The 101,640-nt window shown below is 43.8% G+C and overlaps 1 protein-coding gene and 1 non-coding gene across 2 annotated transcripts; both read left to right on the plus strand.

Moving 5' to 3' along the window:
* The first annotated feature begins 6,169 nt into the window (after positions 1-6,169).
* Positions 6,170-6,276, plus strand: LOC112437394 (U6 spliceosomal RNA). The gene has a single exon (XR_003026013.1). It is a non-coding gene; the product is annotated as a U6 spliceosomal RNA (small nuclear RNA).
* A 33,960-nt stretch (positions 6,277-40,236) lies between these two features.
* ABHD17C (abhydrolase domain containing 17C, depalmitoylase) lies at positions 40,237-100,865 on the plus strand. Its single transcript, XM_003810731.5, has 3 exons — positions 40,237-41,097; positions 94,753-94,932; positions 99,395-100,865. The coding sequence occupies exons 1-3, from the start codon at positions 40,502-40,504 to the stop codon at positions 99,612-99,614; spliced, it is 996 nt and encodes a 331-aa protein (XP_003810779.3). The 5' UTR covers positions 40,237-40,501; the 3' UTR covers positions 99,615-100,865.
* The last annotated feature ends 775 nt before the right edge of the window (positions 100,866-101,640 follow it).

Raw genomic sequence — 101,640 nt, forward strand, 5'->3', positions numbered from 1 at the left:
AGTGAGCCAATATCACACCACTGCACTCCAGCCTGGGTGACAGAGCAAGGCCTTGTCTCTTAAACAAATAAACAAACAAAAACTTACAGAAGGAGCAGGATTGAAAAAAACTAAGTAAATAAATAGGGAGAGGGAGAGAGGTAAAGTCAATTTTAATTTTTTTTTTTGGGGGGGGGGGGAAGGAGTCTCACTCTCACCCAGGCTGGAGTGCAGTGGTGCAATCTTGGCTCACTGCAATCTCCACCTCCCAAGTTCAAGTGATTCCCCAGCCTCAGCCTCCCTTGTAGCTGGGACTATAGGTGCGCGCCACCGTGTCCTACTAATTTTGGTATTTTTAGTAAAGATGGGGCTTTACCATGTTGGCCAGGCTGGTCTCAAACTCCTGACCTCAGGTGATCTACCCGCCTTGGCCTCCCAAAGTGCTGGGATTACTGGTGTGAGCCACCGTGCCTGGCTAATTTTAATATATTTAATCCAAGATATCTAAAATGTTTTCTTTTTTCCCCTTTATTTTTAAATTTTTTTAGAGACAGGAGTCTTGCTCTGCCTCCCAGGCTGGCGTGCTGTGGGGCAGTCATTGCTCACTGTAGCCTTGAATTCCTGGACTCAAGAGAACCTCCCATCTTAGCCTCCTGAGTAGCTGGGACTACAGACATGAGCCACCACGCCTGGCTTAAATATTTTCCACATTTAATCCTAGCCACCTTTCAAGAGCTTAATAGTTGAATGTGGCTAGCGGCTATCATATTGGAGAGTTCTGATCCAGACTCATTCCCAGTAATTCTTCATATCCATGCAGAACTTTAGAGGCTACAAAAATCTCCCTACACCTTCTCTAGTTTGTTTCTTGAAAATGTGATCAATGGATTTATGACCTCCCTGTTGGAGATCAGAAACTGAAGATCAGAGATATGAACTGATTTTCCCAAGATAACCCAGCCAGTCTGAAAGTAGCAGAGGTGGAGCCCAGATCTGGCCATTCGGAGTCTAATTCTGTAATAAACAGAGCAGTAATTCCCAAACTTGTCTGTATATTCAAATCACTTGGAGATCTTTAAAAATTTCCAAAGTCTAGCCACACCCTAGATGAATTAAATCACAAGATCTGGGGTGGGACACAGGCATCATTAGTTTCTGAAGCTCCGTGATGGCTTCACTGGGCAGCCACTTTTGGGAATCACTGGTATACATTCTTGTTCCTCAAAGTGTGGCCCATGGACTCATAGCATCAGCGTCACTGGGGAGCTCGCCTTGTCAGAAAGCCATCTTCTCAAACCCACCCCAGACCTACTGAATCAGAACCTACCTTTTAACAGGATCTTCCAGATGATTCCAGTGCATGATAAAGCTTGAGAACTCTAAAGCATAGCATACTCCTTTTAGATGAAATAAAATATAGTCCAGTACATTTTCATTATGGAGTTTATTGAAAAAGGCAGTAACCATGGTTTCATATTGGTAGCCATTATGTTTTCATTAAATTAATATTATGTAATTAGGGTGCTGCTTTCTTGGTTTTATTATGACTGTATTTCTGAATGATTATTATACACTCCCTTTCTATTGCACAGAATTGATGTAAGAAGACTAGAGAAATTGCCCTGAATCTCCTTCCATGCATTTCTCTCAACCTTTAAATGCACCTTTATTTAACAACAAAAGTTCAACTTTTTCCCCCTCATTCAATCAGCAGACTTTTACCAAGAACTTATACTGTATATGATGTTGAGAGGTGAGATGAGAAATTAAAAAAAAAAAAACCGCTTCAAGTCTTTTTGTATGTTTTCAAGAGGCTTACAGTTTGTAGCAAAAAGCTAGCACATGCACCCAAATGGCTGTAAAATAAGAGAACACGGGGCACACCATGAGGGTGTGTAGATAAGGTGCCCTGTGATTCAGGAATAGGAGAGGCCACTTCCTGCTACTAGGATTAGGGAAATTGCCATGAAGGAGGTGACCTTTGTGTTAAAGGATTTGGACATTCAGTGGGGAGGGAAGCTGTTTTTACAAGAGAGAACAACCTCCCAGGATGGCTTCAATCATTAGGTGAATACTGATATGTATTAGTCAGAATGCCTGGTAGTAAGGGACTGATATCCTACTCCACCTACTTAAAGCTGGAAGGAAGATTTTGGGCTCAGAGAATCTACAGATGTGAACAATCAAACTGTGGAGAGGACTCTGGAACACTGGGAACCACAGACTCAAAAGCTTCCAGAACTCTTTCTTCCTATTTTTTTCTTTATGTCAGTTTCATCTTTTCTTCCTTTAGACTGGCTTTTTCAACATGAGAGAAGCATGGCTGCAAACCACTCCTGTCTATTTACATCCTACACCTTCCAATACCAGAGAGTGAAATCCCAGATTTTTGGTAACTGCTTCAAAATAATATGACGACGGAGGAAAAAGATGGATGTATGGCTGAACCAAGATAGGCCAATGAATCATCGTTGAAGCTGGGTATTACACAGCTGGGAGTCTGTTACGCTATTCTGTTTGTTTGTTTGTTTAAGACCCAGGACAACACACTGAACATTATGCTATTCTGTAGACCTTTGTACATGCTGGATGTTTAAATTTTAAAAACATCCCCATGAAGCAATCATACTTAGCTTCTCTTGAGTCAGACACCTGCCTCTGGATCAGGCAACAGTGGCCAGGGAATGTGGTGATGGAGGAACTTGGCAGCTCCAAAGAGAGCCTCATGGTGGGGACCGTGAGGTAGGATAGAGGAGATGTTCCTGGAATAAAGGAGGCTCTGTTTCCAGAGGAAAGGAGGGGAGGCATCCAGGGCAGAGATGATTGATTTACGGTGACTCCACCTTGTTATTATCAGCCTCCATTTCTCTCTCCTGGGCTCTAGGCCCATATTTCTGAGAATCATCAGATTGTCCCAACTGGATGTCCCTGGGCACCTCTAAATTGACACATTTAAAATCAGACTCTTCATCATCTCGTGTTCCTGCAATGTTTTCATCTTCCACTCAGTACTCTAACCAGAAATTTCTGAGTCATGTTCAACTGATCCTGCTTCCTCACCATTCCCATATTTCAGTTTTGTCATATCTACTTCTGAAATAATTATTGACTCCATCCCTTCCTCCCTATTTCCAGCTTCGCTACACCAGGTCAGAAGTCTCCTAACCTCAAGGGCTCTGAAGTCCACACCACCTCATACAAGACATCACAACCTTCTACAACACCTATTTAATCTTTTCATGCCTGGGCTTCAAGTCTTCAAGAATTTCTTGTGGTCTCATAACAAACATAAGGCATCATGACCTTAAGCTCTTATAAGGTTGTTAAAAATCGGGTCTTAGATTACTTTTAAAGCTTTAAAGCTTCTCACCTCCCAATATCGTATACAGTATAAGTGCTCAGTAAAAGTCTGCTGATTGAATCAGGGGAAATGAAAGTTTAACTTTTGTTGGAAAGCAAAGGTGCAGTGTCATTTAAAGCCATTTGTATTCATTAGGCTACACACAACATGCACATCTAATTCTCCTGTACTTTTGCTTATGGCTCTTCCTTCTATTAATTTATTAGTTATAATTAACAAGTAATTGTGTATTTTTGTGGAGTACAATGTAATGCTTTGATCTCCAATGTATGCATTGTAGAGATTAATCTAGCTCATTAACATATCGATCACTTTACCAACTTATCGCTTTTTTGTGGTGAGAATATTAAAATCTATACTTTTAGCAGTTTTGAAATATACATTATTATTTCTTTTTTAATAATTTTTTTATTTTATTTGACTTTTTTTTCTTTTCTGACATGAGGTCTCACTCTGAGACCCAGACTGGAGTGCAGTGGTACGATCTCAGCTCACTGCAGCCTTGGTCTCCCAGGCTCAAGTGATCCTCTCACCTCAGCCTCCCAAGTAGCTGGGACCAAAGTCATGTGCCACCATGCCTGGCTAATTTGTAGTATATTTGGCAGAGGTGGAGTTTCACCATGTTGTCCAGGCCGGTCTTGAACTCCTGAGCTCAAGCAATCCACCCACATTGGCCTCTCAAAGTGCTGGGATTACAGGTATGAGCTACCGTGCCTGGTCCTGAAATATATGTTGTTATTAACTGTAGTCACCGTGCAATTCAGTAGATCACTATGTTATTTCTTATCTGTAGTCTAAATGAAAGTTTGTACCCTTTGACTAACAACTCCCCTTTCTCTATCCCTCCTTCTCTGTGAAGCCTCTGGTACCCACCCTTCTTTCTACTCTCCATTTGCATGTGATTGAACTTTTTTAGATTCCACATATAAGTGAGATGATACACTATTTGTTTTTCTGTGCCAGGCTCATTTCACTTAACATGATGCCCTCTGATTCCATTTGTGTTGTCTCAAATGACAGACATTCCTTGTTTTTTAAAGGTTGTATATAGTATTCCATTGCGTGTGTATATACCACATTTTCTTTATTCATTCATCCACTGCTAAACAGTTAGGTTGCTTCCTATCTTGGCTGTTGTGAATAATGCTGAAATAAACACAGGTGTGCAGATCTCTTAGATGTTCCAATTCCTTTGGATATATACCCAGAAACAGAGTTGCTGAGTCATATGGTAATTCTATTTTTGGTTTTTTGAGGAACCTCCACATTATTTTCCAAAATGACTGTACTTGCTCCTTCTTGATTATGAACACATTGGCTCAATTCTACAAGATTGGGCTTAAAACTCACCTCCTTCATGAAAAGCCTCTGACTTCTTCAGTAGTCACTTCCTCTTTTGTGCTCTTAGACGACCTTTTAGTATGGCACTTCTAATGCCATGCAGTAATTATCCTTTTTTTTTTTTTTTTTTTTGCCTTCTTATCCTCCTCCCTGGCAAAAGCCCAATTTTAATCATCATGATGTATCTCTTGTATATAATGCAACGAAAAAACATTTAAAAAATAAATTTGAAAGCTACAACACAGAATAATGGGCCCTCTTGGTTACAAGGGATCCCAGCATTCTAGTTCAGCCACCTGTGACAGATTAGACTTTGACATAATCAGCTCCAGTGAAGGGAACTCTCTCCTGAGGGAGCCCATTCTATTTTTGGAGAACTCTTATAAGGTTCCTCCTTGTACTGACCCTTGAATCCTTCTCTCTGCAATTCTTGCCAATTAGTCCAAGTTCTAGTTCTTGGAACCTCCTGAATGACTATTGGACTTCAGAAATCAGCTCTCCTGTTCTTCAAACTAAACATCGAACATTCTTTCAAGAACTGCTCACAAGGCACAGGTTGAATTTCTAAGCTTCTGCACATGCTTCAGCTTGTCTCAATCTCTCTGTATATGTGGCTCCAGAATTGTGTATGATACCAGGTGTGGTTTGATTGGGAACAGGACATCAACAAGGAAGACTCATGAGTAAGAAGACTCGTGAACAATATTGAAGGCACGGCTGATGTTGTGCAATGAGATACCAATTTCCATAGCCAAGCACAGCAGCCCATGATGAAGAACAAAGGAGACAGGTGTTTGTATTTTTATTTATTTTGAGACAGGGTGTTGCTCTGTCACCCAGGCTGAAGTGCAGTGGTATAATCATGGCTCACTTCAGCGTCAACCTCCTAGGCTCAGGTGATCCTCCTCCCATCTCAGCCTTCCAAGTAGCTGGGACCACAGGTGTACACCACCATGGCCAGCTAATTTTTTTCATTAATATGTTTTGTAGAGACATGGGTTTTACATGTTGTTCACACTGGTCTCGAACTCCTGGGCTCAAGCGATCCTCCCACTTCCTCATTCCTAAGTGCTGGGAGGGATTACGGTAGTGAGCCACTGCACCTGGCCTGCTTGTGTTTATTCAGGGCTACAGATTGGCAAGGTAAGAATAGTGAAGGATCACAGAAAAGGAACCTCTCTGGAATTCCATTTCATCCATTTATATCATCTTCTTCACACTGTCATCTTGAGAGCAGTCCCCTCGTTCTTCAAATATTTTGTCATCTAAAGTGAATTTGTTCAGACTTTCCTCTGTAAGTTTTCAGAAGTTATTGATTTTTTTAAAATCTATCCCTTCTTCTTATTTGATGTGGCAAAGAGAAAGACACTTTTCACATTATTTTCCTAATAATATGTTGCTTAAAATTTGATAAACTAGTAACTCTTTTGAAATTACACGAGGAAACAAAATAAACCTTATCTCATTAGATTTAAAAAGAATAAAATAGTGCTCGCTTCAGCAGCACATATACAAAAATTGGAATGATACAGAGAAGATTAGCATGGACCCTGCATGAGTATGATACACAAATTTGTGAAAAATAAAAATAAAAACATAAAATGGAGTGTCCAAGTCACCCATGATTGGTGTTGTTCTGTAAACATGGGAGAATCAGACTTCAGGGCCGGGTGCCATGAAAGAAGGAATGGGCTTCATGGATCTCTATTCTTCGCTGTAAGATTACGGGGGGTGGGAGGTGGGGATCAGGGAGATGTGTGGAACTCTCCCTTCCTAGAGTGCCCATTTCAAAGTTAAAGCAGGATCAATTTGTTAGACATAAAGAAGAAATTTCTGACTATCGGGGTCTCCAAATATTGCAACACTTCAACAACACGAAACATCAACATTCTGTGAAACAGCAAACTGACACATGACTAGGGAAGGAATGTCCCTCAAGAGGGTCAAGATTAATATTTGCGTCCTGGAGATAGGGCGTCCAGATCAGAAGGGCTTTAGATTGAAATTAGAGGAGGAGACAAACACCTAGATAGACTTGTGAAACCAGTTGCTATGGAAGACAGGTGTGACTTCTACAGGAAGAGCCTTATTTTGTAAATGATATGTGCAACCTCCACTGCCTACATAATAACGTGTATTTCACTGGTAATAATGTGGACGTGAGATATAATATAGTATAGTACAAACAGTCTTAGGAGGATAAGGTTACTTCATCTGATAGGAATTCAAGAGAGGAATATGGGAATTAAAATACATCTATAAGTCAGGCAAGGTGGCTCATGCCTGTAATCCCAGCACTTTGGGAGGCTGAGGCAGGCATGGTGGTGGGCACCTGTAGCCCCACCTACTCAGGGGGCTGAGATGGGAGTATCACTTGAGCCTGGGAAGTTGAGGCTGCAGTGAACCAAGATTGCACCACTGTACTCCAGTCTGGGTGACAGAGTGAGACCCTGTGGCAAAAACAAAAACAAAACAAAACCTTACAAATACATCTTTAAGCCAGGAGAGGTGGCTCATGCCTGTAATCCCAGTGCTTTGGGAGGCCATGGTGGGAGGATATCATGAAGAGGCCAGGAGTTCAAGACTAGCCTGGGCAACATAACAAGACCCCATCACACACACACACACACACACACACACACACACACACACACACACACACACACACACACACAGCAGGGCATAGTGACGAGCTCCTGTAGTCGCAGCTACTTGAGAGGCTGAGGAGGAGGATCGCTTGAGCCCAGAAGTCTGAGGCTGCAGTGAGCTACGATCACGCCACTGCACTTTAGCCTGGGCAACAAAGCAAGATGCTGTTTTATTTTATTTTATTTTTACAAAATAAAAGTACATTTTTTATAATGACCAGTTAGAAGGGAAACTGCAATGCACCAAAGACTCACAGACCATGGCCATATGTCAAGGGCCAGATGCTGCATTGGGCCCTAGGAATGTGATGATAATCAAGGCAACTATCCTTCCTGTCCTTGTGGAGTCTAATGGGGGGTAAGGGAAGAGAGTATGGCCTGTTTAAGGGATTGAGAGAAGGTTCTGATGAGGTGGGAAATGGCTAGAGATAAAGTTAGAGAGACAAGAAAGGACGCAGGGGCCACATAATGGAATTTAGACCTTATCTTAATGTCAAGGGCATGTCATTAAAGGATCTGAAGCAGGAACGGGACATGAACACATTTTATGGGGAACAAGAATTGAGGCAGAGCCTAGAAGCTAAGACAGCAATCTATGCACGAAAGAATTGTGGCTTGAGGCTGGGCAGGCGGCTCTCGCCTGTAATCCCAGCACTCTGGGAGGGTGAGGCAGGCAGATTGCTTGAGTCCAGGAGTTCAAGACCAGCCTGGACAACATGAAAACCCCATCTCTACTAAAAATACAAAAAATTAGCCAGCCGTGGTGGTGCTTCCTTGTAGTCCCAGCTACTCAGGAGGCTGGGGTGGGAGTATCACCTGAGCCCAGGATGTTCAAGCTTCAGTGAGCCACGATCACACCACTGCTCTCCAGCCTGGGCAACAGAGTGAAACCCTATCTCAAAAATATAAATAAATAAATAAAAATAAAAAAGAATTGTAGCTTGGATTAAGGTAGGGATGGATTCAATTATAGTCAGGATTAAAATTAGCAAGACCCAGACCAACTGGAAATAGAGGGTGAAAAAAAAGAAGGAATCAAAGATAACACCAACATATCTAGCTCTGGCTTTCTGGGGAGTGCCATTCGCTGAGCTGGGAGCATGGGAGGAGGGCTCCGGTAGATGAGGTGGGGGTTTGAGCTGAGCTCCATTTCAGCCATAATAAGTAGAAGGGGCCTGCAGCTCATTGGAGTGGAGATGCCTAGGAGGCAGGTGGAATTGCAGACTGAAGACGTGGGAAAAGAGGTGGGTAGGTATTCAAGATTTAGAAGTTGAGATTATCCAGGGAGAGGCCCAAGAATGAAATCATTCATCTAGACATAAATCTGTGAAAGGTCGGGTGTGGTGGCTCACACTCGTAATCCCAGCACTTTGAGAGGGTGAGGCAAGCCGATTGCTTGAGCCCAAGAGTTTGAGACCAGCCTGGGCAACATAGCGAGGCCCTGTCTCTACAAAAATACAAAAAATTAGCTGGGTGTGGTGTGCGTGCCTGTAGTCTCAGCTACTCAGGAGGCTGAGGTGGGGGGATCACTTGTGTCCGAGAGGTTGAGACTGCAGTGAGCCAAGATTGCACCACTATGCTCCAGCCTCGATGATGGAGTGAGACCCTGTCTCAAAAAGCAAACAAAACAAAACAAACAAATAAAAAACCACACCAAATCTGTGAAAAGGTACAGAAGGAAACTGCAGAGTACACACATATTTTTACATCAATCCCTTCTGTACTCATTCCACAGCAACATTTTAAAAATAAATTTGTAATCTGGAAGTTTTAAATAAATAAATCTGTAATCGCTGGGCGCGGTGGCTCAAGCCTGTAATCCTAGCACTTTGGAAGGCTGAGGCGGGCGGATCACAAGGTCAGGAGATCGAGATCATCCTGGCTAACACTTAAAAATACAAAAAAATTAGTCGAGCATGGTGGCCTGCGCCTGTAGTCCCAGCTGCTGGGGAGGCTGAGGCAGGAGAATGGCGTGAACCCGGGAGGCGGAGCTTGCAGTGAGCCAAGATCGTGCCACTGCACTCCAGCCTGGGCGACAGATGGAGACTCTGTCTCAAAAAAAAATAATAATAAAATAATAAATCTGTGATCTGGAGGTTTAATCTGTCAAATTAAAAACATAATAGTCTTATTATGGGGGATTATTTAGGAATGTGGCTAACATCAAGATATGAAAGAAGAATGGAGACATCTACTTTTTTTTATTTTAATTATTTTTTTAAAGGCAGGACACCACTATGTCACCCAGGCTGGTCCCAAACTCCTGGGCTCAAGCAATCCTCTCGCCTCTGCCTTACAAAGTGCTGAGATTACAGACATGAGCCACCATCTCTGGCCTCTGTTAACATTTCAAGAAAAGGTAATGTCCCTGTAATCCCAGCAATTTCGGAGTCTGAGGCAGGTGGATCACCTGAGGTCAGGAGTTCAAGAGCAGCCTGACCAACTGGTGAAACCCCATCTCTGCTAAAAATACACACAAAAAAATTAGGTGTGGTGGCAGGTGCCTATAATCCCAGCTATGTGGGAGGCTGAGGATTCCCAGAGGAGAATCGCTTGAACCTGGGAGGCAGAGGTTGCAGTGAATGGAGATCACGCCATTGCACTCCAGTCTGGGCAACAAGAGACAAACTCCGTCTTGAAAAAAAAAAGAAAAGAAAAGAAAAGAAAAAGAAAAAAGAAAAGGTAATGTCAGTATTGTAAACACTGGAGTCCTGGTTATTGACTTAGGAATTGTTGACCTTGAGAGTGTAATCCTCATCCCTGATTTTTCATATTTTTTTCTCATCTATTCAGGTCAGAGAAAAACTTTTCTAGTTATTTCACATTCAGATGGATTTGCCAAGAGCCTGAGGTACAATGGAGGACCCATTCTCTTTTAGAACTGCCAGCTGGTGACTGGGGTCACATGCCATAAAGACAAACAGCTGGTGCCTAAGTCAAGACATTCTCTTTACTTATCAAACTCTTAAGAATGCTTAGCATTATTTCCTAGGTTAAAGTTGTATCTTAGACATTAATGGGATGCAAAATTATTTGACTTGTCTCTTTGCATAAAAGATCTTTGCCATGCTTCAGGGTATACCAGACACAATCACCCCATAATTATGGGATAGCTCTTGGGACTGGCTTCAATTAACCAAGCTGCTTCTCAGTTACTACTATATTATCCATATTTATAGCATTTGACATTTTCACAGTGCTCTTTAATCAGATTGTATGTAGGCTGACTTAATCTAAATCTCTCACATACTTGGGATACCAGATGTTCCTGTTTTCTGGACCTTCGAGATGGAGAAACAAGGCATGAATCAGTTGTCCGATGATGGCACCTGGGAGTTACAGTCCCAAGTTACTTGGGCAGGTCAGGGGTGGTTGAGCATTCATACTAAAGAAAAGACCTTTTTGGTAAGGTTGGTTAGGTCAATGGGACACCAAGAAACTGTGCTAAAGGTAAAAAGACATTGTCTTGAGTTCAAAGGTCCAAGGACTGGACTAGCCCAGCTAGTTCAATGGAACCTCAGGAGCCTAAAGTCCTTGCAACCACCAGGCTAACAAGGCAATGAGACGGAGCAAGGATGCCTCTTAGGGGCCTGCCAGACAGCCTCTCACAAGCATGGAAGTCAAGGAAAATCTTGAGTTCTTTCTAGAGAAATTCCAGGCATCTAGCTCACCCTGAGAAGTAAGTGAGCAACTTGATAAGCAAGAAAGTAATAGTAGCTTAAAACTATAACCAAGGAAATTAGAATCACGAGATGTTTGGTTCCACAGAGAAACTAAAGATAACATCTTACCGTATCTCTCTGAGTTGTTTCAGAAACTTAAACCCCCAACAAATGGAACTGCTGGCACATACACCTCAGATAAAGGGGAACTGAGGAATGAATTCTGACAAGAGTTCTTTGTTCTAAATGTCTTCATGAAGGGCCTGGAGGAGGTCATCTCCACAAGCCAGAATTTACATTCTTTTCTGCGGCTCCCAAATTTTTAGATAAAGCTCTGCCTCCTGAACCAACTACAAATCAGAAAATCTTTGAATCCACCTATGACCCGTGCCCTCCCTGACCCAGACATCCTGCCTTTCTAGGTCAAACAAATATATAGTTGCCCTGTATTGATTTATGACTTTGCCTGTAACCTCTGCCTCCCTACCTTTACAAACTCTTACCTGTAATCCATCAGGGACTTCAGGTCTTAAGCATGAACTGCCTGATTCTCCTTGCTGGGTGCCCTGCAATAAATGCCCCATTTTCTCTGGCTGCAATCCCAATGCCAGTGTTTGGTTTTGCTGCACCAGGTGAGCAGACCCCGGTTTGGTTCGGTAACAGCAAGGGCTGTGAGTGGACTTCTGCTATTACCTTTTAAAGTGAGCTAACTTTGGCTTCCCTGTTCCTTATCCCCTGGGTCTAACAGTTTTCTGGGCTCTGCTGGAAGTTCTATCTCTTGTGACTGGACAGTGGTGATCAGGACCCAGAATGGAAAGTTGTCTGAATCTGAAATAGTGAATATGGGATGCCATCACCTTATTCCTGCTCATCACCCATAAGGATTGGGCATGGACCCTGATCACAAAGATTCTGACAAAGCTTTATATCTATTTATGAGTGGTTAATTTTACCATTCTGATTGATAGCAGCCCCAAAGAAATACTAATGCAAATCACAATAGCCAGCACTTTCAATTACATCCCATGTGATTGAAAAGATAGCGATGCATATATGCTATCCCGTAGGTGCATAGCTATATATGTAGATACATGACTTTTGTTGTCTTGCTATCCTGGAAATCTATAGCAGAATCCATACGGAAATGATAACCCTCTGTCATTCTTTATCTGATTCACTGAGAACACATCTGCCCCTCCTAGCCCTCCAAGATTTTTTTCTTTCATTATAAACCATAAATCCTGTCCCCAAGTTTGTAGAGCTGGAAATCATTTGAATTTGCGGGCTGGATTTGTTAGAAATGTTTTTTGCAGTAAATGTGAAATGAGATGAATGTTAAATTGTGCAGTGTTTTTTTCTTCTTCTGATTTAATGGTGACTATTATGCTTAGGTTTTGCTTTCTTTCATTAGATGAGTCATTTTAAAGAAGAATGACCTGTCCTGAGATTCTCTTCTAAAGTTCTGTATTTGACCAAGCACAGCTGGCTGGTTTTGTAAATGTCATTACTAAGCAAAGTTCTTTTTCAATGAGTGGCTTTCTGGTAACTCAGCTGGGTCCTCGGTGCTGCTCCACACATGGTCACGCATTGTCACATACTCCAAGGCAATCCTTCAAACCTCAGTGTTCCTTGTTAACCCATCCAATCTTTTCTATATTCACTTATTCTCAGTAAATAACTGCCCACACAGTTCAGTGACCAGGTGAAAACTTCTTCAACTTCCCTACTTACAGCCTCATACTCTTTATTTCTTCATAACTGACCTTACAGGTGAAACGTTGTCTTTGGTCAAGCCTGGTCCTCTATTTGTACTTTAGTTTCTCTACTGCCCTCCTTCTCTTCTGGGTACATCAGGCATTCCCTCCTGAATTTTCCATTTCTTCTCATTGTCTCCTTCTCCCTGCCTGCAAAACCACAAAGTCTCTTCTATCTTTTCAAAGAAATACCCTTCCCTAAAAACAAAATAGAGTCATGTTTCTCTTCCACCCTTTGCCACCAAGCTCCTCTAAAACATTCTACACCCATGTAGTGGGTCGAATAGTGTCCCAGCAAAATTCATGTCCACCCAGCGATGCAGAAGGAGACAGGGAAATACTGGGTAGAAGAGGGCGGTTCCCCGGCAAAGGCCCCACCCTCAAGCCTGAAGACTCGTGGCTCTACATGAGGACAGGCGTTTCTGTTTTCACGCCCAAAAAGTTGCCTTTTGGCTCACCATGCTCCCTATCCTGCCCCCATATAAACCCCGAATCCCAAACTCTAGATGAGACCCACAAGTGAGGAGACAAGGAGGCAAGTAGACCAGCAGACCAGCGATAGCAGAATGACATGGCAGAGAAAGAGAGAAGAGGAGGGATGTCTGGACACCGAGGGGAGTTTGGCCGGGGGTGGTCGGAGAAGAGTCCGGCCACTGGGTTGACTGACTCCCGAGGAAGATCACCTTCCTGCTCCATCCCCATTCTGGCTCCCCACCCATCTCTCTGAGAGCCATCTTCACCACTCAAGAAAACCTTGCACTCATCCTTCGAGCCTGTGTGTGATCTGATTCTTTCAGGATACTGGGTAAGAGCTTGGGATACAGAAGGCTGTCACATTGGCCCCCTCCCTGCCCTTGTGATAAGGCAGAGAGTCCATTGAGCTGATTAACACACAAGCCATCTGCAGATGGCAAAGCTAAAGGAGCACACTGTAACACATGCCCACTTGGACTTTGGGAGTCACAGACACCCACCCCTAGATGCAACTACGGGCCGAGAGCCCAAAGCACTCTCCCCAGCCTCTCTGTACCTACCTGTCTGCATGCTCCACCTAGGGATTTGAGGTCAGGGTGACCAAACAGGCAAGCCACACCCCTGTTTGGTCCCCACACCCAAGTCAGGGAACTCTCTCATTTCACTAGAGCCTCAGAATGTGAGCTTATTTGGAAATAGTCTTTGCAGAATTAATTACTTAAGAATCATTAGATTTAAATAATCACAGATCTATGGTGGGCTCTAAATCCAATGACTGGTGTCTTTATAAAGAAAGGAGAGAGATATTTTGATACACTGAGAGACACAGAGAAGGCCATGTGAAGACAGAGGCAGAGATTAGAGCAATGCAGCCACAAGCCAAGGAATGTCTAGAGCTCCCAGAAGCTGGAACAATCAAGGAAAGAGCCTTCCTTGAGAAAGTATGGCCTGATACTGTTATTTCAGGCTGCCAGCAGTACAAGAGAATGAATCTCCGATGCTTTAAGCCACCCAGGTTCTGGCAATTTGTTATGGCAGCCCTAGGAAATTAATAAAATCCTCCTTCCTCCTGCTTACCAGATGTTTGAGCAAGAATCATAACTGAAATTTTATTGAGCACCTAATATATTCCTATTTCCAAGTTTATTTTCTGTTTTCTTTTTTTTCTATTATTTTATTTTAAATAGAGACAGAGTCTTACTCTGTTACCCAGGCTGGAGTACAATGGTGCAATGAGAGCTCACTGTAATCTCAAATTTCTGTACTCAAGTGATCTTCCCACCTCAGCCTCTCCAGTAGCTGGGACTGCAGGCACACATCACCATGCTCAGCTAACTTTTTAAATTTCTGTAGTGACATGATCTCACTTTGTTGCCCAGGCTGGTCTTGAATTCCTGAGCTCAAGCGATCCTCCTGCCTCAGCCTCCCAAAGTCCTGGGACTGCAGGCATGAGCCATCATGCCCAGCCTATTCCAACTTCTTTATACATATATTTCATTTGATCTTTAGTCTCTTAGAGGTAGGGGCCATTATTATTCAAATTTATATAGATGAAGTAACTGAAGCTTAGAGTGCTTACAAGATCACACAGCTAAAGGGGAGAGTTAGGGTTCAGGCCCAAGTCTAGCAGATTCCATAGTCCAAACTGTCAATCATAATCACAAATGGCCACTACATGATCCTCAATTTCTTGCAATTTAGGTTCCATTCAAAATATGACAATGTTTCCTTAATACCTAACGGTAGTGTTTTTCTGGTCCACTGTATAACATTTCATATTTAGCCCTGTTGATCTAAAAAGAAGAGACTGAGGCACAAAATATAATTTATTTATTTACACTTATAGACAAGGTCTTGCTCTGTTACCCAGGCTGGAGTGCAGTGGTGCGATAATGGCTCACTGCAACTTTGAACCCCTGGGCTCAAGGGATCCTTCCACCTCAGCCTCCCGAGTAGTTGAGACAAGTATGGGCCAGTGCTTCCAGCACAAAATATAATTTAAAGAATGTACTTGCGCCAAAGTGAGGACAGCTTCCAGGAAGACTCAGACTCAGTTAACCTTGGACGTGAGCTCTGTTTGGCCTTTGTTACAAGCAGGTTTTGTTTTTGTTTTGTTTTTGGATGGGGTCTCACACTGTTGCCCAGGGTGGAGTACAGTGGCACAATCATGGCTCACTTCAGCCTCAAACTCCTTGGCTCAAGTGACCCTCCCACCTCAGCCTTGTAAGTAGCTGGGACTACAGGTGTGCATCACCATGCCTGGTTAATTTTTTAATATTTTGTAGAGATGGGAATCTTGCTATGTTTCCCACGCTGGTCTCGAACTCCTGGCCTCAAGGGATCCTCTTGCCTCTGCCTCCCAAAGCACTGGGATCACAAGCATGGCGTGAGTCACTGCACTGGGCCACAAGCACATTTATTTATTTATTTATTTATTTATTTTTGAGATGGAGTCTCGCTCTGTTACCCAGGCTGGAGTCCAGTGGCGTGATCTCGGCTTGCTGCAACTTCTGCCTCCCAGGTTCAAGCAATCCTCTGCCTCAGCCTCCCAAGTAGCTGGGACTACATGTGTGCACCATCATGCCCAACTAATTTTTGTATTTTCAGTAGAGACGGAGTTTCGTCATGTTGGCCAGGCTAGTCTCAAACTCCTGGCCTCAAGCGAATGGCCCACCTTGGCCTCCCAAACACAAGCAGACTTTTAAAGACAAAAATGAGGTACAGTGACTACAGAGTGTGGGCTACAGTGTCCAGTGAGGTATTGTTACATTAATTCACAGCTATCTGTGGCAATGGCAAGCAGTTTTAAGAGACGAATACATAGCTCAAGAGGGTACAGTTGCTGTCTCATGCTAATGCCTCTCTGGGCCTGATGATTTAAAAGGACTCACATTCCTCAGATAAAAATTATTTTTCCCTTAATCCCTTCTTGTAACTCCTCCATCCACATGGAAAAGTACTCATTTTCTTACCCTGATTCTTCACAGATGTCTTTTCCACAGTGGCATCTGCTTAACTTTCTTCTACCTCTGCACTCTCTTCCCCAGAGACGTGGTCTACCTCCACAGCTTCAATCATCACTTCTACCTCAAAAATGCTGCCCTCCTCTGGGGAACCAGCTTCAAACTAGCATTGCTGTCTTCTTCCTCCAGTCCTCCTCTCAGAGGTCCTGCAGCAACCTTACTCATGTGATCACCCTTGCAAAGGTGCCTCTCACTCTAGATTACCTCTGATTATAGAACCATCTCTGCCCTGTAAGACTCATGGCCATATGTGATACCCACCCCCTATCTGTGCTATTATGACAGATATATATTTGGTTTTTATCAAGGATTCTCAGCTCTCAGCCCCAGTAGCCCTTGTTATTTCCTAAGTGACTAGTACAGTAAGAATATTTTTTGCTAAAGTATTTGGATTTTTGGTTTTGGTTCCTAAAGTAGCTCCTGAAGGATAAAGGTGAAAGACAATCTTCTACTATTTGCAAGTCCTTTCAAATACATCTGAGCTTATGTGAATGAGGCAATGTTTGGAAAGTCCCTGAAACCACTGGATGGGGGTTGGTTGCCAGAGGAAGCAGCTTTGTGCTTAAAGGGTTGGAACTTTCAGCCTCACCCACCAACCTCCAGGGAAGGGACAGGGCCAGTGGCTTCCTCAATCATGCCTACAAAATGAAACCTCCAGAAAAACCCAAAAGGACAGGGTTTGGAGAATTTCCAGATGGTTGAACATGTGGAGGTTCCTGGAGGGTGGTGCTCCAGGGAAGACCTAGAAACTCTGTTCCCTTCCACACACCTGACCCTATATGTCACTTCATCCACATTCTTTGTAATATCCTTTAAAATGTGAAAGGAAAATAAATCTTGAAACCCAAAAATCACTAAGCTAAAAGGGAAAGTCGAGCTCGGAATGGCTTAGGGTAAACCTGCCTCCCGTTCTATTCCAAAAAAAAGATAGCTACTAATGTCAGAGGCGTGTGAACCAGAGCAACTCCGTCTTAAATAGGAACTAGGTAAAATGAGGCTGAGACCTACTGGGTTGCATTCCCAGATGGTTAAGGCATTCTAAAGTCACAGGATGAGATAGGAGCTCAGCACAAGATACAGGTCATAAAGACCTTGCTGATAAAACAGTTTGCAGTAAAAAGCCAGCCAAAACCCACCAAAACCAAGATGGCCACAAGAGTGACCTTTGGCTGTCCTCACTGCTACATTCCCACTGGTGCCATGACAGTTTCCAAATGCCATGGCAACGTCAGGAAGTTACCCTATATGGTCTAAAAAGGGGAGGCATGAATAATCCACCCCTTGTTTAGCATAGCATCAAGAAATGCCCATAAAAATGGGCAACCAGCAACCCTCAGAGTTGCTCTGCCTATGGAGTAGCCATTCTTTCATTCCTTTACTTTCTTAACAAACTTGATTTCACTTTACTGTACGGACTTACCCTGAATTCTTTCTTAGGCAAGATCCAAGAACTCTGTCTTGGGGTCTGGATCCGGATCCCTTTCCTGTAACACTAAGATTAAAAAAAAAAGTTACATACCTCTGTCACAATTTGTGGGCAAAGGACAGACAGAGCTCAAAGTCACCCCTCTGCTCACTGAGATAAATGCATCTCGGATTGCTTCCTTTGGAGAGGCTAATCAGAAACTCAAAAGAATACAACCATTTGTCTCTTATCTACCTATAACCTGGAAGCCCCCACCCCGCTTCAGTGGTCCTGCCTTTCTGGATTGAACCAATGTACATCTTGCATATATTGATTGATATCTCATGTCTCCCTAAAATGTATAAAACCAAGCTCGCCCCAACCAAGCTTGGGCACATGTCATCAGGACCTCCTGAGGCTGTGTCGTGGGTGTGTTCTTAACCTTGGCAAAATAAAGTACTTCCTAAACTGATTGAGACATGTCTCAGATACTTTTTGGTTTACAATAATAAACTGGTTATAGAATTCATAAGCCACTCTAGCAAATTATTCAAAACCAAGGAGGAGGTCATGGGAATCCCAATTTATAGCCAGTCAGTTAGAAGCGCAGGTAAAATAATCTGGGGCTTGCAACTGGCATTTGATATGGGGCCAGTCTTGTGGGACTGAGCCCTCACCCTGTGGGATCTGATGCTGTCTCCAGGTAGACCATGTCAGAATTGAAGTAGAGAACACGCAGGTGGTATCTGCCACAGCACTGCTTGCTTGCTTGGTGTGGGCGGGAAATGCGCTGCAGCATTTGTGAGCCCCCCTCCCTGGTCCCCTGCTCTTGACATTTGGTCACAGAAGTCTTCTGTATGGATTGTCGTGGGATGAGAAAATAGAAAAAACACATTGGGTTTGTTATTTCCACACTCCACCCCCATGGAGTTAGTGTATGAATCTTATTGTTGATTCTTCTTTCTTAATCTCTTGCAAAACTCTCCTCTTCTCTCCATCCTTTTGTCAATGTTTGAGTCAGGCTCTATCTCTCATTTGGTTTGTTGCAATGGCCTCCTATCTTCATTGTCCCCATCTCTAATCCATGCTTCACACTACTGCTCCTGCCATATATTCAAAACACATGCTATTTCCTTGTTGAAAATCCCAGATAGGTTCTCATTGTCTAGAGAGCAGGTCCAGGCACTGCCCCTGCATTTTCTTACCCCTCCATAATTTTGTCTCAATGTGGAATACCTATGTAAACCAAAAATAAAAATCTAACCCCCCCGAACATGTGAATGGACCCCTGCTCTTGGCAAGGGCATTTCAAAGCTAACTTGAAAAACTAGCTCAGGTAATGATGGGCAGGGGCCGTCTGACATGCCTCATTATACCCTCCTGCCTTTTGGAATTACTGATAAAACAGACTCTTTACATCTGACAGGTAACATTTACAATGTATTCTCTCTGAAGCCTGCTACCCCGAGGCTTTACCTGCATGATAAAACTGTGGATTCCACACCCCCAATCTTGACCCAGACAAAACAACTATTTCAACCAATTGCCAATCAGAAAAATTTTTAATCTGCCCTTAACCTGGTAGTCCCTCCCTCATCCCAATGCCCCATTTTGAGTTGTCCCACCTTTCTGGACTGAACCAATGTACATCTCACATGTATTTGATTGATGTCCTATGTCTCCCTAAAATGTAAATGAAACTAAGTTGTACCCCAACCACCTTGGGCACATGTTCTCAGGATCTCCTGAGGGCTGTGTCATGGTTCATTGGGCACTCATATTTGGCTAGAATAAATCTCTTCAAATATTTTAGAGTTTGACTCTTTTCATAGACACCTAGTTTTACCTTACACCTCTTAGCCCCACCTTCAATACTTCCTAGAGCAATTTGTCAATCTATTTGTCATTATTGACTTTCTACCACATCCACCTCCTGTTAAGCCAAGTTTAGCCTAAAGTTGTCTCCTTACATACATATTTTAAGTTTGGCCCAAAGGTTTTTCTGTACATTGTGAACTATAACAAGTGGAGGTGTAAACAGACCACAGCCTACACTTGCGCCAGTCACCTGGTTTTGGCCAATCAAATGTAGCCAACTGTTCGAACTGTGTTCAAATAAGGCAATGCCACCATGTAACCAACCCAGCTGTTTCTGTACCTCACTTTCTTTTTCTGCACATCACTTCCTTTTTCTATCCATAAATCTTCCACCATGTGGCTGCACGGGAGTCTCAGAGTCTACTCTGGCTTGGGAGGCTGCCTGTGAATCGTTCATTGCTCAATTAAACTCCTTTAAATTTAATTAGGCTGAAGTTTTTCTTTTATCACTTCTTTTTTTTTTTTTGGAGACAGAAGTTTGCTCTTGTTGCTCAAGCTGGAGTGCAATGGCGTGATCTCGGCTCACTGCAACCTCCGCTTCCTGGGTTCAGTGATTCTCCTGCCTCAGCCTCCCGAGTAGCTGGGATTACAGGCATGTGCCATCACACCTGGCTAACTTTGTATTTTTAGTAGAGATGGGGGTTTCTCCATGTTGGTGAGGCTGGTCTCGAACTCCCGACCTCAGGTGATCCGCCCGCCTCGGCCTCCCAAAGTGCTGGGATTACAGGCGTGAGCCACTGTGCCCGGCTTTTTATCACTTCTTTGATATTGTTTCCCTAATTGTTCCTCCTCATGAAACTGTAATGTAACAGCACAGATATACTCTCTATGTGTTTATGTTCTGTGACTCTTTGAAGGTCGCAAACCCTGTAATATCTAAGATCATTTTGTCCCCGCCAAAAAACAGTTTTCTGCCAGGCGTGGCGGCTCATGCCTGTAATCTCAACATTTTGGGAGGCCAAGGCGAGAGGATCGCTTGAGGCCAGGAGTTCCAGATCAGCCCAAGCAACATAGCGAGACCTCCATCTCTATAAGAAATGTTTTAAAACTTAGTGGGGTGTGGTGGCACATGCCCATAGTCCCAGCTACTTGGGAGGCTGAGGTGGGAGGATTGCCTGAATGCAGAAAAGTCGAGGCTGCAGTGAGCTGAGGTAGCACCACTGCACTCCAGCCTGGGTGACAAAGTGAGATCCTGTCTCAAAGAAAAAGAAGAACCAGTTTTATACCCTTGAAGACAATATTACTCCCTGCCCCCATATCTGCCACTGGGAATGCACATCCTAGAGAGAATACGAACTTTGGAATCAGAACCAGACTCAAATTTCTGCTCTGAGATGTGTAAGCTGTGTGATATGTGATATGAAAAAGTTGTTCAGTGTTCTCTCTGATCTTCAATGTTCCCTGTGCTGGCAGCTAAGATATTCAGTGAGACCGCATTACAGCCCAACTTTCCTTCTGCCCAATCCTGCTTTCCTTTTTTCCCTTTCCCATCAACAGATGTTGATGCCAAGGTCACTCCCTGATAAACTTCCTGCATGTTGATCTCTAGCTCAGAGAGTCTGCTTTCTGGGGCACAGCCTTTCACAGTGCCCTGTTTGTCACAGGGCGAACCCCAAAACTGCGGTTCAGCCTGGGAGCCCATGTGGGTTCTTGGTTTTGTGTAGGAAAGAATTCAAGAGTGAGCTGACAGAGTAAAGTGAAAACAAGTTTATTAAGAAAGCAAAGGAGACCAGGCACGGTGGCTCACGCCTGTAATCCCAGCACTTTGGGAGGCCAAGGCGGGCGGATCGCCTGAGGTCGGGAGTTCAAGACCAGCCTGACCAACATGGAGAAACCTCGTCTCTGCTAAAAAAAAAAAAAAAAAATTAGCCGGTCATGGTGGTGCATGCCTGTAATCTCAGCTACTTGGAAGGCTGAGGCAGGACGATCACTTGAACCCAGGAGGCGGAGGTCACAGGTGAGCCAGATTGCGCCATTGCACTCCAGCCTGGGCAACAAGAGCGAAACTCCGTCTCAAAAAAAAAAAAAAGAAAGAAAGCAAAGGAATAAAAGAGTGGCTATCACATAGGCAGAATGGCAGCATGGGCTGCTTGATGGAGCATACTTATGGTTTTTTATTGATTATATGCTGTGTGAGGGGTGGATTATTCATTCCGGAAAGAGGTGGGGAGTTCCCGGAACTGAGGGTTTCTCCCCCTTTTAGACTCTATAGGGTAACTTCCAGACATTGCCATGGCATTTGTAAACTGTCATGAGCTGGTGGGAGTGTCTTTTGGCATGCTAATGCGTTATAATTAGCATTTAATGAGCAGTGAGGACGATCAAAGTCACTTTCACTGCCATCTTGGTTTTGGAGGGTGTTGGCTTGCTTCTTCACCACATCCTGTTTTATCAGCCAGGTCTTTGTGACCTGAAGCTTGTGATACCGGTCCTGCCGAACTCCTATCCCATCCTGTGACAAAGGATGCTTAACCTCCTGGGAATGCAGCCCAGCAAGTTTCAGCCTCATTTTACTCAGTCCCTGTTCAAGATGGAGCTGCTCCCATTCAAACACTTCTGACATGTTTACTACTGCCTGGCACAGAGGTAGGGCTCCATACATGTGAATTATCTCCTTCCTGATTCTGACCAAGATTCCTGGGTTGCCACTTACACTGCTTGTTGGTACACATTCTGGACACTTTCCTCTGCTCAAAAGTCACCTTCTTGAAGCCTTTTCTGACTGACTACTTTCCCAGGGGTGGAGAGTAACTACTTCCTTGATGCCCCATAGCATTTCCTATTTGCCTCAGTTAACATGTCACTGTACTGGCTCAGCACAGACATGGATTGCTGAGTGAACAGGAAGTTCTGCCTGTCTAGCAGGATAATTTTCTGTTGTCAGAAGCTGGGTCCACCACCTGCCTGGTGCCTATCCCAGGGCAAAGAATACGTATCATTTCTGGATTCCTGGCCCTGCCCCATTTTGTTTATAATGTCCCAAAACACCTACTTATGTAAACAGTGCAAGGTTCCAATTTTATTAGAAGCAATTCCACGGAAGGCTTTGAATGCTAAGAGTATATACCTAGTTGGTGGCCAACTATCTCCAATGCTTTGGGAAAATGGAGCATGACAAAAAAAATAAGAACATAACGGGGTGCAGTGGCTCATGCCTATAATCCCCAAATTTTGAGAGGCCAAGGCAGAAGGATCTATTGAGCCCAGGAGTTTGAGACCAGCCTGGGCAACATGGTGAGACCTCCATCTCTACAAAACAATTTTTAAAAATTAGCCATGTTTAGTGGTGCATACCCGTAGTTCCAGCTAGTGGGGAGGCTGAGATGGGAGGATGATTTGCACCCAGGAGAGGTTGAGGCTGCATTGAGCTATGATTGTGCCACTGTACTGCAGCCTGGGCAACAGAGCAAGACCTTGTGTCAACAAATAATAATAATAATAATAACATTAAACTTTGCTTTTAGTGATCTTCAAGGGAGCAACCTGTAAGGGTTATGGCAGTCCTTTTCAAACTGGTCCACACAATGGAATTACTTAGTCCCTCCATCAGAGACTGGGATTTCTGATCTAGAGTATGACCAAGTGTATTAGTCTGCTCTCACACTGCTATAAAGAACTACTGGAGACTTGGAAATTTATAAAGAAAAGAGGCTTAATTGACTCACAGTTCTGCAGGCTGTATAGAAGTCATGGCTGGGATGGCCTCAGGAAACTTACAATCATGGCAGAAGGGCAAAGGGGAAGCAAGTACATCTTCACATGGTGGTAGGAGAGAGAGAAGTGGGAAGTGCTACACTGTTTTAAACAACTAGATCTTGTGAAAATTCACTAGAAATATCACAAGAACACTAAGGGGGAAATCGCCCTCATGATCCAATCACCTCCCACCAGGTCCCTCCCCCAACACTGGGAATTATTGTACAATTTGACATGAGATTTGGGTGGAGACACAGAGCCAAACCACATCACCAGGGTTTTGGAAGTTTTAAAAATACTCAGATAGTTTTGATTTGCAGACAAGCTTGGGAACCACTGGGTTGTGGGATTGCTGGATATTGACAAAATGGAGATAGTGAGTATAGACCACCCTTCTCAAAAGAGCTTGGCAGTGAAGAGATAAAAGTGCACAGAAGGTAGGAGATAAGAGGATACCAGGAAGGTGAGGGTTTATTTGTTTACAATATGGATAACTTGAGAATCCTTATCAGCTGAAGGGAAAAATCCAGAAAGCAGTGGAGACTGAAGCTTCTAGAATAATCCCTAGAGGTGATGGGTCTGTGGCACTAATGAAGAGATTTATTTTATTTTTTATTTTTGAGTCAGGGTCTCTCTGTGTCACCCAGGCTAGAGTTCAGTGGCACGCTCATGGCTCAGTGCAGCCTTGGATTCCTGGGCTCAAGCAATCCTCCCACTTCCGCTTCCCAAAGTTCTGGGATTACGGGTGGGAGCCACCACCCCCAGCAACAAGCAGATGCCTTAAAAAGACACCTCTCCAAGGCACTGGGGGCATCCTTCCCAAACCAGATAGGATTATTACCTTCCTAAATACCCCAATGTCTGTTGCCTACAAAATGAAATAAAAACTCTTTAGTGTAGCATAGAAGGCATTAACAAATAAAATGCATTTTTATTCTCCAACATGCCAAATGTAATTATGTTCATCATAGAAAAACTAGAAACCACAAGGGAATAAAAATAAGTAGATAGACATTACCCACAGTCTTACAGCTAACGACAACTGCTCCCAATATTTGGGGATACTTCCAATATTTCTTCCCACTGAACATCTTTTGTTGGTTGTAGGACATAGCTGGGATCACACTATAAGCATATCCAAGAAACCAGTGCAATTTCTGGCAGCATTAATAGAAACCATGTGGAATAAAGAACAGAATGGTACCCCTTTGCTCTGCTCTTGTCAGTGTGGACACTGACTTTGTGCTGCTCTGTGGAGTGTGAAGTTTGAGTCTGAGTACCCTTTTAAGAGGAGGACCAATGAAGTGGATCACATGGAGGAAGGGAACAAGCAATATGAGGCCTCTGTTAATTTAGTTTCAACTTCGGATTTTCTTTTCATCTCCTGCCATCCTGCCATATCTGGCTCTAAACCCATGCAAGCCATATCACCTGTTGGTTTCCCAGGCATCCAAACATTTACACTCATCTGTGTCCTCTGCACACTTCCCTTTGCTTTGAATTGCCCCTTCTTCCTCCAAAGTCCAGCTCTGAGAAGGCATCTACCAGAGGCCCCACAATGGAATAAATCATTCTGTGTTCTCAGAGCACTTTCAGTATTTCTTATATTACTGCTACCATACAAGTTACAGAATAAGCATGAGAGTTATTTTCGTATGGGTGTCTCTCCCTGAGAACAACACCGTGGCTGATTCAACTTTATGACTCTTTCATAAACCCTGCACAGTTCCTGGAAAATAGTCTATTTATTTATATTTATTACATTCTACCTGGTTATAGGAATAAGTTAAGAAAGCTTACAAGGATACTTGAAATGTAAGCTCACATAAATTATATGTCGGGTTTTTTTAAGGTAAAAAACAGAAAGACAACAAAGTAAAATTTTTTTAAAAAAGCTATGATTGCAGATGATTACAATCACACCAGTCTCAAGAGGGGCAGCACTTGGCTCTGGGCTTTCTTTTTCTTTTTTTTTTTTTTTTCATTTTCTTTATTTTATTTTATTTTATTTTATTTTTTATTGATCATTCTTGGGTGTTTCTCGCCGAGGGGGATTTGGCAGGGTCACAGGACAATAGTGGAGGGAAGGTCAGCAGATAAACAAGTGAACAAAGTTCTCTGGTTTTCCGAGGCAGAGGACCCTGCGGCCTTCCGCAGTGTTTGTGTCCCTGGGTACTTGAGATTAGGGAGTGGTGATGACTCTTAACGAACATGCTGCCTTCAAGCATCTGTTTAACAAAGCACATCTTGCACCGCCCTTAATCCATTCAACCCTGAGTGGATACAGCACATGTTTCAGAGAGCACAGGGTTGGGGGTAAGGTCACAGATCAACAGGATCCCAAGGCAGAAGAATTTTTCTTAGTACGGAACAAAATGAAAAGTCTCCCATGTCTACCTCTTTCTACACAGACACGGCAACCATCCGATTTCTCAATCTTTTCCCCACCTTTCCCCCCTTTCTATTCCCCAAAACCGCCACTGTCTTCATGGCCCGTTCTCAATGAGCTGTTGGGCACACCTCCCAGATGGGGCGGCGGCCGGGCAGAGGAGCTCCTCACTTCCCAGTAGGGGCGGCCGGGCAGAAGCGTCCCTCACCTCCCCGACGGGGCGGCTGGCCCGGCGGGGGGCTGACCCCCCCACCTCCCTCCCGGACAGGGCGGCTGGCCGGGCAGAGGGGCTCCTCACTTCCCGGTAGGGGCGGCCGGGCAGAGGCGCCCCTCACCTCCCGGACAGGGCGGCTGGCCGGGCGGGGGGCTGATACCCCCACCTCCCTCCCGGATGGGGCGGCTGGCCAGGCGGGGGGCTGACCCCCCCACCTCCCTCCCGGACGGGGCGGCTGGCCGGGCGGGGGGCTGACCCCCCCACCTCCCTCCTGGATGGGGCGGCTGGCCGGGCGGGGGGCTGACCCCCTCACCTCCCTCCCGGACGGGGCGGCTGGCCGGGCGGGGGGCTGACCCCCTCACCTCCCTCCCGGACGGGGCAGCTGGCCGGGCGGGGGGCTGACCCCCAAACCTCCCTCCCCGACGGGGCGGCTGGCCGGGCAGAGGGGCTCCTCACTTCCCAGTAGGGGCGGCCGGGCAGAGGCGCCCCTCACCTCCCGGACGGGGCGGCTGGCCAGGCGGGGGGCTAACCCCCCCACCTCCCTCCCGGACGGGGCGGCTGGCCGGGCGGGGGGCTGACTCCCCCACCTCCCTCCCAGACAGAGCGGCTGGCCGGGCAGAGGGGCTCCTCACTTCCCAGTAGGGGCGGCTGGGCAGAGGCGCCCCCCACCTCCCGGACAGGGCGGCTGGCCGGGTGGGGGGCTGATCCCCCCACCTCCCTCCCGGACGGGGCGGCTGGCCAGGCGGGGGGCTGATCCCCCCACCTCCCTCCCGGACGGGGCGGCTGGCCGGGCGGGGGGCTGACCCTCCCACCTCCCTCCCGGATGGGGCGGCTGGCCGGGCGGGGGGGCTGACCCCCCCACCTCCCTCCCGGACGGGGCGGCTGGCCGGGCAGAGGGGCTCCTCACTTCCCAGTAGGGGCGGCCGGGCAGAGGCACCCCTCACCTCCCGGACGGGGCGGCTGGCCAGGCGGGGGGCCGACCCCCCCACCTCCCTCCCGGACGGGGCGGCCGGCCGGGCAGAGGGGCTCCTCACTTCCCGGTAGGGGTGGCCGGGCAGAGGCGCCCCTCACCTCCCGGACGGGGCGGCTGGCCGGGCGGGGGGCCGACCCCCCCACCTCCCTCCCGGACGAGGCGGCCGGCCGGGCAGAGGGGCTCCTCACTTCCCGGCAGGGGCGGCCGGGCAGAGGCGCCCCTCACCTCCCGGACGGGGCGGCTGGCCGGGCGGGGGGCTGACCCCCCCACCTCCCTCCCGGACGAGGGGGGAGGACGCTCCTCACTTCTCAGACGGGGTGGCTGCCGGGCGGAGGGGCTCCTCACTTCTCAGACGGGGCGGTTGCCAGGCAGAGGGTCTCCCCACTTCTCAGACGGGGCGGCCGGGCAGAGACGCTCCTCACATCCCGGACGGGGCGGCAGGGCAGAGGTGCTCCCCACATCTCAGACGATGGGCGGCCGGGCAGAGACGCTTCTCACTTCCCAGATGTGATGGCGGCCGGGAAGAGGCGCTCCTCACTTCCTAGATGGGATGGCGGCCGGGCAGAGACGCTCCTCACTTTCCAGACTGGGCAGCCAGGCAGAGGGGCTCCTCACATCCCAGACGATGGGCGGTCAGGCGGAGACGCTCCTCACTTCCCAGACGGGGTGGCTGCCAGGTAGAGGCTGCAATCTCGGCACTAAGGGAGGCCAAGGCAGGCGGCTGGGAGGTGGTTGTAGCGAGCCGAGTTCACGCCACTGCACTCCAGCCTGGGCGCCATTGAGCACTGAGTTAACGAGACTCCGTCTGCAATCCCGGCACCTCGGGAGGCCGAGGCTGGCAGATCACTGGCGGTTAGGAGCTGGAGACCAGCCCGGCCGACACATCGAAACTCCGTCTCCACCAAAAAAATACGAAAACCAGTCAGGCGTGGCGGCGCGCGCCTGCAATCGCAGGCACTCGGCAGGCTGAGGCAGGAGAATCAGGCAGGGAGGTTGCAGTGAGCTGAGATGGCAGCAGTACCGTCCAGCTTCGGCTCGGCATCAGAGGGAGACCGTGGAAAGAGGGGAGAGGAGAGGGGAGAGGGGAGAGGGGAGAGGAGCGGGTTTAGGTCATTTTCAAGGCTATGGGTGTTTTGCTCGGCTCTGGGCTTTCTAGCAGTTAAAATGAAAGGGTCAACTTCTGGGCCATACAAGTCACAATGTCCATGGTTGGATGTGGGTAGGTGAGAGCAGGACAATTAATTACTCAAGGCTTTTTGGCATCAAGATAAAATAGAAATTTCTCCTAAGGAATCCTAATGAAGAGGACTTCATTTGGCATGATAAAAAACATTTTTGTTTCAGTTTTCTAATGCTACATAAGAAACTGCTCCAAAGATTGGTGGCTAAGATGACAATTTATTCTTATTATTCATGGTTCTGAGGGTTGATAGGCTTAACTAGGTGGTTCTCACTTGGGATCTTTCATAAGGTTGTGGTCAGATGGCAGCTGAAGCTGATCATTCACTTGAATGTCTGATACCTGGGCTGGAACAACTGGAGAATCTGGGAGGTTGATCAGACACTCTCAATGCAGACCTTCCATTTGGATAACTTGAACTTCTTCACAGCATGCCAGCTGGTTTTCCCCAGAGGAAGCATATCAAGAGAGTCAGACAGAAGCTGGGAAGCTTTGTAGGATATAGGCTTGGAAGTCTCACAGAACCACTTCAACTACATTCTGTTAATGAAAGCAGTCACAGGCAAACCCAATCTCAAGCAAGTAGAGGAATAGAATACATCTCTCAATGGGGAAATTGCTTGTAAAGGGAGGGAAGGAATTAGCAGAGGCCATCTTGGAGACAAGCTACCATAATTCTAAACATGTTCAAAATATATGTAATTCTTCATAGACTATTTTTTTTTTTTTTTTTTGAGATGGAGTCTCGCTCTGTCGCCCAGGCTGGAGTGCAGTGGTGCGTTCTCGGCTCACTGCAAGCTCAGCCTCCTGGGTTCACGCCATTCTCTCACCTCAGCCTTCCGAGTACCTGGGATTACAGGCACCTGCCATGGCGCCCGGCTAATTTTTCGTATTTTTAGTAGAGACAGGGTTTCACCTTGTTAGCCAGGATGGTCTCAATCTCCTGACCTCATGATCCACCCACCTCGGCCTCCCAAAGTGCTGGGATTACAGGCATGAGCCACCACGCCTGGCCCATAGACTATTTCTTATACCATCCTTTCAGCATAGTCTGTGACACTGATTTATTCATAAATCTATGCTTTCATTCAACAAATAGTTATGAAGTATTTTCAGTGAGAGGTAGTATACAGCAGTGGTTAAAAGCAAGGGTGAATCTAGGCTTTTCCACTTATTAGTGGTGTGACCTCAGAAGTTACTTTATTTCACTGTGTCAGTGATATAATTTGGCTGTGTCCCCACCCAAATTTCATCTTGAATTGTAGCTCCCATAATTCCCTGGTGTTGTGGGAGGGACCCAGTGAGAGATAACTGAATCATGGGGGTGGTTTCCCCCATAGTGTTCTCATGGTAGCGAATACGTCTCACCACATCTGATGGTTTAATAAGGGGAAACCCCTTTGCTTGGCTCTCATTCTCTTGTCTGCCACCATGTGAGACGTGCCTTTTGTCCTCCACCATGATTATGAGGCCTCCCCAGCCACATGGAACTGTGAGTCCATTAAAACTCTTTGTTTTGTAAATTGCCCAGTCTCAGGTATGTCTTTATCGGCAGTGTGAAAACGGACTAATACAGTCAGTTTCTTCATCTACAAATGGAAAGAAACAGTAATGTATACATCAGAAAGATTGTTCTGAGGGCAAACTGAGCTAACAACTGTAAAGTACATGTATTAATCTGTGAGCACAGTAAGTTCTCAACAAGTGTTAGCTTCTATAATTACCATCAGCACCATTATCACCATTGCATGCCAGGTACTATGTTTTCCAGAGCACAAAGAAAATTTAGTAAGAAGGAATTTTCTGGAAACAGGCAAAAATGCTGTGGTCTGTTTCTCTCTGCTGCATACTCAGAACTGCCAATAGAGAAAGCAGCATACATTTGGTGAGCAATTTCTATGTGCCAAGTGCTGAATACTACACACACATATTTCCTTCAATCTTCACAAAGCCCTAAGAAACAAAGGAACAGACAGATTAAGTCATGGGCCCAAGTTTACCTAGCTGGTAACAGAAAGAGCTGGAATTTGAACCCAGGTTCTTAGTCATTACTTACTTAGCCTGTCAAAAGGGTAAAAGGTAGTCTTCACAAAACTTTTATTAGGGGCCAGAATTGAGTCATGTGCTGCTGAAGTGCTTGTACTCATAACCCTGGACTTCTTATCAGTTTACAAGATATTTTCTCTCAAAAGGTGTTGTCATCCTTTTTACAGATAGGGAAGCTGAAGTTCACAGAAGTGGTTTGCCCAAGGTGGCAGAACCAGGATTCAAATCCAGACCTACTATAGTCTAAATCCCAAGCTCCTCCACTGAACCAAGCTGCCTCTTATTCTATTAAACTTAGTAATAGAAAAGCAGTTTTTAAAAATGATGTGATCTGGATATCCAGCTCTTTACTGATCTACATGGCACAGAGTAGATGCTCAATAATATTTTGTTACATATTTGTTCTGTCCAGAGAAGGGGATTAGCAAAGTGGGCACAGCAGAAGCCGAAGAAGTATGGGCATGGAGGCGGGTTGCAGTTTAAAGTGGCAACAGAGCATTCTAGATACGATTTACTGCAAAGTCAAGGTCAGGAAGAACATTCTGGACTGTCAGGTCAAGGAGGGACTAATTAATAAGAATCTAGTAGGGGGTCAGTAGAAGAAAAGAAGAGTGGAGGAGTAGGATGCTGTGGTCAGGGAAGGGGACTGCATCATCCTAGGAATGACACAGTGCCACGTGATAACAAGGACAAGAGAGTGGCAATGTTAGGGGTAGTTCAGTAGAGAATAAGTAAAAGGGTCAGGAGAGATGAGGCAATACAGAACTGTGAGGTCAGGTTCTTTATCTGGGCATCCTCACTATGACTACTGCTGTCATCATTATGGAGAAGAAGGTAGAGAAGAGAGGAGAAGACAGTAAACCTGCTGCAAAAACCATCACAGAAGACAAAAGCACATCCTAGGGCTAAGCAAGTGTATTAGTCAGAGTTCTTCAGAGAAACTGAATCAATAGAAGAGACAGAGTGAGAGAGAGGAGGTTTATTATGGGAACTGGGTCACACAATCATGGAGGCTGTGAAGTACCATGATCTGCTGTCTGCAAGATGGCAGAACCAGGAAAGCCCGTGGTGTAATTTAGTCCAAGGGCCTGAACTAGGGGAGCTGATGGTGTCACTCTCAGTCTCAGGCCAAAGGCCTAGGAACTGGACAACAGTAGGTGGGGTGGAGGGACTGTTGATGGGAGAGAATCACTCTTTCTCTACCTTTTTGTTCTATTTGTGCCCCCAAGGGATTGGATGATGCCCTCCCACATTAATGAGGGTGAATCTTCTGCACTCAGTCTACTGATTCCAATGCTAGTCTCTTCCAGAAACACCCTCCCAGATACAGCCAAAAATAATGTTTTACCAACTACCTGGGCATCCCCTAGCTCAGTCAAGCTGACATATGATATTAACTGTCACAGCAGGTACCAATATTGAGAAAGTTTATATAACCAGATCATTTGGATTGTAAAAGAGAGAGGGATATGAGAGGGAGAGAACGTTCTTGAGGGTGGGCATGGGCTGTCTTGTTCATCTTTGTATTTTCTTCAGAAATTACCATATTTCTGGCTCATAGTAGGTCTTGGTAGAGCTTTGCTGAACTCAATTGTAATAACATTGTTTTGTTCTTATATTAATAGAAAATTACTTTATCTCTGAGATATTAATTTTAAAGTATCTTAAATAGGTCCAGCACGGTGGCTCATGCCTGTAATCCTAGCATTTTTGGGGGCTGAGGCAGGCGGATCACTGAAGGTCAGGAGTTCGAGACCGGCCTGTCTAACATGGCGAAACCCTGTCTCGACTAAAAATACAAAAATTAGCTGGATGTGGTGGCATATGTCTGTAATTCCAGCTACTTGGGAGGCTGAAGCATGCGAATCACTTGAACCTGGGAGGCGGAGGTTGCAGTGAGCTGAGCTCACGCCACTGCACTCCAGCCTGGGTGACAGAGTGAGTCTGTCTCAAAAAAAATAAAAAATAAAAAATACAGTTAACAAAATGTAAGAAGAACAATTAAATTTTTAAAAGAAATATTTTTAAAAAAGAAAAAATAAAGTATCTTAGAATAGCTAGAAGAACATTTTCATTATTTGTGAGTACTTTCCTCCTTTTTTGTGTGTTTTGCATAAAAATGGCCTTTATTATTTTAGTGTTAATTACAAAAATAACACATGCTTAGAACTTACAGAATAGATGCATTCACAAGACACAACCATCAAACCAAAACAAATCTCCCATAATCTCACTAGCCAGTGATATGGTTTAGATTTGTGTCTGCCAAATCTCATGCTGGAAGAGTAATGTAGTCCCCATTGTTGGAAGTGGGGCCTGGTGGGAGGTGTTTGGGTCATGGGGGCGGATCCCTCATGGCTTGGTGCTGTCCTTGCCATAGCGAGTGAGTGCCTGCAAGATCTGGTTCTTTAAAAGTGTGGCACCTTTCCCCATCTTTCTTGCTCCTGCTCCTGCCACATGAGACAGCTATTCCCCCTTCACCTTCCACCATGATTGGGAGCTTCCTGAGGCCTCCTCAGAAGCAGACGACAGCACTACGCTTCCTGTACGGCCTGCAGAACCATGAGCCAATTATACCTTTCTCCTTATAAATTACACAGCGTCAGGTATTTCTTTATAGCAATGCAAGAATGACCTAATGAAGTCAGTGATAGTGTTCTTCAGGGCTTGAACTTTTAAAGTATATTTACATATTGCTGTATATACTTTGTGCTCTGTTTTCACTCAACATATTGTGGATATTTTCGTACCATAGTAAATACGGTTCTTCAATTTCCATTTTAATGGCACATATCACTCTATTGTCTGTACTATTATTTACTTTAGTTTTTGGTGTTCTCAATTTTTTTTTTGGCTATGATAAACAATGCTGTCATAAACATCCTAGTATTTAAAATCTATGTGAGAAATGAGTTATTTCCTTAGAGTAACTTCCAATCTGAATTACTGGATTACCAGAAGGTATGTTGTTAAGCCTTTAGATATATATTGCCAAATTTCCTTCCAGAAAGTTATACCAATTAACACTCTTGCCAGAAAGTTGTAAATGAGAGTGCCTGCACTCCAGCACCATGTCCAACAGAGTGCTAGTGGTCTTTATTCGTTTTCAGAAAAAGATCTTTTAGTTTGGGTCAATCGAAGGGGGTAAAAAATACAGTTTTTCAAATTTGCTTTTTTAAAACTAATGACTCTAAACATTTTTTCATATGCTTATTGGCCATCTGTACTCCTTTTTATAAAATGCTTGGTCATTTATTCTGACAATTTTTCTCCAGTGAGGTGTTTGACTTTTAAAAAAAAAATGAATTTGTAGCAAATATTTTTGCCCAGTTTGTCAAAATCCTGAAGATTAAAAAATATGTAAATTTTATTATGAAAATTTTCAAACATATACACAAGTAGAGAACAGTATATCAACCCCCCATATACCCATCAACCCATGATTCAACGATTATCAACTCATGGCCAATCAATCTTGTTTCTTGTCTATCTTCCTTCCTCACCCTCTCCTCACATTATTTGATTTGATTTGATTATTCTTTTTAAGACAGGGTCTTGCTCTGTCGTCAAGGCTGGAGTGCACTGGTGTGACTTCTGCTCCCTGCAACCTCTGCTTCCCGGACTCTAGCAATCCTCCCATCTCAGCCTCCCAAGTAGCCAGGACTACAGGCAAGCACCACCATGCCTGGCTAACTTTAGTAATTTTGGTAGAGTCGAAGTTCTGTCATGTTGCCCAGGCTGGTCTGAAACTCCTGGGCTCAAGCGATCCGCCTGCCACGGCTCCCTGAAGTGCTGGGATTACGGGCATGAGCCACAGCACCAGGCAGATGATTTTTTTTTTTTAAGCAAATCCTTAATACCATGTCATCTCATCTGTAAATATTTTAGTATAGAGAAGACTGAAAATTTATGTTATCAATTTATTTTTTTTTGACAAGGTCTCACTCTGTCACCCAGGCTGTAGTGCAATGGTACAAGCATGGCTCACTGCAGCCTCCTGGGCTCAAGCAATTTTTCCGCCTCAGCCTCCTGAGTAGCTCAGACTATAGGTGTGCACCACCACACCCGGCTACTTTTTAAAATTTATTTTTGTAAAGATGGAGTCTCACTATATTTGAACTTCTGGTCTCAAGTGATCCTCCCACCTTGGCCTCCCAAAGTGCTAGGATTACAGGCATGAGCCACCACACTCAGCCCATGAATTTTTATCTAAATTTCTTTTTTGGTTGTTTCTTGGTTTCATTAAAAATAAATCTTTGATTTTTTAATCCATCAGAACTGATGTTTTCCAAATATGTAGGTAATCGAATATGTTAATGTATCCTCACTGATTTGAAATATCAACTTCATCATATGCAAAATACTTATACACTGCTAGGTCCTGTTGGTTTCTCTCTCTGGTCTCATGCTGGTATTACTATTTTTTGGAACATGCATTTAACATTTGTTATTAAAAATTTCCAGGAATAACACTATAATCCATGTATATTGTGTTAATGTGCAACTATCCAAAATTCTTTTAAAAAACACTTAAAATTGATGCCATGATATTGTTCATCATCATCTTAAAATTAGATTTGCAAACTCAGCATATAAGAGGCTGTTCCTTCCCACTTTCCATTTAAAAAATTACTTATTAAGTTTAAATTTACTTATTACTTAAATCCAGTCTATTACATCTTTGCATATTTTTAAGTGTTTGGAAATCACCAATCAAGTGACAAAGGTGTTTTATGTTCCCATTACGTACTAGGATATGATGTTTGGTGCCGATTACACAGGGAAAAACAGGTGGACACCGATCCTATGAAGTACTGTACCAACTCGAAATTCTGTCATCAAGTTCAGGGACTCTGGACCCCCTGTTAAGAATCTATGAACAGGAGATTGGATGAGACGAGTCAGAAATGCAGGTTTGAGGGCATTATCATCCATGGAATGACCGTGGTTATAGGAACTGTGAAAACACATTTCTGTGGGTGGTTGGTGTTTTATTTCTTTCAATCTTTATCTCTGCAGTGCTTTCTCAGCAGTTTGTGGATCTCAGAGCTCTCCCCGGCTGGGTTCCAGTCATCTCATTTACAACCCTTTGGATAAGGGCCTTCAGACTGAAAAAGATTCTGGGAAAAGATATTTTGCCTCCAAAAGTGTTTAGTTGAATGGCAGGCCTCTTATCCTAATTAATGTCAGCATAGAACTTCTGGAATAGCCTCAAAGTATCATTTTAAAAATTATAACCTTTTCATGTTTTCACATTTCAGATTTGTTACTTTACTGGTTATCTCCTTAAAACATTTTCCCATCTTTAGTCAGTCATACTTAAATATTTTTCTACAGAGGGGCAAGCAGGATTTGGGCACACTGTTCCACTACCGATCAACAAAGTACTCATTGTCCTTATTCAGAAAGCAGTTAAGAACAATGTAAGATCTTTGCTTCTGATTCCTGAATCAGTTAATGCTGCATTAGGTTACAGGTAACAAATAAGCCAACTACAATGACATAAAAAGACTTAGTTTTTTCACATAAGAAGCCTCGACAAATACAGGCGAGATCGGGGCAGCTATTAAACCATGAAGGAAATAGACTATCTTTCTGCACCACCATCTTCAGCTGTGAAATTTACCCTCATGCTTGCAAGATGGCTGCTGTTGCTCAAAAAACAATGCCTGCAACCCAGGCAGGAACAACAACAAAAAAAAAGTGAAGGGAAACATTACAGCTGAGCCTGGCTCTGTTAAAAGTCTCTCCAGAAGATCCCCCAATATTCTCCAGTTAGGGCCTATTGGACAGAATCCTGTCATGTGGCCATCCTGATGGCAGGGGAGGTTGAGTGACTATCTTAACTGGGTACATTGTTACCATAACAAAATTTGAGCCCTATTGGTAATAAATATGGAGAGAATGTCACAATTCCTTAGCCAGAGGACACAGTGTGATGCTGGCCTTGGCTCTGGACCACTTTGTATCTTCTTCAAAGCCCATAACTCCAATAATACTGCCCAAACCAGAAGGAACAGGCTTGGTATTTTGGAAGCATTCACTAAATCACTCATTCATTCTTTTATTTTATTATTATTTTTGAGACAGGGTCTTGATCTATCACCAAGGCTGAAGTACAGTGGCATGATGACACCTCTTTACAGCCTCGACCTCCTGGGCTCAAGTGATCCTCCCATCTCAGCCTCTGGAGTAGCTAAGACTACAGGAGTGCACCACCACACCTGGCTAATTTCTTTTTGTATTTTTTATAGAGATGGGGTTTTGCCATGTTGCCCAGGCTGGTCTCAAACTCCTGAACTCGAGCAATCTGCTTGCCTCAGCCTCCCGAAGTGCTGGGATTACAGGTGGGAACCCCTGCACCTGGCCTCTCATTCTTTAATTTAGCAATTTAATTAACATTTACTGAGCATCTTCTCTATGCCAGTCATAGGGGAAACGATGAACAAAATACACATGATCCCTGATTTCACTGAGTACCCAGTCCCAAATTTTAAAAAAAACGTACAATGGGGCAACATTACCTTAGATTCCATCAAGACAACCAGATTCTGTTTTTAAGCATGAGTATCCTCTTATGGTCAAAAGTTGGTTCTACTTTTACAAATAAAAGTGGTCTCGAGCAACTCCACATCCAGCTGACTAGTGTGGAAGCCAAAATTCAGTGTGTAAAGGGCCAATATTAAGTAATAGAAATCAGGGTATTTAGTTATGTGGAATATTGTTTAGTTCATCAATACTGGCTGGCTTGGCAGGATACAGAGTTACCTAAGAGACAGATCATACAATGCACTTGTTGAGGGCAGGAGCTGTGCATTAGCCACCTTTACATTCCCAAGTCAACTCAGTGACTGACTCACGGTAAGTACCTAGCAGAGTAAATATGTTTGCTGACCTGAACTCAAAGTTAGATCTTTCTCTACTAGGATGATCAGAATGACATAGAAATTTAAGGCAGAGGTCCCCAAACCCCAGGCCGTGGACCTGTACTGGTCAGTGGCCTGTTAGGAACTGGGCCGCATAGCAGGACATGGGTAGCTGGTGGGTGAGCATTACTGCCTGAGTTCCGCCTCCTGTCAAATCAGCGGCAGCATTTGCTTCTCATAGGAGTGCAAACCCTATTGTGAACAGTGCATACGAGGGACCTAGATTGCGCACTCCTTATGAGAATCTAACTAGGATTTTCATGGAAAAAAATTGCCTTCCATGAAACCAGTCCCTGGTGCCACAATGGTTGGGGACTGCTGCTTTAAGGTCAAAGTGGACAGCTGGTAATCCCCAATTTTCACATTTTATAGGGCAAATGCATTCTTTCTGTGCTGTATGTTAAAGTTTCCAAACCAATATGACAAGGCACACTAACACATTTGTTGTTAAAGATGTTAGATATTAGAGACGTGCTGAGATCTTTAACCTCTTATCCCCTGGGCAGCACATCTCATGTCAGTGGGCTACAGAAACTCTACCACTGGCTATATGTGGCATGAGATAAGAAAGGCTTGGTAGCTCCACTCTGTGGCATATAATTTTAGGGTCTCAACTGAATATTCACACAAACCTGAACCAACATGTTTTCCTGGGGAATAAATGCTCTTTCAGCCCACCTCTGTGTAGCCTTGTAATAGAATGAAAACAAAAGCCAGGCTTTTATTTATTTGCTTATGTATTTATATTATACTGAATCACACTCCACAAATCCCTTGTGGAATGAGACCAGGTATAAATAAACAGGTATCTAGCTTTTAGATTTTTCTAACAATGCTAACACTGCTGCCAGGTCATCTGAAATATAAAGACTGTCTTTTCCATCAGCAGCACAGAAGACGAGTACTTGAGACTCTCATCATTCCCCCCTTTCATGAACTAAGGGCTATTCAATTCTTGTCAAAGGACAGGTGAGAGGAGTGGTATCTGAGAAAGACTGACTGAGGGGGCTGTTAGATACCCTTTCATCTCAGTTCCCAAAGTTTGATTCTTGTTCTGAATTAGATTAGGAACTGATGCACTCGACTATAACCTTAGCTCCCCATAGAAATATCACCACTGAATCAGGACGCAAGACCATCTTCTTAGCTTTTATGAGGACTTGATTTTTTTTAAAGGCACATACAAACTGTTTTGAATCTTCTGCTGACGCCCTAATTAGACTGTAAGGTATCTGAGAGCAGGGACTATCTTACTCACCTTGGTAGCTGTAGCACCTAACACAGTGGATGCTGTGAGAACAAAAAACATTACATACATAAATGCTGAATACAATAAAGTGACCAAAGTATACCAATGTGTAGCAAGTTAGAAAGCCTTTTTATTTTTTTGAGACATAGTCTCACTCTGTCACCCAGGCTGGAGTGCAGTGGCGTGATCTCGGCTCACCGTAACCTCTGCCTCCTAGCTTCAAGTGATTCTCGTGCCTCAGCCTCCTAAGTAGCTGGGATTATAGGTGCACGCCACCATGGCCAGCTAATTTTTGTATTTTTAGTAGAGACGGAGTTTCACCATGTTGGCCAGGCTGGTCTTGAACTTCTGACCTCAAGTGATCCACCCTCCTCAGCCTCCCAAAGTGGTGGGATTACAGGCGTGAGTCACTGTGCCCAGCTGTATAAAGCTTTTTTTTTCTTTTTAAAGGATTTTCGCAGAAAAAATTTTTTTTTAAAAAAAAAAAAAAAAAGGAAATGCAAACCTGCAAAGCTAAAATTGGGCTTTATGTTTTCACCAAGTATGAAAACCTTCAAAACAGACTTCAAATATGCAATCTGGACAGGCTTTGTTACCAGGTTTTTAAAAATCAAGTTTGAATAGTTCAAAAACAAGTAAAATTGTTTTAGTGAAGAAATGGCCTTTTAAAACCCAGGTCCTAGCTGGGCAAGGTGGCATGTGCCGGTAGTCCTAGCTACTTGGGAGGCAGGCCGGAGGGTCATTTGAGCCCAGGAGTTGGGAGTCCAGCCTGGACAATACAGTAAGACCCTGTCTCTTAAAAAAGAAAAAATTAAAAGCGAGGTCCTGAAGGTTCATGAAATCAGTATCGGCAATTCATTTAGATGACGGTGCTCAAAATATTCGTCCTGTGGAAAGTCACAACGAAAGGTAAAATTCTCAGGACATCTGTGAGTTAAAACAACAGACCCAGCGTAGGGATTGTGCCAACCTCCCCGTCTCTAGCTGCCCTGCTGGCAGTCCAGGAAGGGTATCTCCTGTCAGTTCCTGAAAGGGAATTCTTCAGCTGCCAAATCAGGCGGGAAAAAGGAAGTATAGAAGGCTCTGTGGAAACTGGCACCAGAGCACAGTTTCAAGGCACCGAGAGTTATATTTGAAAAATCATGTAAAGGTGGCTGCCAAGATTACAGTAGATTTAAAGCAGTATAAGAATCGTTCATGACTAAGACCACTGAAAAATCCTGGACCCAAAACAACTCTAGAGACACAAACACTGTAAACGATACCTAGTATATACTTACTACCGGAAAATCTGCCACACGTGGGATTAGAAATGACAACCTCAACATGGTTTGTTGCTAAATACAGTACCCTCCTGTTCTAACAGCTGACTTTTATAGATACAGAAATGTACTGAGGGTAAAACCATGCCCTTAGAAAGGAAACGCTGTTGCTACCTATACAGAAACAGCCTCTCCTAATAAGAAACACACTGATGACCACCCTATCCCACAACCCCGGTACCCCTTACGGTGCTGAGAACTTTTGATACTGAGCCCGTTCAGAAAGCAGCACACACGAGAGCCAAATATTTCGGGCACATTCCAACTCTTGTCCACCCCTTAGTTTCCTTTTCAGTAGACTCCCAAGAACCTCCATCCACGGGAGAAACCTGGATTTGGGGGAGGGAATCCCAGGGGGAGGGGAGGGGAGCGGTCCACCCCGGGACACATGCACCCCCTCCAGGGTCCCCTCTGCAGATCGGCCCAGCTGTCCGGGCGCAAAGCCCCCAGCCCCGGCACCCAGCTTCTCCGGGCCCCGGAGCCGCCTGGAAGCCCCCGTCGGCCGCAGGTCGAGAACGTGCTTCCCAGGCCGGGGAAGGTGCCCGCGCCCTTGCCCGCAGCGCCCCGCCCCGATGCCCGGCCCTGCGCCGCGTCCCAGCGGCGGCGCCGCCGCGCGGTAACCCGGAAGTGGCGGCGGCGGCGGCGGGCGTGCGGGAGCGGGAACGGGAGCGGGGGGGCGGCGCGCACGAGCCGGCCATGGCCGCCGCCGCCGGCTTTGTGTGCCGCGCGCGGGCCCGGGCCGCCCGCGCCTCGCCTGGGCTCCGGGGCCGCCGCTGACCCGCCCGGGCTCCGAGCGCCGCGCCCGCCGGGCCGGCCCCGCCTCCTGCCCTCCTCCGCCTCCGCCTCCTCCTGCCGCCGGGCGGGCGGGCTGCAGCCGCCCTCCGCGCTCGCCTGCCCGCTCCCTCGCCGCGCGTCCGCCCTCCGTCCTCCCGGGCCAGCCAGCCAGCCAGCCAGGCCGGCGGCGGGCACCAGGCCGTCCCGATGCCCGAGCCAGGCCCCAGGATGAACGGCTTCTCGCTGGGCGAGCTGTGCTGGCTCTTCTGCTGCCCGCCCTGCCCGAGCCGCATCGCCGCCAAGCTGGCCTTCCTGCCGCCCGAGCCCACCTACACGGTGCTGGCGCCGGAGCAGCGCGGCGCCGGCGCGTCCGCCCCGGCCCCGGCCCAGGCTACCGCCGCCGCCGCCGCCGCCGCGGCCCAGCCGGCACCGCAGCAGCCCGAGGAGGGCGCGGGCGCGGGGCCCGGTGCGTGCAGCCTGCACCTCAGCGAGCGCGCCGACTGGCAGTACTCGCAGCGCGAGCTGGACGCCGTCGAGGTCTTCTTCTCGCGCACGGCCCGGGACAACCGGCTCGGCTGCATGTTCGTGCGCTGCGCGCCCTCCAGCCGCTACACGCTGCTTTTCTCGCACGGCAACGCCGTGGACCTGGGCCAGATGTGCAGCTTCTACATCGGCCTCGGCTCCCGCATCAACTGCAACATCTTCTCCTACGACTACTCGGGATACGGCGTCAGCTCGGGCAAGCCCTCCGAGAAGAACCTCTACGCCGACATCGACGCCGCGTGGCAGGCGCTGCGCACCCGGTGAGCCCGCCGGGGTCGCCAGGCCTGACTTCCAGCTGTGGGGAGGCGGGGTGGGGGTCTCTTGGGGCCCCTGGGGCGGCCTGCCAGGAGAGGGGCCCCTCCTCCGGGGCTGAGGACCAGCGGAGAGCCCCTTGGCCGCCGTAAATTCGCTTTTCTTGTCCCTCCCTGGCTTTCTCCCACCCTCTCCAAAAACCGCGCCAGCCTTCAGGTTCCTGGAGAGCTCGGACTCAGAGAATTTTGCCTGCTTTGGCTCGCCTGTGTGTCGCCGGCCCACCGGCTGGGTCTTTTGTGGCTCCGGTCACCGCGAGTGGCAGCGTGTGGGTGCTTAAGTACCGGGCAGAAAGAAACAACTTGGTTCGTGTTTCGTTTGTACGAGCTGAAGTGACCTTGGGCAAGGCACATGGGTTTCTAGACTCAGTTTCCTTCCCTGTAAAGTCAGTGGGCGAGACAGGATGGCCTCTAAAAGACTTTCTGGTTGTAAAGTGCGGGCAGGACAATGTCTGGGCAACCTTGGAAGCAGCTGGAGCGTCGGGTGGAGCGGGGAGTTTGCCTCCTGGTGGGGCAAAGTAGTGGCACTGTGGGGCAGGAAGTTAGCTGGTAGCTGTGGGCCTGGCACCTTCCACACGGCCTCCATAACAGTCCAGGATAAGTTCGAAACTTGCAGGGGTGGGAAATCTCTGACCTTAAATTAGCATTCACAGAAGGACTGAAAAGTGTTTAGGGTGGGCCATCTGTGAGCCAGGCACAAACTGGGGGCATGGTTTAGGGGTTAGACCTGGTTGTTTTATAACAAGCAAACCAAAAACCTGACTTTTATTCACTATTAGACAAAAGTCTTATACATGGGCAGGTCAGGTTACCTGTTTGTGCTCCAGTTTGGGTATCTGTGACCTTTCCGACCTGCCTCATAGCAGTGATGGTGAAAATAACCTGAGGCCATGTCTATGATGAGATTTGATTTCTTCAGATGAAAGAGTCCCCAGAGGAAGTACACCGGGCATTATTGTCGCCATGGACCCTTCTATAGTTTTTATCTAAAACCTGTTTGCTTATGCACATCACCAACGTAAATGATTTTTTTTTTCATTCGTACTCACGCATATGTTCCTAAGTGACTCCTTGCCTGTCTGGGAAAATGGCTTGTCCAACAGGGAAGTACTTAATATTTGCTCTATGTTGCATGTTTATGCCCTCCTGAAGTCCTGAAGGGGATGCCCTCATTGGGATTATAGCTTTTCGAAAGTGGCTTAGGCAGATGAGAATGTATCATATGCAGATGCATTGGGTCAGAGTCTGTAAGTAGTTAAAAGCCACCTGTTCCAGTAAAGGGTTTCAAAAGTATGTGTCACACACAGTCGATAGCTTGCTAGAATTTGCTGTTGGCAAAGGTATTAAAAATAAGGTTGGCATTAGATCTTTAAAATTTGAAACATGAAAATCCTACCTTGAGTAGATTTTTTAATTGAAGAGTTTCCATAGAACATTGCTTCTGTGTGTGCATGTCCACATTACAATGAAAGCCTTTCACATGGCTCACCCTTTGCCCCAAATATACAGGTGTGTCTGTGTTATAGCTTACGTGGAGTGTAGTTATTTCCTGGAAACTTTTTTTTTTTTTTTTGGTCATATTTAGTTGAATTAAGGGGCGTTGTTTTGGATAATGTTGAATTATCTGATAGTGTATCAGTTGAATTAAGGGTAATTGTTTTGGATAATTTTGAATTATCTGATGGTATGTCTAAAGATTGCCCATGATTTATTTAATGTTATACCAGAACTCATATCAAAGTTAATTTATTCACCTGTAAAATAGGTTAGAATTTAAAGGCTGCATGCGAAGCTTAGAATTTGAAGGAACCTTATAGATCCTCATGTCTTGTGCTTTTCAAACTGTTTTGACTGTAACCTCACAGTAAGAAACACATTTTACGTTTTGATCAAGCACACATACACGTCTGTATCCACATACCTGAAGCCAATGCTTCACAAAACAGTAATTTTTCTATGGGCAGCACACATAGCAGAATATGTTGTTTTATTTCACTTTTTTTTTTTTTTTTTTTTGAGACGGAGTCTCGCTCTGTCGCCCAGGCTGGAGTGCAGTGGCGCCATCTTGGCTCACTGTAAGCTCCGCCTCCCGGGTTCACGCCATTCTCCTGCCTCAGCCTCCCGAGTAGCTGGGACTACAGGCGCCCGCCACCGCGTCCGGCTAATTTTTTGTATTTTTAGTAGAGACGGGGTTTCACCGTGTTAGCCAGGATGGTCTCGATCTCCTGACCTCATAATCCGCCCACCTGGGACTCCCAAAGTGCTGGGATTACAGGCATGAGCCACCGCGCCTGGCCTATTTCACTTTTATAAAAAAGAAAAAAAAAGATGGTTGTGAATTGCTAAATTTATTTCCCAACTCATGTATGGACACTGCTCACGTTCACCCAGCTCATCTGACAGGAGGATAGACTGGCGGCAAATCAGCAGTAGGTCTCTTGACTACCAGTTTAGTACTCTTGCGAGGGCACCATTGCCACGGTAATCATATTTATCAGATTCTTCAGGAGGTGCGTTTGTGTGTCTTGGTTATTCTGCTGACATAAGAGTTACCTAATTCTGAAGCCAATCAGCCCCTCAACCACTTTCCTCTTGCTGTTCAGTATGGTTCTTCTGCTCTTACTTGCCTGGAGCAAGTTCTTATGCTATTCTCTCTTCTTTTACAGCTTAATTCAGGTCAGTGCCATGGCAGGAATGCCTTCCATCCCATGTGTCCATTCTTCTGTTACTGGGTCAGACTCTGTTTTCCACCGGCCATCCCCCATGTCTTCTTTGGGAATCTTTATCTTTCCTGCCCTCCTAGTTAACCACACTCCCCAGGACACTGATTGGAGAGCTTGCCTTGTTCTGAGTCATCTTCATCTCTGTACTTAAGATTATTCCCCCAGGAGGACTGTAAGGTGCAGTGCCCTGCAGGCCCCAAAGCCCCACACTCAGGACTTTGCCCCACTCTTCTGCTCACATCGTCTTTTGTATCTGCCCTTCTCCTGTGCTAGGAACAATGGATCCTGACTGGATCTTAATTGGATTAGGAGACCCTTTGTGTTCCCTGTGCACCTGGTACTCAGCCCCTTTGCTTGAGTTATCACAGTGTTGCTATATCTGTTATTTAACTGTATCTCCACTAAATTGGAAGATCTCTGAGGGCAGGGACACTATGTCTTCTCTATTCCTGACAGTTGGCAAAGTGTCTTAAAATAATAGGTAGTCATTGGTATTTGTTGAACAAATTGCACATAATGGGCGCCCCATAAATAAGTGGGGTAAAGTTAATTTTTCCTAAGTTGGACTCTTACAAGTACTTGGATCTTATTTTATCTTCGGGGTTTAATATCCATGGGTACAACCATAGACAAAAAAAAAAAAAGGGCCAGATGTATTGGCTTGAGGCCTCATCCACTTTGTATTCATTATATTGGTGTTCTTGTGACACTGAAATGTCTGTATTGAAGAGAAGAACAATACTAACCCATCCTTTGTATGTCGCTACATCTTTTATCCATTACCTATTTGTGCCAGCTCCTGCTCATGCTAGAGTGAGCTGTCCAGCCCTTGAAACAGATGTAAATACTACCAGTGTGCAGACCCCTCATGCATGGATAAAGACAGTGAATCCCCCCAGATGATGAGTATTAAGGTGGGCACGTAATCCAGAGTAAGGGTTTCAGGAGGAAGTAGATTTGGTAAGAAAGGTGGTTGTTGCCGTTTGGCCAATAGATGATTATTTTAAACTCTTGAAAAGTTACTGAAAAGAGTGTAGCGGAGAGGCAGGGTTTGAAGGAGCCAGGAAGAGTGGCATGCACAATGAGGAGAGCTCATTGAGCATGATGGAGAGCCCCAAGATCAAAACTTGTTTTACGTTTGCATTACTGGTAAGAAATATAAGTATGTTGTGAATACAAACAAGTGAGGGAATGAATTGAAATCACTTAGACATATCTGTGGAAAAGACACTGAAAATCAGGGTCACCTTATTGGAGTGTATTGTTGTCACTTGAGTTGGGGAAGTAAAGTGATTAATCTGTGCAGGAATGGCTGCCTATTGGTTAAGGTGGGAGTAGGCAGATTCAGCCTCCTCAACACACATCCTTCCAGGGGATCCTCTTAGGGCTGAACAGTTTTAGACTGTGTGTGCACAAGTGGCACCATGACTCAAGAGACAGTGAATCAGACTGATTTGAAACTATAAACCCAAACAAGCAAATAGCCCGAAGAATGAGGTGTAAAGGAGGCAGAGTATTTTAGCTGAAATATTTTAATCTGGAGGAACAGGAGAGTGGGACTCTCCTGTTTGGACATTTGTAACTTAGGTGTCTGCTGATGCCATCCACAGAAGTCATCTTTGATGCTTCTTTTTGATGCTGGTGACAAAAGCTGTGGAGGAGAGAGGCGTTTGGTAATGTAGGCAGAGAAACGTTGATACAGTCAGAGAAAGCAGATGCGGAGGGAAGAAGATAAATAAGACTCTTCGGTGCCTTTAGTACAAAAGGCAAATTACAAAAGACTTAATATTTCATTTATTCCTTCATTTGACCAGTAAACCATTAAACATAGGCTGGGTGTGGCGGCTCATACCTGTAAACCCAGCAATTTGGGAGGCCTAGGCAGGAGGATCACTTGAGCCCAGGAGTTCAAGACCAGCCTGGGCAACATAGTTGGGACCCCCATCTCTACAAAAAATTTTTAAAAGTAGCCAGGTGTGGTGGTGTGTGCCTGTAGTTCCAGCTACCCAGGAGGCTGAGGTGGGAGGATCGTCTGAGCCCCAAAGTTTGAGACTGCAGTGAGCCGTGATTGTGCCACTGCTCTCTAGCCTGGGCAACAGAGTGAGATCCTGTCTCAAAAAACAAAACAAACAAAAAACCCCAAACTGTTAAACACACATTTATTTATGCTCTGCTTGTGCCAGACCGTGTACTACGTACTCTTGAAGTATCGTTAATCCCAAGCTGTTTCTTTTTGTTGTAAAAGGATGGATATATTTCAGAGGCATTTTGAATACGTAACTATGATTTGCTGTTTTATAACTTTTGTGTCGGTGATTCACAGGATCCATAATTGGAAAATCCATGTCACAGCAAAGCTGTAGTGGCATCCTCTCAGGTCGTGGGACCCTTGAAAAACACCTTCTGTTGGTTGTGAATGGTGTTCACAGCCAGCAGTCTCAGGGTGGAATTCTCCTCCAGTAGCAAGTTACTTTCCTGGGCATGTTGAAGTTAATAACCTAACTTCTTTGTTCTCAGTGTTCTCAGAGGGAATACTATGATGCCATTAAGGGAAGAAAGCTTAGAGTTTGTGCTTGAGTTTGAGTGATTAGGGAACAGAAAAACAGAAATATGTCGGCCGCGGTGGCTCACAGCTGTAATCCCAGCACTTTGGGAGGCTGAGGCGGGCGGATCATTTGAGGTCAGGAGTTTGAGACTAGCCTGGCCAACATGGTGAAACCCCATCTCTACTAAAAATACACAAATTAGCTGGTCGTGGTGGCAGGCACCTATAATCCCACCTACTCAAGAGGCTGAGGTATGAGAATGGCTTGAACCCGGGAGGCAGAGGTTGCAGTGAGCCGAGATTACGCCACTGCACTCCAGCCTGGGCGACAGAGCGAGACTCCATCTCAAAAAAAACAAAAACAAACAAACAAAAAAAACAGAAATGTTATGAATACTGTTTGACATAAGGGGAAAGCACAATGATATTTCTACAAAGGAAATAGAATGTTGGCTTGCAATTCAAGGCAGCCAGTATGTGAACAGGAAGAATGTAACTCTTAAGAACAGACCTGTTGAAATTGAAGTAGGCATAGTCCGTTTTGGGGATCCACTCAGAGCCCTTCTCTTTGGTCCACCTTCAGCCTGTTTCCAAGTGCTCTTTTGTCATACCTGGCTCTTCCGGCTTGCCTCACCGTGTGGTTCGGCAGGTTTTCTCTCTTTATCAGTACCAGAATCTGAGCTCTCACTCTCCTCTCACCACAATTTACTTACCCGTGGTTCTGTTTTGAGGGGCCTTGCTTTTCTCCAGTAATCCAGTTGCAAAGGATCTGACAGATGACTTCATTTTCTGTGTTAATGGGCAATAACTCCTTAATGTGTTCTCTTCCGAGCACAGTTGTTTTCATTTAGTGCACTCTTAGAGGCTCAGTCTTCTCTAAAATTCAGTCTTAGGTCAGGCACGGTGACACAGCCTCACTGAGACCTCCCTGTAGTCTCAGTTACTGGGAGGCTGAGGTGGGAGGATTGCTTGAGCCCAGGAGTCTCAGACCAGCCTGGGCAACATAGTGAGACCTTGTCTCTACAAAAAATAAATTAGCTGGGCATGGTGGCTCATGCCTGTAGTCTCAGAGCCCAGGAGTTTGAGACCAGCCCGGGCAACGTAACAAGAACCTGTCTCCAAAAACCAAAATCAAGTCTTAAAATTCTAATAATGCCATGTCATATTGGTGTAAAAAGCATTTTTTTCCCCTGCAGAAGTCACTTAAATCATACGGTCCTGAGATTACTTAGAGTTTCCCTTTAAGGTCATTCCCTACCTTATATTACTGCTTCTATTCCTCACTCTGTCTCCAAATTTAGTAACAACTCTCTTCAGTGTTGATAATCCCGTATAAGACTCCAAAATCTGGCTTTAGGAATTGCAGTATTCATTTTGATAGCAGAGTTTACCCTCTGTACTGGATTTTGCTTAGGCTCGTGTTGAAACTATAAATCTGCTCTACTTTAAGAAGCCTGTGTACAGGAATCCAGAGTCTCAACATATACAGTTAGGAGATTATTATTTGGATAACAGAGTGCTTTTTTTTTGTTAGGGCTGCTTTAAATAATAGGCTTTCTAATTTCATCTAAAAGATGTGATTCAAAAAAGACAAACAAAACCTTTTAGAGTAGAAAAATCATTTCTGACTCTAGCACTCCCACTAATTCACTATGTCAGTTTTGTGCAGCTGTAACAGAAGATCTGCGACTGGGTAGTTTATAAAGAAAGAGGTTTCTTTCCCAATTTCTGGAGGCTGGGAAATGCAAGATCGAGGCACTTGCATGTTTGGTGTCTGATGATGACTGCTCTGCTTCCTGGCTGGCTTCTTGAACCAAAGGCGGGAGGAAGGCTCTTGCTCAAAGCTTTCCTCCAGAAAAGCCAAAGGGCAAGCGAAGGAGGGGAGAGAGGCGCAGACTCCCTCTTTGATAAAGAAGCTTCTCTGAGATAAGGCATAAGAATGGAGCCCACATGGCCTGATCACCCGTTAAGGGTCCCACTTCTTAATCCAGTTACCATGGCAATTACATTTCAACATCAGTTTGGGAGGGCACAGGTATTCAAACCATAGCAGCCCCCTTAAACAAGACACTTCACACTTCTGGGCTTCACATTCCACTGTTTGAAACCTGGAACAGTGAATTGTGATCCAACTGCATGGCTTCTGAGGTGTCTTCTGGTAAGTCTGTGTTTTGTGACTTTTAGGGAAACCACCTAATGTTTTTGAATTTGCTTTTTCTTAACTACACTGGGAAATACGGTGGATTCATTCTGGTACAGTGGATCTCCACCTTAGCTGTACTTCAGAATCTCCTAGGTAGATTTTTTTTAAGTGTGCAGTCTATGTATATGAGTGTGCGTGTGTGCACACACACAGCCAGAGTTGAGACACACTAGCCTAGAAATGTCCAAGAGCCAGTGAGTATATTAAGATCAGCCCCGCTTATAATTTGTTAAGAGTTGAAAAAAATGGAATGTTAGAAAAGATTTTTTATACATTAATATACAGCTATCCCCCCTTACCTGTGGGGGATACATTTCAAGACCCCCAGTGGATGCCTGAGCCTTGGAAAGTACCAAATCTGGTTTACATTATGTTTTTTCCTATACATACATATCTACAATAAAGTTTAATTTACAAAGTAGGCACAGTAAGAGATTATCAGTAATAGGTAATAATAAAATAGAACAATTGTGCCAATATACTATAATGAAAATTAAGTGAATGTGATCTCTCTCTCACAGAGTATCTTGTTCTGTACCGTGGATAGCTGAAACTGCAGAAAGCAAAGCAGTGGATGAGGGGAGAGTGCTGTAGATGGTTTCAGATAAAGATCTTTGGTGGCCAGGAACCCACTAGAGTAAACCATATGAAGGGGTAGTGGTTGAAAAGAAACCACATTCGTATCTGTGAGATTCCAGGGAGCCTGAAGCTCCTTCCCCGTTCCTCTCTCTCCAGCTGCCTCTCTCTGGGGTTGGCTCCTCTCATCTCCTGTCCACATGCCTGTCCCATTGCTCTTTCTACACTCAAGCCTTTTCCCTCATTCACACTCGCTGCACATCACTGAGGCCCACCCCACCTAGCCTTGTTCTGACCTGGCTGCCTGGAGCTGGGCTCCTTCATGCTAAGTTCCCATCCTTGCTTCACCTGGTTGTACCCCCGGGTTAGTGAGGGCTGCATGGCACATGTGTACATATGTAACTAACCTGCACATTGTACACATGTACTCTAAAACTTAAAGTATAATAATAATAATAATAATAAATACATACTGCAAAAAAAAAAAAAAAAGAAAGAAAGAAATGGAGCCACCTCCTTGGAGCCTGCAGGAGGGCGCAGTCCTGAGAGAAGGGGGCTGTGGCTGGGTGAGCATGTGGACACCCCAGGATGCTGTCACTTCTGTGCCTCCTGAGTCAGGCTTCTGCCCCTCCTCTAGTTGTGGATGGAGGGTTGCATGGAATCGTCACTGCTCTCCACTGAGCTCCCTGTGTGACACAGAGCTCAGTCTGACAAGAGAGCATCGACCTTGAAGAATAGACTACAATTAATTCCTTAAACCAGGTCAGTAGAGCGGTGACGTCATTGCCTTTTTGAGACCACGTGTGTGTGGGTGCCCATTGCAAGCCTGAAAGTGAAAGGCTATGGAAAAATAGGTCTGTTCCCTTTGGTTGACTCTGCTGTCTCCTGTCCTGCAGCTGACACACCATCCACCGTCGGGCTGTGGGACTGCTGATGAGAAGTGATCTGTGGTGTGGACATAATTCTGAACAGCCTGTGGGGCAGTGGAGGTCAGCCCAGGCATCAGGTGAAGAAGGCAGGAGAAAAGAGGCAAGGGAGGGAAGATGGCCAAAACTTGATGGTGCCAGTGGACTTCTGTATGGCTTGGGTTGGAGGTTCCTGGCGTGAAATGGTTTAATGATTTAGTTCTTCATTTGGAGGGTTTACAACCGGAACTGATTCTGGCTCTTATGTCAGAGTCACATGGGCAAGGTTGTCTCAAGGGTAACCTGGGGAGAAATGTTCCCTGCAGTTCTGAGCTTCCTATGATTTGTGTGTGTGTGTGTGTGTGTGTGTGTGTGTGTGTGTGTGTGTGTGTGTGTGTGTGTGGTTAGGAGCATATATTTTAGAGTTCAACAGATCTGATTTTAGGTCCTGCCTGTGATTAGCTGCTTGACCTCAGGCAAGTTTTCTACCATTTCGAGCCTCAGTTAAAATAATGATGATGGTTACCATAGCTGCAACCACCTTGTCAGGTGCTTAATACAGTGCTTTCCACATAGTAAGAGGATGGTATTGTTTAGGATTATTGATAAAATTTTTAGAGCTATAATAACCAAATGCTGAGATCATGCTGAAACTAGGTGCTTAGATCAGAAGGAGTGTTAAAGAAGTTGCTTCTTTTCCCACTGTGTGTAGATACACATACCCAGGTCAAGCCTAGCTTGGTGGCTGTGGAAGTGGAGGAACGGTAAAGATGTTTTAGTTTTATTTGTAGCTAAGGGGGAAGTCTCTTTGGAATTGTTGCTTATGGCCTCAAGAGCTTTGGAGAGTGGTATGCATTAGTATTTTAAATCTGATAGCATTTCATCTACCTAGGTGTTTATATCCCCAAGGGAGATCTTTAAAGGAGAGGAAACCCTACCTGTAATCCAACACCTGCAGTTACTTTGCAAACCATTCCTGGTTTGCCCCCTCCACTTTGCACTTTTTGGAGCTGGGCAGGAATCAGAGACTTCTCTGAGCAGAGTTAGGGATGGCAAGGACCAGAAGGCAAAAGCCTGTATTGTGTGCACCATTCAAGATGTTCTGGTTGCTCTTTACTTATGGGACGATCCTTAATAGAGTTAACCTTCCCTTTTCCTAGTTGGCCGGGGGACCTGAACAGCAAGCTTCCTTTTAAAATATGAATGCTCCCATAATGCCTTGCACCTCAGATTCATGTGGCGTTTTCACAGCTCTGTGTAATGGAGCTCATTGATAACTCCCACATTATTGATTCACTTTAGAGTGTTAAAGGACCATGGCTCCATGGTGAAATTGGAAACCTCTGTTTTCCAGGAAGTCGAGGTCATTCAGATTCAATGCTCAGACGAATAGTTAACCGTTGTAGGTCAATTACTTGCTGAATCGCTGAGAGGAGCCTAACCTCAAGCTTACTTGTTAACAGAGTACTGTTTAAATTTCCAAAGGAAAAACGAGCGTAGAGAACTGCCAGTACTGATGATTAGTTTGCTCCTTCACTTTACATTTTTTAATGGTTACAGTGAAATCTGGGCAGTTATTTTGGGGGGAAAATGTAAAGGAGCCTGTGTTCAGAATATATCCACAAAAAGTGGGTTTCCAGATGTTAAGTATAAATCTACTAGCTAAAATCTCTGTGATTATGATTGATAATCAGATGAGAATTCTTACCTAATCCAGACTGTTTTTGGAGACTGTCATGGACATAACTAAACCCTGTGCAGTGATGATTATATGGATTGCAAAGGTCTATGATACTAGAACAAGAATTTTGTGTGCTGATCTCACTTAAATAATTTTATTTATCCCTATTGTCATAAATAACTCAAGGGTATTTCAGTTTCTCCAGTTTTGATTGTTGTTGTGATGTTTAACTATCACTGTTGTCCTTATAACGTGTAAACTTTATATTATTTTAATTTTAATGTAACTATTAGGAAAGGACAATTCGCATGCTAATCACTTTGAAGCATGTTTTATTGTATACAAGAAGACTGGATAAAATAAGTACGTTAAAAAACGAACATGCCATTGTAAAGGCCAAGGGAAAACTTCTTTGTGTGCAGAATGTCTGCTGAAAAATCACTTGATAAAAAGCAGATTAATAGGAGAAATGGCATATAAATTTATCTGTGTGCACAGGAGAAAAATTACAGAATACCCAGTATCCCAATGGGGTGCATATTCTTATATATCTACTTCTTAGGGGAAAGGGAAATGGGAAAGTGTGGATGATTTTAGAGGGATGGAAATGATTTTTAGGGGAATTTAATGGACTTGAAGAACATACAGTGGCCTGAGATAAAGTCTGTTGGATCTGCAGGACAGACAGTGGTTTGTGACAAAAGTCTGTCTAGGTATGTTGACAAACTGCAGTCTTTCTTCCTGCAATAGGAGTTCAGTTAATGAAAACTTACAGAAGGCACCATAAGTAATTGTTTTCTTCTTTAGTGGATCTAGATCAGAGCTGTCCAATCTTTTGGCTTCCCTGGGCCACATTGGAAGAAGAATTATCTTGGGCCACACATGAAATATACTAATACTAGCAATAGCTGATGAGCCCCCCCCCCGCCAAAAAAGAAAAAAAAAACGCAAAAAATCTCACAATGTTTTAAGAAAGTTTACAAATTTGTGTTGGGCCACATCATCCAAAGCCATCCTGGGCCGAGGGTTGGACAAGCTTAATCTGGACTTAAGGCAGATAAGGGAACTCTAGAGAACAACTTCATGCTGTGGTTTGGGAGGGTCAGGGTTTTGGTGGGGAGGGGCAGAGAGGCTTCCTGAGGCTTCTACAGCTCGGCCTGTCAAAGTACTGTATTTGGGGATATCCATTTTTGAGCCCCAATACCATCATATATTTAATTGGAATAAATTAGTTTTTCCTACTAAAAATTCCAAGAAAACCCTAAAAAGGCTAAGAAGGTATTAAACTAAAAATATAAATGGTTTCCAGTTCCTGTTTCCATCCCTGAAGCTCAGTGGGAGCTTGCAGTGCAAGGGTTCCAGCTGCCTCTGGCTGCGGCCACGGGACAGTCCTTCCACACCTGGGCCCCGGGCACTGTCAGCGCAGCTCTTCATGCTCCTGTCACTCTCTTCCTTTTATCCAGGCTCCAAGTCACAGAGTCCTCTGTGGTCCCTTTCTCTTCTTCATCTGAATATCTGGTCAGCCACACGTTTCTATTACTATTTCCTCTGTTTTCCTTCTTTTCCTTCTCCTTCTTTCTTTATTCTAGGCTCTTGATAGCTTGTCCTGGAATTACTACACTAGCCCGTTCTCCCCATCTCACATTCTTCTCTATTTTTTGTTTTGTTTTGTTTTGTTTTGTTTGTTTTTCCAGACAGAGTCTTGCTCTGTCGCCCAGGCTGGAGTACAGTGGCATGATCTCAGCTCACTACAGCCTCTGCCTCCTAGGTTCAAGTGATTCTCATGCCTCAGCCTCCCAAATAGCTGGGATCACAGGCATGTGCCACCACGCCCAGCTAATTTTTGTATTTTTAGTAGAGACAGTGTTTTCGCCATGTTGGCCAGACTGGTCTCGAACTCCTAAGCTCAAGCAATCCTCCCGCCTCAGCCTCCAAAAGTGCTGGGATTATAGGCGTGAATGGTACATATGTTTTGTGAGTTAAGCCTGAGTACTCCAGTACAGGGGGCAGGCTTAACTCTGCGTGGTCAGCTTCACTCACTCCTTCCTATCAGGCATCTGGACCAGTGCAGCCTGGCGGGTAATGGGTACTCATCGGATATTGGTTGAGTAAATAAACAGGTAAGTTGGTAATAACAGAGTTCACAAACTTTAGTGTAAGAATTACTGGGAGGCCTTGTTAAAATAGATGCCAGACCCCATCCTCAAAGACTCTGAGAAAATAGTTGTGGAGCAGGCCCAGATGCAATCATTTTAAACCCGCAGGCCTGCAAGGGAGGGTGGGCTGTCTGTATTTTAGGAACCTGGGGACATGAAGTTCCTGAGGGAGGCAGTTGGAGACCCCACATAGTGACCATGCTTGTACAATATTACCTGCTCCTGGGAAGTTTCTGCGAATCTCCTTTGCTGAATCTCCTTTTCCGGAGCAGTAATAGTCACTGGGCAACTTGCAGTTTGTATCATACCAGGGGTTTCAACACTTTTTTAAGCAGTAAATATATACTTTTATAAATATATGTATATATTGTAAATATAAATATATAGTTTTTTTAAAAAAAGCTATTGGGGCCTGGCGTGGTGGCTCACGCCTATAATCCCAGCACTTTGGGAGGCCAAGGCGGACAAACCACTTGAGGTCAGGAGTTTGAGACCAACCTGGCCAACATGGTGATACCCCATCTCTACCCAAAGTACAAAAATTAGCCAGGTGTCGTAGCGCACGCCTGTAGTCCCAGCTACTTGGGAAGCTGAGGCATGAGAATCACTTGAACCCAGGAGGCAGAGATTGCAGTGAGCTGGGATTACGCCACTGCACTTCAGCCGGGGCGACAAAGCGAGACTCTGTCTCAAAAAAAAAAGAAAAAAAAAAAAACACACATGAAAAAGCTATTGGTAGCTGTTGTTGGCCTCCAGGATATAGTTGTATACTCCTCGAAGACTCGCACATCTGGATCACCATTTTCTTTACCCCTGGATCTCCTGCTTTCATCCCGTGTAGTGTGAATATCCTGGGCTGTTGAGAGCCTGTTCAGCAGCCCCGCCTCACACTTCCCGGCCTCTCCCTCATTGTTCTCCTCCTCCACCCTGCACCACTCTGCAGCAGCCCACACCTGTGGCCACACCTTGTACCTCGTGATCACCTGGAATGCTCTGCTTCCAGGATTTTGAATTCTGAAATACTCCTTTCTGACACACCTAATATCCTGTTGGATCTGCCTGTTTAACAAACATATTCAGTGTCCACTGTGGGCCAGGCTTTCTTCCAGAACAAAACAAGCAAAACCCCTGCTCTTGCGAAGCTTTGTTTCATAAGTGCCCATGAAAAACAGTAATCATAATGATTATGTGAATGATAGTTTATTATTCAAATATGATAAGTGCTAGAGGAAAACATAGAACAGGGCAAGGGCATTGGAGTACTAGAGAATGGTTGGGTTGGCTGCAACTTTTAAAGGATGATTAGGGTATGCTTCATTCAGAGAATGACACGTGGCCCCAAGCAGTGAGGGGTTAGCTATGTGCAGAAATGGGCTGAGGGACCAGGGTCCTAAGATGGGGCATGGTTGGCAGAGGTAGAGATCATCAAGGAAGCCAGCGGGGGGCTAGAGCAGGGCAAGTAAGGGGTGCAGGGGTAAGAGGAGTAGTAGGAGATGAGGACTGGGAGTAACTGGGGAGGGGTGAGGGCATTGGTCACATAGGGCCTTGCAGACCATTGCAGGGACTTTGGCTTTGACAGCAGGAAATGGGAGCCATTGGAGGGCTTTGGGTAGAGATATGACATGATTTGACTTAGGTTTTGGAAGGATCACTCTGTGTTAATGACAAATTGGAGGAGCTGATATGTCGAGGGAGGAAGGTGAGAGACCAATTAGGATTCAAATGCAGTATTTTAGATGAGAGATGCTGGTGGCTTGGGCCAGAGTGTTAGCAACAGCGGTGGTGAGATTTTGGATGTATTTGAAAGGCGGAACCAACAACAGTATTTGCTGATGCAGAGTGGGGAAGGGGAGTGTCAAGGATAACGCCAAGGATTTTGGCTTGAGAAACAGGAAAACTAGAAACTGAGACTGATTTTTTTTCTTTCAGTTTCATTAACTTTTTTCTTTTTGTGGAGATGGGGTCTCACTATGTTGTCCAGGCTGGAACTCCTGGGCTCAAGCAATCTTCCTGCCCCTGCCTCTGCCTCCCTAAGTGCTGGGATTACAGGCATGAGCCACCGTGCCCGGCAGAACTGCTGTTGATTGAGATGGGGAGGGCTGTGAGTGGCTCAGGATTGTGGGGCAGGGCATAGATCAGGAGTATTGCTGAGCTGTAGGCGCTCATCAGACCTTTAAGTGGAGATGTAGAGTAAGCAATAGAATTTAAGTCTAGAATTCAGGAGTGAGGTCTGGGCTAGAAATAAATTTGGGAATTCTCCCTTCAGAGAAGGAAAGGCAATTAAGCCAAAAACAAACCTGAAAGAATTGGCAGTTTTTCCTGGGGTGGACCTACCTCTGCTTCTGTGCCAAAATCACCCTGTAGGCGCTCTGCTCATCTGGCTCCGTAGCATCTTTGATCAGTGTTGCCACCAGGCCTTTAAAAGAACCCAGTGTTGAGGATCAGATGCTCGCATGAATCACTGAGTGACAGGTCTCTGTAGGAGACAGCATCCTGACATCAGAGTGTGACATCAGGTTGTGGGTTGTGGCTCTTTGGTCACTTTCTGTGGCTGGAGAGTGATCGCTCATTTCCCCCAAGATTTCTTTCCAGCACCCAGAAGAGCAGCAGGACAGCTCCATGCTTGCTGTAGCAGCCCCAGGCAGCCCGCAGGTGATTTCCCATAGGAGGCTCTATGCACTGCAGTTTTGCCAGAGGTCTTGTCATTACTGCATGCTGCCTGGCTTCCACTAGATTATTTCCCAAAAAAACCCTCCTACTGACTCGGTGTGGACTAGTGTTTCTTGATTTGTAAAATGTGAGAGAACCATAATTACTTTGGCAGGATTAAGTGTGGTGAAGATTACAGTTTTAATTTGCATAATGCCTCCTGCCTGTCTGTTTTCCTGTATTTCCTCTCTGAACTGAAAATGGGACCAGTTTCTTGGGGACTTTTGCAGGCATTGGATCTTCTGAAACCCATTCTTGTATTATTTTTGAGTTTTCCTCTTATTTACATTTGCTAAAGAACTGCAAAGCTAACTAACTAACACACCAAACAATTGGAGTCTGTATTTCTCAGGACTTGTCCCTTCATTTGCAACTCTTTTTTGAAAAGTTCTAGGTAGAATGAAAGACTGCTGCCTGTATATTTATGAAGGAAGAAAAATGCCATGGCCTTTCTTTGCTCTTAACCTGCTTTTCTGCAGTCGTCAGATGCTGGTGTCCATTAGCCCTCCTGCACCATTCATATCTCTTCCTTGCCAGCAAGACAGACTTCCCGTTCTCTGTCCCCATAGTTCTAAGATTATGCCTTTGTTCTAGCCCTTATCCCCTGGTCCTTTGGTTACTGATGACTGTACCTGGACTCCCCCATTGGAATGTGATCTCCTTGAGGGCAGAGGTAGTATCTAACTCTTTAGACTCACCCGGAGCCCAGTACAATAGTTCTTGTGTCGAAGGACTGGGTTGAATCACTGTAAGAGGTAGGATTTGTATTGAGAGCTCTTTCTTTTCAGGTTCAGGATGTGGGGCCTTCATCTCCTTTGATTCTTGGAATGAAGGCATCAGTCAGGTGGCTGGTGCAGCCCCAGCTTCCTGCTGAGGTTCCTCTCTAGGCATGGATGTGAATGTGTAGCCCAGCCAAGGAGGGGTAGAAGGAGCCATCTGGGCCCAGGAAACAGCCTGCCATCAATCCTTCAACTGCCTGGACTTCTATATAGAAGACAAAGCTTATTTTCTTAAGAGCAGCCTCACCTGTCTATGGGTGAGGTCCAAGAAGAGTAATAGAAGTGCTCAGAGGAGAAGGGGAATGTTTGTTCTTCTTGTGGTGTGTTAGGGAGGAGTGTGTCCATCTGTCAGTGTAGTACAGCCCTCCGTATGTGGATTGACAGCCAGCTCATTCTAATATGTTTTTATAATACTTGGGAAAAGTGACTGTGGTTGTTATGGTTGAAGGATATGCCTATACTTCAAGTGTCACTTGATAATGAAAATGCAGAATTCAAACAATTTTTTTCTAAATCTATAGTTTTACTGACTGCCTATCTATCAGCTTCATCTCCTTGGATCCATGAGACCTGTGCATTTGCTGTCTTTTTGTTACTTTGCCATGTTGTTTATTAAAAACAAAACAAAACTTTATAATGGAAAAATCTCAAATTATATACAATATATAGAAAATATTAAGATAAATTCCATGGCAGTCTCATCACCTGCAGCAACTATTAACATTCCACCATTCTTACAGCATCTACAGTTCCACTCACACTCCACCCCCAGCCTCTTATTACTACTTTGTAAGTCTTTTTTTTTTTTTTTAAGGAAAAATGTACATGCATTGGAATGTACAAATCATAGCTCTCTTAACTTCCTAGCAGTGTCTTCTTGCCATCCACAGCAGCTCTCAGGCGCAGTGATGAGCCAGCCACAGAGCCAGGCTCTCCTTGGTGTGCCGTGGTAACAGTGTCCTGCCATTTTTGGGATGTGGATTGCACTATGAGAGTATAGTTAAGGGAGGTTGTGGATAAATTTAATACCAAATAGTTACCAAAGGAAAGCCACTGAGGTCTTGTTCATTTTTTTTTTTTTTTCAAAATCAGTCTTAGAAAGGAAAACAGAAAGAAAGATAGGGAACTCCAGGAGTGTGTCCCATTTATCCAGAATTAGTGGTATGCCATAAACAGAGCCCTGGTCTGGAGCTGAGAGAACAGTGGCTTTCATTAATATTGAGGTACAGGCCAGGTGCAGTGGCTCACGCCTGTAATCCCAGCACTTTGGGAGGCCAAGGTGGGCGGATCACAAGGTCAGGAGTTCGAGACCAGCCTGGCCAACATAGTGAAACTCCGTCTCTACTAAAAATACAAGAAATTAGCCGAGCGTGGTGGCAGGCGCCTGTGATCCCAACTACTCGGGAGGCTGAGGCATGAGAATGGCTTGAACCTGGGAGGCGGAGGTTGCAGTGAGCAGAGATTGTGCCATTGCACTCCAGCCTGAGTGACAGAGCGAGACTCTGTCTCAAAAAAAAACAACAAAAAACATTGAGGTACACAGCTGTATGGCCTGGGTAGTCTTATAATATCTTTGGGTCTCATTGTCTCCATATACAGACACACACACACACACACACACACACACACACACACACACGTATATTTATTTATTTATTATTTTTCTTTTCTGAGACATGGTCTTGCTCTGTCACCCAGGCTGGAGTGCAGTGGCGCAATCATGGCTCATCACACCCCTGACCTCCTGGGCTCGGGTAGTCCTCCCACCTCAGCCTCCTGAGTAGCTGGGACTACAGGTGCAGGGCACCTCACCTGGCTAATTTTTGTATTTTTTTGTAGAGAAGAGATTTTTGCCATTTTGTCCAGGCTGGTCTTGAATCTCTGGGCTCAAGCAGTCTGCTTACCTTGGCCTCCCAAAGTGCTAGGATTACAGGCGTGAGCCATCACGCCCAGCCTGTCTCCATTTATAAAGTAGGCAGTTTGCATTAGATTGTAGTTCTGGTGTATCCGGCATTCCTTGAACGTCTGTTTTATGCTAAACACATTTCACACATTACATAATTTTAATCGCCACCCATCTGTGAGGCACAAACTGTTGTTGTCTCCATTTCACAAATGCAGAAACTTAGGACCATGATAGATGAATGATTTGTCCCAGGTCACACCATGTTAAAAGGTGAGCCAGGATTTGAACGCAGGCAGCCTGACCCTGCAGCCCATGCTCTAAAATTAGAAAATATTCACTACATGCATAGTCTTCCAAGGTGGCGGGGGGTGGACATCTAGAAAATGCTCAAGACGTACGCTAGGGGTGCAGAAAGACAACACCAGTACTTATATTTTGGCTTAATATTTATTATTTTTCTTTGTTTTTTGTGTGTTTTCAATTTCTATGGATTTTGTAGTGTTTTAAAACACACACAGACACGCACAAATCGGGAGCACCTGCTCTCATTTTTATGAAAAAGGATGCATGAATAAAAGGTGAGACACCAGTGTTCTCAATTCATAGTGTTACTTAATATATTTTTGGATTTCTTTTCTCAGAAATACAGTATCTGAGCATGACAGTAAATTAAAATGCTTAGAAATTGCAGTCTTTCAACAAATCGAGTACTTGATATATGTCAGGTGTTGGGCTAAGTGCTAGGTATAATCTTCTGCAGTAAAAAAAAATACACAGCGTTAGCCAGGATGGTCTCGATCTCCTGACCTCGTGATCCTCCCGCCTCGGCCTCCCAAAGTGCTGGGATTACAGGCGTGAGCCACCGTGCCCGGCCTACACAGTTTGCATTTTAAAAGATTACTTTGTATACCCCTAGAGAGGTTCCCCCCCCCCATGGAATTCTATATTGTCTAACTGTTTTCTGATGACATAAAATTTCTCCTGAGTCTTTGGAAATCAATTGAAAGGAAGGAAAGAATTGCAATGGCCATTCAGATTCCTCTCACCATTTGGATTGGGTGGTTCTGACCACTTTACCATTTTTTTATGTTGATTCTGATCAGAGGAAGATGGCTGAGGATTAGTAAACAGAAACCTGGATAACTGTAGGTGGGCCTAGGTTAAGAGCAAGGACAGTAGAGCCAGACCACCTGAGTTTGAATCCTGCCTACACTGTTTAATCTCTGTGCCTCAGTTTCCTCTTCTGTAAAGCGGGGAAATGATAATTGTGAATATAGTAGGATTGTTATTCATAGTAAATGAGTGAGTGTTTGCAAAGTGCTTACATGTAAGTTGGATAGAATACATTTTTAAAAAACTGAAAGGAATGAGGGAAAGATATGAATGAATGAATTTATAGTAGTAGACAGCTTTCAAAGATTTGAGGAATAGCAACCCACCTATTTCTAAATGGGTTTGTGATCTTCAAAGCGCTTTCACGTACACTCTCTTGGTTCCTAAGAACGGTTCTGTGCAGCCCACATGGCTGTTAAGTAGTGAGTGCAAGGTTTCCATGTATTTCTTTTGACTTTTACATGTTTTCAGTGTTTCAGTTGCCCAGATTAACTTGTTGCCATTAGTAGTCATTTTTGTCATTCGCTTTGTAATGCTTTTGTCAGTCTAAATAAAGCAGTGTGTCCAAATGGTCTAGCAACATAGTCTTTCCCTATTTGACCTGAAAAAAAAAATTTAGAGCAATTGAATTTTAATTCTTACAGTCTGCTTGTGGACATTACTGTAATTGTTTTCTTGAGCCATGATAACCTATATTAAATAATCTGGAGCAACATTTTATTCCTGATTATTTAAACAAGGACCAGTTTTTCCTACTGACTTGCATCTTTTTAGACAGGGAGTCAAAATCTTTAAAAGTCAGTCTGATGTGTTTATGGAGTCTGCAACATGCCTAACTCTAAGAGGTAACTAAAGAAGGGGGTTCTTTTATCTTCCAAGAGTGTGGCTTATCGTTGCAGGTGGCTTCCTGGAGATGTGCGTACTCCAGGGAGAAAGGATGTTGATTATAACTAGCTGCTCAGGAGCCTGGTCCTTGGCAGTTCTCAGTAAAGGCTCTTTGACCTAATTCCACAGACTAAGCTCCGACATGCTTCTATCTCAAGACCACGGGGACAGCCGCGTAAGACAAGCCCTGTGACCTTGTTGGAAACATCTCTGCTTCATGGGTTCTTGCCAGTCTGTAGGTCCCCCACAATTTCTACAAAGTAAGAAGTTCCCTTTAACCCTAAAATGAGGGGGCCCTGGCAATAGAAGAGCTACGATCATGTCTAGAGCCTCTGTAGGTTTCTTGGTAGATTGGATCTCTAGTGTAAGATGCCATTAATAAAGGAAATCATCTTAAATCCCTAATTCTCGGTTGTCATTCCACTTTACATCCCGTCAGATATTTGGAAACTGCTGGTTTGTAAGCTCCATGAAGGCAGAAGTGGCATCTTGTTCATATTTGAATTCCCTACAGAACCTAACGTGAAGTGGAGCCTCAATAAATCCTGGGTGAAGTAGATTAAATTATTCTCTTACTTAATCTCTTTTGCAGCCTGAATGTTCCCAGTTCCCTTGACCATTCTTTGTATAAGGTATTTCCAAATTCTTCACCATCCATGTCCTTCTCTCCGAACGCATCCCTGTTGAGCAGAATTTCTGAGACAGGCCCGTAGTGCAGGTATGGTCTGACGAGGGGCAGTGCAGTGGGTCTGTTCCCCCATGACCTCATCTCGCCAGTTAATGAGGCTTAAAGATGAACAAATAGCCTGCTATTATCTGAAAAGCATTTCTGAAAATATTGCTTTGAGCAGGATGATAGACTTGTTATAGGGAAGATTCCATTCATTGAAAGCTTACTTAAAAATATTTCCCTAGTTATATTTTTATTTTTATTAATAGTTTTTTAAATGACATTTATTTCTAGGTTTTCACACATGTGCTTTACATGTTCTTGTTTTCCTTTACAATTGAACATACACTCTATCAGCCAGAGGCCAGTGAGCATTTGATGGGGGCCAAAAAAAAAAAAAAACGAGTTTTGGCATAGCTAATACTTTTCATCTTTGCCTCATCCATATTAAGTTTGAGTCTTGGGCTTATTATTAATTTGAGCACTTTCATTTTTTTCTATTTTCCACTCGTTATAAAATTACAGCAATTTTTTTTTTTTTTTTTTTTGAGACAGACTCAATTTGTTGCGCAGGCTGGAGGGCGGTGGCATAATCTTGGCTCACTGCAACCTCTGCTTCCCAGGTTCAAGCGATTCTCATGCATCAGCCACCTGAGTAGCTGGGATTACAGATGTGCACCACTACGCCCGGCTAATTTTTGTATCTTTAGTATTTTCATCATGTTAGCCAGGCTGGTCTTGAACTCCTGACTTCAAGTGATCCACCCGCCTCGGCCTCCCAAAGTGCTGGGATTACAGGCGTGAGCCATTGTGCCCAGCTGCAAAATGCATTTTAACAGTGGTTTTAAAATCTTTATTTGGCAATCTTTATTTTTAAAAATTGGAACCATTTTTCTTCAAAAGTTGAATTAGGATTGAACCAGAGTAGGAAGCCCAACCTTCTCCCCTGGACTAGGTTCCTGGGGAGCTTAAGATGCTCTGAAACAGAATTTGAAAATGGTTGCAATAAAATATTCCCATGATTTCACAAGTACTGCTGAGTAAGGATGCTGCTGCTCGCCTAACGGAACTACTAGCTGGTAGCCCCATCATCATGGAATACAGAGGTCTGCCTGGGGAGTCTCTCTGAACCTGTTCCAGTTCAGACAGACTGCCTGATTATTGAAAAATAAATAAATAGTTAAATAAAAACAAAACAAAACAGAAGCCTACTTGAGTTGTCAGGAAGGTGGTTTAGATTAGGAGCATAGGATTGTTTGAGATTTGAACACTGCCCGTGTAAGCTTTTCTAACAGTCCCACGCTTTTGATCAATTATAAGATCCTCCCTCAAAAAATTTCCCCCCATAAACTATTGCCAAATCAGGTCTCTAGCTTGTAGTTTATTATTTTTTTTAACTGGCTTTGAAGACTTTAAAATATTTATCTATATTAAATGTCTTCTTGTAATTTTATTTTATTTTTAAATTTTATTTATTTATTTTTTTGAGATAGAGTCTTACTCTGTTGCCCAGGCTGGAGCACAGTAGCACAATCTCGGCTCACTGCAGCCTTTGCTTCCCGAGTTCAAGTGATTCTCCTGCCTCCGCCTCTGGAGTAGCTGGGATTACAAGCATGTGCCACCATGCCTGGCTAATTTTTGTATTTTTTAGTAGAGACGAGGTTTCACCATGTTGGCCAGGTTAGTCTTGAACTTCTGATCTCAAGTGATCCACCCACCTCAGCCTCCCAAAGTGCTGGGATTACAGGCAAGAGCCACCCACGCCCAGCCGCTTCTTGTCATTTTAAACCCCACACTTTGCCCATCAATATCTCCTTGCCACTGACCTTAATATTCAATCTTGGTTTTTAGATCAGATTCTTAAATGTAATTACTGCAAATTAGCATCTGGTGACTTGGAGGACTGCAGCATCATTCCAATAGAGTGGCGTCATTTTGCTACAGCTGAAGAGACACGGTTGATTTATGAAGGGCGGAGTAAGGTAGAGGAGAGAGATAATAACTTTGTGTAACTTTGTCAATCAGTCTGAATAATGCCAGCATTTCATGTCCTCATACAGTGATGATGGCGACATACAGGGTAGTAACTCCCTCTTCTATTTTTTTAAAGAAGGAATGCCTTTGGGGTATTAATGGAGAATATGCCTTGATAAGTACAGTAAGATGTGTTATTAGGTATTAGGATATACCAGCCTTCCAGTGAGAAGACTTAGTAATAAATGAGTAGCATTTTAATGATAACATTTAATGTTTCTACTTAGATAATATATGCAGACAATGTAACGAGTCAAACAGAAAAGATCATGAAGAAAAGCAAGAGCCATCCCTCTTCCTCTTGACTCCTAATAACCAGGAACAACTTTAGACAGTTATTTGTTGACTTTCTGCTAAGAAGTGAGAATTTTTCTTGGTTAACCAATCTTGCTGACTTCCTTTTACTATTTCCAGTGTCTTATAGTTATTTTTGGTTCTTCATTGAGAGTGTTTGTGATTTTTAGGTAATGTACGTAAGCTTTATTTCTTCTTCTGTCCCCTTGCATGAGCACCCGAACTCTCCTCCCTTTCCTTACCCCTAGTTCCTACTTGCTGTCAGCCTAACTTTTACTACTACAGGATTAAAGTTGCAAACATCTCCATTCTTTCTGGTAGTCACAAGTGACTTTCCATTGATTTCTATCATTTGAATTTATAAGTTTAAAAAATCAGCAAATATCATTACTATTGGGATATGTGTTATGCTAGAGTAACATTTTCATCTCTACACATGGTTTCAGGGCTTCCAGCCCACTCAAAGATCATGTTTTGTAGATCTTTCTGACTTAAGGCAAATGTGTACTCCAATCATGGCTTAAAAACTGCTATATATTTAATTTCATCTTTGAATCATGATTTCTTTATATTACATTTTACATTTCCTGAATTTTGTGATCACCTTTTCTTTTTCTTTTTTGGAAACAGAGTCTTGTTCTATCGCTCAGGATGGAGTGCAGTAGTGTGATCTCAGCTCACTGCAGCCTCCGCCTCCCAGGCTCCAACAATCCTCCCACCTCAGCCATCTAAGTAGCTGGGACTACAAGTGCACACCACCACGCCCAACCAATTTTTTTGTATTCTTTGCTGAGGTGGGGTTTTGCCATGTTGGCCTGGCTAGTCTTGAACTCCTGGGCTCAAGAAGTCCTCCCACCTTAGCCTCCCAAAGTGCTGAGATCACAGGCGTGAGCTACCGCAACCAGCCTCCTTTTCTTTTTCTTGTTTAGAAAAGGATCGTGGGGTTTCATCATTTGCTCAGATGTTTCTGTCTTCTTTGTTACACTGTCTTTTGTATCACGCTCTCCCTTGTCTTTTGGAACCTTTCACTTTCTCCCAATTTAATTTTCTGCTTCCCTGCCCGGGACTCAGGGATCACCTGAGGCCTTTCCCCTTTCTTGGTGGGCCCCATTTTCCAGATTCTACTTGTTCTTTCTTGGTTCTCTTTCTAGTTTTGCTAGAGGAAGTTTGTAATATCTTCAAAGGAATGGAAATGTAGGAGGTAAACTTTCTACAAACCACTTGATGGATCCATGTCTGAAGGTCAGTTGACCTGAGAACGTAGAAGGCATTGTCCTGTAGGCACCTGGAATGCAGAGCCTGGCGCTGGACTGCTTCTGGTTTCTTGAAGCTGGCCTGTTTTTTCTTCTAAGGAAGCTTTTAGGATTTTTTTATATATATTCTTTGTGTTCTGAAGTTTTACAAAAATATTCCAAGGGAGGGTCTTTTAAAAATGATTATTAATGGCCGGACGCAGTGGCTCATGCCTGTAATCCCAGCTCTTTGGGAGGCCTAGGCAGGCGGATCACCTGAGGTCAGGAGTTTGTGACCAACCTGGCCAACATGGTGAAACTCCGTCTCTACTAAAAATACAAAAATTAGCCAGGCGTGGTGATGGGTGCCTGTAATCCCAGCTACTTGGGAGGCTGAGGCAGGAGAATCACTTGAACCCGGGAGGTGGAGGTTGCAGTGAGCCGAGATCACGCCACTGCACTCCAGCCTGGGCAACAGAGTGAGACTCTGTCTCAAAAAAAAAAGATTATTAATTTATGTTGAACACTTAATGGGGGCCCTTACCAACTGAAGACTTGGATCCTTTGGTCTCAGAGATTTTCTTTAATATTTCTTTCAAAATTTCTTTTCCTCCCTTTTCATAGGTGTCTTTTATTACAACTTCTCTTATACTGACCTCTGGATTTTCCTTGTCTCCCGTATTCTCCATCTTTTTGTCTACTTTGTTTGATATTCTGAGAGGCCTCTTCAACTTTATTTTTGGGACTGTGAGTTAGATTTTGTGTTTACCCATCATTTTTTATCTTTTTTATTTTTAACTCTTTGACTTCCCTTTTTCATAACATCCTGCTCTTGTTTTAAGGATATATTTTCATAAATCCAAGAGTATGCTTATTTTTTTAAGCCCTATATACTGGTCCCATACCTGTCTGTGTCCTCTGTGAAAGATACTTGGGTCTTTGATGCTGCTAGCTTTCCTTGTATGTTGGTAGGTTAGCTTGGTGATAAAGAGCCTGGTCACTGGCTCAGATTTGGGCTGAATCTTGGCTTTTTCATTTCCTAATTGCAAAGTACTTTAATAATAATGATATCCAACTGCTAGAGGTATTGAACATTAAATCATTTAGTACATGTGCTTTTAGAATTGTGCCAGGCAAATAGCAAATGTGCCGTAAATGCTATCGTCATTGTCATCGTCATCACAGGCAAAATAGCAGATGTGCCATAAATGCTATTGTCATTGTCGTCACTTTTGTTCTTCAGTTTACACTGAGGAAGGAAAGATTGGGTAACCAGGTTGGGTTTCCTCTGTGCAGCGTAAGCTGGTATTCCTTGCCAGGCCTCTCCCGCAAGAGGAAATTTGGCTAGGGGCTTTCAGACACACGCAGCCAGTAGGGCACTGGGGGCCTCCTTCCTTGTTGTGGTAGACTTTGTTTCTGGAGGGAAGGAGGCCCCCCAGTGCCAGCATAAGGATGACTTTCCTTGAGAGCACCAACTAAAAGTCTTAGCTCACCCAGGAGGGCTTTATACTTTGTGTTGGGAAGGGAGTTGGATTTGTATAACTTTCTGTTCAGACTTCCTATAATTTACCTATTTTTAGTTGCATGCTAATTTTGAGTCGGAATCCTCTCTGGGATTCAAGTGGTTTCCATCTTCCCTGCAGCCCTGTTATAGCATGTCCTGGACAGAGTTCTCCACTCGATTTTATCCGTCAGTTTGTTTCCATACACCTTCAGTTACCGAGAAGCGCACTGGAATTCCTTCTGATTTTTCCCTGTCTTCCTATTCTCTCTGCTGTTGTAAGTTTATTTCTTTCTAATTTTTATGCTGCTTTTCCAGTGATGTTTGGATTGGTTGAGAAGTGAACAGATGGGCTCAGGTCATCATTTTGAACTAGAAGCCAAAGGAATCTTTTTTTTTTTTTAATGTTTCCCCTTTATCTTCACTATGAGAAAGGAATCTTTTTTAAAAGAACTGCTTTGTTGCGCTATGATTGACATACAAAAAGCTGTAGATATTTAATATATACAACTGATGTATTTGAAGTTTACACCTATGAAACCATCAAACTGTCATCACTGTTGTTGCCGTAAACTTATCCATCACTCCAGAAGTTTTCTCTTGCCCACCCTTTTTTTTTTCCTTTTGTGGTAAGAGCACTTTACATGACATCTTCCCTGTTGGTTAATTTTTAAGTATACAACGCAGTATTGTTAATCATAGGCTCTATACTGTACGGTAGACCTCCAGATATTTATTTCATATAACTGAAACTTGGTACCCTTTAACCAACACCTCCCCATTACCGTCTCCCCTAACCCCTGGCAACCACCATTCTACTCTGTGCTTCATGTGTTTGCCTATTTAGATTCCACATGTAAGTGAGATCACGTAGCATGTGTCTTTCTGTGTCTGGCTTATTTCATGTAGCATAAAGTTCTGCAGGACCATCCATGTTGTTGTAATTGGCAGGATTTCCATCTTTCTAAGGGCTGAGTAGTACAGTTAGCTTTCGCATCTACAGATTCAACCAACCTTGGATGGAAAATAACAGTGTTTAAGCAATGCACAACTCGTGGATATGGAGGACCAACTGTTCACATCCTTAGGTTCTGCGGGGCTGACTGTGGGACTTGAGCATCTGAGGATTGTCATCCTGGAACCAGTCCCCCAAGGATACTGAGGGATGGCTGTATTCCATTGTTTGTGTGTGTGTATATATGTGTGTGTGGGTGTATATCACATTTGTCTGAATGACACAAAGGAATCTTTTAAATTCCAATATTATAAACCTGTGTTTTTCATTGTGAGCTGCCAAGGCTGTTACATGTGCTGGTGATCAGGGCACCCCTTCCCATGACCCAGGGGTCACCACTGACTTCTCAGCCTGTGTGAACAGAAGTTGCTATTAATGAAGCCTGCAAAGTTGCAGATGAACTTCTCCATGGGTGAGACTGTCCTGTAATTTTAATAATGCTGACAGCCAGATTAGTTTCACTTGGTGTCCCATAAGGAAGGAACTGACTAGATCATGTTGTTAGGGCCTATGCTCATTATCTCTTGTTGAATTACCATAGTCTAAGGGGTAATTTACCATGGATAGTATTAGGGATTCCAAAACCCCATCTTATCAGTGTTCCACAGTTTATCAGACTCAGCTAGTACACACTAAATGACTCTTAATAGATAGTTTATTAACTTACAATGAGAAATATTAGGTCAAGCGGATGTTTGCGTTGTTATAAACACATTGTCTCTGTTCAGGCACAACTTAAAGTCACATTGCCACAGGTTTCCTGGGGCACACAGAATCAGTGCAGGAAGAGAGACTGCTGCTTTCCGTGGCCGATGGCATGAGTCCTTTCTAATCCGACCAACCGCTGTAGCATCATCCTGCTGCTGCTGAGGTGAACGGGGTGCTTGCATTTGCCTGTCAGTATGGTCTGTCCTCCTGATGACCTCTGAGCAGAATGAATTTAAAATCATTTTCAGTCCGGGTGCAGTAGCTCGCACCTGTAATTCCAGCACTTTGAGAGGCTGAGGCGGGTGGATCACTTGATGTCAGGAGTTCGAGACCAGCCTGGCCAACATGGTGAAACCCTGTCTCTACTGAAAATACAAAAATTAGCTGGGTGTGGTGGTGGACACCTGTAATCCTTGATATTTGGGAGGCTGAGGTGGGAGGGTTGCTTGAGTCCAAAAATTCAAGACCAGCCTGGGCAACAAGGCAAAACTCCACCTCTACAAAAAAAATTAAAAAAAATTAGTCAGGTGTGGTGGGGCATGCCTTTAATCCCAGAAGGTGGGAGGATTACTTGAGCCCAGGAGGTTGAGGCTGCAGTGAGCTGTGATTATGACACTGCACTCCAGCCTGGGCAACAGAGCAAGACCCTGTCTCCTCCTGCCCCGTCCCCTCCGAAAAAAACCCCTTATCATTTGTGATGAAATAGGCCTAAAATATCTTGTGTACTTCTTTTCCATCAAAGCAGAAAATCGGCAGTGTAATAATTTATTAATGACTCAGGGTCGTCACTGTGGAAGTTGGGTATTATACAGTGCAGTGATTTTTGATTGATGATTGAGTTATGTCTTGTTTAGAATGATGTATAAAATATTAAAAGGGATAAATTCTCATAAGGAAAAAACATAAATAAGGCTGAAAAAATATAAAATAGAGCCACAAATAAGGTTTAGAAATGCCTCCCGTAGTCAGCTGCTGCCTGGTCTCTGGTGTCTGTACTGGGTAGAGTTGCCCCCAAGCTCTGTGGGTCTGGGAGGGTGATGGATGCTCCTGCACAAAAGTAACCTGCAGTGCTGTTTTCTCCCCCTCCTCCTCTTTCTCCTTCTCCAGTTCCCTCCTCCTATTATTCATTCTGTTCCTAGTTTTATCAGGGATGGAGTTTTCTGCTCCTGGCCCTTTCTTGGAATCTTTTTATTGGTGGTGGGTTTCAGTGGAGGAGAACAGAGTGACATGCTTTTACTTTGACAATTTTTATTACAAATCCTATCAAAGGTCTTTTAAATCCTGCACCAAGTAGTACTTCCATGTTGTCTTCATTATATAACCACTGTTGTTATGTTTTTATACCCTAGTGTCTTACAGAGTGACCAGAGTCAAACAAAGAATTGCAGGGAAGAGGCACGAAGACACCAGGGCAGTGTGCCTAACCAACACGATTTTGTCTATGGGATAGTTTCATTTATGGATGTGACTGCCTATTGGGTATCAGGGTCCAGTCTTACAGAGAACATAACAACGAATACAACCTCATGAACCAAAATTTGCCCCAAACACTTAACCCATAAATACAGAAAAGTTTCTCCACCATTTCTGAGTTAGCAGACCCTTGGAATGGAGATGATCTAAAGTGTCTTCTTCCTCAGGCATTCTCAGAGTGATGGGCTATTGCAGACATGGGATAGTTGAGAATTCCTGCGCTGTGTGATTATCTGCAGGTTCTTTAAGCTCGAATTTTACATTCTGGTTTAGTATTATTATAGCTTTGCTTATTTTGATGGTCAAGATGACTCTCATTATATCACCTCTCAATACCTGGTGTCATTATTTTTATAATTTTTATGTATTTCATTTATTTATTTATTTAGAGACAGGGTCTCACTCTGTTGCCCATGATGGAGTTCAGTAGCATGATCCTAACTCATTGCAGCCGTGAACTTCTGGCCTCAAGTGATCCTCCTGCTTCAGCTTCCTGAGTAGCTAGGACTACAGGTGTGTGCCACCATGACTAGCTAATTTTTATTTATTTATTTTTATAGAGATGTAGTCTTGCTATGTAGCCCAGGCTGGGTTTGAACTCCTGTGATCCTCCCACATTGGCCTCCCAAAGCTCTGGGATTACAGGTGTGAACCGCTGCACCAGCAGTTTTTTGTTTGTTTGTTTGTTTATATAGGCTATTGTTGCTGTGCTGAGACCAGCTCGGCTGGGGAGACCCTAACCCAGCGGCACTAGAGGAATTAAAGATACACACACAGAAATATAGAGGTGTGAAGTGGGAAATCAGGGGTCTCACAGCCTTCAGAGCCGAGAGCCCCGAACAGAGATTTACCCACATATTTATTAACAGCAAACCAGTCATTAGCATTGTTTCTATAGATATTAAGTTAACTAAAAGTATCCCTTATGGGAAACAAAGGGATGGGCCAAATTAAAGGAATAGATTGGGCTAGTTAACTGCAGCAGAAGCATGTCCTTAAGGCACAGATCGCTCATGCTATTGTTTGTGGCTTAAGAATGCCTTCAAGTGGTTTTCCACCCTGGGCGGGCCAGGTGTTCCTTGCCCTCATTCCCATAAACCCACAACCTTCCAGCTTGGGTGTTAGGGCCATCATGAACATGTTACAGTGCTGCAGAGATTTTGTTTATGGCCAGTTTTGGGGCCAGTTTATGGCCAGATTTTGGGGGGCCTGCTCCCAACATTGCTGTTTTGATTTCTCCTTGACTCAGGAGTAGTTTAGAAAAGATTTTTCTGCATCTGTTTTTTTCCCTCCAGTTTCAAGGATTTTCCCTTCTCCCTTGGTTAATTGCTTCTTTTTCTGTTTTTTTTTTTTTTTTTTTTGAGACGGAGCCTTGCTCTGTCGCCTAGGCTGGAGGGCGGTGGCGAGATCTTGGCTCACTGCAAGCTCCGCGCCCCCACGTTCACACCATTCTCCTGCCTCAGCCTCCCGAGTAGCTGGGACTACAGGCGCCCGCCACCACACCCAGCGAATTTTTTGTATTTTTAGTAGAGACGGGGTTTCACCGTGTTAGTCAGGATGGTTAGTCAGGATGGTCTCGATCTCCTGACCTTGTGATCCGCCCGCCTCAGCCTCCCAAAGTGCTGGGATTACAGGCGTGAGCCACCACACCCAACCCTTTTTCTTTTCTTAACCTTTGCATTGTAGTTAAGGAATGTGCCATAGCTTTCATTTACTTTGATTCTTAAGTTGATCCCTTTATAAACTTTATAAAATCTTTTTACATGTCTGTAGTTTTCCTCTGATTGTCTGTTCCTTCTGTGTGTCTGTAGCTGCCTAGTGCTGGGAGTTGAAATAAGTTCTGTCAGAGGTCATGTATAGCTGTATTCAAATCTTGTAGTTTAAGACAGGGAGAAAGAAAGGTTTAACTTAAAGTACAAAAAGAAATTACAGTTAACTCGTCTGAAAGTGTTGTAGGGGGTGTGATGAATTCTTAAGGAGACCTGACCTTGATGTCTTTTCCATGCCCTTGAACAGCTGAACTTTCAATCTTTCCTTCTCCCACATGGTGAGAGATCTGAATCGTCTAGGGTCACTCAGTAGTTTAGTGCATTTAAGCAGAGATTGAGGGCAGTTCAGCCAGTGGAGAGGGCGTGTTAGAGTATCTGGTTGCTTGAGAAATTTAAGATGAGAAATTCAAACTATCTGGTTGTTTGGCAGGTGGAACCGCATAGCCCCATGGTGCTTCTGTTAAAGAATGTTGTGTGTGCCCTCGCTAGCCTTGCTATCCTAGAAGGTTTGAATAGTCCAGATTCCTTTGAGCCACTCTTGATCCTTTGGCTAACAATCAGTGTCATAGCATAGCATTCTTTTCAAATTAGAATATAATCAGTCTCCAGAAATAAAGACAATTTCCCAGAGGTAACTCAGCAAGTATTGGGTGAGCAAAAGGTGGGGAAGAAAGGGAACAGTATGGGTGAGGACTGTGAACCAGTGCTTGTTATTTGAGGAGCTGCATGCAGTGGGGTCTGTGAGCGTTCTCAAGGTTGAGGGGGCCAATGACCAGTCGGGTGACATATATGCTGTTCTTTGGCCTGATTGCTGCTGCACCATGAATTCTGAGGTTTCCGAGTAAGGTTCTGGTTCTTCATCATTTAAAAATGTGAATGTGGTATTAGGGGAAGGGCTGGGGTGACGTCCATAGGGATTGTCAGGCCTCTGCACTCCGGACTTCACTTTGCCACTCAAGACACAGCATTGTTGCTGCCACTCCTCCCTGGGTGCAGCCATCATTGGTGGCTCCGTGGAGACTTGTGGCTCTGCGCAGAGGGGCTTAGCTCTGGAGGCAGGCATCTGACCTGGGTTCACAGCCAGGCTCCGCTGCCTAAGAGCGTTGTGGTCTTGGGCGATTCATCTACCTGGCAGGAACCTTAGTTTCCTGGTCTGTGTAATGGAGCTGGTGGCACCACCTTGCAAACTGTTGCTAGGATTAGAGATAGGGTATGTAGAGTGCCATCATCACTTTATTATACTTTATTCTGTTGTGTGCCACGTGCCTTCTAATAATGAACAAGAGCAAGCACCTGCTGTTAAGGAGAGTGACTGTATGAACACGTGCATGCACACTCACCTACCTACAAACTCACCAGAATGGTCTCTGGCATCTTCCTGGTGTACAGGGGCCTTCTAAGAGCCAGGACTGCTATTCACACACAGATGAGACCTCAGTCCTCCCTGGGAAAAACACCTTTGGTCTGACCTGATCAAACATGCTTTATCACCTGGTGGGGCTGAGCTTTTAGGAGAAGTGACAGTGACTAGCTGAGAAGGACCAAAGGAGGCAGATCCAGGCCTCATCCATTCCCCTCACTTGATAGATAGGAGATCTAAAGGCAGGTAAATCACCTCAATGCCTATGGGCATTTTTATTGGGCATTAGAGTCAAGACTATAGTGATTTGTGGGCTCAGAGTCCTTGACCTCACTTTCTTTAGTACATCTAAGTCGATGAAACCAGGTAAATCACTAAACTTAGGGCCTTCTGGCATGTGAATCAAATTGAGACTTTTTGAAGATAAAAGGGCATCTCCTCCCAAGTAGTCAAATTAGTTATCAAAAAGCACAGATTGGATTGATTGATTGATTGTAGAGATGTGGTTTCACTATGTTGTCCAGGCTGGTCTCGAACTCCTTCGTTCACGGGATCCTCCTGCCTCAGCCTCCCAAAGTGCTGGGATTACAGGAATGAGCCACCACGCCCGGCCTAAAGCACAGATTTTCTAAAGTCTGTATCTTTTTCAAGAGTTGATGAGACACGTGAGTGCCAGCCATATGAAACGAATTGGCAAGACTTTAAAAGCAGCCATTGTTATTTTAGAGTAGAAATAGCATTTATCATCAGATTGTTAGACTATAAGACCCATGAGAGTAAAACTCAGGTCTTCCTTGTTTATTATCATATCTTCAGCTCGTGGGCACCAAAGGTGCATTGTGGGTGCCTGGTAACCATTGGAGGAATAAATTCTTCCTTTCTCTATTTCTGGTTCCTGGGAGGCCTCACAGAGAGAACCTAGCCAGCATGTATGTGTGTAACCAGCAGGGCAGAAAATAAGCTCAACTGAGGTATTTATTATGTAATACTCAACTCAAATATTCATTTTATTTACATAAATTTTGCTTTGTGCCCAAGAACTAGTGAATATGAAATCTTAATAAAATCTTAATATTTTCATAAATATTTTGTTCATATTGTTTCACATTTTTCAATCTGAGGAATTCTAATATGTTGTAGAAAAGGGTGAAAAACAAGCTTTTTATGATAAAAATGCATACAAATGGAGTTATGTTATGGAAAGCATTTGTTAATACTGTATAGAAGATTATATATCATTCTGATTGCTTTCAAGTTTTGGGTGAAAAAAAACAGTTCTTGACCACCTTTAAAATTATATAGTTAAAACTCTCCTTTTCCACATTGCTTTTCTTTGATGGGAACTAAAAAAGCATGGTAAATTGTCAACAGGGAGTCGGATGTATTAGAAATAATAATGCAGGAGCATACTAGGGCCGAGGAAAGGAACTTGCACGTTTGATATGTTCAAGAACCTAATGGCATCTTGGGTGGAATTTTAGAGAGACAGGGCTGTTTGAGGTCCAGTGGGTTTTGAAAGAGGAGAGAACTCAGGCCGGGTGCAGTGGCTTACGCCTGTAATCCCAGCACTTTGGAAGGCTGAGGCAGGAGGATCATTTGAGGTCAGGAGTTCAAGGTCAGCCTGGGGGCCAACATGGTGAAACTCCGTCTCTACTAAAAAAATACACAAAAATTAGCCAGGCTTGGTGGTGCGTGCCTATAATCCCAGCCACTCAGGAGGCTGAGGCAGGAGAACCGCGTGAACCCAGTTGCAGTGAGCTGAGATCGCGCCACTGCCCTCCAGCCTGGGCAACAGAGCAAGACTCCGTCTCAAAAAAAAAAGCTGGGACAAGAAGGGCTCAAAGTGAGCACCTAGGCATACACATAATGGTGGTTATAGATAAGCCTCACCAGAGAAATGGAATAAATTTCATGTGCTCAGAACAACTCCACCTTGAACCCTTTCCTTCGAACATCTTAACCCCAGTATCTGGGACCACCAGTTGGGGTCCTGAAGTTCCCCGTCCTGCATAGCCCATGGAATCCACTTCTGGTGGCCAGGCCTCCTATGCCCTCCCTGAGTTCCTGCTGGGTGGATGGGGATGGAGATCCTCTCCACCAGGCTCCTTAGTGTGTATGATAAATACATCTAGATGTTGTCATAGTCTGAATTTTTTGCGATGACAAAACAGTTTTGTTTCAGGATGAAAACGCAGTTCTACTTCTGTAGCTGTTTGAGACGTTGTTGGCGTGCAGCTTGTATGAGGCCTCTCCATTTCTGAAATGATTTAAACTAGGAGACACAGTATTGTATGTTCTGCCAAAGAAAAGTCATTAGCATGACAGGATACATGTAAGACACCAAGGTTGAGAATGTGGATTGAAATGTGGACTTGCAGGACAAAGCGTGTGAAGTGCTTACTTCAGAGCGCACGATTTTACAGGCTTGTGTTGCTTGCAAAAGAAATGGAATCTGCTATTTATGCTGCTTTGTCTCTGGTTATTGCATTTTACTCCAAAAACTGGGTTATAAGGATATTGTAATTGTTTATGGTGAAATGCATAGGATGGCACGTGGCTAGCTGGGTATTTTGAATTATTAATGTCATGGTGCTCGATGTTTTTAGTGGCCAATAAAGGCTTCCTGTTTATGATAAATCAGGGTGTAGGATTTGTTTCATTATGTTTGTACACTACATAGTATTTTAATTAAAATATAATGTTGAAGTTACTTCAAGGCCTTATTTTAGACTGACTTTAAAAGGAAATGGAAGAGTCCATGTGGTAAGGCTTGTGAGTCATACAGTCCCCGTCGTCTGTGTGGAGGCTGTGGGGACCAGATCTGGCACGCAGAACCCCAAATCCCATGTCCTTGACAGACGGGTGGGGGTGATATTTTAGAATGCAGCCAACCTCTTTAACAGCTGCCCTTGAGTGTTCAAATATAGAAATTGGAGTTCTGTTACCATTTTGTTCAAATGAAAGGTACTGCTAAAAGAAATACTTCTGTCTGTGTTTCCGCTTACTGCACTGGCATCCTGTTAGAAGTGATGTTCCTCAGGGAATCCTTTCATCTCCAAAAAGGATGGCAGACTTATGCTTTTCCAAGGAGTCGTTTTCCTTTGTTGTACTTTTTAAAAATCCAGGCAAGGAGAGGTAATGGAAGGTCTTCGTGACAGGGAAGTCATCATCATGTTTAAATAAAAGAGTTCTTACAAGATCCCAGGTTTGTCATTGCCACCAAGCTTCCCTGAACCTTCTACCTCACCAGCAAGATAGATCACGAGTAGAATGTTCCACCAGATTTGTAAAAGAACACAGTATTAGTGACACGTATATTTTTATAATCTTTTTTTTTTTTGCAAATTGTTAATGCCCTTGGATTTTAGAGATTTTACAATAAAAGACAAATTTTACTCTTTACTGTTTTTACTTTTATAATAAAATCTCATTTAGAATTCAGAAGAGCTGGAATTTTCCTTGGTACTTATATAATAAAATGATGAGCATGAGCCAGATTTAAGAGGAATGCTGACTCTTTTTTTAAAAATTGTGGTAAAATAGACATAACATAAAGGTTGCCATTTTAACTATTTTTAAATGTACAGTGCTGTGGCATTGAGGACATGTGCCTTGTGCAGCCATCAGCACCATTCATCTCTAGAACTTCATCTTCTCAAACTGAGATTCTGCACTCATTGTATGGAATGTTCACGTTTAAAGTGCCATTTACATCTGAGATGCTCAGGCTGGTGCTGTGGACAGACTCCTTCCAAATTGCTTTTCCCTGTGAGCTAAAGGAGGGGGTGGTGATAACTGATGTGACTGGGCAGCTACACACCAGCTTTGTTAGTTCGGAGCCCCATTTTACACATGAGAGAACGGACATCCAGAGCAGGGTTGGACCACTTGCCCCAGACTTGTTAGCTGCAGTGGTGGAATTCAGACAGTTGTGCCTGATGCAGAAGCTGTGCAGACTACCTCAATTCAGCGATGCTTCTGCCAGCTTCTGTAATTCACTGAGCTCACCGTGCTTCTCCACGTTTAGTCTATATCCCAGACTCTGATAGGCTTATCGCAAGCAGCTCTCTTGGCAGTTTCCATTCTGAGTTAAGTCATTAACCTCTCTCAGAGCTTTAGTTTCCTTCTCTACGAAATAAAGTGGACCATCTGTGTGATTCTTTAAGGGCCTTTTCATTTCTATCCTGTGTTTGGTATATTTCCACAAATGATGCTATGAACTTTTTAAGCTTTTAAAAAGGACGGGGTGGGGGGATAGAAGGTTTCTGGTTGCAGAATGGAAAGTAGGAAATACAAGGAAAACAGAAGGTAAGACAGGCACAAAGAGAGGATTAGGCCCAGGAGAACAGAACTGAAGATACCATCAAGGAGGGGCCAAAGGGCTGCTTCGCTACTTCATGGGGTCTGCCCAGCGGAAAGTGTCTGTTTAACACACTTCCATTTTGAATGTTTGCAAAACACATTTAAGGGAGTAAACAGCAAGAGTGGGCAGTGCTGAGCCGGAGCTGATGGAATAAGTGGGCCAGCATTCAGGTTTCAGTTCACATGTGGCCTTGTGGTGTCCTGGGGCTGCATTTGACTCCACCTAGGCCTCGCTGTTTATGGAAACAGGAAAGTGGCCTGGATGGGTGAAGGACTACAAGTGTAGGAGAGAGGATTAAGGCTGGCCTGCCCCAGCCTGTCAGTTTCACTCACTGCCTATTTAATTCTTGCAGCAGTCCCAGAGGCAAGCCTTACTCCACCTTTCTATGGCCGTGGAGAGGGTGCTACAGGTGCAAGGCAGAGCTGGGTTCAGACCTTGTGCTGTCTGATTGCAGAGCGTACTCTTCTTTCTATGTCCTCTACGAATCTCCACCTTCCCTCCCCTGTCCCCGACCTCCTCATGGTCATGACCACATACTCCAGGTTACTTACAGAATCCCTGTTTTAGCCCAGCATTAAGAGAGAGGACTCTAAGCTCTCATGTCTGGGTACAGGGCCTCAGATGATGGCATCAAGCAGGCTCACTTGCTCTCAGCTTTGCTTTCTTCCTTGTGTAATTCTCAAGGAGGCCCCAGGCTCAGCAGAAGAGGGTGCTGACATCCTAGGGAGGACTGGGATTGACCAGGCTTGGGTCCTAGGCTTATCCCCTAAGAAGTCACTCTGGCCAGGAGGATTCAATACTCTCATTGCCCAGACCTGGACGTGTGTTCACACCTAGAGTTCAAGGACTGGGAGGCAGAGGGATGCTCCAAAAAGACAGAGCAGGTCATACACGTTCTCTATCCCCAGTAAGTCACTATCCAAGAACTTCCTGGCAAACATCTCAGCAGTTTTAGTGCAGGAGCTAAATGTAGCATTGCTGTCTCAGATTCACAGTCATTTGCAAGTCAGTGTCAAGCAGGCAAACTCACCAACCATCTGTGTCTCCTCCACTATAGCACTTGTATGAACTCATCCTACAAAGAGATAAAACAATTAGAAATTAGATACTTGAGTTTCTAGTTCTAAGAAATATTTTTCAGCCTTGGCAATCAAATTGATAATTAAATTCAATATTTAAAGTTTTTTTTTTTCCCAACATAGAGAATTCATGAAATCTGTACCTTAACTTTTGGCTGGGTTTCTTGGAAGTGGAATGGTGAATTTTATTTTATTTTATTTTATTTTATTTTTATTTATTTATTTTTTTAAAACAGGGTCTGGCTCTGTCACCCAGGCTGGAGTACAGTGGTGCGATCTTGGCTCATTGCAACTTCCACGTCCCGGACTCAAACCATCCTCCTACCTCAACCTCCCGAGTAGCTGGGGCTACAGATGTGCACCACCATGCCGGACTAATTTTTGTATTTTTGGTAGAGATAGGGATTCACCATGTTGCCCAGAGTGGTCTTGAACTCCTGGGCCCAAGCGATCCTCCTGCCTCGGCCTCCCGGAGTGCTGGGATTACAGGTGTGAGCCACCATGCCTGGCCTAGATGTTTTATATAAGCCAGCTTGTGCAGTCTGCTCAAATGCCCTGTGGAGGAGGTAGCTTTCTAACCATTCGACAGATATTTGTGCAGTTGTAGAGAGAAGGCAGCATTTTCTGGCTTTTCCAACATGTTAAATAATTACAGAATGCCAAAAGAATCTCCATTATTATTAGAATAGTTTCATGGGCAATTATACTCAGATAAGTTCAAGCAAATTATTCTATTTTACTTGTAGCAGATCCAAAGAGATTTAATTTTATATTTTTTAGGACTATAACTTTTCCTCTGAAAACTGGAAGATAAAATTTTAAAAAATTAAAATGAAGTCATCATGTCAGGTCTTGTTTATTTTTGCTTTGGCACAGAGAAAGGGTACATGGTAGGAGAGAATAGTCTTGAATGTCATAAAGTATTAGGTTCTTTTGAAGGTAGATTTTGACATGACACAGAGGGCCCCTCCTTGAACCACTATTTGAAAAGAATTTCAAACATCTAGGATAGAATGAAGCATCATACATTAAGGGTGGATGTTGCTTTACAAAAATTAGGTAAAGCTTGTCTTGATATGTATTGAAATGAGTGAATAGGTTTAGGAAAGGCTACATTGATTAGCAGGTATTTCACCACACCAAGCCCTTTTGTAAGTTATGTTTTCCTAAAATGCCCTTGTTACTCTGTGCATTATGGTATCATCATCTCGCATGGGACCTGGGCCTTCCAGAGCCTCTGCTGTTAGCTCTGCTCCTGTGTCCTTGCTTGAACAGATAACCCCCAGGCTGCTACTTCCAGCCACTTGTCTTCCTCTGCACTGTGGCAGGAGAAAGAGTGAGGAGAGCTCAGGGACTGGTCTTTCTTAACGTAGATATCCAGTTTCAGGAAGATTTTTCTTTGTAATTAACCCTGAGAGGTTGACCGTTTATGCCCTGCTTATTAGCATGTTCCAAAGTTCCCTGAAACTCAATATATTCCCAAACTAAACTTATTTCCTACTGAAACAAACAAAAATCCAACTCTACCTATTATCTCCTTCCCAACCTCCCAATTTGTGCCAATTTTCTCAACACTTACCTATAGAATTGTCTTTGAATCTCTCCCTGTGCCCCTCTACCTGCTACATGCATGTGGGATAAGAGCAACACTCTTCTGCAAAGCACTTCTTCACACCCAGCACCCTCCTTCCCACCCAGCACCCTCCTTCCCATTGCCACTCTCACCACCCACCTCCACCTTGTCGGATCTTGTGTACATTCCCAAGCCTTTCCACACTCTGTTTCCTCCTTGTTTTTACCCCCCTGCTGCTTCCTAACATCAAACCCTCGCTCCAGCCAGGGCAGGCTCCAGTGCCGTGTTCACGAGAGACTCTCCCTCCCCTGCTGCTATTGCCTTTCTTCATGTTTTTAAATCTCCTCTCCTTTGACATTGGCTTTGAGCTCCACCTTCTACCTGAAGCTTTTTCTGACTTTCAGGTCCCCATTTCGATCATTCTCTTTGCTGTACCTCAATGAACTTGACCATAATATTAATTTTGCCTACATTTATACTTGGTTTTAGTGTTATTTCTTGTTTTGAATCTCATTTCCTTCATTATTTCCCCAAAGACCTGTAACTCAAGAGCACATGGTTTACCCTCCTTAAATCCAGTGTTACTTGAAGGGACTGAGCCTACTTTTAATGCTGTATTTGGTATGTTTTCTTTTATAACCACTGTTGAGAGAATACCTGGACTGTGCCCAGGTTTTAGAAACTTCCAGGGGTTATAATGAGCTGCTTATAAATGTCCCTTTTAATCAAATTAGTTAAAAATTAGAAAAAGGAAAAAATATACAGCAGACATTACTAACCTTTAAATTTTTATCCAAATAGCACCAAAACAGCGGATACTTTAAAATGTGTTTTCTTTGTTTTCACCATTGGAATGAACAACCAATAGAAGTCGGTTTGTGAAATTTTACTTAGTGTAATGCTAAAAAATTTTCTAAATCTACAAACGTGTTTTTGTTTTTTTTGACAGTTCCTCAAAACAAAGGTGTATTTTAAGGAACAATAAGTACATTTTAGGTGATTGATGCTTTTTTCCTCCTCTTCCTCATAATTAAAATATAAAGCACGTTTGTTAAGTTTTGGCTAAAAGGTTTGCCTGAGGGCAAAAGTATTCCACATGGCGGAGGGACTGTGTTTTCTGGCTGGTCCTATTTACGCACCTGCTTCCCTTGCATAGTCAGTCTTTTTATTCTGAGGCTTTTCTCTAAAGTTTAATTTTTATTTTTTTAATGTTTATCTAAAGTTTATAAAGTTATTAGGATTTCTCAGTATCCTCAGACCTCATCCTTCAGTTAACATTCACGTTACCTTGTGTATTTATCTTCTTCCTATGTCTTAAGATATTTCCACTAGGAATTCTAACTCTGAAATATTTAAAATGTTGACTTCAAAGTCAGTGGAACTGTGCCAAGCGTGCTTCTCTGAAGATAAATGGGAGAGCTCCTGACAAAGGACAAAGTCAAGGCCCATTAACTTAAACAGGATGCAGTGTGTCTCAGGGAGGCCAGGCTTGTTCATGGTTGTAGAAGGAAAAGCAAGCCTTACATTAAAACAAAAACAAACAGATTTTAACTTTATAAGTGATCGTTCCCATGAGACACCATCTCCTTAGCGCTGTCAGCCTCCATTGCAGGAACTTTCTGCCTCAGTGCTTCTTCTTGCTGCTGAGATGGCTGCCAAACCCTCGGTTTCAGGGTGCTCTTGGGGGCATGTCCCATTCCCATATGCTGAGTGGGAATGGAAACCCAAATTCGTGCTGATCAACCTGTACTCAGCATAGCCTGTGACTGCAAAAGGATGGTAGACATTGGGAGAAGCTGAGAGCAAAAACTTGCAAAGGGGGTTACTGCACACATCACACTGCCCGTGACAAAGAGTGATGATTCAGGGCTGTGGCTTCCCCCTGGTAAAAATTGGGAGACTTTAATTTCTTGTGCTCTGTTTTAAGAAAATCTTACATCATGCTTAAAAATGTTAATGCTTGCGTGCTTACTAAATATTATTACGGTCTTTGTTTTTGCTGCAAGAGATTCTGTTCCTGTCTAGATCCCCAAGATGATGGTAAACTTCGAATGGATTATATGTCCACTGGAATGATGACTGTGTCTGAAATTTAATTTTAATTTGTTCAAAAACAGCTTTTGGCTAGAATCACATTCTGTTCAAAGCAAAAGGTGCCCCCCAACTCACTGATCCCTGAGCCTGGAAATTGTTAACTTGCCCAAAGGGAGATACAATTTTATCTACCCTTGTGGAGCTTACATCGTCATTGTAAGTGTAGGGCATGCCACGGTGCGGTTAAACACATCCACCTTCCTGTCATTAGGCATCTGAGTGGATGGCTCAGGAAAGAAAATTATGTCTGTAGACTGGAGGAGTCAAGAAACGTGAAAGGACGAGGTAGGACCGGAATGGACCTGTAGGACCCCAGAGTTGTCCAGGTGATGACAAGGAGGGAGAACATTCCAGGCAGGGGGTGTTTATGAGCCAGTGAGGGAAGAGCCTGAGCCACAGGAGCAGAAGGGCCACCTGGAGAGAAAAGAAAATGTTGGAATAGTCGGATGGGGCTAGATTGTGGACATGGACTTTTATCCTAAGCATAGTGATTGCCTAAAGAGTTTGATGAACAAAGCAGCATTAAAAAAGGTTTTTTTTTTTTCTTTTTTCAAGGAAGATATATCTGTTGGGAAGGATGGATTGGAGTAGGGAGTGACATGAGTGGGACAGTTTATATAGATAAAATTGGAAGGAAAACAGGTCTGGGAGAGAAGAGAAGAAGTCAGCTGTGGGCATTGATTATGCCTGAGGGATTCTCAGGTTCTGCCTTGGGAAAAAGGGAGAAGCTGGGATGGAAGCTGGTAGGCTGTCAGAGTGTAGGCTGTTAGCATGAGTCAGGGTACAGCAATGGATTGACACCAGGTCAGTAGTCAAGAACCGTAACACCTGCTTCCTTCTCAACCATAAGCTGATACACAGAAACCAACAGGATAGGACAGAACAGGTGGGAAGTTTGAGCAGCCAAGGTCCCTGTGGGGCAGTCTGAGCCCCATGGAGAGGGATGTACAGGCAGCAAGAGTAAGGTTTCCAGAAAGACTCTGGGTAACAGACTCTGGGTACCTGGATGGAGATGTTCATCACTGGGCAAACTGTGCGGGTTCACAAACCAAATAGAAGGCAGGCCCTAATTAATTGTCCAAAAGATGCTGCCATTTGTAGCCCACCACAAAGCAACAGAAGTGGTGTCAGAGAAACAATGGGTCTGTAAAACATCTCAAAGATAGAAATGGTGAGACTTAGTGACTACAAGTGTGTGAGAGACAAAGGGGAGAGAAAGGTGAAAAATTCATCCTAGTTCCCAAGCCCATGAGATATAGGGCATGGTGATTGATAGAAACAGAAAGATTGGGGAACGAATATGAAGTGTCAAGTTTGGGAGATGTTACATGTGAAGGGATGGGGTGCTCAGGAAGAAGCGTCAAAAGAAAGGAAGGGTGGGGAGGCTTGAGTTCAGATGAAATACTGGGGGCAAATGAACAAACTTTTTAGAGAGTCTGGCCACCCATTTATTCATTTAACAAATATTTGTCATATAACTACTATATGTCAGCCACTGTGCTAGATGCTGGCATTGGACAAGTTCTACTAATACAAGGAAATCAATTTGAAGACAAAAGATGCCAGAAAGGGGTGAGGATTGAGCTTTGAGGGATGCCAACCTGTTGTGTGGGAGAAGAAAGAGGAGTGACCAAAGGAAACAGAAGAAGAGTGCCCAGAAAGAGCAGGGTAGATCTAGCTAATTTGGTATTAAGGGAACCAGAGGAGAACATTTTCAGAATGACATGGTGTAGTCAACAGCAAACATTTATTAAGCACCTTTTGCTGATGCAGAAAATACTTTGTTCTTCACCTCATCCCTTCAAAGGTAGAGAAGCCTCCCCTGGCCCCTGAACTCACAGCCTACCTGTGAGCTCTCTTTCATCCTGACTGCCAGGTTCCACAGGCAACAACTCCATTAAGCATGCCTTAGCTACTGCCCTACATGTTGAATTTTCTGTTTTATATGTATTTTAAATCAGAATCCTTCCTGATTTTGCCCTTGATATGGTTTAGATATTTGTCTCCTCCAAATCTCATGTTGAAATGTGACCCCCAGTGTTGGAGATGGGGTCTGTTGGGAGCTGTTTGGGTCATGTGGGTGGATCCCTCATGAATGGCTTGGTGCCCTCCCCATGGTAATGAGTTCTCTCTCTGTTATATTAGTTCATATGAGAGCTGGTTGCTTAAAAAGAACCTGACATCTCTCTTGCTCTCTCCCCCACCATGTGACACGCTGCTTCCCCCTTCACCATCCATGAGAAAGGCTTCCTGAAGCCTCACCAGAAGTGGAGCAAGTACTGGTCCCATGCTTGTACAGCCTACAGAACCATGAGCCAAATAAACCTCTGTTCTTTATAAATTACTCAGTCTCAGGTATTCCTTTATAGCAACACAAAGTGGACCAATACAGCCCCCGTTGTTCTGTGTCATTTGGGTATATCCTTGAATTTACAGGTGGGCTGCTGTCTGAGTTCTCCCTAACTCAAATCTTTTCCCTTTTGGCCTGTTCGTCTTTCTTTTTAAGCCTCTAGTGTCACACATCTATTCTGCTGATGCTTTGTGTGTTCTGAGCTTGGGGCTGCACTAGCTCTCCGTCTGACTTCCTAATCCCTACTGCCTGGTCAGTGCCTAGGTTTGTTTTCATTTGTTTTGTTTTCTTGCCCTACCCTTTCCACACATGCCGACTTCCTGATTCTATTGCTTAACTAAGCCCTTGATACTATGTCCAACAGCTTTAATCCTGCCACCTGCTCAGACCTGTGGTAGACTTGACCTCATTACTTACTTTTCTGTGACTTCTCCCTGCTGGTCTTCCACTTGCAACAGGACGCTGCCTGTTGCTACCATGTTAGTATCCTTTCTTCTGAGCTATATCTTGAGTTCCTTAGAGGGAAGAAACACATGTCCCAAGAGTTTTGAGCCCTTACGATAGACTCTGATCAGAAACATCATGGATTCCATTTTCTAGGCTGTACTCGCTGCACTGGTCATTTGGATGGGCCCGTGGTTTCAGTAGTAGGAGAATACATCAACTGTCTGCCTTCCTGCCTTCTCCCTCTGGCAAATCCCCTTACCTAAGCCAACTCCCAGGACTGGGAGTTGGCCAAAGTAGGATGGTCAAGAGGTCAAAGGATTCTGGGGTTTATAGCGCCAAGGGCTGAAGATGATGGACTGTGCTCAGGTACAGAGACATACGGATCAGAATTCTGGCCTGGAAGAAATGTGAGGGGATACAGGTCATGATGATGGTTCTTCTACCGCCTCAGCATTCTCATCATTAATATCAAGACGTTTTGTCCCATTTCCAGTCCTTCTACATAAGTCTGAGCTCTTCAGTCAGATTTCAGTGTCAGAACCTGCCGTGGGACCCAAGGGCCAGCCGTACAGTCCTAGACTCATCTTGGCAAAATATGATGACACTCTACCTTGGGACTCTGTTGTAAAGTGAATATGTTTAGTCTCACTGGTGAGAATGACCTTTCCCTGGAGAAGAGTGTACAGAAAATATCTACTTACACATTTAAATCAGGACCACAGATTTCATGAAGTCCAGGGAGAATCTGACGAAAACACATGTTTAGTGGACATGGAAACAGATCAGTAGTTGACCAAGAGCAGACATTGCCGTTGCCCACATAGCTTGTACCCTGCCTGGTCTTGATCCCCTTCCTTCATCTGCCATGACATCTGTGTCCGAATTACTCACCTTACATATAGCCTTGCTTCTGCTCGTGCTCCCCTTTTATATGTATGTCTTGGCTCCCCAGTTAGACTCAGCTCCTGGAGGCCACCAAACATATTGCATTCATCTTTCTGTCCTCTAAAGGTTTCATGTCTGGTCCAAGGGAGATGCCCAGCAGCTGTTTTTTTAATGCATTAAAAAAAGATGAAGACCCCCAGTGGATACCTGAAACTGAAGATAGTCCTGAGCCCTGTACATGCAGCAAAACTAGCACAATTTTTTTTTCTTCGTAATTTCACAAGTAGAAGATTTGTTCTTACTGTAGATCCTACCAACTTTGGCAGCAGTTGTCTTTTTTCTTATTAAGTTGAGAACTTCCTGTTCACTTAAAGGAAGCCCTGTACATGCAGCAAAATTAGCACAGTTTTTTTTTTCTTTGTAATTTCACAGGTAGAAGATTTGTTCTTACTGTAGATCTTACCAACTTCAGCAGCAATTGTCTTTTTTCTTATTAAGTTGAGAACTTCCTATTCACTTAAAGGAAGCCCTGTACGTGCAGCAAAATTAGCACAATTTTTTTTTCTTCGTAATTTCACAAGTAGAAGATTTGTTCTTACTGTAGATCTTACCAACTTTGGCAGCAGTTGTTTTTTTTTTCTTATTAAGTTGAGAAGTTCCTATTCACTTAAAGGAAGCCCTGTACATGCAGCAAAATTAGCACAATTTTTTTTTCTTCGTTATCTCACAAGTAGAAGATTTGTTCTTACTGTAGATCTTACCAACTTCAGCAGCAGTTGTCTTTTTTCTTATTAAGCTGGGAACTTCCTTTTCACTTAAAGGAAGCATGTTGCAACTTCTCTTTGGCATATTCGAATTGTCAGCATCGCCTCTCTTGTGCTTTGGAGCCCTCGTGAAGTAAAATAAGGGTTACTTGAACACAAGTCTGCAATACTGTGACAATTGATCTGATAACCCAGCCAGCTACTAAGTGACTAATGGGCAGGTAGTGTAGACTCTGTATGCTGGACAAAGGGAGGGTTCACATCCCAGGTGGGACGGAGTGGGACAATGTGAGATTTCATCATGCTGCTCAGAATTAGGAATTGTTTATTTCTGGAATTTTCTATGTAATATTTTCAGACTGCAGTTGAACTGTAGGTAATTGAAACCGTGAAAAGCAAAACCATGAATCTGGTGGGGGGACTCTACTGTATATAGATATATAAGAGAAGATTTTTTTTATGGGAGTTGCCTCACGTGATTATGGAGGCCAAGTCCATGATCTCCCATCTGCAAGCTGGAGACCCAGGAAAGCCTGTGATGTAATTCATCCCAGTCCAAAGGCCTGAGGACCAGGAGGAGCTGATGGTGCTGCATTCCCACTTAGAGGCCAAAGGCCTGAGAATCTTGCTGGGGGGTGAGAGTGGGCAGGGGAAGGATACAAGTGTATGTCCTGAAGTCTGAAGGTCTTAGAACCAGGAGTTCCAGTGTCCAAGGGCAGGAGATCGATGTCCCAGCTCAAGAAGAGAGAGATAATTTTCCTGTTGTCCACCTTTTTGTTCTATCTGGGCTCTCAATGGATTAGATGATGCTTTCTTTACCCAGTCTACTGATTTAACACTAGTCTCTTCCAGAAGCACCCTCACAGACACACCCAAAAATAATGTTTTACCAGATGTCTGGGCATCCCTTAACGCAATCTAGTTGATACGTAAAATTAGCCATCAGGCCAGCATGGAGCTGCTAGTTGAAGTCCTGGGGTTAAATGAGATTGTAGGAGAGAAAATGTAAGAGTGTGATAGTAAGACTAGAGCTTGGGGAAGATGAGCCAGTGAAGTAGGCCAGGCCCATCTGTGGCAGGGGCAGGAGGAGGAACCAAGAGTGACTCCGGGTCTCAGAGGCCTAGGAATGGATTTTAAGAAGGAAGGCATCGTTCTTAATGTGAACTGCCAAGGAGAAGTTGAACTGGATGAGAAGTGAGAAAAAGTGGTTGGGTTTGGTACTTCTGATAGCTGTTTGCAAGACTTCATAGGGGCAGAAGGCAGGTTTCAGAGGGCTTAGGGTTGAGTGGGTGGGAGGGTGGGGTGGTGGGGAAATGGAGGTAAGAGATGGGGCTGTGGCCTCAAACACAGAGTGCTGATGAAAACAGGTCCTTTCTTAGATTCAGAGACTTGGATATATCTGTGGCATTGAGAGAATAAAGATTGAAATTTTACAGGGGCGGGGAGGAGATTCTTCAAGTTCTGGGAGGGGTAAGAATCTGGCGCTCAAGTGGAAGGTTAACCCTTGTTAAGAACCAACATGTCTTCAACAATGCCAGGGAGCAGGGGCAAATGGGCAGGGGAAGGAGAATGGTCTGGCCTGGTGTAGTCTGTGGAGGAGTGCCCCCAAGGCCTCTAGATCCGCACTCACCCACTACTGGCTGTGTATTTGTACTTAGGGAGCAGGAATGTTTACTTTTAAAACGCTGCCTTAGGGATAGAAAGCGCTGTGTGTAGGCCCTGCTGCGGTTCCTGTCCTCCCTGCGTCTTTCCCACAAAGGTCATGCTTACTAGCAGGAATCATTTTTAACCTTTTCCCATTGTGATACTCCCCAAAATAGCAAATCATAATTAAAAATGCTAAAAATACTGCATGAATACATCTTTTTGTTTTATTTTGTTTTGTTTTTTTTGAAGACAAGGTCTCACTCCCATCGCCCAGACTGCAGTGCAGTGGTGTGATCTCAGCCCACTGCAGCCTCAACTTCATGAGCTCAGGTGATCGTCCCACCTCAGCCTCCCTAGTAGCAGGGACGCTACTAGGCGCACAGCACCATGCCCAACTAATTTTTTGTATTTTTAGTAGAGATAAGGTTTCACTTTGTTGTCCAGGCTGGCCTCAAGGAGTTCGCACTCCTCGGCCTCAGAAAGTGCTAGGATTACAGGCGTGAGCCACCGTGCCTGGTTATGAATACATCTTCTGTGTCGCCTATATTGTTTCTGGCTGCTCCAAAAATACTGCCTTGTTCCAGACTGGTAGGGTTTAACTTCTGTTTTATTCTAAAATAAAGGCTTTAGACTTTGGAACTGTTAATGTTTTTGAGAAAATACTTTTCACTTGATCCTGTTATGTTTTTTCTAAAGCTATGATGTTAAACTGACCTATGTTTCACACAAACTTAATTCATTGTCTCTTTTTTTCCCCCTGTCTTTTATGTAATTTAATCTGAGAACTAAAGGGGCCTTAGGCTGTAGTCCAACTCTTTTTGCCCAGTGTCAGTCAGTATTTAGTTTGAAGAATCTGCACACCCACTGAATCAGAATTAATAAGTGTAGATAGAGCCAGGGAGTTTACATGAAAAATAAATAAATAATAATAATAATAATTTCCCAAGTAATTCAGATACTTCTCATTTTGGAACCATTGGTATAGAGGTCACTAGTCTAATACTTTGATAGAAAAAAACATCCTAGTACTACAGTAAAAAGAGTTGTCCTCACCTGCTAAAACCGGGTGTTAGAACAGAGGCCTCTTACTGTTCTACTAAAAATCCTGATACTTTCACAGAATTATCTACCTCCTTGGTTCCTCATTTGTTGTCCAACAGTATAGTAAAGACAGGAAAAAGCAATGGCGAAGTCCTTAACGCAGTACTAACAAATCTGAGCGTTTGACTTAGCACGCTCTTGTTTTCTGAGCCCTTTGAAAAACGCTGGCAGTTAGCAGCATGCCTACTGACTCCACACAAAAGGGACTAGCGATACTGCTTCCCTTTTTTCCCAACAAGTCACTGCCTAATAACTAAAGGAAATTAGGAATGAAAATTTGAAAGAAGAAAAGCTACTCAGTCTCACCACCTGAAGACGACAGTTATTACCATTTTCATGTATTGCTTTCAAGTCCCTTTTCCATGTAAAGATTTCTTTTTAGAAATGTAATTGTGGCCCTGTTTTTGTAAGCTCCTTTTTATTGCTTTTTGTTAAAATTAACATGAGTGTTTCCCCATGTTAATTCTTTATGAGACATCATTTTTAATGGTCTGATGTTGCCTCATGAGGTTTATTTTTAGCACAAAATCTACCATGAGTTGTCACAGTTTTGTGAGGGCTGTCTCCATAGCTGAAGTATCTGGTGAACTTTTAAAGAATCTTTTTGTCATGAAATATAACTGCCATACATAAAAGTTCATAAAATACAGATGTCCAGCTTAATGACTTATAAAAGGAACACTTGTGGTGTGACATAGACTATCCCCAGCATTTACAACCCCCAGGAAGGACATCCTTCTCTCCAGTGATGACCCTTTCCCTTTTTGCCTGTAATCACTATCCTAACTTTAGTGATTCACTTCCTTGCTTTTCTTTATAGGCTTACCACCCAATTAAATATCCCTAAACAGTGATGTTTAATTTTGGTAGGTTTAAGTTTTTGTAAATGGTGTCACATAGTGTGTGTTCTGCTGTATCTGCCTCTTTTCCCTAACAGCATTTTTTTTTTTTTAAGAGGGTCACCCAGGCTGGAGTACAGTGGCATGAACACTGCTCACTGCAGCCTCGACCTCCTGGGCCCAAGTGATCCTCCCACCTCAGCCTCCCAAGTAGTTTGGACTACAGGTGACGCCACTTTGCCCAGCTAATTTTTTTTATTTTGTGGAGATGGTGTCTTGCTTTTTTGCTCAGGCTGGTCTCAAACTACTGGTCTCAAGTGATCTTCCCACCTTGGCCTTCCAAAGTGCTGGGATTACAGGCGTGAGCCATCGCGCCCAGCCTTAACAGCATGACTTTAAGATTCACTGGTGGTGACGGGTGCACCAACATCTCAGAAATTACCACTAAAGAACTTATCCACGTAACCAAAAACCACCTGTACCCCCAAAACTATTGAAATAAAAATATGAATCTTAGTGTCCATGTACATATTCTACAGCACAACCATACCACAGTTTCTTTATCCACTCTGCTGTTGATATACCTTAGGGCTGTCTCTGTGTAGACATGCACTCAGTCTAGTGGATATTTCTGGTATATGTAAGCACTTATTTGTGTGTTGAATTTATCTCGGAGTAGAATTGCTAGGTTCCTGGGTATGTGCTAATAAATCATGTCACTTAATATTGCCAAACTTTTTCTAAACTGATTGTATCAACATAAGTCCCCATCAACAGTGAATGAGCATTCTTGTACACATCCTTGCCAACACTTAATATTGTTAGACTTTTGAATTTTTGTCAATCTGATAAATGTGTAGAGTATCACATGATTATTTTAATTTGCATTTTCCTTTTTACTAATGAAGTTGAATAACTCTTCTCTTTTTTCTCTTTCTCTGTCTTTCCCTCCCCTCTTTTTTTCTCATTTTGTGAAATTCTATTTTTCTTGTTTAGTCAGTTGTCTTATTGATTTGTAGTAGTTATTTGTATATGCTAGATCTAGGCTCTGTGGCAAATATATTTTCCCACTTGGCGGCTTGTCCTTTCACTTCCTTATGGGTGTCTTCTGATGACCGGAAGTTCTTGATTTTAATGTAATACTTTCTGTCTTTTTTTTTCTTTATGACTAGTGCTTTTTTGTGTTTTACCTGGTGACATTTTTCAGTGAAACTTTGAGTTGGTTGTCACGAAGGATGTGAGTCCATTGGAATCAAAGGTGGGCTTTGTAGACACTGGTACTGGGTGTGTCCTAGTGCTGAGAACCGAAGGCTAGGAACTGAGAATCCTCAAGCACAATAGCTCTAGCTTCTCCAGAAGGCATTTAAAGAAGGTCATGATCTCTGAGGATGGCTGGTCCAGGACATTGGCAGGAGAAAGAGCTGCCTGCCTCATGGCCAGGGCGCTTCCCTCTGCCTTGTCTCCTGGGCTGTGCCTCTTGGGTCGGTGCCTGTTCCTTCCTTTATTCAGTGCAACCTCTGAGCTTATAAAGTCCCATGGCGTGTTATATAGAAGACAGGATTTTGAAAACATATGTTGGACTCGTCATAAGAAGTAAAATGAACACTTCCTCATAACTATGATAATGTTATCCTATATAATCCTCTCAGACCAGATTTTATCAAAGAAGGTGAGGGCTAGTGTGGTTGCCATTTTTACCTGGAAGTCTTTTACTTTATTTTTGATATTCAGTATTAATCATCTCTTAATCTTCTGTGCGTCATTCATTAACTGCCTTCAGTTTTCACTTCTCTCCTCCTCTTATATTTTCTTTGATTTACGATTTTTAAAGATAATTGATAGGAAAATGAATGGCCTGTCCACAAGAGTGGTCATTGTGGAAAGAACTCATCCCCAAATGTGGAAATTGGAGGCTCTCTCTCTCCAGGTGCTTGCAGACTCCCTGTAATGCCACATCTCATGGTCCATATGCTTTTTGGGGTTGTAGACTACTTTGAAAATCTGATGAAAATTGTGGAGGGAGGAGGAGACCCCTGATGTTATTTATGCTCTCCCCAAAGACTCCCTGGACTTGGGGTTAAGAACTCCTGCTGAAACGGCCTTCCCAGTCCGTGAAAGAAGGATCTTGGTGGCAGTTGCTGCTGGGGAGATCCCTGGGACAGCTTACCTTCAGCATTGAGACATGAGAACAGTGTTCCTTTCTAACCCCTCTCCCCATTTAGTCCTCGCGGAGGGTGCTTTGTGTTTGAAAATCCGTGGTCTCTGATGTGGATTTGGGCACAGGATGCTGCTGTATCAGTTGTTTCCTCAAACCTCCCCACCAAAACTGCCCGTGCTGACCATTTTTTAATAACCTGTTACTCCAACGGGAATGAAGCCCCAGGCAAGAACGCCAGGCAAAACCTGCATCTGGGGGCCTCTTCCATAGGCACAGTTTTATTGGATGGTGTCAAGTTGCAGGGCCACACAGACACTTCACTTTAGAAATGGAGAACGGATGCTGTTTTTGTTATAATCTTTTATTTCCTCTCTTCTGCATGATTCTTAATAGTCCCCTGCCGGATCTCCCAGCTTCCTTTTCATGCTGTCATCTCCTGCCTGCCATTGTCACCTCGCCCTTGGACACTCCAGTGGCCGTCATCTCCAGGACAGCCCGTAACCCTTTAGCTTCCAATTCACGCTATCCTAGCACATCCCCCACCGGCCGGCCCGGTGCTTTCCTGCTGCTGCACTGGGTATGCGTTGCACGTCTCCCATAGAAAGTCCTTCTCACCTCCATGTGTTTAATTCCTGTCTCCATGGCACAGCCCAGGTGTGGTGCTCTCCATAAAGCATGTTCCAATGCCCTGAATTCTTTCTTTAGGGCCTCCATTCTTCCATGGAGTTTCGTGGAGCTTGGAGGGGAGGAAGTTGGGCTGAAATCCTGCCATTTCCATCAGCTGTGGATTCATAGTTCTTTTCACTGAACGCTGTTATCAGAAAGCATTTCATATTGTCCTGTAAGCTGCAATACGTATTTATTCTGAAAAGGAGAATTGTTGGCTCACTGGCTTCAACTTTTCCAGATAATGTTGAATTGTTTTCCCAAGTGCTTGTACTAATTTACAAAGTAACAGCGTTCCACTTTTCCATGTCCTTGCCGTCTTTCAACACTGTCTGGCTTCTTCATTTTTGCCTATCGTTTGGATGTAAAATAGTAACTCATGGATTTAATTTGCATCTTCATGTTCTAGTGAAATTATCACATCTTTCTATGTGTGTATTAGACATTCGTCTTCATTTCTTTTGCCTATTTGTCTTTTTCTTTTTCATTTCTAAGCACTCTTTAGATATTCTGGACATCCTTTGTAGGATAATAAGAGAGCATGTATTTTCCCGGGTTCCTTCTATTTTGTTCCACCATCATATCTAGGGTGCCGCATCCTTCCGCATGGGCTGAGGTGGCTCACTGTGATCTACTTGCCACCACCAGGAAGGCGGAAGGCATGGGGAAAGCACACCATTCACTTTAAAGCATGACCTGGAGGTTGCTCGTGTCACATCTGCTGACATGCGGTTGGCTGGAACTTAGGTCTCTGCACGCACCAGGCTGCAAGGGAGGCTGGGAAATGAAGCCTGTATTCCACACAGCCCTTTACTTAGCTAACAATTTGAAGAGAATGGATTGGAACCCACTGATGGATTGAAAGACTTGGAAGGGTTTAACCCTGAGAGAGACTAAAGAAAATATAATTGTCTTCAAATTAATTGTCTCCCAGTAAAACTTTTTCTGATAAATGTTAATATATATTGTATCATGATAACTTTGCTTCGAGTTTTTAATATTGCAATTTGCCAAACTTGCTTTTGTTTTTACTTCAGAAGTGTGTTTATGATTAGCAAAGAAAATATAAAGGGGGAATAATAGGAAATGAGATGACCATCTCTGTAGCTACTGAAATGAAATTTATAAAGCATATATTTAATTAGCCAGAAAAATATTATCATGTTTATTGTTTTTTGCAAATGTTGTGGAAGGCAGAATCATAGTCACTTAGTAGCAAAACAGGCCCCTAACATTTGTTTTTGTCAAGCTCACATTCATCTTAAACTAAAGTGTACAAGTTAGATGATATGGTTTTAAGCTGGTGGATGTGGGAATTTTATGGGTTTAAGATGCGGGTTTCTCTGTCCGTTTCTCTCTTTCTTCATACCTTAGCTAATGGCATACAACCTCTGATTTCTCCAGGTATGGCGTGAGTCCCGAGAACATTATCCTCTATGGTCAGAGCATTGGGACTGTCCCCACGGTAGACTTGGCCTCGAGGTATGAATGCGCAGCGGTAATTCTCCATTCCCCTCTGATGTCTGGTTTGCGTGTGGCTTTTCCGGATACCAGGAAAACATACTGCTTTGATGCTTTCCCCAGGTAAGTTCATGCTTGTCCAACAAGTGGTAAGTCAGCCAATGACTGTGTTTATATCTGATGCTCCCATAAATATCTGTGTAAATATTTATTGAATGCAGCCATACGTCAGACCCTGTGCTGGGTGCCACAGGGCATGTGGGAGCAAATATGACATACACTATCCAGAGATTTTATCCTCCCAGGCCTGACTCACTTGTGAAAATCTCCCAGATGATGTGTAAGGACCTTGAGTATACTGACGCCTAGGGTTAATTGATTGAGCTCTAATATACAGGATTTTTAACAGCACCCATACATCCTAAAGGAACTTACAGTTCAGCACTCGCTCATTCATTCAGAGACACTTCTTGTTAAATCTTGAGCTGTATACAATATGTGTGATGGGGCAACTAGTGGTGTAGACACTCAAAAACTTCAAGCAAGCACAGTTTGGAAATTTCTCTTACTTTTTCAGTTGGACAGTACAGGTAAGGGAAAAGGTACCATGCTCAGTTAATCTTTGTAAATAGAAGAATAAAGGCAAAGTGAGTTACTCGACAAGCCAGGCTTTGATCTTCGGTAAATAGCCACAGGAATGGTATAAATGAACAAACTCACCTGCCACCCCCTATTCTGCTCTACCACTTTGACAAGAAGATCTCACCCCTGCAGAGGTGCCTGCATGAGGAAAGTATTTTTAATACAAAATATTTTGCCCCTTATGCTTTTCCCACAGTCCTTGCTGGAGGGGCCTAGGTTTGTTACCCCAGGACTGGCCCAGCTCATGTTGCCATTTTATTAAAAAACCTCAGCAGAAAGAAGACACGGTTTTAGGGTTTTTGATTGACCCATTAATTGCTTTCATCCTGCTATTGCTGGAAAAAAAATAAAAGATCATCGTTTGGTTACATAAACATCTATTATACAGACTGTCTCATTTCACAGAAAGGAACCTTCTGTTAACACCTTGGGTGAACTTCAGTTTTGTGCAGTTTGTACCAGGATTCAATGAGATTCGGCTTCATGGGAAAGTTACACTGCAGATTTATAGTGGCGTGGCTGGGAATGCTAAGTAGGGCTAATGTGCCTCTCAAATGTGGCCTTATTTGTGCTGAATTGGTAATGAGAGGCCAGTTTGCTGAAAGACGGATACTTAGCATGTTTGTGGGAAGCAATGCGGGGAGTTACCCTGGCAACAAAACTAATAGTTTTTTTTTTTTTTTCCTGGCTCTTAAATTAGCATATACCTTAAAATACAGCCATCTCAACAAACTGCAAATGATTAACAACAAATTAGCAACTAATCTTATCTGAGTTTATCTGGTATGGCAGGTATCGGGCTATGCATTTCATGTTCATGGTCCCCCTTCATCTTTACAAGAGTCTTACGAAGTTTGTCAGCTGGGCATGATTGCTCACGCCTCTAACCCCAGTACTTTGGGAGGCCAAGGAGGGTGGATTGCCAGAATTCAGGAGTTTGAAACCAGCCTGGGTAACATGGTGAAACCCCGTCTCTACTAAAAATACAAAAAAAAAAAAAAAATTAGACGAGCGTGGTGGTGCACACCTGTAATCCCAGCTACTGGGGAGGCTGAGGCATGAGAATTGCTTGAACCCAGGAGGCGGAGGTTGCAGTGAGCCAAGATCGCACCACTTCACTCCAGCCTAGGTGACAGAGCAAGATTCTGTCTCCAAAGGAAAAAAAAAAGATGTTTGTTCAATTACTGTGCTCATTTTACAGATGAGGAAATGAGAGGTTAAGTAATTTATTGAATTAAGATCGGTAATTAGAGGACAGGCACAGTGGCTTACACCTGTAATGCCAGCACTTTTTGAGGCCAAGGCCGGAGTATCACTTGAGGCCAGGAGTACAAGACCAACCTGGGCAACACCACAGCAAGATCCTGTCACTACAGAAAAAGATTAACAAGTTAGCCAGCCATAGTGGTACACATCTATAGTCCCAGCTCCTCAGGAGGCTGGAGTGGGAAGATTCCTTAAGCCCAGCTTTATCTCTTTGAGGTGGCAGTGAGCTAGGATTACACTATTGCACTCCAGCTTGGGCAACAGAGCAAGACCCTGTCTCTTAAAAAAATTTTTTAAAAGGCTGGTGATTGGAGACAACAAAGGAGACAAATCCTCATATTTAATGCCATAAATTATTAATATGATAGATTTCAAACCATTAATGGTTGCATTGACTTTCATCATGAATTGAATTTGAATTTGGTAAACATTTTCTTAATATGTCCGTTGTTGCCAAATGGCAGAATCATCTGTGTCCCTCTCCTTAAAGGAGGATACTTGCACATTTCCTTTTAATATTAAAACAAATTTTAAAAAAAGGAAAAGGAATCCAGATTATTATTTCATTAATAGTTTATTTTCTTTAACCTCCTTTACACTTGGGATCGGATGATGGAAGTCAACTTTAAATACACCCTCCAGGCAGTAGAGATTCTCCTAAACTGTGCAGCGTGGAGCATAGTCCCAGGCCCATTGTAACTGTTGAGTAAATATCTTTTTAATTGAGTATAATTGAACTCTCTTAAAGGAAGTCACTTTAAAATTAAATATAGGGGGAAAGCAGGTTTCCAAATAAGATTTCTAATGTGCATAATTGAATACTGCCACAGTGGCTCTGATCTTTGCAAATTACATGGCTGATGAGGTTTTGCAGTCTTTCTGGGATGTCTTGAAGTGGTCCGCGGCTTCCTGAGTTTTTAATAAAGGCTAGATGACAGTTGTTTGTAGATCTTTGGAATGTGTAATTGATGTTAGAGCTCTTTATTATCTCCACGACCTCATTCCTGTTATTTAATAATCTCTCTGAGCTTCAGTTTCCTCCTTGATAAAACGGAGGTGGTCATTCCTCTCTCACTGTGTTTCATTAAATATTAAAAGAGATTTTGTGGGTTAGGTGCAAAGCACCCGGCTATGGTAAATGTTTAAAAAATGTTAGCTGTTACTTTTAACAAAAAGATTCCCACAAATAGTACTAATTGGTATCCTTTTGTAACTTCGACTAGGATCAAATATGGAAAGAGAAGTAAATTACAAGAGGCTCTTTGGCAGGACAGAATGGAGAGAGAGCCATTTCTCTTGATTTATTTGTGGATGAAATGACTGTTATCCCGATCAGAGAAGTCACCTACACACCCAGCTCAACCAATGCTTAAAGTCTTTTGGATTCCTCTTTTGGATATGCTTTCAGAGCCTGAAGCATATTGTTTTAAAGATCCTCACATATTCATCCTTTGAGAGTAGATTTGATTTTTGCAGAGAAGTCATTTGGAATAAAATCTAGGCATTACATTAAGTTTTGAAACTACATAGTACAGTTTTTATTTTTTTAAAACAAGGCACTTGCTTTTATGAAATGGGGTGTGTATCTTTGAGTCAATCCTGATGGTAGCTTTCAGAATTCTGAAGACTTGAGTGGCAGCAGATTAAGTGTCCAGCTTTCCAAATAGACATTCATTTGATATGTTAAGTTCTGGCCCTTTTTAAAATTCTCTTGAAAAATAATATATAAATATAAAAAAATCTAAAAGTAATATAAAGATAATATATAAAAAATAGTGATTGCTAGTTTGCTAGTCTGATGCTCTGAAGAGGTCTGTCTTTAATAAAATACTTCAACAAACACAACAGCCAAATGCAGTGTGGTATTCTTGTTTGGATCCTGGAACAGGAAAAGGACATTAGTGGAAAAACTAGTGAAATCCAAATAAAGTCTGGTGTTTAGTTCATAGTAATGCACCAACGTTGGTGTTTTAGTTTTGACAGATGTATCACGGTAATGTACAATGTTAACCTTATAGGAAATGGGTCAGGAGTATGTCGGGGCACTGTATTATCTTTTTGTTTTGTTTTCTTTTTTTTTTTGAGACAGAGTCTCACTCTGTTGCCCAGGCTGGAGTGCAGTGGCACGATCTCAGCTCACTGCAACCTCCTGCTCCCAGTTCAAGCAATTCTCCTGCCTCGGTCTTCCGAGTAGCTGAGATTACAGGCATGCGCCACCATGCCTGGCTGATTTTTGTATACACTGTATTATCTTTACACCTTTCCTGCAAATTCAAAATTATTCTAAAATGCAAAGTTGATTTAAGAAAAAAAACTAAATTACCAGAAAAAAATAAAGCAAGAAAAAGCCAAACTGTTATGATATGTTAATGTAGGTTCATCAAAGGTACTGCTGTGGTAGGGGATATTGATAATCGGGGAGACTGTGCATGTGTGGGGACAAGGAGGTATCTGGGAAATCTCTGTACCTTCCTCTCAGTTATGCTGTGAACCTAAAACTGCTTTAAAAGATAAAGTCCTTAATTTAAAAACAAAACAAAACAAACAAACAAAAAAACCCCACGGTGTTATTTCCCTGCCTGTGGAGATTATTAACTTATCATTAAATGTGATGTGTATTATCTGTGAGCATAACTAATGGAGTCCTCTTTCTGCCTCCCCCCTTTCTGTTTTGCAGCATTGACAAGATATCTAAAGTCACCTCTCCTGTGTTGGTCATTCACGGTACAGAGGATGAGGTCATCGATTTCTCCCATGGCCTAGCGATGTACGAGCGCTGTCCCCGAGCCGTGGAGCCCCTCTGGGTTGAAGGGGCTGGGCATAATGACATAGAGCTTTATGCACAATACCTAGAAAGACTAAAACAGTTCATATCTCACGAACTTCCTAATTCCTGAAGACAACAACTTGATCTTACCTCATTTACTGTGAACAGAAGAGTCCTCTGTTTTGCACATGCTTTAACTGGGTAGCTGTAAAGGCTTGATAACCATGAAGAAGTGCCCAACCTTTAGGGTGTTCTAATCAAAGAGCTGATGAAATCTCAGTCTTTTGTATCTAGAGGTGGTTCTGCTAATTCACACAACACGTTAAACTGAACAGTCGTGATTCCCAGCTTCATTACCTTGCAGGAATGGGAATGAGAGCTGAATGTAGGGACAATTTTCTAGTGCTGTATAAAGTAGCCTCGCATCTGTTTCTCAACCTTACCCATCATTTCTGACATTCATGCAGGACGTGCCCTGTCGCCACCAATGTTCTCGGTATTTCACATGCAGCTCTCTTTCTGCCACTGGATACATGGGTTCAATCCATTTGTGAAGCTGTGATAGTGTAACTGGAAAGCTAGTGTGGTGAAAATTCCTTTATTATTTTTTGTTAACATGCTGATCTTTCCCGGACAAATGAACTGAAGGGTAATTTACTGGAACTCTCATGTACAGCTTCATCAACTGTAACCATATAAATATAACTGGAATATTCTTAAACAAAAAGAAACTAGGGGTTTTTTTAAGTGTAAATTTATTACTAGCCAACAGAGTTTTAATATTTTGATTGTCTGGTTGGTTTAACAAAGAGCCTAGCCGACTTTCCTTCTGTAAAGTCCTCCTTGTAGGCTTTTTTAAAGTACTGTACATATTTGCAATCACATTGTGCATAGATTCTTAATGGTAGATATGATTTCTTTTGTCGGGCTACAACAATGAACTGCAGATTCCTTGTTTGTAATGTAAATGATTGAATACATTTTGTTAATATGTTTTTATTCCTATGTTTTGCTATTAAAAATTTTATAACATTTCCAAGACAAAAATTCCAAGTTTATGCTTTGAAGAATTTATGTAATTAAAATTTCACTAAACTAATCTTTTTAGTTTAGGAATTATTTGGGTTTTGACACTGGAAGTTGCGCCAAATAAGCATCAGAAATAGGAGATGCTTAACATTGCTATACTACTTGTGTTGGTTAGGGGTTTGGATTTGGGGGTTCTTTGGTTTTAATTTTTTTTTCCAAATTTAAAAGCCTTAAATGTACTGTAAGCCTCAGATCGTTGTACAACTGGACTGCGGTTGATTGCCAGTTTGTGTACTGTTGCTTGGATGCGGCACAGTGGTTGGTAATGGAATAAAGGATGCATGGATCAGAATGTGTGGGCTTGTGCAGTTTTTTTCTTCATCTCTCCATCAAAGAAAATAGTGAATAAGAAAACAACTTTTTGTCTTAATGTAGGAAGAAAACCTTGAGGCTTTCAAACTGCACCATCTTTCTCAAGGTATATGGTTTTGTTCTATAAAAGGCCTTGGATTACTTTTGGAAGAAGCCAAGATATAAAGCATATAGCAGTAAATTGCAGATGATATCTAAATAGAGGATGCAGTGGATTCTGGCTATGAAACAAAATTGATGAAGGTGACCTCATTGTGACCTGGCTCAGAGGAAGGACAGTGCCTCTTTTGTTGGGAAGCCTGAAACAGGTGTGTTCCATAGTTTTCAGCCCTTTGACTAGCTGAGCAGAAAAGAGCAGCTGAGGGATGCTAGTTTTCAACTCTTGGAACGCACTCTCCTAAGGGTGCGTTAGGAGGAAGTGGTGGTCAGGAAGGTGTGAAGACATGGGTATGCACATGTGAATGCATGCATATGCCAGCTACTTCCTGATCTTGAATCAGGTGGGTGGGGCTGGCTTACCCGAGGGGGCATCAGCAAAGCTCCAGTGGTGATGCCTGTCCCAGAAGTCTGGGAGACCTAGGTGGGAAAAAGCACAAGCAATGACCTGCCTTTGGGGCCAGAGACCAGCGGGTCAGGGTTGCCAGAGACCTGATTTCTGATTCTATTTGTGTGCTGCTTGCATCTTCTGTAATCATTACCCCCCTTTTTTCTCCTAAACTATTTAGTAAATTTCCTTTCATCAGCCAAATATCGGG

Source organism: Pan paniscus, chromosome 16 (assembly GCF_029289425.2).
Source record: "Pan paniscus chromosome 16, NHGRI_mPanPan1-v2.0_pri, whole genome shotgun sequence".
NCBI lineage: Eukaryota > Metazoa > Chordata > Mammalia > Primates > Hominidae > Pan > Pan paniscus.

Coding starts and splice junctions, on each gene's coding strand:
- ABHD17C (XM_003810731.5), top strand. CDS start 40,502: ATGCCCGAGCCAGGCCCCAGGATGAACGGCTTCTCGCTGGGCGAGCTG. Junction 41,098..94,752: donor TGGCAGGCGCTGCGCACCCG/GTGAGCCCGCCG, acceptor TGATTTCTCCAG/GTATGGCGTGAGTCCCGAGA. Junction 94,933..99,394: donor TGCTTTGATGCTTTCCCCAG/GTAAGTTCATGC, acceptor TCTGTTTTGCAG/CATTGACAAGATATCTAAAG.